The 144179-nt window shown below is 39.1% G+C and overlaps 6 protein-coding genes, 1 long non-coding RNA gene and 2 pseudogenes across 15 annotated transcripts; 6 read left to right on the top strand and 3 right to left on the bottom strand.

Annotated features, from left to right (window-relative positions):
• Positions 1 to 3776: 3776 nt before the first annotated feature.
• Positions 3777 to 6892, top strand: LOC139984621 (uncharacterized). Its single transcript, XM_071998573.1, has 3 exons — positions 3777 to 4377; positions 5632 to 5833; positions 6347 to 6892. Exons 1-3 carry the CDS (start codon positions 3777 to 3779, stop codon positions 6882 to 6884), a joined length of 1341 nt encoding a protein of 446 aa, XP_071854674.1. The 3' UTR covers positions 6885 to 6892.
• A 25423-nt stretch (positions 6893 to 32315) lies between these two features.
• LOC139954620 (ubiquitin carboxyl-terminal hydrolase 17-like protein E) lies at positions 32316 to 41633 on the bottom strand. Its single transcript, XM_071954518.1, has 10 exons — positions 41347 to 41633; positions 40518 to 40706; positions 39111 to 39282; positions 37815 to 37968; positions 36648 to 36724; positions 36393 to 36442; positions 36009 to 36090; positions 34851 to 34930; positions 33355 to 33444; positions 32316 to 32544 (listed from the first exon to the last, which is right to left on the bottom strand). The coding sequence occupies exons 1-10, from the start codon at positions 41535 to 41537 to the stop codon at positions 32418 to 32420; spliced, it is 1212 nt and encodes a 403-aa protein (XP_071810619.1). The 5' UTR covers positions 41538 to 41633; the 3' UTR covers positions 32316 to 32417.
• A 1456-nt stretch (positions 41634 to 43089) lies between these two features.
• On the top strand, positions 43090 to 46072 carry LOC139985086 (uncharacterized). Of its 2 annotated transcripts, XM_071999280.1 has the most exons (3): positions 43090 to 44174; positions 44485 to 44684; positions 45305 to 46072. In XM_071999280.1, the coding sequence occupies exon 1, from the start codon at positions 43113 to 43115 to the stop codon at positions 44082 to 44084; it is 972 nt and encodes a 323-aa protein (XP_071855381.1). In that variant the 5' UTR covers positions 43090 to 43112; the 3' UTR covers positions 44085 to 44174; positions 44485 to 44684; positions 45305 to 46072. The 2 variants fall into 2 exon arrangements, with proteins under 2 accessions (XP_071855381.1, XP_071855380.1); XM_071999279.1 differs by having other exon boundaries at positions 43090 to 44684.
• A 16485-nt stretch (positions 46073 to 62557) lies between these two features.
• Positions 62558 to 66899, bottom strand: LOC139985085 (uncharacterized). Its single transcript, XM_071999277.1, has one exon. It carries the CDS (start codon positions 66751 to 66753, stop codon positions 62749 to 62751), a length of 4005 nt encoding a protein of 1334 aa, XP_071855378.1. The 5' UTR covers positions 66754 to 66899; the 3' UTR covers positions 62558 to 62748.
• A 5849-nt stretch (positions 66900 to 72748) lies between these two features.
• Positions 72749 to 72973, top strand: LOC139957870 (U2 spliceosomal RNA; annotated as a pseudogene).
• Positions 72974 to 73953: 980 nt separating this feature from the next.
• LOC139954677 (uncharacterized) lies at positions 73954 to 78843 on the top strand. 2 transcript variants are annotated; one of them, XR_011788168.1, is made up of 4 exons: positions 73954 to 75645; positions 76342 to 76557; positions 76937 to 77172; positions 77826 to 78843. It is a non-coding gene; the product is annotated as an uncharacterized lncRNA (long non-coding RNA). The 2 variants fall into 2 exon arrangements; XR_011788167.1 differs by lacking the exon at positions 73954 to 75645 and having other exon boundaries at positions 76307 to 76557.
• An 8094-nt stretch (positions 78844 to 86937) lies between these two features.
• LOC139984620 (uncharacterized) lies at positions 86938 to 94159 on the bottom strand. Its single transcript, XM_071998572.1, has 5 exons — positions 94028 to 94159; positions 93732 to 93865; positions 93132 to 93361; positions 92269 to 92925; positions 86938 to 86975 (listed from the first exon to the last, which is right to left on the bottom strand). The coding sequence occupies exons 1-5, from the start codon at positions 94157 to 94159 to the stop codon at positions 86938 to 86940; spliced, it is 1191 nt and encodes a 396-aa protein (XP_071854673.1).
• Positions 94160 to 101238: 7079 nt separating this feature from the next.
• LOC139957848 (U2 spliceosomal RNA) lies at positions 101239 to 101466 on the top strand (annotated as a pseudogene).
• An 11164-nt stretch (positions 101467 to 112630) lies between these two features.
• LOC139954992 (uncharacterized) lies at positions 112631 to 121364 on the top strand. Of its 7 annotated transcripts, none has more exons than XM_071955084.1 (8): positions 112631 to 113133; positions 114564 to 114694; positions 114871 to 115009; positions 116011 to 116197; positions 116827 to 116886; positions 118166 to 118225; positions 119269 to 119325; positions 119816 to 121364. In XM_071955084.1, the coding sequence occupies exons 4-8, from the start codon at positions 116195 to 116197 to the stop codon at positions 120647 to 120649; spliced, it is 1014 nt and encodes a 337-aa protein (XP_071811185.1). In that variant the 5' UTR covers positions 112631 to 113133; positions 114564 to 114694; positions 114871 to 115009; positions 116011 to 116194; the 3' UTR covers positions 120650 to 121364. The 7 variants fall into 7 exon arrangements, with proteins under 7 accessions (XP_071811185.1, XP_071811190.1, XP_071811189.1 ...); XM_071955089.1 differs by having other exon boundaries at positions 112631 to 114694; positions 119816 to 119858; positions 119916 to 121364; XM_071955088.1 differs by having other exon boundaries at positions 112631 to 114694; positions 119816 to 119902; positions 119954 to 121364.
• The last annotated feature ends 22815 nt before the right edge of the window (positions 121365 to 144179 follow it).

Raw genomic sequence — 144179 nt, 5'->3', positions numbered from 1 at the left:
CTTATGGTTATGTTTTTTCTTTGTTTTGCTTTCTTGCAGGACACCGACAAGCAATCGACGACGACAGACGGGACGGAAAGCAGTCGGATGTGGACTGGCATTAGGCATAGGACAGAAAAGACCCCTGAGGACGAGACAGTTTGGACACACAATGACGAGACTACTGCGACTTTTTTTTTGCAATTTTTTGGCCTCGAAGTCGACCCCGACGACCAGACAGGTGAACGAGACTTTGGACGAGCACGCGACCACTAAGTTCGTGTTCCTAAAAAAAACCAGTGGACGGAATCCGCCAAAAACTTGTATATCGAATTAATAAGCTAAAGTAAACAACATGATACTTTTTATGAGACAGCATTGGGGACGGGTGTGTGGTATGTGTGTGGAGTAAAGTTTTTACATGGGGGTGTGGGGAGTACAGTCTTTACATGGGGGTGCGGGGAGTAAAGTTTTAACAGGGGGTGTGTGGGCAGTAAAGTTTTTACATGGGGGGTGTGGGGAGTACAGTTTTTACAGGGGGGTGTGGGAGTTAACGAGTTACATTTCATTTCAGTCTTTCGTAGTTGAGTAGAAGAAGTAACTTCAACATTTCTGTGTCTGTCTTCTTTCAAATGTTGACGTCGGCTCTGGCGTCCTTGTTTAGGGTTATCATAGCTACTACCGGTGAAAAACAGCTATTTGGGGGGGGGGACTCAAAAACGTATAGACTATATCCCCTTCCCGAAGATTAATGCCACCGTATGAGTTATTTACACGTAGCTACGACTCTCGTCTCCCACATAACAAAAATTCAACGAGCCCAAGTGGGTGTCTCCAAAAACGAACGAAATACACCTGTTCCGGTCTTTCTTGTGTCGCTGATGATGAATCTGAGATTATTTTGGCGGTTCGGAGGCGTGGGGAGTGGTGGGGTAATTTAATGCCTTCCGGGCGTTCCAAGGCGCACGCTGCGGATAGTTTTTTGCTGACTGTTTGTACTTTTTCTCAAAATGACCCCCCTACCACCCAGGAGAAGTGACACACCTATGAATTTCATTCTATTTTGGAAAGGGGACACCCTAGCGGTGGTACCCTGAAAAGATGGCCGTAATCGGACCACCCCAGTAACCATGGTAACGCTCCAAATTAGAAGGGTCGTGATTTTCCCGTACATAGTATAACATTCATTATTATGACCTTTTCGGATTTTTTCAAAACTGAACCCCCTACCACCCCGGAGAAGAGACCCACCTACAAGTTTTATTCAAATGTGGGGAGGAGACGCCTTAGCGATGGTACCCCGAAAAGATGGCCGTAGTCGGACCACCCCAGTAACCATGGTAACGCTCCAAAGTAGAAGGGTCGTGATTTTCCCGTACATAGTAACACTAATTATTATGACCTTTTCGGATTTGTTCAAAATTACCCCCCACCACCCCGGAGAAGAAACGCACCTACAAGTTTCATCCTATTTTGGAAAGGGGACACCCTAGCAGTGGTACCGTGAAAATATGGGGGAAATCGGACTGATCCAAAAACCATGGTAACGCTCAAAAGTATCAAAGTCGGGATTTCGAAAAAAACGTTTACAACACAGGTGACAAACACCTATTTTTGGGGGGACCTCTAAAACGTATACACTATACCCCCTTCCCGAAAATTAATGCTACCGTATGAGTTGTCTACACGTAGCTACGACTCTCGTCTCCCACATTACCAAAATTCAGCCCCTTCACATACCCTCGGTGGAAAGGAAGGGGTACCGAAAAGAGGTACTTTTTTAACTTTTCAAGACAAAAACACCTATTTTGACGCAGATAGAAATCATATATACAAAGAGCCTTTTCCGGTCAGATAATTACACTAAATTGATGTATGACAGAGACGAGGGTGTCTTCTACTACACATCAAAATTTCATTTCAATTCGATGGGTACCTCAGAGAGGACAGGAGGGGGGTTGACAAGAGGGGTTTTTCCAACTTTTGTACGTATGAAGAACACGTATTTCTATTGGGTCCTCTGGGACCACGTATCTCCCGAACGGAAGCAGATATGGACCTGGGAGTTGCAGATTTGGGCTCCTGGGCGTCGATTACCCCCTGTGACGTCATTTTGACGAAATCCATTTTTGGGCAATTTCGGCAAAACCCGTAAGGGTTTTTTGGGTGAAAATAATTTTTGTCGCAAAGACGGGCATCTTTTCTGGTTGTTCTTGACACGCTGATCACGATTCTGAAGTGAATTTGGAATTGGGTGTTGAGTGGGGGCATGGGGGGGGGCCAAAAACCATTGGGAGGGGGGCACGAGCCCAAGTGGTACCCTGCAAAGATGGCCGTAGTCGGACCACCCCAGTAACCATGGTATTGCTCCAGGGTAGAAGGGTCGGGATTTTCAAAAACGTATATAGCAAATTATTATGCCTTTTCAGATTTTGTTTCAAAATGACCCCCCTATCACCCAAGAATGAGAAGCACCTACAAGTTTCATCCTAATTTGGAACGGGGACACCCTAGCGGTGCTACCCTGAAAGGATGGTTGTAATCGGACCACCCCAGTAACCACGGTAAGTGGAAGGGTCCAAGTAGAAGGGTCCAAAGTAGAAGGGTCGGGGTTTTCCCGTACGTAGTAACACTAATTATTATGACCGTTTTAGATTTTTTTTCAAAATGACCCCCCTACCACCCCCGGGGATGTATCGCTCCTATAAGTTTCATCCTATTTTGGACAGGTTACACCCTAGCGGTGGTACCCTGAAAAGATGGGGGAAATCGGACTGACCCAGTATCCATGGTAACGTTCCAAAGTATAAAAGTCGGTATTTTCCCGTATATAGAGTAATTGACTTTTAGGCAGATAGGTTAATGATTTTTCATTAACTGAATATGCAAATGAGCTGAAATTTTTATGACGTCATCAATAGGATGTAACGGAAGGGTAAAAAAGTTTGAAGATGCCCCCAAGTTTTCCACTTGGGGAGGGGTCCCCATCCCCAAAATTCACTCCCTCCAATTTTTACCAAAATGGCGCTAATTTGTGAAGGGGTTGCAGGGGTAGCTAAAAATATTAATTTCGCATCGCAGTTTGCGAGTCGAAATAGCCTGTTTACGAATCATTTCCCTACTTGATTCGCAAGTTCTGCGAATCAGGAATCGCTAGGTTTCTCCATCACCAATATAGCCTAACTGGAAATCGCAATTAAGTTGCTAATGCATGTTTTACACAGCGCCGTAGTATGTACTATATCTATGACAGTCGCAGTCCGCGAACGGGCGCTAGGTATGTGCGGGCAGTATAAATTACTAGAAGCATGGTCATTGATACATCCGTACTGTACCACTATGATACGGACCATCGCGTAACTGATATTGCTAATGATATATGTTGTGGGATGTGGGCGCTGTTCAAGTATCGGTGCGGAGCTAGGGCAGATGCTTCTTCCAGTAGTTTATACCTCATTGGGTTATGACGTAACTCAACGTTTGTTGTTGTCACGTACGCATATCGCATGCTTGGCAGCCGCGCGCAGTGCACACAGTTATCATTTTGGTTGAACATTGCAATACCATTACCAGTAGCCCACATTGCAATGTGGGCTACTGGTGCTGGCTATAGGCTAACATTACAATAATAATATTGCACTGTGTAGTACTGTAGTTTCACTAGCGGCCAGAATGTAATCGGATTTATCGCCATCGGTTGAACAGAAATGACATTGTTACAGAATCAGAAGTTCAGGATTTGTGATCGCGCAGTTTCCACAGATTCCGTTTTGTAATTTACTTCCGAATACTTCGTCATGGCAGTTAAAGGTTTAAAGGAGGAAACGGCTAAGAAATGGATTTCGGAGAACAATCGGTCGTGGCTGGAATATGACTTGACTCCCGACGCGAGTAGGTTAGTTGAGCGACTGCGGTGTCGTGTGTGTTCTGATGAGAGGGTCAGGGCCCTACGGAACTATTCCAACTCTTTTGTCGAAGGGATCACAGGATCCGGAATGAAAAAAGACAATGTGAAAAAGCACAGCAGGACGGAGATGCACGTAAAGGCAATTGCCCTTTCAAGAGGAGTCAAGAGAACCCTGTCAGAAATATACAGCTCGACACCATTGGGCAAAGCCTTCAAGAAATCCAATTCGGATGAGGAATCTCGCGTGAGTAAACTCATTGAAATCTCATATATGGTCGCCAAAGAGGAGCTTCCATTCTCTAAATTCCCTAGTGTATGCAAAACTGAAAAACGACATAAGGTGCCTCTTGGGACGAAATACATAAATGAGGAAAAGTGTAGTGAGTTCACCACATCCATCGGACAGGCATTTGAGGATGAACTAGTGCAAGAGCTCAATCAGTCACCGTACATCACAATTCTGACCGACGGATCAACCGATGCAAGTGTTATAGAAAGGAACTAAGCTATGTTCTATATCTGACGGAATCAGGTGAAACTGCATGTAGATTCTACAAACTGTCTGATGCAGGGTTCTGCCGCTGCCGGTCGGCGGCGGTCGGGCCCGACCGGCACGCTGAATTACCGACCGCCACAATCTGCCTGAGTGACTTTTCCGACCGGCACTTATTTTCGATAGGAACTCCAAAAAACAGCTCCATAGCCGGAATGAATTTGACTTCAGTTCAGTGTTCCCACTAAGGTGCGGGATTCCCTTCAACTGACTCAGTAATCCCGCAAAGAAAACATTTGTCTGCTGGAAATCCCCGCATCGTTTTTTGCATTCGCGATGAGTTTATACTCAATGTACAACTTATTCACTTGACCGTATAGAGAAAAAAAAAACTGAAAATCAATTGTGTACGGAAAGGTGGTAGGCTACACCTTTCAAATTTTACGAAAGATCGAGCAAAGCACTTTCGAAAAATTCACGCCAAACTTGCATATCGTACTAAATGCAACTAATGTCATGTAAACAAGGCTCTAGTGCATCCATTTATGAATATACCGTAAGACCACATCTGGTGTTAAGCGGGGGGGGGGGGGAAGAAAGTATTTTCTAGCATTTCCAAAAATACCGAAAAAATAATATCCTACCATAGTTAAGTGTATAGCAAATAGCCTAACCACCTCGGCGGTTATAACGGATCTCACGTAACTACAAAATCACAACTAATTGTATTTTGCGGAGTTTACGTTTTCTACAAGAACATGGAAACAATATTTAGCATTGAGTTAATCATGCCAAGTGGCCTAAAACATGTGATTACAAGGGTAACTTTCAAAAAGATGGCCATAGCAAGGGGCCTTGATATCGTGCTATGCGTGTATGGTATGCATACATAATTCATTATGATTCGTCTTTATTTGGGAGTGGACTCCCTGTCCATCTAAAATTATCATCTCAGCCTGAATGATTTATTTAGTAGGCACCACCGGTTGGTCTGTAATCTGGTGCTCCAGATATTTGTCCTAACTTTTTTCATTAATTATGAAAAATTCCAGACATGAGATCTCATTTCAGAGCTGTCTACATGTGGCTGAGAATACTCGGGAAGGGCCGTTTCCGGCCATCTGGGGGGTTTCCAAAACCCAAAATTTTCTTGTACGCTCCGCGACAACCGATGGTGGCGCTCCGCTTAGATAGTCCTGCCGGCACTAAATCCACCCTGGGCAGAACCCTGCTGATGCACATGATGCTACAGGACAAAGCTTGAAACAGACTATAATTGATGCATTCCAGGAACTTGGTGTGAAAAACATGCAAAATAAGCTTGTTGGATTATGCTGTGATGGTGCTAGTGTGAACATGGGGAGGAATCGTGGACTGGCAGCACTACTCAGACAAGACTCACCTTGGTCCCAAGAGGCTTCGAGAACCCTGGCAGAAGTTCTGGGGAGGCTGTTGTAAGACCTGTTCGTGTCAGTGGTACAAGGTGGGCACAACACAAAAGCAGAGCATGTCATGCCCTGATCAGGTCTTATAGTGTGATAGTTTCCCATCTGGAGAACCTTGTCACTGAGAGTAATGCCATTGACACAGCAAAATTCAGAGGCTACCTCAAGAAGTTGAAGAGCTGTAGGTTTGTCCTGAATTTGCTATTTTTTCGAGAACTTCTGGAGCCTGTCACTCGTTTGTCCTGTAATCTGCAAGGTGATGTGTGTGACCTTCCTTTCGCAAAGGCTGGGGTTGAGGCTCTGCTTGGTAATCTTGACGATATCGTGAATGGAGGTGCAGCAGGTGTGAGCAAATCATCTGGGTTCGCAAAGCTCCTGAGTGAATCTGAAGTCTCATTTCAAGCAGAGCCAAACAATGTTTGTTTCAAAGGTGTACGCCTAACGGATGTAGAGGCTAGCCTACGGACAATTGAGGAGGATGTTAGGGGATATGCTGCCAGCCTCAAACATTGTATTCAGCAGAGGTTCGAAGACCTACAGAATGGGATCTTCAAGGGACTGGTGCTATTGGACCCTGCTCTGGCCCAAGAATAAAGAGTCTCTAACAGAGTTTGGGAAGGAAGAACTCTTACAGGTGAAGACACATTTTGATGGCCTGTTCCAGCTTCACAGTGTCAGGACTGATGCATTAGAAAGTGAGTTCACTGAGATGAAGCTGTTCTGGTACAGTAACCTGTCCCATCTCAGCAGGGCTGACTTCTGGTCAGCTGGCTACAGCATCTTGAAGACACAATATCCCAATCTACTGCATGTGTTCATTGTGCTGAAACTTCTGCCTGTATCAAACGCCAAAGTAGAGCGGGCATTCTCATTCATGAGGAGAGTGAAAAGTGACTGGAGAAATAGCCTCAGCGAGAGCACCCTGAACCATCTCCTGCGCATCGATATAGATGGGCCTGATTTCGATGACTTTGATCCATCTGCTTCAGTTAACATGTTCTTCTCTGATAAAGTCACGAGGAGTGGACCTGCTGGAGTCGCTGGACCATCCACAAGCTAATTACTCACTGTAGAGACTAGTTGTAGAAGGATGTGCTTTTTACGTGCAAAGAAACGGACACGGACCAAAGGTCAACAAAACCAAAAACAATCCCAGTCTGTTTAACAACCACCAAAAACCCAACTGAAAACCCACAAACAGAAATCTCTCACTAACCCACAAATGTATAAAATATAACGTTTAACACGGACCCAAAGGCTAAGAGAACCAAAACAATCAAGCTCCACAAACCAGCCCCAAAAAGCCAACACCAAACCAGAAAACCCCCAACCCACATTATGCAAGGACCACACAAACCCCCCACCCCACACAAAACAACTAACTAACTCCAAAGTTCATTCGGGGTACGCCGTCCCGATAGCAGACGACAGGCTTGCGCATTACCTGCGAAATTTTCCCAGTACGGGTCTTTTCAAGCCCCTAACAGTATTCCCCCTTTTCCTACGAGGGAGCAGAGTTCTTAACTCCTCGTCAACCTTGATCGAGTGGACCTCCCTGTCAGGAACAGGAGGTCCACTAGCGACCATCGTGTCCGGTATAGCGGGAGCGGCTGCGGGTAGGGTGGAGGGGCCACTCGAGTCAATGAGATCAGTGGCCTGTTTTGTCTCATCAAACCAATCGGAGGACTCCTTAGCCACAACTAATAAGGCTGTAGATGGATGGTAGTTGTGGTAAGTACATCAAGTTATCAACCATGATACCAATCATACCACCTTCAGTTCAAATTTGAAAGAAATGAGAAACGGATACCACCTGCATTTTCACACAAGGAATTTATTTATGTCCTCCTTTTGATGCATACTTTGTGGAATGATAGCATCAGGCGTATCTAGGCTACAGTACATACATTTATACATAAATGAGAAATGAAGATTACTAGATTCACAAATTTCTCAATGCTAATCGATTTTTATGCAGTGATAATGAAAATGGCAGTTGGTTAGCAAAACGTGCTAATCAATTAATTTCGCTTAAAATATGCCCTGCCTGACAGTCTACATGCCAGACGGACGAAATCTTCAATTATGTACACCGGGGGGCTTCTAAGGGAAGAACTGTTTAGAAACTAAAATGGTTTGATGGGAAATCCTATTGATTTAAAACAGAAGTTTGTAGGGGTGCCTGCTTTATGAGAAATGAAAAGGCGCGCCCTGAGAAAACTGCCATATGAAATTGGAACATAAAAATCCCACTTAATAGGTTTGCCCCTCCAGACACCAGATCATGGGAGCTGATGCGTACTTCTTAACAGGGTTTGATATGATTGGCCAATAGTTTCTTTATGGTTTTTATGTGTGTTATTCTTATAGGAGTCTAGATAAGGAATACTGGATAGCTAATAAAATAAATTCCGGTGAAAATGCTGCGCGCATCGCCCTGGCCTTTAACGTCGACAAATGTGAAAAACAAATACAATGCACATTTCATTCCGGTATATTGCCCTTAGTTTCGAAAAGAACGACACCGCCGCGGCTTTCTATTGCATGTTGTACACACGTGTATGTGAAAGTCAAATGTCCCCAAAATCGAAAAGCATGGTTTATCAGTCGATGATCCAGAATGATTGGTATGCTATTTTATTACTAGAAAACCTTGGAATAATGGTCCGGAATCCCGGAATGTCACAGATAAACAAGAATATGGATGATAATATTGGATTATCAATTGATAGTCCTGTGTTTTCTCGAAAATATGTCTGTTGATTATTATTACAAACCATGATTATCAGTCGAGAATCATGGATTCTAGGCGATATTCCCAGGGTTGTCGCTCTGAACACATTGATTATCAGCCGATAAATTTGGATTATCAACCCCTTTTAGTTACTGCAGGTAATTTTGCTTACCAAATACGCACATCGGTGAATGTTTCTAGTTGGGGTTGTATATGTTCCACGCCGGAAGCCAATGTTGTTCTAAAAAATGCGAAGTGAACTAAAACATACTTATCCTATACTGTTATACTATTCTATGATACATCGTTGCTGCATCTCTCCAGCCCAGACTGCTTCATTAACTGTGTATTACACAAAATGTACCATATGGACGTACCAAAGGACGTAACATTCAATTATTTTTCTGTCTGAAAATAGGAAACTATATCGGGTCCCCGTTTTTAAAACTTGGATCGAAAAGAAACGGTTCAGTTGCATTTCATTTTTTTTCTACAGAAAATACTGTTGTTAATTTTTCCAAGACCTTTAGGTTGTTACAAAGAGAACATATAGATATTGTTACGAGAAAGCAACCTACTTTTCTCGTGTGTATGTATTTTCTATCTTGTCTGTTTTACCGTTCTAAAATGTTTCTTACTTTAATGTTTAAGCTGGGAGGTCCCTAGCATGTGTAATTTAAACATCAGTTTATTGCTGGCTGCGAGAGTTGGTTATTGCTTCTGGGCTTTATGTAACATGTCCGGTGGACAAGGCCTCCTTTGTTCTTAGTATACGGGGAACTACTGGGGGTGCATAGACAGTGAGGCTGGGTTAGCTCATATACGTATACCACTGTAGAGAGCGTTGACCGGCTGTAATTGGGTTATAGCACTTGTCAATCTTACTGGCTATTTCTTAATTGGTCAGTTAATCGTGTATTGGGTTGTACACAGTCACGGAGTTATTTACAATGTAACGAAAACGACTGTATTCATTAACTTTGTGTTTTACTCTTCTTCTTTGTTTGAATCAACGGCTGTGGAGCTTATCCTACGCCTTGCGACATTTCATGACACAGCCACGCTCTTCGGTCGTTGATTCACACCTGTTTTCACTTGGAATTTTCCATGGAAATTTACCATATATGCTTATGTTAAGAAAAGCCACGTGCTGGCAGTCGACCAGAAGAACAGCAGCCGGGTAAGTCGCATTTCATGTAAGTAGGCTGATTTGATAAAATAAACCCCTTATTTTTAGCTTAAATTTGTGCCCAAATTTACTCTGATAAATAGGAAGCAAATCTGAAACATGTTTGTTAGCCCAAGAAACGTTAATTGATATCTCGGAGGTATTTTTCATTGTTCAATTGGGCAATCTAGGCTTGTTATGATGTGGTAGGCTGTAACGTGACAGTATACGGTGTTAGTTTCAGAGCCTTGTGGAAATGATTACAGAGGTACTCATTTGTAACTTTCATATATAACGTCATTCGTGGTAATAACTAGATAATTTATGAACAGATATCAGACAGCGGGATTATTTAAAGAATGATAATCGTTCTTAGGGCATTTCGATTACTTTAGTCTAAAACAACTTGTACGGAAATCCCTGTACTAGGCTACGTTGGAGAAAGATAGAAGTTATGTTATTTAATCCCGACATTGTATGTGCTATCATTTTCTTCTACATTGACCAATTAGCGTCTTGTAAATTGTTATATGAATCATTATTTTTAGCCTAACGTCACCAATAGTACATTGTTTCTCAATCGAGTAAATTGTAGCCTATTAGACTACGCATTGTGCAGTTAACTGATTTACCTGTAGTGCTAATTCACCGTTTTCTCACGAGAAACCTTCTCACGAGAAATTACTCATTCACCGTTTTCTCACGAGAAACCTTCTCACGAGAAATTACTCATTCACCGTTTTCTCACGAGAAATTACTCATTCACAGCTTTCTCACGAGAAACCTTCTCACGAGAAATTACTCATTTACACTTTTCTCACGAGAGACCTTCTCATTAGAAATTTACTCAGTCAATAGTGTTGTTGTACGAGCAGCTTTCATGCTCGTGAGTTATATTAATAGTAAGAAGTGTTTTGTAAAACCGCGCTGCTGTTCTTCCGGCTCACCGATCAACCGTAATCACTTGTAAATGACGGATGAATAAACTGATTCAAGAAAATTAATACTACCTCTCTTCATCATTTTGGTTGACTGTGCTTTTCACTGAGTAGTGGACCAAGTTCGGCGCTACAATAATGTCGTGCGAGGAGCGTTTTTAGGCAAAAAGTTGGGGTATATTTAGTGTGAGTTGCTAGGCAGAATCTATGCCGGTCTTGAGACATGGTGGGGGTGGGTCGTTTAGGAAGGGGGCATGACGTTCTTTGCCCAAAATTTCAAAAACCTTGCCCGAAAAATGGAAGCGTCACCATAGGTTGACGCTACGGGTATTTCTTGAAAACAAAAAATACCTGTCACATTGCCGAAAAACACAACCATTTTTGTGTTTGTGCTACAAAATGTACAAATGTTCGGAAGTTAAATTATTTTCAAATTTATTATGAGGAAATTGTGTCAACTGTTACGGGCTAGAGGTTAAAAGTTGACCCCTAATTGACTTCGGTCTCGCGGAACTTTGGTCTCGCTGACCTTTTTATAATTTCGGTCTCGCGGACCTTTTTATAACTTCGGTCTCGCGGACCTTTTTATAATTTCGGTCTCGCGGAGCTTTTTTTTATTTTCGGTCTCGCGGACCTTCGGTCTCGTGGACTGTAATCGGTTCGTACACGGAAGCTCGTAAGTAGCTTTGCACGTACAGATACATCGTACAACTTACAATAGGACGTTAGTTAACAAAATCTTCAATACACTCGAATGAGTGGAGCGAATCCGTGAGTCGTTACAATTCTTGACGGTGTGGATTTCGTGGCACGGTAATGAGACACAATGTGAAGTGTCATTTGTTAGAGCTTCTGTGTACGAAGCATACTCCTGTATGTATTATATAAAAGACTCGTCATTTAACAATAAAGCGTAAATGTCCGAAATGAAAAAATGAAATATAAAGAAAAGAATGGGAAAGGAAAAATTTCAAGGACGGCCGGGTTGCTTCAAAAATTCAAATAGGCATATCATCATCACATCATCATCATCATCAACTTCGATGCTGTTGGCCAAAGGCCATTTCATCGCTCCACAGAAAATTAAACTCCACAAATTAAACTCCACAAGTTACTGTTGAAAATCAAACACGCCAGGTTTATCCTTCCGGAATGAATGAAGCCTCGATTTTAAACAGTTCAAAGAGGGAGAATTAACATGTTCTGGCAAAGAATTCCAATAACTAATAGATGTCTGCGTAAAATTCTGACGAAGCGAAGTGTTCACTCTATGTTTAACTTGTAGAAGTGACCCCTCGTAACTGATCCATGTGATCTTATGAACAGGTCATGGGTACAAATTATCAATCCATTCAGATACTTTATACAAACACCATATCACCTCTCAAACGTCTATGTGACAAGGAAAAAAGGTTCAGTTCTCGGAGTCTCTGTTCATAGGGCAGACTACATAATCCTGGCACTAATTTAGTTGCTCTGCGTTGCACAGATTCTGTAGCCTCTGTTTCCCGACGATAAATAGGTGAGCAAGCTGGCTGACCATACTCCAAAACTGTTCTCACTAAGGCCTTATAAAGAAGCAACACGGTGTCTATATATAAATACCTAAGGTCCGTCTGATTATTCCTAGAATGTTCTTGGCTTTGGAAACAATTGACGCAACATGCTCCCTAAAATTAAGGCCATTGTCAACAACCACACTAAGGTCCCGCTCTGAATTCACGACTTCTAAACTTTGGCTACCTCCATCATACTTTGGCATAGTGTAATGATATTCCAGATAAGAACTACCAACTCGAAGAACATGACATTTGTCGGCTGAAAGTGAAGTTGCCAAGTCACCGACCTGTTGTACATGTTATTTTGCAGAACATCACAGTCCCTTAACGAGTGCACAGCTTTAAATAGTTTGGTATCATCCGGAAAAAATTTCACACTACACCCAGCAACGCTACATGGCAGATCATTAATATACAAAAGGAACAGGATACGACCAAGTACACTACCCTGAGGGATTCCACTTGTAATGTCAGCCCAGTCGGAAAGACTCCCTTCAACGCACACTCTCTGTTTACGCCTATATAAAAATTGTCTAATCCACTGTAGCAAATCACCTGTATTTCCATATGACCTCACCTTTGCCAGCAATCGCTCATGTGGGACCTTGTCGAATGCTTTCATAAAGTCTGTGTAAACAACATCAATACCGCTGCCATCATCCAGGGATTTGGTCCAATCATCCAAAACGTCAATGAGTTGTGTGACACATGATTTGCCAGATATAAAACCAGACTGCCCCGTAGAAAAGAAATCATTCCTGTTCATATGTGCCACAACACTGTCCCTCAACAACGACTCACAAACTTTGAAGACAACTGACATAAGACTTACAGGGCGATAGTTACCTGGTGACGACCTACTGCCTTTCTTGAACAGCGGTGCAACATATGGAACCTTCCAGTCACTGGGTAAGGAATGATAACTCAATGACATCTTAAAAAATTTAGCAAGCGCTGGTGCAACCTCCTCGCGTAGCTCATACAGAATACGTGGATGAATTCCGTCCGGTCCCTGTGCCTTTGTAATCTTCAAGTTACGTAACTTTTGGAGGACCACATCAACAGTTATTTCAACAGTATCAAGAATGTTAGCATAATTCTGCTTGTCCACATGTGGAATCGAAGCCAAGTCCTCACTGGTAAATACACTAGAGAAGAACTCATTCAATGCATCTGCTTTGCCTTTAGCACTGGTTACTTTAGCATTGCTGCTCTCTACTGATAGGTCATGAACTGGCTGGCGAACAATTGTTTTACTTCTAGTATAACTCCAAAAAGCTTTCGGATTCTGTTTAACTTCTGATGCTATTTTCTTTTCAAAGTCACTCTTAGCTCTTCTCGTCTACCATCTAGCCTGATTCCTTAACTTAGCATACCTTCTATAATCAGTATTACCCTGAGTTTTCAAGTACTTCCCTCCATGCTTGCCTCTTATCTTTGCAACCGCCCTCCCAGTCATCCAAACAGGCTTCCTCCGTCTACGAGATCCAAATGACTTAGGAATATTCTTTTGACTGGAATATTCTTTTTTTTTTTTTGGAATCCTGGTGGTGCGTACATGTTAAATGGTGGCACCTAGAAAGGCTTTTATTACCCAAAATTTTATCAGAAATATGCATTTTTTTGTGTGTAACATCAATAAATTGAATAGTAGGTGATAATTCATTCTTGCCCGTGGCATGAAAATGTTCGCTGCTCGCCCCAATGAAATGAAATATAGCCTAATTTGAGGTTGAAATGATGCATTATGCTAAATGCTAAAGAAATGATGGTTGGTAAGTCAAAATTAGATGCAATTTTATTTAGCTCATACCAGTATGCTGGTGTGAGCTATTGTTACAGTGCAGCGTCTATCACTCTATCCGTCAACAATTGGTAAAACCGCTGCCACTCGCACAGTGTTTGATGGAATTTCATGAGACATTGGACACAAGGACCATTGGGTATAGGGCCATCAGAGATGGTCCAAAATTTGGGGTCAAAGGTCACCTGTGGACCGTAATGGGCCATTTTGTGGAAATACGCAAAATGCTTCTTCTCCTACAGATTCCATGGTACAATGTTGAGGGTTTGTCACAATTACTATTGTAGTTGTCACAATTGTGACAATTGTCACAATTACTATTGTAGTACTATGGTAGTTTTACCTTCAGGGTGTTCATGAATTTGAGATCAAAGATCAACTAGGCGTCTTTTGTGGCCCGGGCCTCGGCCCTATATTTTCAAATTGCTCCTGTTCGTACAGTGTATGGCCAATTATAATGAAACTTGGTCACAATGTTCCTCGGGATGAGAGTTACGAGGGGTGTTCGGAAAATTGAGCTCAAATGTCATTTAGGGGGTCATCGGGGGTCATTCTTTGTAATATTTTCAAATATCTCAATCTCCTCAAGATTTTGATGGATCATATTCAAAGTTCAACTGATGATTGTTGGATTGTGTATGAATAAGGTGATGCCTAAAAATATTTGGTCAAAAGTTAATTAATTACAATTAATCCCCATTGTTTAAAACAAATCTGAGCCTTCACTTTTTGCCAAAGCTCCTTTAATTTGTCTCCCAGTCCCTGCAGTGTTTGTTTACATTTGTGGTTAAGCTCTGCAGAGGCTGTTAGTGGAATTAAAGCAGGACTGGGAGTTGTTATTAACTGTTGAACTGTAAGCATGAGAGCCCTATAGCCAATCAGCACTTGCCGATTCTTAGAAGTCTTTGAGCCTGAGGTATGTAGGCAGCTTGTGAAGTTATGTCTTGTAGGGAGTGCTTGTGAAGTTATTTCTGCTAAGGTAGAGGAGAGAAAGTTTAATAGGGTAGGTCAGAGGTATTGTCTGAGAGAGTGGGTAAAATAGGATTTAAAGGGGAAAATAGGAATTATAGCCAGTGGTGTGGCCAGTGTTCTGCTAATGGAGGGGGGGGGGTATCCCTCATGGGCCCAAAATTGGTTTTGTGGGCCATACATTTTTAAGCTCGAAAAGGTATGAGCTTCTGCACCATTGGTGCTCTAGTTTGGTATACTTGTCATTTACAATGCAGGTTTTTGGGATGCTTGCGGGATGCTTGGGATGTCAGCGGGTTTATGTGTAACAATGCGGGTCCAACCCGCGAATTGCAGGTCAGTTGGGAGGTCTGTGGTTAGGAAGGTTAAAGTGTTCTCCAAAAAGACAAACCAACAAAAAACCAACAAAAAATTAATGACCTTCGGCACAGGGGTAAACTGGACTCCTCCAGCTGCCTTTACTACATTTTTTGCATTACTACAAACATATGGTGGCTTCCACGGCAACTCTCGACCGCAGTATGCTGTACTGGCCCCAAATAAACCAGATATTCAAATATGGTTACCTTTGGTCAAAGTTTTGAAACTGCTTTTATTACCACTTTGAGGAAATTTACCTCACTGGGACATTCAGGCATCTTATGCTTTCAATTAGAATGCCTTAGAACAATTTGGAAAGTAAAGACCTCTAGGAACATTCTTTTTTTAAATATTCTAGCAATAATACCATGCTAAATTGGGGCCAATACTACATAGCCTACCTTTAAAATATCCTGTAACCTACTCTGGATAAACACTATCTAATATGGAAGAAATGCTTTGGTTAAAGTATGAATATGGTCACTTTAACATTAAGAAATGCAAGTGAGATAGTGGTAAGTTTTCCATGCTCATGGTTATTGTAGTTGAACTGAATGTATAGAACTGTACAGATGCAATCATTGTCTTTAAAATAAAAACATGTTACAATACTGACTTAACTAACTTTAGAAACAATACAAACAATAGTAGGGCAGTGTTCCAAATACGGAATACAAGAACATATACCCAAATAAGGCTCGGAGACGCCATGCCTCCATTGTGGAACTTCTCCATGATAAGTATAGCAGCTTAACATGCAAAAGAAAGTTTCCCAAAACTTCAAAAGACCCTATAATGTCCCCTGCATTTCAAACATCTCCATCTGCCACTATCTCCATCTGCCACTGGGGTTATCATGAGAGCACTGAATGAACTGTTTTATCACTACTAGCTGCAAGTTAGAGTACCTCTTCAACACTCTATGACATCACAATATATATTATGTTAAATTGATCTCACACAATACAAAATAAAGACAAGTTATTCTGTACCAACAATAAATAACCCAAGATCAATGTCACATTAGAACTACTGGTATGACTGAACAAACTACAGTACGTACACAGATCAGATATTGCTATCATGGAAAGCCAAATAGTGTAAATAAAGTATATAGTGAAACAAATATTCAATCATTTAGTTGATTATATAATATGACACAGTTGTAACTTTGATGACATCAATTATGTAGTTTACTTACACTATGAATGATCATGCAAATCAATGCAAAATACTACAGAAAGGAGAAGGATACATAACGCACTGAATACAACAATCAATGTTTGACACCATAGAGAAGATAAATTCTTATGATACATTGCACTAGCTTAGTAACTTCATTTTACTGAGACACCATGTTTGTTGTTATCTGTTATGGTACAGTTTGTTAAATTGTCTTGAAGCCTTGTGATATCTACATTCTGGATACTTGTTACTCCCATTGTCCACTCTTGTGTCCTTGATGTATGGTATTTAAATAGGCTGGGAAACTGCTTTGACATCAGCTATTTCAAAATTGTCCGTATCCATGTTAACGACGTTCACTATGCAAATCCATGGCTTTCATTGGAGAACAAGAAATAAGACAATCATCTTACTTAAAGTAGAGAAGCACACATTTATTAATGAAACAATCCAACACAAATACTTCCAGTTCCAACCCTTATATCTGCTTGCAAAACATCCATCATAACGCTATGCTGTGGTGCACTGTTCCTCTAAAGGATGTTCTGTACATCTGTAATGTGAAATGAAAATGGGAAAAAAACATATTTATGCCATTGTGTGAGGACAGAAGTGTCACAAAGATATACCTGTTCAAATGATTTTCCAAGATATGATTTATTTGATTTTAATTGCAAAAGAGACATTCAGGCTCATAGCCAAGGTAACTGGGTTGGAGCCAGCATAAATGTTATATTTGTTTATTCACTGAGATTGTAACTTGCACTCATTGTAATAACTAAAAATTATTGTTCAAATCTGGGTGAAAGTAGACCCCTTAATGATGCCCCTAACATGTTAAACTAGAAATATAGCTCACACTCAAAATTTGCCAAAAATGTCAATGACTTCGCTGATATGAAACTATATGCACATGACAACCTGATCAGATGACAACTACAGTATAGGCAGTTAAGAGTAACTATCTTGAAGCAGTGCAAGTACTGTATGCACAAATGATGCCACATCATCATGAAACATAAAAAGAAAACATAAGAAAAGAATAAATGTGCAATTTTTGAACACAAACTGCTTAAGACAGGTAGGTAGCACATTGTACAAGATTGATAAATGTCTTTATTTTTCAGAGATAAGGAAAAATACTACAGGTACTGTTATCATTAACTTGTGGGGTTTGAACATTTTTGGGTCCCTCACATTTACAGACCTCCAGTGAGTCCAGTGGCTTTATTAGCACCATATTTAGCACTACATGTGTATGCCATTACTATAACGTAATACTATAAATGAATGTGTCCAATGTCCTAAATCCGGTTAGTCATATACAGTCCTACAGTAGTAGACTGCAGACCTAGTTAAAATGTAGACTTATTTACAGCATGGAATGGTTACAGTATGTACATTAACAAATTACCAGTCTCCACTGGGGTATAGCTGCTGGAGTGCATTGCTGCATCAGCCTCTGTTGGGCATAGCCTTTTGTTGAGGAACTGGTGTTATCTTTTCTGGTTGACCAGTTTGGATACCAACCTCTCGAGTTTCTTAATTGAGCACACACCTTCAACTGAAAAAGACAAATAATACCGGGATGTGCAAAGTTAATAATATATCAGAATGCAATACTGTACACATAGCAGGGAAGTGCTCATGAATATTTGAGTGCCAGGCAGATTGGGCGGTAGTGTGATCCACACCCTGGGAGAGGGATTTCATGGGTGGGGTACCCCCCCCCCCAAATGGAAAAATTTTGCACATGAGGTATGCTTAGGTGGTGCTATATTCCTATTCTGTGCAATATATTCTCCCAGATTTTGGTTATGGTAAAACTTCTTAAATTATCATCAAAAAGTGCTGGGCGAAAAAGGTTAAATACTGTTTGTGCGGGGCGGCATTCAGAACTGCTGGGCGCAGCTGCCCAGTGTGAGCAAATCCATGACATAGTGAATTATATAACTTCCAACATAAATTACTGAATACCACATTTTGCCCTTCACTAAATAGTCAACAATTCAAATCAATTTTGCAAGCACAGAACAGGAATTACACTACTAGTTAATACAGAACTTTGCTATTGGCAGCATAAATTCATCACATCTGCTTTATGATTTACAGTATGTTTAGTGTCAACTCTGCAAGTATTCAAGAATGGTTCATTTACTAATCTAGTGCAAACCTTAACTAGTGATGTGCAACAATTTCTATTATATTTCTTATTTCTATGTTAGTAGTATACACCTGCAGTATTATAACTCATCTACTAATACCTTACATACACTAAATGTTATAACGTTTGATGTTACAATGGCAATGTCCCAGTAGGCTTGCTCATACACTAATATGTCACCAAATTTCATCATGTTCAGGGATGCATAATTGCTTTCAAAAATATAGCTAGGCTTTGCTTATTTCCAAGACTAAAAATTACGGAATATTCTACAGGTGTGCCCTAAACAATGAAGTGTTTAAAAGATACTATAGAAACATGATATGGTATATTATGGGCGACCATTCTAGTTCTCTCTGAAATCAGTAGTATCATTTTCATTTTGTATAATTTTTAGAACTGCATGATGAGATTATGTGTAGAGCTATGAAGCCTATGATGTTGTTATATTTTGGCAAATGTCTTTAATTTCTATATCATGATGAAATTATCAATTATTGTATGACGGACTCAACGACCCCCCGGAATGGTGCGTCATGTCCGATGAAGCGCATATTTGGTGCGTTATTACAACAACAATATGTGCGTCAGTGTGCCATGCATGGTGTATCCTTTAAATTAAATGTGATAAATTTTCTCGAACATAAAATGGTGGCATTCACAATTATTGGTGACATTGATTTCTTTATGTTATATCACTTTACATAGTTACAGTTACCAGGAAAAGCCGCTAGCGTTTTTTAAGTTACTGTACCAAGTCGGGAGTATTATAGGCAATACTCTAATTTGGGATAGAAAGAGTTTTAATTAATGCGTACATTTTTTCTTTGCAAGTGGAGAATCATCCACAGCTAAAGTGGCTATGCGGATTGCCAAACAAGTGAAGCAAAGTAAATACCCTAGCCTATGCATATTAGACTTAAAAAAGTAAAAGAACCCAATGCCTTAGTAACTTCATTCATCTTGGAGTTGCTCAGCAGATTCGAGGGTATTTCACTACTTAAGAACCCATTCTCAGACCAAAAAAAAGGACAAAACTGAAATGGCTACATAAACTAGTAGTCTATAACTGAGAATGACCGTGCATGCAAATATGCAGTAAATTTTCAAGTTGTCAGACTAATTTATTTGTTGCTAAGAACTCTAGAATTGTGCTGGTAAACTACAGTAGGAAATGAAAACAGTTACTTTATAGCGTATAGGCCCATGTCCCTCACGTATCTCATTGCATACTAGACTTACAGTTACAAAATAAATATGCCCATATAAAAAATGCTCTTGACAGGAATAACCACCAAATTGAGGTAGGCCCTCCATGGTGCATAATTTTATAAATCTGGGCCTGGAGCTAGGCTATAGTAGTCCTACTTTTGCTATTGCTCCGCTCATGAGAAGTTGCATTTCTTTCGATTTAAATTTTCTTGTGGGGAGATCTCCCTACCAAATCCATATTACACTTTATGTAGGCTGTCCTATTCATATTTGCAAAGCTACCGAAATCATAAACCAAACACATGATACCGCAAACTTCCATACTGATCATGCTTAGTAGGCGAAGTAGAAAAGCATAAATAACACTTCATGAAATCTTCGGCCTAGGCCACAGTTTGTACAGCAGCCTGCACTGCGGTAGCATGGACACTGCTGAGTTCGGACACCTACGCCTTAAAACACCCCAAAACTATATCTCATGGTATAAATCACCTGAAACTATACTTGATATGGTTGGGTCATTTTGGAGAGAAAATAACTGTAGCTTCGTAGTTTTTCGTGCAATTGGCTCTTGCTGTAGGTTGTCTCATCGTGAAATCGTGTATTTCTTAGGGGTGTCCGAACTTCGCAGTGTTCCAAACTTCGCAAAATTGACTATACTACTACTGTACTAGCCTATGTCTCTCGGTGTATTAGTTGCCTTAGTTTGTAGTACTAGTAGTAGTAGGCCTAGCTAGCATGATATATTGAACAATATCAAGGAAGCCTACGGTAGACCAAAAAACTTCGGCCGGAAAACAGTATGCTGTAGCCTAAATAGTAAATATATAACGTTAGTCGTTAGCATAATTTGCTGCCTAACTTCTCGTATCATCTGCCATGCCAGTAAATGCTCCGCGAAGGGAACATTGGTCATTTTGTCGATCCCCGATCTCTGTTCCAGTAGATCGTTTTTGGAGACCCTGTCCACGTTCGTAGCACCAGCTCAAGTACACTTTTCATTTCATGTCCGTTTTGTCGCTCACTGCTTTTGTCATCGGGACCCACAATAAAGCAACCTGTGCCTTCCACCTCAACAGCGCGGCCGTAATATACACGTTACTTGTGTTATGCTACCACTGCATGAAACTGTGCTATACATTACGTGTTTACACTGTACACTGGCAGTATATTACAAATACCGTGTCACGTGAGTAAAAAAATTTCATAGCTGAGAGTATGCTTTTAACAATTATTGACAGTGTAGCTTCCCACGTAGACCCTAAAGCAGTTTCTCAGAAAAATAAGTCAAAGGGGGTGAGCGGGAAAAGTAGTAACTCGGCAAGAATAATGTTGTTTGATTTTTCATCGGCTTTCAACACAATCCAGCCGCATTTGTTGGCAAACAAGCTATTGACCATAGATGTTCCTGGGCCTATGATCTTCTGGATTCTGGACTACCTCACAACGCGTTCCCAGTTTGTGCGGGTGCAATCCAATATCTTCCAACACTGAGTTCAAGTACAGGTGCACCCCAACGCCTTTTCTCTTCACCCTATATACATCTGACTGTAGACCCGAAGCTGATTCGTGCCCGATGATAACTGATAACTGATGATGACTCTTCCCAGTATGTAAATGAAATTCATAGTTTTGTGGACTACTGCCAGGACAATTTTCTCGAACTGAACGTTAGTAAAACAAAGGAGTTGTACTGAAATCAATAAGTATTTCCGATCCTATTATAATTTCTGACTCTCCAGTTGAACGGGTTCATACTTATAAATACTTAGGGGTTGTTGTTAATGACAAACTTAGCTGGTCAGATAATATATATGTTATTATGTGAAAGTCAAATTCTCGTCTATACTGTTTGAGGACATTGAAATCATTTCATGTTGAACATATCCTTCTGTCATTATTCTACCGTTCCGTCATTACCAGCATTTTCACTTATTGTATTGTGTGTTGGGGTGGAAATGTGAACGTCTGATTGGGAATCATCAGCAGCCGGTCGATTCTTTCTATAATTCCTGCCTTGAACGTAAGCTCCGCATCGTGCTTGATGACACCGATGACCCGTTACACAGTGATCTCGTTGGACGATTCATTGGGCGGAGTGGTAGGATGAGGCTCCCAGCTGCTGGTACAAACCTCTACAAACATACCTTCGTTCCGATGGCTGTCACACATTTTAATCATACTTACACCAGATAGGCAGCGTTTCGTTAGGTTCAATGTCGAATATTCCTAATTACGATTCTTATGTTTGATTATTTCATTCTTTTTAAAGTAGGCTTTGTGCAATGTTTTAATGATCATCTTTTAGCGTACTAGGCTATAGTCTCTTTTCTCTTATGCATATTATCTTTATTTTTATCTGTTTAGGAGCAGTATATTGCTTTTTAGGTGCCTTTTAAAGTTTGTTTTCTAAATTGAACTTTTATCCTTTCGTTTTTGATCCGTTAGACTGACGTATAGGTTTTTCAATTTTGCATTTTGAGGTTTAAATTCCTATTTGTTTCGATTCTTATACTTTGACCATTTTCGAGAGTTTGGTTTCCTATTCCTTCAATCAGTTGCGATTCTTTTTTTTTTCTTAATAGTTTGAATTCTTATTATCCTATTAAATTAATATATGCAATTCATAGTATGGTATCCTTTTTGTGTATTTTCATGTATACTATTTGTATTATTCTTATTCCATGTTATCATTGTATTGTCTTATTGCGAGCATTTAATTGCCCATTTTTGGTGCTTAATAAAGTTTATTTGAATTTGAAATTTGGATAAATAGTCATTGAATGTCGCTATATTGACTCAGTGTGGATTTGCACCACCATTAATGTTCATGACAACTGTATGGAAGTATGGAAACTGCTTGCCAAATCAACAACCAAATTGTCCAGCATCGTTGCACATGCCCGCAGCAACCTATTCGTGGAGCGTGTCCCCTCCTCAAATTCGACTCAATAGTTTGTTTATATCTTCTGGATGTTTTTCAACCCTTTCCTCTCCACTCTCTTTAATTTACCTACTGACACAAGCAGAACTTGAAGTTTTACATAGCTGGCTGCCTCAAACATGGCCCACACAAGAGAATAAAAGGGACTCTTAGCCCCTACCTCCTTGTTAAGAGTATGGTGCCACCCTGTAAAGAAACAAGTCTGCAACAAGTTCAGATATTAATTTACTTCCTTTGTGTAATATGACTATTAAAACAAAACCGTTAAAAAAATTACTTAAAAGGATATAAATTGTCAACTCCTATCAATCAATTACCTTCTACATCATTGTTGGTCCCGATGGATCTCCGATACATGCATCAGGTGCCCACAGTCCATTGCCCATCCGGGTCTCCCGGATGTACGTGCAGAGGGCCTTCATTTCATCCGATGCTGCCTCCCCGCCAGAACATCAAATTGGGATCGGATTTGTCCCACTGGCAGCATGGGCAGAGCCATCATCTTTCTTATGAAGGACTGTCAGCCACTGTCAGTAAGGTATGCCGTCCGTAAGCCTAAATTTTACACCTAAAATGGAAAGGTTGATAGCTTGATGACAATACAATAACATATAACAAAACATATAAAAAGACATATATATCTATAACCACAACTTACACAAGAAAACCTTTCCAATGAAATGATGAAATTGTCTTTGTTAACCTTCCTCCACACTGCTTGGCGCCAGTGAAAATTACACCCCAGAATGCTGACATTCGTGAAGATGAATTGAGCTCCTCTCCACATTGCTGCCTCAAAATCCATTACCATTCACTTCACTTTTGGTTCCGTAGGGAGGGCATCCTTCACTGCCTTCATCACTTTTCTGTAGTCCTTTCTTCTTCTGCGAGCCATGACAGCCAGAGCAATTCCGTGGATCGCCTTCCGGAAGGTGTGCACTTAGTGCCTGGCTAACCAATCGACTTGGTTTCTCCTTTGGATGGTTCAGTGCAGAATCCTATTAAATGATAAAAAGAGTAATGAAATCAGAACTGAACTGACTGGGAGAAATATGAAGAGGAGTGTTTGAATCCCATGTTAGCCTCAATATCTTTGCACTTCCCAAATGAGAAAAATGACAGTAACCGTGTATGGGCAACGACTAATGCCCAAAACATATATCTATACATAATTATATCCAACAGCTATGTACCTGTATTTCCTTTCTTATTCTTGCCACACTTTCTGACCCCTGCATTACCTCGTGTAGGTGACCCTTCTGACTCCAGTTTGTTTCACACTGGCAAGGCAGTAGGGTATGTCCTTCGAACGAACAGGGCATCTCCATGCAATTGATCCATCTGAAAACAAACATTTATTTCATAATGTACCCTCGTATTAAGAAGTTTGGTAGCCTTTTAGATTTTCCAATGATCTGAATTGCAGAAAAGGCAAACATTGCATGTTAAAAAATAGGTAAACGCATAAAAATGGTGCACTTCATGTGAATTTAGCCTACCTTACTTATATTCCTCAAATTTTAGGAGTAACCCTTGCTGTCGAATACTTTCTTCTTGCCTCTTATTGAGCCGCCTTCTAGGAATGTGTAGCTAATTGGAGTGTCCAAGGCAACGTCCGGAGTAGGGTCTGGTTGTTCCTGTGTATGAAATTGAAAGATATATTTAAAGCATTGAAATATATGTGTAAAGCATTGAAATTATGTTGTGGTCTTGTAATTTTAGTTTGGTATATAAATATCACACTACAACTGACCTGTACATCCAAATGACTCTCGTCGTTACTTGATCCAGGCTCAACATCCTCCCCAACAGCCTCTCTCAACTGGACGGCATCACATTGTTCTTCCTTGCAGGGAGCACATGTCCAGTAAAAGTTTCGCTGGGACCGAATCAGCTAAATACTCCCTGCGACCCATTACTGAAGTATATAGTGGAAAAAAAAAAAAAAGTGAAACGGTACGGAGGAGCTTCCCCAAAATTAACTAAACAAACAGAAGAACAAATAACCTGTTAAACATTGTTGCATAATAACAAGTTGATTGACGTTGCTGTACATCTCCAATTGTACCCAAAGCTATTATTGGTTACACTCATGACAAGCATTGTTACTTAATTGTGCACTATTCATTGCCGTACTCCGATCATACTTGGCTGTTGCGCTTTTGTTCAAGGATTAGCAGGGGGTTCACATAAAAGTATAAACAGTGGAAGATTAAGGATGGTCTCCGAAATACAAGCCAATATACTTTTTGAACAATATCTTGTTAAAGAAAGTAATATATGTGTCGTTGCGACATGACGGTCAAATCAATTTTGAAACCATCATTACGCGGACCGCAGTTTTAATACTTTATTAGATACTGAATCCTTCATAACGCGGGCGTCCCTTTGCCCTTTTATCCGCCGACCCCCTCATACTTCGTAAATAATCCCTAATAACAAACACCCCAAACCTCCTGTAAATAATAAGCACCTTAACTGTTCTGACATGAACTCAGTCTAATCATCCTTTATCGACGTTCTTTGATACTTTCTCATGTTATTTTCATCATCCTGCCTGAATTTGGTATCCTAAAATTGATGAAAAATATAGTGTACAGGTTAGTTGAAAAAAAAGTGGTGTTTTCCGCACAAGAATTTGTTCAGCGGAAAGTAACCTGTGTGGAAAACAGCTGAACCCGGGGCCCCAGAGCCATCCTTTCAAGAAGCAAACAAGAAGTTTTTCCGTACACAATTTTAGATGATGCCATTAATTTTATTGTGCTATGTGTTAGCTCCCTTTGAATGTGTTCAGTACAAATGTATACATACGCAGGAAGATAAATAGTCATTGAATGTGGCTATATTGACTCAGTCTGGATTTGCCCCACCATTAATGTTCATGACAATTGTATGGAAGTATGGAAACTACTTGCTAAACTTTGATGATGTAACGGATTATTTAGAGCGGCAACTCGAAAGATTTATTTACACATGCAACATGACACCAATCCTGGCAATCACCTTCGCAAAATGCCATTTTTCTGTGCTTTTTACGTGACCCGCCATGCGGGAAAGAATGCCATCTTTCTGTTACTGTTGAGGATGTGTACATTATTTCCCAAGGTGGCACAATGAAAAGTTGGCGTTGAACAGACTTCTTGTGATATTTGAAAGAAACTCAAGTGTGCTTTTTACGTGACCCGCCATGCGGGATACAAAACGTCACGGCCAAACGGCACTACCGAACCATCCCATTCTGACAAACGAAAGTCAGGTCAGGCGAGCCAATAAAACATACGCCCGCCGACCTGCAGAGACAAAACGCCCAACCCCCCACTGAAGCATTGAAAAAACTACAAAAGGACGACCAGCACGCAGCGAAACGAAAAAACCCCTCCCCAGCACACCAGCGTCCAAAAAAGGCAGCCCCAGATAAACGGCGAAAATCGCCTTCAATTTGAAGGCGAATGTTAGACTTCACCGCCTCCAGGATGGCAGGCGCCTGCCAACTGGCAAATTCCCCCCTAAAAACCACATCACATCTATTCCGCCAAACATGTTTTTTCACAATAGAGCCAACAAATATAATGCGGTGCAACACAGCAACCGAAGAAACTGGAGGGTCTACCCCATATAAAATAAAGCCGTCCTACCGACCATGAGCGGTCTCCCGTAACACGTTCGGTCCAGGTCTGGAACCACTCCCATAAGTTTACTACAAAGCAACAACGCCAAAAAACATGAGCGGTACTCTCTAAGCTGTCACACAGCCGGTCCTTGGGCACAGTCCACCACCCAATCGCCAATGATATCTTTTTAGGTTGGTCACCAAGGCACCGTGTGCAATTCTCCATGCAAGATCACGGAGCCTGCAGCCATTCAGCCTTGAATGCACCGAACGCCATACTTCGGCAGAATGACGTCCCTGGACAAAAATTGCATTCAAGGCCCTATCCCGCAACGAACTGTGAACGAGGGCCGGCTGTGACAGGTCAACAGGGGGCAACTCAATCAGAGCGGGGCAAATGACACGCACCACCCTGTTTGGAGTACTACTATGCGGTTCTCTGTTGCTAAACAGCGCCGGGACCCATCGACGCAGGTGCAAACCGCCCCAAAAACGTACAAAATATGAACAAGGCAACCCTGGGTCAGTAACCGCTACAAACAACTGCTTAAATAACAAAAAGGTCAATTTACTTCCCAGGTGAACCACCCCTAACCCACCTTCTCCAGTTTTTGATACATTACCGCCCTTTTGACAAGCTCTGTACCACCCGACCAAAGAAATGAAAATATCGCTCTCTCCAACCGCACCAGGACGCGACGCGGAATTGGATACACCGCGCCCGGGTAACACAAGATAGGCACGAAATTATTAATTACGGTGACTTTCCCTAGGATCGAAAGCCAGCGGGTGCCAAAGGTTTCGAGCCTGCTCTCAAGTACCAGTTGACCAGGTGACATCACAAGGTGCATCGCAGCCGAACCATATACCATTAATTTTGATATTTTGATCCGACCACGATGCACCGAATGGCAAATCTCTGTATCTCCAGCTACCAAGGCGAAGGCCCTTTGTCTTTTCCGGATTCAACTTCGCCCCGGTAGCTCTCTCAAAGATAGATAAATCCTGCGAGAGGGCATGAAAGGAGCCCAGACTCGAAACAACACACGTGACGTCATCCTGCATATTGAACGCATTTCACTTTGGCACCCCCTGGCACAACGAATGGAACAAGTCTTGAGTCCCTTTCCAAAAGACGAGAGAGGGACTCGCTAAACAAAACATAAAGTAATGGAGACAGAGGGCACCCCTGGCGCACCCCCCCCCCTTCCACGTTTAAAACCTCCGAACAAAACCCATTTACGGTAACAGAACTGAAACTTTCCTGATACAAAACAGAAATCCATTTACGAAAAACCGGGTGCAACTGAAACGTCTCCAATACATTCATTAAAAACCCACGATCCACCATGTCAAAGGCCTGCTGGTCCAGAGACACCAATGCACACGCAGGGTTCCACAAGTTCTGTTGGATGCAATGACCCTTCACTGCACAAGTCTGGAGATCACCCAGAAGATGCGGCATAGCCAGTGCAAGGCGGTTGCACAAAGCCTTAGCCAGCAACTTGTAGTCTACATTTAAGAAGGTGATTGGACGCTTGTTATGAGGATCCAAGGGGTCCCCAGACTTGGGCAGCAAAGTAATCATGCCCAGACGTTGACTTTGGTTTAACAGTCCGTTTTGGTAGGCGTCCTCGAAGACGGCTCTGAGGTCGGGTCCTATTAATGCCCAGAAGGTCCGGTAGAACTCCCTCGGAAGCCTATCCGAACCCGGGGACTTGCCATTCTTCATCTTCGAAAGCGCCTTCCAAAGCTCAACAGTGGTTATTCCGCCCCCCCCCCCAAAAAAAATATCACTGACATCGTGGGGAACAGTTTTTGAGATTCCCCTCAATAAATCGGCCTGTGCCGACAAATCGACTTGGCACGCGTAAACAAACTCGAATAATAATCCTTGTATACGCGGACAATGCCGTGAAGGTCACTAACCACGGTCCCATCAGTAGCGCGCACAGATGGGACGCGTCTGTCACCCGCCGATGAGCTTACGGACTGGTAAAACCTCAGTGAAGGGCGTTCCTCGGCTTCCACCGCTTCGACACGGGCCCTGACGCAGGTGTGACAGGGAATGGTGTCCGGGCGTCTCACGGACACTATTCCCCGAGAATTGTGTCCGTAGGACATCTTTCTCGGGGGGAATTGTGTCCGGCGGACAGTATTATCTGTCCGGACGGACAGTATCAAGTAGGAAAAAACGTCCGTGTGTGGTGATTTTCTGTCCGCGCGGACAGGATGAAAGAAAAGCACGGAACAAAAAGGAAAATAGTGTCCTACTAGCTCTTCTGCATGAAAACGTAGTGCAAAAACATCAGGACAGCAAGGCTTGTTTGGAGTATGCCTTTTTATCTTGCATTTCTTAATAGCAGGATTTATGGAGGAATTTCAGACGTTTCACTACATGATAAACTGCTGAATTATATGGTCATTTATGGTTTCTTGCATGATACTATTTGGACAGACAAAGAAGACAATGAATAGAAACATTGAATTTTAAAAAATATTGCAATTTTAATGCTCCTTCATGATCTCTGCTGCATAAGATAAATACATCTCTATAAAATTACAAAAGTTGTGCAAAACTCATGCAACATCCCACATCTATTGTGACATAGAACAACTGTATCTGTTTTTTCACTTTTACTACAAGCTGTTTCAAGTACCTTTTGTTTTATAAAAATAATCAAATTTCCCTTCTACTTTAATGCAAATGCTTAAAAACCGTTCACAATAACAGATAGCCTCACATCTAGTAACTTTTGAAATCTCGGGGATCTGAAGACAAAATGACATTCACATGGAAAAAGGTTACATAAATCAAAGTAAACCATGCTTTGGCGTCCACATTTGTAGCAGTATTTTTTGGTTAGGCAATCCATATAAGGTAGACTACTGTTTATTCAATTTTCGACAGGCTGTGGATGTGAACTATGGTGAAATACTTGGGAATTCCTTTTCATGTGATATATTTTAAGATTGGGCAATGCCTAGCTGGTTGGAAAGGGTACTTGGGAAGCAATATAAAAACATATGGTATAGGAGCAGAGGGTTAGTGTAAGGTGTTTTCGTGTGTTCATAACGTGTCAACGAACGAATCACATTACAAGGTATTTCCCAACGAATCTCTCACCATGCACAACTGGTGTTGATGAAATTCACAAACGTATGTTGCTACAGTGTATTGTTAATGAGCATAAAGGCCTGTAAGCTATATCATTCATTTTCAACAAAAATCAGCTTAAAGGGCATGTTGAATTTGCTCCAAATATGCCAGATATTGAAATATGGTAACCTTTGGTCAAAATTCTTCAATTGTTTTTGTACCACCCTGTAGCAAATTTACCACACTGGGACATTCTGTCCTTTTGTATGTTCTTTTACAATGTGTGAGAAAAATTTGGATATTATAAATACCTCAAGAAAAGCCTTTTTGAACACTTTTAGAAATCATATCACAATACAACTTTGGGGCCTACACAGGTTTAACCTAAATACCGCAAAAGCAGGCTGTGTGAGATCCAGTTCTACCACAATTAGATTGTCTAGTGTTAGTCAAAGTATCTTAATGACTTTTGTGCAAATGTTGGACAAGAAAAAAAATGAATTAGGGCTAATTGGGAAATGCAAGCTGAAACCGCTAAAATCATACTTGAACACAATTAGACAACATGGTCTCAGTTAACATTTCTCTTGCTTTTGTCTACATTTTTGGCCCACCTTTTCCTTTGACATTAAATAAATACTCTTTGCACTAACAGTTTGGTCTTCACACAGTCAACAGTATAATCAACTAGTCGAGCTACAAAAATTTTATTCAGTTGCAACAACTGCATAATGCATCACAGATAGAGAAACTATATCCCAGTCGTTACTTGTCTTGATATACTTGAATGGCATATGAGGACAGCTGTCAAGTAGCATGCATGCATACACCAGACTGTGGTTTCTATGATCCAACATGAGTATCATTTCATATGAATGGGACATACTGACACACTTGATCTTAGTAATACAGCAAGAAGTGACAAACAGTCTATTCACAATGACAGATGCTGACACATGTGACCACTGATAGCCTGCTTGTACTCAATGTCATACAAGGACAAACTACAGTAAATAAGCTGTCTCTTCCAGAGATATCAAGTTTTAGAGGTTTACAAAATTTGACGGTGTTGGTCTCCACAATAACAAATGCCTCTTGTAGTCATGTGGTACACTTACAGATTAAATATGATATCTGTTCAGCTTCCTTTCTTGAACTTGTAATTTTTAGAAGGTTTTCACAACTTGAACACTGTTTACCCAAAATGACCTTTGACATCCACCAACAAATATAGGATATAATCAATATGATTCACATACATACCAAATCTAACATTTTCCAAGCTTCCCTTCTTGAGATAATGTGTTTGAAGCCAGGTGTCATACCACACACACAAGTATTAACGCATAGGTTTTTGAAATCAGAAAAACAAATTAAGCACTGATATTGAGATGATGCAATATGTCAAATCATTTCTTTCTAACCCATACCGTCACGACTCTAAGTTTATGCTTAGAACTAACAATGAATGTATGCTATATTAATGAGCTGGCTTCCCTCATCTTGGAAAGTTAATTGTTTTGCTTCTTTTAGCCATTTTTGTATTATTTAGTACCTATTCGTGTGACAAAAGCATAGCATAGCAAAAGAAAATTTAAAACAATTATTACAGAGAGTTGGTGAATGTAAAAATTCCATTAACCTGAAGAAAGACATACAAACTGCCATTTACTGTCCTGGACGTGACACATGAGTTTATTGATTGCAACTACCAATACAACAACTTAATTCTACGTGTGGTAAAATATATGATTGTTATGTGAGACTTTTGTTAGAATTTTGTCACCATGCAGAGAGTACTTTGAAATTCACAATCGACAAACACAATCCCAGGATTTACTTATATATCATCATTCTGACTTGAGTTCTCTGGGAACATTGCTCTTGATTCAACCTTACAATGACATTACTAATGCATTATAAGATAATAGAAACACTATTTCTATTCAGTATACTAATTGTTTGCACCTTTTCTCCTTGTCAGGGGGAGAAAAACAGACCCTTTGATATATATGGAGGGGAGGAAGTGTGTGTGAGAGGGAGGGGGGTATGAATTGAATTGAAACCAATCCAGTGTGGTTTGATAAGAGGGTATGTGTGAAATAAATATTGCTTAATATAAAGGACACTAATTGCCGGTTCCAAAAATTGCAATGGGATGGCATTTATGATTTGTTGTTCTTGCAGCTTGTGTTTTTAATCTATCGTGCACATATAATCGTACATACAATTTAAGCACGACTTTTTTTTTCTGAAATTGTCTATCGGTGGGGGTGGGGAACAAACAATAACGATATTCATGAAATGAAACCTTTTTATCAAAAATTATCAAGTTCTTGTCTTAACCAATGGATGTTATAATCATCTCTAACCTCATCATATTAAGCTTGGATTGCCTCCCTTCTTTATACTGGTAAAATGCTCTGACCCTTTGCCCCAACCTATACCTAAAGGTTTACAATTATTGAATAGAGAAGTTAATATGACACCACATTCAACCGGTGCTGTGGCAGAGTGGATGAAGGATTTGAAGCAATGATTCTTAGCAATCGGGAGGTTCAGGGTGCAATTCCCAGCCTGGTCATAGTAAGGTGTGTTTTTTATCCAAGATAAAATGTACGGTTTTCCCATCTGAAATGACTTTCTAAATTGAAAAGATTCCAAATTTTAGTTAAAATTTGAACTGGAAGCCAACTGATGTGTAAGTTGTAATCCATAAGCCCTTGCAGGTTTCTCCCACATTTGTGGTTGCTTAAACGTCATAAAAAACTGCTGATTATTATTATTATTATTAAGGTCAAAAATGTATGTTTACAACACATATCTTTTTGGACAGATAATTGTCATTACTTTTGTAAGCAATTGCGCAGTTGACAACAGGCTGCTGCAGCTTCAGTTTCCGTGCAACCTGTGATAAGGTGGTAAAGATGTTCCGCAGCATGAGGGACAAGAACGTCATTGAGGTAACTCAGCCTGCAGAAAAGGACACATGAATAGTGAGCATTGCTTCAAAGTTACAGAAATTAAATATTACTGTGAAAACATGATTCCAGCAATCATTACGAATGGGTACTTAATTAATGTATCTTACAGCACTCGGTAATAAACAAGGTGAAGGATACCCACATAAAGATACAAGAAAAGTAAAGGAGGGCAAAAGAAATGACTTAATAAACTTTAATCAATAACCATGAGCATGTCAGCATTCAAATTAGCAAGTTGAACCCCTTGGGGTCTGATCCTCATAGAGATGATATTAAAAATAGCAAGGTGGTGACCCCATATGTGAGGTCTGATAATCTTTGAGCATGTGAAATTTAGACGAGCAAGTTGACAGAAATAATTATGCTGTAAGTCAGTGGATGGGCCAACAGTTCAAGCACTCTATCACAGAAACTAAAATTCGTGACAAAGCAAGGCTTAGGGGGATAAAATTATAAACAATGATATGACCAGGACTGGATCCCATTTTGCACTAAAAAGTTCCTTTAAAAGCAGTGCTTAACCATTGAAAGCATACATACTATTACTATATAGCAAAGTTTGCAACAGGAAGTGAAACATCTAAAAAGCTTTTGGCCGGGCGATGATCATAGGTAATAGGTAGTGCACCTTTATCATTAATATTAATCAATATTTGTTTCTGCTTGAATTTTGAGAGTTGCTTAAGCACTACAAAATTGTGCTTGGTATCTGACAATGTATACCACTTCGATTGGTATCAGTTACTGCATGATTATGGAGTGCATATAATCCAACTTTCATGAAATATTTAACACTTACTGTACTTCAATTTTTCTGACTTTCTTCAATCGGTCATGCAGCTGCTTCAGGAACTTAAAGAAAAAGTGTTGCCTTAGAGTAAACAGATCTCTGTTGAATTAAAGCAAAGAACACAATCATAGCAAACTGGAAATTACTTAACCATGAATTGTAAATAATAGGCTTTACGAAAATATTTTGGAAACTTGCCACTTGGCCAGTGTAAGAGATTCCCTTTCTCCTTCAGTAGACATAGCACAGCCTTCTTTGGGGAACATTATTACAATATTACTCATATTACTAGCAATATTTTTAGCAGTGCCATGTACTTCTTTCATATAGCATTAATTCAACCAGAATGCCAACATGCATTGTGGTGTTGGACGATCGATGTACATGAGCAGTTTTGTTCATGAATCTGACATAATTTATAGTGAGGGTGTACAACATACTAGATCTTAGTAAAACAGTGTGATGTGACAAACAACAAATTCGCAGTATCACAGGCTGTCCTGAAATGACCATGACCTCAAAGGTTTCTTTTACTAAATGTGATAAAACAACATACTAAATATGACATCTGTCCTGTTGAAATATTGTCTAGAACATGTTTTTCACAATTTGACCCCTGGTGAACTCAAACGACCATTGACCTCCGCCCACTACATTAGGCTTCTTGTACTCAATGTGGTACAATAACATACCAAATATGGCGATCGGTCCAAGCTTCTGAGATATTATGTTTAGCATGTTGCGTTAGTGTAGGGACATGTAAGAGGGGAGTGAAATACCTGTTTGGCATGGGGTATTGACAAATGTGCAGTTTGAGGAAAACCACATTAAGTTCTAAATTATTTGGAGAACATCATCCTGAGAGACCCATGCAATCATGGTCCAATATAAACAACAAACGGAGTCTACCCTCTGCAATAACGCAATTCTCCACTACATCATTTAGCATGTGTAAATAGCATGTAGTTAACACAAAAATGGAACAACTTGCCCTAACTGGCATTGTTCACCCCCACAAAAAAAAAAAAATGTTTGTTTCCATTTTCACTAGCTAAAAGTTAATTTCATACATACTTTATTTATCGTCAACATCAACTTTTCCAACAATGTACATGGTTGTAGCTGGTACACATCTGAATACACTAAAAGATATGGTTTGATTGTTTCTTTTTATGTGTCAACAATTTTTCATCAAGAAATATAAGTAACATTATTCTGTGATTTCGAGAATAAGTAAGAGAAATATATCAAGTCAGGCTAGCAATGAACTATGCATGCTGCTGCACAAGCCCATAAAGCATGCATGGACCTGTAAACCAGTAAGTTAATTGGGGAGCATTTTTGGCTGAGACATGGCAATGCAAGTTCAAGAATCCCCCAACCCCCCCCCCCCCTCCCAAAAAAATTCTATTTATATATGCTATCTGTGAGGAGCTCGACTTGATAGTGATTTACATGATTAAGTATTATGTATATAGCACGTAGTCACCAACACATGATCTTACTTTGGCAATATGGGTCCTCTTGTCTTATCTGGTGTTGTGTTGTAGTGGGATGTAAGTTCTGTGGTTAGTGCTTCTCTAAGCTGTAAAACAAACGAAGAAAAATCAACTCTTCAGACCAGTTGCACAGATTACATGATAATATTTGACAAGAATGCATATTATTTTATAAGGTATAAGCCATTAATATGATATTTAAGTGACAAGGTGAATGTATTATGAATAATTTCAATTTGCCCAAAAAATTCTGCTATGTGAAAACTATGTTGATGCATGTTCTCAGAGACAGCTATTTAAAGCTTGTTGGAATTTAATGAATCCATCTGCAGGGCAACATCATCACAGCAATGAATTAAGAATGTCCTTCTTTTCCTTTCATGTACAAACCTGCAGTGCTCACATGGTAAATGACTTTCTTACAGAAACATCACAAATCAAGAAAAAACTATGAAAGGCTCGTAAAAGCATTTGAAGAACATATTAAACAAGATGACACCACAGATCATCCACTGTGATATCTTTCCTGGAGTAGCTATAGGTGGGTCCCACATCATATTTCCTGCAGGCACGAAAGAAAGTTTTGTTATGGGGGTTTCAGCTGGTAATATTGAACCAATTCTTCTTTTCTATTAGACTTGCATAGTCTTCTACCTGAATTTACCTTTAAACATTCAGCAAACTCACTTACAGAATATATTTCTATGGAATGTTCTCAACCAAGGATGTTGCTTCACGTCAAGCTCACCCTTAGAGGTATAGTCTGTATATGTCTCAAATTTTTGCATGATATAATTGCTACGAGTGTTCAAAAGTACTTTCCTGGAGGTCTTTACACTCCAAATTGTTCTCAGACATTGTAAATAAACAGACACAATCACAAAATAATATCCCAGTGAGGTAAATTCCCTCTGAAGTGGTAAAAAAAAAGCTTAAGAATTTTGACCTAGTTCACCATATTGAAAAATGTGGCATATTTGGAACCAATACAGCATAGCTTTAAGAGCAATATACATGCACTCAACATGCCCAACACAGTAGTCCCAAATTGGCCAAAAACTACATATGTAGGTTTTCACAGTTTGCATGCAGTATGTATCCCAAACAACTGACAACTATAATATAAGTTTATCAAGATTTAAAACGTCAACGTTTACAACAAACCTTTGCAGACACTGCCCCTGCACCAATAAGGCAGGTATGCTTCAGCTTATTTCCAGTCAGAAACACATCATGCCGCTGTGACCTGTGAAAGTCAAAACATCATATCTTATTAGGAAAATTGGATTTGGCACATACTTCATGACAACAATCTCTTGTTCACTCGATCATATAACTAAATGTAGGATGTTCTTACATGAGAGTGTTAATTCCGTTGGTTCATGTGCGATCCAAAAGGTCACAGTTCATATGAATGCTATTGACAAGTACAAAACCAATGACATTTGTTTTCATGAGATTTGAAAGAATTAGGTCACTTATAATAAGTTTGAAGGTGAAAGCATAGAATATACAGCAAAGTTGGAACTTGGAATATAGTCCACTTACCCTAGTTTGCCAGACATTATCTCATTCAGGTGTTGTACAATATCAGCCATCTAAGTTAAGAAAAGATGAAGCTGATTACGCCACGGCAAAAAAAAGTAACAACGTTTTGACACCCATACTTATCTGTTAGAAAGGATGGTGGATGATTTCTTTGAGGATCAATGTAATACATCAATAACAGACGTATGTATCTCCAGTGTACTTTATATGACAAGAAGGTTCCCAGCATAAGGTTGTGTGAAGTGTTATACTTACATAGTGAACCAGCTTAACATTTCTAGTATGGAGTTGTACACCCTCCTCTTCATCTTCCATGCACTCATTATCTGGTACTTTGGAGGCAACACATAAACAATAAGAAAGTTAATTAATTCTGTGTCATTATCAGCAACTCTTTAATACAAGATATTTCACCATTACATATTGCTATGGCTAGATGTGTAAGGGTCTTAGCATTGATTTATATGTACATAACACATATAAGGCTAAAGATGATATGTTTACAAAGTTTTCAGATTTTAACCTCAATAGTAAATGTAGCAATCATCAACTCACAAAGGGCTATCTAATAAGTTTGAAGATCAGGCGAAGGTACATCTTGAGATTTTGTGTTTTTGAAGTTTTCAGACTTTTGCCCTTTGTTGAACTCAAATGACCTTTGTCCTCTACAAAAACAAGTCACAGGGATCATCTTCTCACAAAAGTCTACCTACGTTAAGGTTAAAGTTCAAGCATCTTTAACTTATTGTCTGCAAGCCAAAGTCACTCACACACATACACACAAATGCACACACAAACATACATACCCATATGCACATGTCAAGGTCATATCTGACTAAGGACACAACTACCGGCCCATTGCCAAATAGTGAAGGCATACATATATAGTCAATATTGTCAACACTTACAGGAGGAAATAAGAAACTACAGTTATATTTATGCTGATTTGACCCCAAATATTCCAGATTTGCCAAATATGGTCACCTATTTGGTCAAAATTCTTAACCACCCTAAAGGAACTTTAACTCGCTGTGGCATCCTGTCCTCTTGTGTGTTCATTTGGAATGTCTGAGAAAAAGTTGGAGAGTAAATATGTGCAGGAAAATTTTATAGCATGCTTTAATTTAGGGCTACATATACAGACTGCATTTTATTTTTTTAGCATTTTAAATTAGTCCAAGCTCATTTTTACCAATGGTTGGAATTTGCCACAATTTCCAAGGGTGGAATAATAGTACAAATCAAAAGAGGTTCAGAATAAAAGCAGCATTTGAAACACCTGATAAGGAACACACTGGATTCTCAGTACTTGTCACTTTGTTAACTTTTTAATGAATTTTGTCTCTCTGTGTCCAATGTATTTGTATCATAATTTAACCATTTAATTTATTTTGTCGGGAGAAGAATAGCAACAGAACTTACCCTTTTTATAAAACGCACCACATACATTGCTACTGTCTATTGCTGATTTGGCAATTACTGTGCATGTGCCATCATTCATGTGGACCCAGCTGTTGTCTTTCACTCTTTTAGCGCAAGAGTAGTGTCCACTGGTTGACGATGTCCCTTCGTGAATCTATACGAAAAAGAGTAATGCTTTTTAAATATGAATTGTTTCTGCTGCATCCTTCAATTGTCAAACAAATTCCTAAACAAGCTTGGTAAGCTGTTGTTTGGTGTTAGCCTAAAATAGAAAACGTTGAGAATCTTGTCAGTGTTTCCAAAGCCTAGGCCATATAAGCTTGTTTAAGAAATCACCACTGTTGGGGGCCGGAGTATGATGGGGGGGGGGGAAGGGTGGATTATACAAACAAAATTATGTACACAAGTATGATTTATAAACAGGGGGAGTTCCATGGGTATTCAGAGGTTCAGTCCCCCACCCCCACACTTCACTATATCTCTCCCTTTGTGATGCAGCAATTTAACATATTAACATATTTTCATGGGAACCTATGTTTGCTCCATATTTAATCTTTGTTGTGGTTGGAATTCTCCTCTATACATGTTAAGCCTATTTGGAAGAATGTGTATCCACATCTGCCATACTATTTAGTATGTGCATTATTTGATTAAGTGCATTGAATTTGCCTATATGTTAGTCATCTCAAGGGAAGAAGGGAGAATCCCAGTAACTATGGCTTGTGGTTCTCCAGGAAGATATATGGTGCTTACTAAAGTATACATTTCTTGATTCAATAATTAAGTAGAATTTTTTTGGAAAATTATCCAATTGCAAACATTTAATGATTATCATTAAATTGTGTATTTCTTTATTAGAAAAGTATTTAACTTAATACAATGCATTTTCAAAGTGGCAATTTCATTACGTTTTCTAAGTTCGGAATCCCTGGTGAGGGGTGTGGTGTTTCTAAAGCAAACACTGCATCACAAAGAGCTGGAAATTATATATGACCTTCCTTATAACTTATTGCAGTGACTTTCATTATTAGTTTGGAGTGGAGCGCCACAGACTGGTGGGGGCATGGGGGACTGTTCCCAATATTCTTTTTTGAAATTAAATGGATTTTATTGCAATTCTCTACATACCTTTTTCAAAAGCAGAATCTTGCATTACCCAATTGTAAATTTTGATTGCCCTTTGGTGTTTATACTTTTACTGCCGTTAAAATTTTAGCTGAACAGGGGATCCTCAGCATAGGGGAACACATGGTTAATATAGCTTCACTTTGTGACAATTATATTTTAGTTACTAACCAAAACACCATAAAGCTCATACAAGACCCCAGACAGTCTAACCTCCGCTTCAATATCAATGGTTTGGAAGTTTTTCTTCAACTTATCCCCACCCCAGCGAGATATGCCAATGCTGATCACTTCCGGGTAGATGTTTATGGATGGAGACACAAGAAGGCCATCTGAACTGCCACTGGAAAGAATAAAATAAAATACTTGTTTCAAATTTGGACTGTAGTAGAGTTAAGAGCACAACTTCTAAAACAAGCAATGCATAAAAATTTTCAGCATGGAACTACACCTATTTTCCAACTTAAGGAATTTTATTATGAAAGTTGAAAATTTGTTGTTAGTGTGACAAAAATGAAATGGAAATTTAAATACCAAAATTCATCATCAGAAAATGTCCTTTATTTATGCCAACCACTGAAAGCCTAGGGGACGATTTTGGTGATTTGTGTCTCATGACATCCTATCCAACTGCATAGCCAAAGGTGGGGGGTGAAGGGGGCAGCCAACCCCCCCAACCCCCTTGAGCATATTTGTAAAAAAAAATTGAAAGGTTTTTATGATATCGCTAGTATTTTCAAAAGAGAAAATGCTAACATACAACTAACAAGGCATGGGAGTCGACATTTCCGGCAATCTGGGAGGCATCTACAGCCAAAATTTTCCTGTACACTTCGCACCAATCATGGTGGCGCTATGCTTAGATAGTTTGCAATGCCGAATCTAAAGTTTCACCCCTCCCTTGGCAAATTCCTGGCTACGCGCCTGATCCTATCAGATAGATACTTCTTTGGTATGTCTCAACGTGTCATGCAGTGTGTGTAAGTAAAATTACTTCAGACATTTGAAGTCTGCTAAAAGTCAATTACCTTTATAAATTACACTATTCAGCAGTAAAAATATAAATTCTCACTGGTTCTGATATTTGTTTTATTAGATTTAGTTTTCAAAATGAATACAGTTTGTAACGATCTTGTCAGACTTTGATAGACCTTATATAAAAGCTGGGTCAACGGCAATATATGACTTATATTCATGCATAGCAGGAATTTACAATAAATTTGGAAAGACATAACACCTAGCATCTACAATCAATATGAAAAGATGCCTGTATACAGTAGTTAGAACTGCCCAAAGGGATCATTACAACTCAAGCTGGATTCTAAATCTGAAAATTACCAACGTATGATTTTTGGCCATTATAGCTTATATCACTAATAGTTTCAGAATTTGACTCCTGTTCATTTGTCAGTTTATTGAGTAATCTTAATGACAGGCTATTAGCATTACACACAAAAACACACGTATTGTTACTTCACAAACATGCATTGTGTTACAAATTGAACAATTTTACATTACACAAAACAAAATGGAATAAAAACAATTTGACAAGAACAGGGAGTTTTTGCAGGAACTCACCAGGAATCACAAAGACCTTCAAGATCTTGGCAATCTAGAAACATCTGAAGGTGCCCCTGCACACTCAAACGAGACATATAGCTCTTGTTGCTAGGATAAATTGGAATGACTGGATAGGAGCTTGCCCCACTGTGCCAAGTCTCATTGCAGGAAGTACACTTCATCTCATTTGTTGTATGTAAGAAGTACCTGGAAAGGAAAAAAATAAGTTACTCATTACAACAATGTAGCATTTCTATTGCAATTTCCATTTGCTTCTTTACCCTCTGGATTTTCAGCTATAAATGAACAACTTTCATTTAGCTCTTACTTCAAATTATCACAACTACTATTAAGAGCAACAAACTTTTAAATCAGATACAGACTATCATCTAAACCTAGTCTTACGAAAAGTTCATCCTCATTGTATTGATGCAAGTTTATCAGTCAGATCTAACTGGTGCCATAATACCACTTTCAAATCTGACTAATTCCCTTTAAACTAAGCAAATTCCAAATCAGTTTCAATGTTAAAGGTATTCTGTATAGGCCCCAAATTATAGTATGCTATAATTGCTAAAAGTTTACAACAAGTTACTTTCATGGGGCCTTTAGTCGAAATAGTTCTTAACGAACACTCAAAGATGACTGAATGTCACAGTGAGGTAAATTTCCTCAAAGATTGTAATAAAAACAGTACATATAAATTTAACTAAAGGTGACCATATTTTAAAATGTGCATATTTGGGGCCAACATACCAGAACTTTAAATAAAACATTGAAAAGTTCAATTATTTGTGTTTTAATTGTGTGGCTTTGACTTATTTACAGAACGATCCATATCTCTTACTCATCTAAAAGTTTGCACTGGCTTTGGTTACAGGAAGTGCATGATGATGTGTAAACTGCACCAAGGAATTCTAATGCATCCTCCTGGGCAGTTGAATCAAACTCTGGAAGAATCTGCTTCAACCTTGCAAGACAGGGGTCCCATGAAGTTGAGGTTGAAGTTGCGTGGAAGAGAGCTTTGATTACTTCCATTAATTCAGAGCTATGTCCATTGTAGTGTTGAATGATGCCGCTTCATTCAAAGGGCTGAAATGCAGCAGCCATGTAACATGTATTACCCAGGTTTGGAAGAAGCTAAAAAAAGAAGGAAAATTTAGATTTGTAGGAAATCTACATTTGACATGGGGTGGCTCATCAATATATGTGGAAAAGATTTGGGTTGCAGCCTTCATTTGTATCTATTTTTTGCCTTAATGACTGCTTGATGCTTCAAAGCACTTTCTTGGAAGTCTGTCACTAGCTTCTGTAGCTGAAAAGTTACTCTCATCAAGTAAAATGATAAACACATCATATCTTAATAACCATTTGTTGGAATATGCTACTGGGAGAAAGGAGTAGAGGTATCATGAACCTGACAAAGAGAGTGCCCATGCTGGAAATCTAGTATATTTGGGGGATAAAACTTAAAACCTTCATTGTTGAAGTGAAAATTATGATATACTGCCATGGGTTCCAACCTTTGGGATGGGGTTGGAACACCACAAAATGCCCCTTGCAATTGTGTCCAAAACAGGTTGGAATTTTCCCTTTATTTATCGAGGCATAGGATTTTGTCAAGGATATGGTCCTGGCACTGTAAACGCCTTCCATTTGTCAGAATATCCAGATGGGGAGCGGCGGATCAAGTCACATGAAGTCTTGCAAGTTCGTAGCTTGCAATCCCTGCCTTAATGAATTTATTTCTAAAGCCGCATGGGTTGTCTTAGGTTACTTACCTTTACAGTAACAAGATTGCTTTGTTCCTGAAATAAAAACATTGAACAATATTTAATGTGACTTGTCAAGCATGGCCAGTGATTTTCCACGATCAAGGAAATCACAATAACATGGATCAATATCCATAAAATAATGAAATAGAAAACTCAATTTGAAATAGAAAAACCAGTATTCTTTGCAAGAGTTGGATATATATGCAATAACTGTGGGGCTGTATTGACCTTGATCATGTTTCTCCCTGTAAGAAGGTAACATATATTGTGAAAGAGAAATATAGAACATAGGTTGGGGTGGGAAATTGTGCAGGGGGGCAGAGGTTTGTTTGGCCCCAAATATGCCAAAAGTTCCAATACGGTCACATTTGGTCAACATTTTTAAACTGTTGTCATTACCACCCTGGAGGAAATTGACCTCACTGAAATATTCAGTTATCTTGTGTGTTCATTTAGAATGTCAGAAACCTGTCTGGACACAAGGATGTCCAAGAAAATACTTTTTGAAATCTTCAGAAAAGCATGCTATAATTTGTTGCCTACACAGACTACCTTTAAGTCAAATTTCTCCTATTGCATAATTTTTATCATATTCAAACTTGGGCTGCTTACCTCATTTGGTGTGTTTGTACTGATGATACTGGCATGAGGTTTCTGAAATAGAATAATTAAAATTATCAAGGATGACATTCAACAACCTTTCACAGCACAGGTCATACTGGTCATACATATATATATATAGATATAAATAATGTACACTCGTACAAAGTTTGCGCTATTACTCGAGTTTCATGCTTCTTCGCAATCGTCTGACCCTGACGATATCCATATACTTCTCATGGCACCAACAGGTAAAGCTGCCTACGGAATAAAAGGCATGACAATTCACAGTGCACTTCAAATCCCAGCTAGCCAAGGGTTTCATTACAAAGCATTAATAGCTGATAAGTTGAATTCCTTGCAAGTGAAATATCATAGGTTGAAAATTATTTTCATCGATGAAATATCTATGGTTGGAAATGGCATGTTCAAGTACATTGATCAAAGACTGCAACAAATAATGGGTTCAAAGGCAGTTTTTGGTGGTGTCAGTCTAATTGCTGTCGGTGATCTTTTCCAGCTAAAACCTGTGTTTGATGGTTGGATATTTACTGACCTAATAACTGACTATGGTCCATTAGCATCTAACCTGTGGAAAAGAAATTTCACTGCATATGAACTGACTGAAATCATGAGACAAAAGGAAGACCAGGCATTTGCACAACTGCTCAATCGACTCAGAGAAGGAAATCAAACTGTTGATGACTTAGTTGTTCTAGAATCCAGAAAAGTTCCTTCTCATAATGTGGCCAAAAATGCTACTCATCTTTTCCAAACAAATCATCAAGTGAATGCACATAACAACAAAATGCTTGACTTACTAGATACAATGAAGTTTGAGATTCCATCTTTTGATGTTGTCACTGGTGATGTCAGCAAAAAAGTCAAAGAGACAATTCTTCAGCAAATACCAAAGAATCCCCAGAAAACCATGGGCTTACACCATATATTACATCTTGGAGTTGGACAAAGGATTGACTTGTGTCTTAATGTAGCTGTTTATGATGGATTAATGAATGGTGCTTCAGGTATTGTGAAGTACATTCAAAGAACACAGGCTAATCAAGTTCACACAGTTTGGATACAGTTTGATGACTCCAGTATCGGAAAGGCTAATCGCCAATCTAAAAGAAACCTTTTTAATCCTAACATACTTTCAACTTGGACCCCAATTACACCAATCGCTGGACAATTTACAGCTGGCCGTTGAAAGAATGCAGAAATTCTACGTAAACAGTTCCCATTGAGACCAGCTGCAGCTAAAACTGTACACAGATGCCAAGGTGACACTTTGGATGAGGTAGTTATTGATATGTCTGGTTCAAGATGTCAGTGCCACATACATTATGTTGCTTTGAGTCGAGTGACATCATTGACAGGACTATATATTCGAAATCTCAATGCAGTCAAAATTAATGTCCATCAAAATGTTGTGGAAGAAATGCAACTCTTGCGGACTGAGAGGGCTATGAACATTTGTGTACCATCAATCAAGTCTGCTGAGAACAGTACAACTATCATACATCAGAATGTAAGGTCCTTAGGAAAACACATGATAGACAACAAAAGTGATGGCATACTGCTCTCAGCTGATATTCTTATCTTCACAGAATGTCACTCATCCAGCACAACAAATACAGAACAACTGCATATAGATGGATACAACGTATTCCTGAACTTCCCACCTTGTACTTGTGCATCACACTCATTGCATGGGACAGCAATCTACACAAATGATGACATTATAGCAACCAAACAACAATCACTGAACTATAACAAGGTTGAAATAACAGCAGTAACAGCAAACACAGTAAGTGGTACTCTACAAGTCATTACCATTTATCGGTCACCAACTGTTTCCATGCATCAATTTCTAAAAACTTTAATTTTCTTCTTTACCTTTATGAAGCCTATCCGAACAATTTTGATTGGTGATTTTAATGTAGATCTGTTGGTTGACAGTGAAGATAAAAACAAGCTATTATCGCTGATGAAAACAAACAGTTTTCGACAAATTGTTAATGGTATAACCACAGACTACAATTCATCTCTTGATTACATATATGTTAACATACCACAAACAGATATATTATCAACTGGAATCCATGAAAGCTTCTTCAGTGACCACAAGGCAGTATGGGTAACATTAAAGCACACGAGTGCTTGTCAGTAAAATCTCACATGATACTCAATGTCACATGAACCCACATCATGTAGCTACTTTTGCAGCATGTGTATTTTATCATATAATTGTTCCCCTGCTCTTGCAAATTCTCTGATTTTCAGATCGGTACACCTACTTTGTGTGATAATGATTTGTGTGGTTATTTCCGCAACATGTTCTTTTTATACAAACTGCTAACCTTTCATGTTCTTTTCTGGAAACTAAAACATTTCTTACTTCTTATTAAAAATATTTTTGTATTGCAGATCATCATAATTTGAAAGCAGCAACACTTCTGTTTATGAACTATCACTGATCCAGCCACAAGATAACCTGCAGAAATCAGGAGAAGACTTGATACGATGATGATTAAATACTGATTAATCCTGGAATATTAAAAACTTTAAGGGTGGTTGCTAATGCACCTATGTCAATGTCTGTCACCCAATAGATAACTCAGTCACGTAAGGAAACAATTGACAGGAACAAATGAAAATGAAACTCAGTTCATTGTTCTTGTGTAGGTATAGCACCCACAACTCAAGCAGATGTGGGAAGAGAGGCTAACAGAGGCAGTCTGTCACTTTGTATCCTAAAAGAAATTGACCTTAAGTAATGCTTTGCCTGTTAACTTAAATATGTTTTTCAGCAAGTTTGCATTAATTCGTGATAAAAAATAATGAACAATTCCATTTGGAAACAGATTCAAAGTTAATGCTAAAGTATAATTTGTTTGATATCTTTTCAATCACATGTGTCACTCTCAGAAAGGATTTTTATGAAAATTATGTCCAATGCTTATTCTATCTCGTACAAACGGTTTCAAGTGAAGTTGATAGTATTATTTCGATACTAAAAGGGTCAGTTTGTAGAAACCTTAGAAATACAATATCTCAAGAAACAAAGTTCCGACTGATTCCATTTTTGGTATACATGCAGATGTGCTACATTTAGTATCACAAGCCCCTTTGCTTAATTGGGGGTCAAAGGTCTTTGGGGACCGACAGAAATAAAATTGTGGAAAACAATCAAAACTCTTCTGTTCCTTGAGGTCACTTTCAGATCAAACCAGGTTGTAATTCTCAGCATATCACAGGTCATTAAGCTGTGCTGTCTGGTGTTATGGTCATTTCAGGTCATCACAGTGACCTGGAATGTCACTCAACATTTCATTCAACATTTATCCCAAGTGTTTCCCAGGTTTAATTAGTCTTGTATGCTAACTGGGTCGTACTCCAGGGTCACCAATTTAATGCCACAATATGACTGCCAATTTGGGATTGATTGCAATTTGAAAGGTGAAAAAAGAACTTTTGTTTCATAACCATTATGGCATTTCTTTGCTTCAAAATTGACACTTCAAAAGTTATATTGAGAAAGTTTGATACAAGGTATCAATAAAAAGACCTACCCAACTTCCTGTCAATTCCTAAGATCCAAACAAAGCAAACATGTTCACTTTCTTAAATCTTAAAGGTAGTCTGTAAAGGCCCACACTTATAGCATGCTACAATAGTTTCAAGTTTTCCAAAAAATACTTTTCTGAAGGTCTTTACCCTCCAAATTGTTCTCAGACATTCTAAATGAACACACAAGATGCCTGAATGTCCCAGTGATATAATTAATGTTCCTCCAAGTTGTTAATAAAAACAGTTTAAGAATTTGGACCAAAGGTGACCATATTTGACAATCTGGTATTTTTGGGGCCAATATACAGCATACCTAAAGACCTGTAGCAGATTGTCTTCCTTACATTCTACTCTGCATTTGGCCCTCTCTTTCTCGAAGCCTGCACGATAGAGAATTTGCTTTTGCTAATTCCTTTAACCGCAAAACTAACACCATCTTCAACACCTCACGAGGCCTACACATCTAGGTACAGCTTACAACGCTTTACAAGTAATGCCCTACTGATCTTTAAAGGTTGTTACATAAATTATCAACCATTCTATTCGAAGATTCTTAAAGTAGCCAATTTAGATTTCATGAAAGTAACACCATAAGCCATATCAGTTGACAGTTGGCTTCGTGGAGTGCAGACGTGTTTTTGCTCTCGCTCTCCATATACTACACTGTACTATATTAACTTATACTGTATTGCACTGTACTGTACTGTGCTTCCCGCCAGGCGGGAGTGGTATTTTCTGTTAGTACGTGCGTGCGTGCTACAGGCGTTGGTTTGTTTTTCGATATATTGTTCTTACTTTACTATTACTTTTGTTTTGGTTCGTTTCTGGCTCCTCCGTGGCCTAGCCACCTTGCGGTATCATGGCGTCGCGCCGTGATAGCCGTATTGTTAAGTTAACTTTTACCGGTGAATAAGCGGTTCCACCGGTGCAAGTGTTCAGTATTTTGAAGAGTAAGGGTGTTGCGGTTCCTGGAGAGGTTGACGCTTTGCAGGCTCTCCAGGGTCATAACACGTATGACTTACGGTTCACCAGTGACGTGACCCGGCAGAAGGGTGTCACGTTGCTGAGTAATGTCGATGGTTTGACAGTTACGCCATACGAACGTTCCGTATGGGTAACTGTCATCCACGTAGGACTAGAGGTGCGTCAGGAACTTGTCGCCACTGTTTTAGGTCGGTTTGGGGCTGTCAAGGCTACCAAAATGTGCTCCTACGCACAGGCCCCTGGGGTTTTGAACGGGCACCGACAGGTTCGGATCGACCTAAAGCAGGACATTCCCTCCTTCCTGTTTATTGCAGGGCATAAAGCTCACGTGCGTTATCCCGGTCAGCCCCGCACCTGCTTCAGGTGTGGGGAGACCGGGCACGAAGCCAAGGGCTGCCAAACAAAAAGTGTGGGCGCTGCCTTCGTCTTGGGCATGATACCTCTGCTTGCCCAAGCGAAGTTGTGCTCTCACTCTGTGGGAAGGAGGGACATGTTTTTTCGCGCTTGTCCCTCCTCTTATGTATTTATGACAAAGAGCAGGGGTCAGGCAAAGTCGCAGAGTTCTGACGCACCTACTGCCTCGGAGGAAGCTCCACGCAAGGAGGGGAACCGGGTGAGGATTCACCTTCCGCACCTGGTTCACCCTCCCCCGTAGTTGCAGACCCTAACCCCGTGCCCGCACCGAGAAAGTCTCCACCAGCTTCCCCCATCAACTCGTCCAGTTCCGTCCCCAGTCCGCCGCCGGTAGCGCCAGATCCGGAGACTCTGTCCGACGGCGACTCCGGGGACTCGGTAGTCATCGGGTCTCCGGAGGCTCTGTCTGACAGCGACTCCGGAGACTCGGTGATCGTAGAGCCGAAACGTGCCACCGGGACGAGCTGGTACGACGAGATGGGGGAACCCTCTCTAAAAAGGTCGGCCTGAAGCGACGACTCAGACGACGATATGTCGTCTAGAGCTCGCTTGAAGCTTACAGAATCGTCGTCGGCGTACTTTTGCGTCATTGCCGCCCTCTCATGGCCCATACTTTTTCAGTTGCCACTTTCAACGTCAATGGCATGAGGGATCATCGCAAGCGCAGTCGCATTTTCCAATATTGTATTTCAATGGAAGTCGACTGCGTTTGCCTGCAGGAAACACATATTTTGGAAGAAGATGTCCCTCTATGGGCTTATGAGTGGGGTGGTGGGCTGCATGCTTCGTTTGGTTCGTCTTCATCCTGTGGCACTGTCATCCTTCTGTCACCTCGTCAGGCGGGTTTTGCCACTAGGGTGGAGACGGATCACGAGGGCCGATTGGTTTGCATTCTATTCAAGTATCCACAGGGTAACATCTCCCTTTGCAATGTGTATGCTCCCAATCGGCCTTCTGCTAGACGAGAATTTTTTAACACGCTAACTTCCTTTGTTCCTGGTAGTGCACCATGTGTCATGGTCGGAGACTTTAACTGTGTCCCAGACTCGGGTCTTGATAGACTCGGGGCTTCTGTGTCTGCTAGTCCTGACGCTGGGATCACAGAATTGGACAGATTCACTTCGGCACACCATTTAGCCGATGTCTGGAGGCATATGCACCCGTGTAGTACGGTGTATACGTGGATGAGGCCTAACGGAGAAGATGCCTCCAGGATAGATCGAGTGTATGCGCCCGTAAGTTTTAAATTTTCGGGTTGCGAGACGCTCAGCTGTCCGCTCTCTGACCATGACACTGTAGTAGCACGTTTTGTTTTGCCTTCCATTTTCCCGATCGGGCGGGGCCTATGGAAGCTTAACTGTCGGATTCTTGGCGAGGCAGAGTTCCGCCAAGGTTTCGAGACCAGGTACAAAGGATGGCAAACATTGAAGCCGGCCTTTTCTTCTACATCCCAATGGTGGGATGATGTCAAGTTGCGCATCAAACGCTTCGCAATTCAGTATTGCGTGACCCGCGCACGGCGTCGAAGAGAACATTTTTCGATGAAAAGTACCACGGTGCCCGCGTCAGGGCCCGTGTCGAAGCGGTGGAAGCCGAGGAACGCCCTTCACTGAGGTTTTACCAGTCCGTAAGCTCATCGGCGTGTGACAGACGCGTCCCGTCTGTGCGCGCTACTGATGGGACCGTGGTTAGTGACCCTCACGGCATTGTCCGCGTATACAAGGATTATTATTTGAGTTTGTTTACGCGTGGCAGTGTCGACTTGTCGGCACAGGCCGATTTATTGAGGGGAATCTCAAAAACCGTTCCCCACGATGTCAATGATATTTTGGGGGGCGGAATAACCACTGTTGAGCTTTGGAAGGCGCTTTCGAAGATGAAGAATGGCAAGTCCCCGGGTTCGGACGGGCTTCCGAGGGAGTTCTACCGAACCTTCTGGGCAATAATAGGACCCGACCTCAGAGCCGTCTTCGAGGACGCCTTCCAAAACGGACTGTTAAACCAAAGTCAACGTCTGGGCATGATTACTTTGCTGCCCAAGTCTGGTGACCCCTTGGACCCTCATAACAAGCGTCCAATCACCTTGTTAAATGTAGACTACAAGTTGTTGGCTAAGGCTTTGTGCAACCGCCTTGCACTGGCTATGCCGCATCTTCTGGGTGATCTCCAGACTTGTGCAGTGAAGGGTCATTGCATCCAGCAGAACTTGTGGTTGATGCGCGACTTGACCGACTTTGTTATTGAACGAGATCTGCCATGTGCATTGGTGTCTCTGGACCAGCAGAAGGCCTTTGACATGGTGGATCGGGGGTTTTTAATGAATGTATTGGAGACGTTTCACTTGCACCCGGTTTTTCGTAAATGGATTTCTGTTTTGTATCAGTACAGTTTCAGTTCTGTTATCGTAAATGGGTTTTGTTCGGAGGTTTTTAACGTGGAGAGGGGGTGCGCCAGGGGTGCCCTCTGTCTCCATTACTTTATGTTTTGTTTAGCGAGTCCCTGTCTCGTCTTTTGGAAAGGGACGTCACGTGTGTTATTTCGAGTCTGGGCTCCTTTCGTGCCCTCTCGCAGGATTTATCTATCTTTGAGAGAGCTACCGGGGCGAAGTTGAATCCGGAAAAGACAAAGGGCCTTCGCCTTGGTAGCTGGAGATACAGAGACTTACCATTCGGTGCATCGTGGTCGGATGAAAATATCAAAATTAATGGTATATGGTTCGGCTGTGATGCACCTTGTGATGTAACCTGGAACGAGAGGGCTGAGGTTCTTGAGAGCAGGCTCGAAACCTTTGGCACCCGCTGGCTTTCGATCCTAGGGAAAGTCACCGTAATTAATCGTTTTGTTTCGCCCATCTTGTGGTACCCGGGCGCGGTGTATCCAATTCCGCGTCGCGTCCTGGTGCGGTTGGAGAGAGCGATATTTTCATTTATTTGGTCGGGTGGTACAGAGCTTGTCAAAAGGGCGGTAATGTACCAAAAACTGGAGAAGGGTGGGTTAGGGGTGGTTCATCTGGGAAGTAAATTAACCTTTTTGTTATTTAAGCAGTTGTTTGTAGCGGTAACTGACCCAGGGTTGCCTTGTTCATATTTTGTACGTTTTTGGGGCGGTTTGCACCTGCGTCGATGGGTCCCGGCGCTGTTTAGCAACAGAGAACCGCATAGTAGTACTCCAAACAGGCTGGTGCGTGTCATTTGCTCCGCTCTGATTGAGTTGCCCCCTGTTGACCTGTCACAGCCGGCCCTCGTTCACAGTTCGTTGCAGGATAGGGCCTTGAATGCAATTTTTGTCCAGGGACGTCATTCTGCCGAAGTATGGCGTTCGGTGCATTCAAGGCTGAATGGTGGCATGAATCTTGCATGGAGAATTGCACACGGTGCCTTGGTGACGAACCTAAAAAGATACCATTGGCGTTTGGGTGATGGACTGTGCCCGAGGACCGGCTGTGACAGCTTAGAGAGTACCGCTCATGTTTTTTGGCATTGTTGCTTTGTAGTTAACTTATGGGAGTGGTTCCAGACCTGGACCGACCGTGTTACGGGAGACCGTTCATGGTCGGTAGGACAGGGCTTTATTTTATATGGGGTAGACCCTCCAGTTTGTTCGGTTGCTGTTTTGCATCGCATTATTTTTGTTTGCTCTATTGTGAAAAAACATGTTTGGCGGAATAGATGTGATGTGGTTTTTAGGGGGAAATTTGCCGGTTGGCAGGCAGTCCTGGAGGCGGTGAAGTCTGATATTCGCCTTCAGATTGAAGGCGATTTTCGCCGTTTATCTGGGGCTGCCTTTTTTGGACGCTGGTGTGCTGGGGAGGGGTTTTTCGTTTCGCTCCGTACTGGTCGTCCTTGTGGTTTTTTGAATGTTTGAGTGGGGGGTTGGGCGTTTTGTCTCTGCAGGTCGGCGGGCGTATGTTTTATTGGCTCGCTTGACCTGAGTTTCGTTTTCAGAATGGGATGTTTCGGTAGTGCCGTTTGGCCGTGACGTTTTATATCCCGCATGGCGGGTCACGTAAAAAGCGCCATATCACGCCATATCACCCCTCCTTCCCCCATGCAGTTACGAAAATGTAATTTTTAATAGATGTGGTGATCTATCTTCATCCCTTTGGAAAACAACGGTATTCAAGAAGGTTACCTCATAGCGATAATGGGGCGTTTCACTTTATATTGCTCGCGTGTGGCTTATTAAATAATTTATTAAGTCTTCTGATTAGACAGTCAGATTGCATCTTCATTTGATATATAAAATAACACTGATCAATGGAAACATTACGATTCCTATTAAATGTGTCCCTCGCCATTTATGTAGAATACTACTTTCGCCATACGATAAATTGTTTCATACTACGTAGCTTTACCAAGCCTGTTGCTCTTAGTGTGTGTCGCAATCGCGCGCGGCCGCTACGAGAATGACAGACTGTGTAATGAAGTTGGCGATTTTTTTTAAACGGTTACTTTTAATCATTTATGATAAAGTTAATTTAAACTGTCAGAACTTTCGTCAGACGTGAAGTATTGTTGTCACACATCTTCACGAACAAAAAAGAAATTTTTGAACGACATAAACACATGTGGAAACGTACTGTTGACACCTACCAACTATAAATGGCATCGCTTTATTGAAAATTAATATGCAACATTTCTAAGAAACCCCGCGGTGGGTCGGGGTAGTAAGATACTTGTTTCTCTAATGCGCAAACTACATACCAATCATTACATTGGACAGAAGTCTGCTTCAGTTTTCTTTCCTGACTATTCAACAAGGTAAATCACTTTACATAAAGCCACAGTGTGATGATATTTTAACTCTAATGATACCAATATTTTTTAGTTGGGGCCGATACGAACATTGTTGGATATTATCAATGCCACCGCTGAACACTCCACAAATTGTTACTACTCGGACCACCAGTAAACCTAGCCTATCAGGAAAAAATTAACCTTAACAATGTTAACTAAGTTAGGGCTAGCCTGTAGATTCTCTTTATGATCAAGAGTTGCAGGGCATGAGGGATATGTACCTGATCATGCTGCGACAGGATATTCTCCAATATAATGATAGGCCCCCGGCTATATTGTACTTCTAGAACAAAGCTGTTACAATTAACATGGTATATTTGACAAGTTATTCTCAGTATAGGCCTTTATCAAGCAAATTAGACAGTTAAAATGAAATCTTCAAAACATGCATTTTGTGTTAGGCTGGGAGAAGAGGTGGGTTGATGAATATCAGACACTTCCAACACTTTGAAGCAATAAGAGTAAACCAACATTATTTGCATTCTTAGTAAATCTTACCATATTTCACTTCCATCTAGACTTTGGCTGTCTTTTCTCCAGATGGACAATAACAGTTATTGTGAATTCTGAGTTATTTTTATGCACCGAGAACTGCAAAACCGTACTATATGAAAGCTCCTGTGCAGATGTAATGTGATTACAAACTGCAACTTACTCATTACATGTGGTAAAAAGTCTAAGTATGAATCAGATGCTTACAATAGCCAAGATGAGAGCAAAGGGAACACATTCCCAGCCATTTCATCTGCCACTGCGATGCTACATTGCATCATCTTTGCCGCCTGTGACGTACATTAAAGATGGTGTCACGAAGGAACGGCAGAATTTCATGGTGTGTGATGAAACAGTTTATCAAAGCCATCTTCTTCGACCAATCGAAATCAAAGAGCCTCAATCCTGGAGCCACAGTTATTTTGAAAAATTTCTATCCTAAAGATGATCATATTGTCATCACATCTAAAACCGTCATTTTCCAGGCTGCTCCAATGACGACTAAGGAGTCCATTGTTACAGCAGCTAAAGCCGTCCTTAGGCCTGCAACACCACCTACAACAGATATCTCTGCAATTAAAAAGTCCCCGATAAAATCACTAGTCATTTACTGGAAAAGTCATCCAGGTAAGATTGGCGTATAGAAATACTTCAGACTTCCTTTTAAATGAATATTAAATTCCACTGTGGTGTAATTTTCATGACATGAAATGACCTTTAGCCTATAACAGAGCCGTGTTCAATTCATGTTCACTGCATGTGAGGTATTATGCAAATTGAGAATCATTTCAAAATCTGTAGGCTCTACAGTCTAAACAAGAAAAAAAGGACATTCCAGTACATATTGGCTTAAAATATGGTAAATTATAACTTCTGATGTATCTTCACCTACCTACCTGTCTGATGCTTGGGTTGAAAAGATTGATGTGCCATAAATTGTCATTGTACGTCACTTAGCTTCTAAAGTGGATATTAGAACAGATTAACTGAAATGTAACACATTTAATTGAAACTAAATTGCAAAGAGAGCCAGGAATTTTACTGAGTTTAAAACTGTCCATTATCAAGGACTGGTTTTCAATTTGATTTCAAGCAGATTTTCATCTGTTTCCTCTGTAGCCTATTTTCCCTCTCTACAATTGCGAAGATTAAAGCAGGTTTTTGTAAGAATTATCATTTAAAGTGCAATATTAATGTAAACATGTCTTAACATTTTACAGGATGAAAGCCCGAGACAAGTTGTAGCACGTGGTTCCGAAACTATGAAAAGTCTTGTGGTTACAGAGTACATGAAAGAAAAACAACTGTCTATAACTTCACGCACTGAAATAAAGGTAGGCCTGCTTCAAATCATGTAAATATCATTTCATCTTCCCACATGCAGCAGTTTTACATTCACCTGGTCAAGGAATCTCATTACTTTTTGCAGAATACAAAGAGACCTTACTAACACTTTTCTCCTTTTTGATTCTTCCAGAAAACCTCTCAGCCTGATGAAGAGTTAAATCTTACCCTTCTGGCATTTGAAGAAAGAGAAACAGACTACCAGTTGTTATGCCAACTTCATGGTGAGACAGTTACAACTTTTACATCTGACAAGACCCTTGTTGCCTCTTTCCTGGACATGCCATCCGATCAACAGGATGATGATAGTGATGATGATGGTTCTAACTACAACAAACCTTTGGAGGATAGACTGATGTGTTCCCTGCCTGGGCTTTTTACTGTTAAGGTTAAGGGCACAGAAATTGTGGAAGTGAAGAAGCCACTTGTTAAGCTTACCTAACTACTTACAAGTACTATTCCCCAGCTTCACTTGCCCTTCTGTAGTTTGTAGCATTTATATCTTCTTCATTTATTGATCTTCATGTATTGCTCATGCAGCCAAGTCAGTAGTTGTACTGGTCAGGTAGTGGCACAATCTCTGTTTTAATGATGTTTATATACACCCTTTTTCAGTTGTTTTCATCTTGCTTCTTCATTTCTTTGTTCTTTTGCTGATTCTAGGGATGTTCCTACTTTTACTAATTAATCAGCCATTAATTCTAGTTGTAATTACTCTGTAATCAGTTTGATAGCTATTTCATACCCATCAATTTATGTGATCAGCAATTGTAAAGGACTGTTGTCATTTTCATAACTTGATATATGATAGATTCAAAGAAAATAAAGTCTTTGCCAACAAGTTTAAGCACATTAAATTCATTTCACAACATGTAATCATAGGCTACAAATAAGAAGAAATTACTTGTGAACATGCATGTAATAACTGATAATGTATGATAAGTTTAAGTTAACAAATGGTACAAAACTATAAATGCAGGCAAAGATGGTGGAAGGAAATTATTCCCATTCAGTGAGATAGATGTGGCATATGAGGGATCACAAACCAATTTAATAGTTCATCTTGCTCATACAGGCAGTGTAGCGGTTGTAATTGCTCAATCTCTATTGTAATGATCTATATAAACATTCATTTTGGTGTTTTCATCTTGCTTTTCATTTCTTTGTTCTTATGCTGATTCTATGGATGTTACTACTTTTACTAGTAATCAGTGATGAGTTCTCTTTGTAATTTCTCTGTAATCAGTTTGAGAGGTATTTCGTCTGTAGGTCATATCCATTGGTTTATGTTATTAGCAATTGTAAAGGACAGTTGTAATTATCATAAATTGATTATTGGCTCCTTAAATATGATAGGTTCAATGAAAAGAAAGTTTTGCCAGCAAATTCATCAGATTGTTCATGCCACCAGTCTGGAACTTTATACTCATGTATTTGTTTCTTCACATTTGTCAACTGCTTTAAGTTTTACCATACAAACTTTTCTCACTGGGAAACTACCCATTTTGTAATGAAAACAATTGTTACTCAACAATAAACAACGAAAATCATTCCAATAGAAGTATCCATTCATTTTTTTTATCCTTTACCGAAGGATGACGAAATCTATGCAACGGTGATGGTGTGTGTGGGGCTGTATATGTGTATGGCTTTGGCTCGTAAACTGGTATCTCAAGAAGTAATAGTTGACTGAACTTCAAATTAGTGTGTGGATAGTCCTTAGTGGATAGATGTTCTCTATCCTTTTTCATGGAGGTCAAAAGTCTGTAAATCTTGTAAGCACAATATCGCAAGGACTAAAGCTGCTTCAACTTTTAAATTGGGCTGTTGATAGCCCTTGGTGAGCAGATGATCGCTAGTGTTTTTCATGGAGGTTAAAGGTTATTTGAGGTCACCAGAGGTCAAAGGCTGTAAACCTTGTGAACACAATATCTCAAGAAGTAAATTTTCTTGAACTTAAAACTTGGTATGTTGGTAGCCCTTGATGAGCAGATAATCCCTAGTGTTTTTCATAGAGGTCAAAGGTCGTTCAAGGTCAATTGTTGGTTAGTCGGAATAAGTAGAATTATACAGAAGTGAACTTTGTTTGACCTTCGACCCTCATTGCATAGATACGCATTGCTCAATTCTGCAAGACTTGCCATATCTGCTCAGCAATTCAGATCGTTACAAAATCTTGTAACTAGTTTCTTATCATATGGGCAAGGAATCACTAAGTCTTTTGACTTTCTGGTTGACCAATGTAGTTTTTTTAAGTCAATAAAAATCATATTTCTTTCTGCTCCCTTTCAACCAAATGCAAAAACAATAGTAGAATGTACAGTAAAAGTGATAAATCTTGTAACTCACCATTGATCTTTTATCTAGATGACCTGACTTTTTTACCCTAATCCATAAATATATCCCTCATCCTGCACTCGACAAAGCTGATTTTTTTGTGCCTTAGACCAATTAGATCTGTGACATACTTCAACATCAGGAATATTTAAATGTACAGTCTGACTGAATTTTTTTTTTAAAGAAAAAACTCCCATTGACTATCAGTGGGAGTTTTTATCTCAATACATTACATGTATAGAGATATTGTAACAGTAAGTGGGACTCTCTCTTCTCTTAAAAAATTTTCAGCGTCTTCATATAAAGTTATTTCTCTCTGGAATTTTCAGAGCAAGCATATATGATATAGGCCAACAAAAGTTAGTATTTTTTATTCCAGAATTTTATCTCATTCTATGACTTTTTCACCGATTTATGTCCAAATCGGGCCAATTTAGACTGAAATACAGTTGAAATTTTTGCACACGGTCCGAAACTTGTGTTATTGCGCAATCGTTAAACACTTCGCAAAAGCGGTGAAATGCATTGTGGGAGCTAAGCCCATCACTAGATTTTAGTACACTGCGGCTTGGATATCGTCTGAAAATCCGTTTTAATACATATTCATAAAGCAGCCATCGAATTGCTTCAAGCAAAATTTTGAACAAAAGAAGTTGAATATTCATTAAATATCTGTTTGCGACGATGTCGGACTCACAATGTCGATGAAATTGGGAAATTACTTTGCCTCGGCTTGAAAAATAAAAACGAAACGTAAGTACAATCCTTTCATCTTTCGAATTGCACATTTTCCGTTTTCAAGGAAGTACCACCTCCATCGCCCTGAATGTTAATCAATGATTTGAGGCTAAATTTCGGAGTTTTTCCAGCATTCTGGGTTGAATTAAAGTGACATTTTTAAGGTTGCACTTGTAAACGGGCATCAATGTATCCTATCGTGGTTCATTGCATATGTACATAGGTATGCACGTTACCATAGTGTGTAGCCTAGGGTTGTAGTTTTAAGTATTCTATAGTGCAGTGTATTGATATTACGGGACCGTGTTAATGAATTATGAATATGTTTGCTGTCAAGACATTGTTGACGAATACAATGTGGTTGCCTTGAATTTTGGAGGACTTAAGCACTTAGTAGTAGGGTAGTGATAGTACAACTACACAATACTAAGCCTATGCTGGTATTATTACTCTAGTTTACTGCTGACTAGAATTGTCACTGGTGGTTTTCAGCACTGGCAATACCTTCATGCCCAGTAGCATGGTGGGCTCATAATTGATGCACTTTAGCCTTAGGATTTGATCAATGATATATATCAAGGAAAAATTCAAATTACTCAACTGTATTTGTTTTTTCATATGTGTAGTTCCTCAGAAATGTTCTGAGCTTATGCACCGTACAATTCAGCAGAATTTGACCACACAATGTCTGCCGTGTCAAGTTCGTTCATACCCCTAAATTGACACATTCGTCGATAAGCTAACTGTAGTGTAGGCCTAAGTATACATCCATTGACTTTAGATGCTGATTGCTATGCTCTGACTCTGAGCCTCTAAGCTCAGACAGGTCATGTCCCAGAGAGTAGTGTTATCATATTGAGGTAATGTAGGGTATTTTTAGGGTGTAAGATTTCCAATTGGCCAAAAAACGTGCAAAACTTGGGGGAGGATGTTAAAAGCTTAAAAAATACCACAACTTGGTCAGCAAATGGATTCCAAATCATGAAATATGTAATTCTGCTTGACTGCAAAAAGTTTAGGTGGCCTGCTGTATCGTTGCTAGTCATAATTTAAGGTGCGTCAATTACGGGGGTGCGTCAATTATGAAGCCTTTACTATACATATAATAGTACTTGAAAATTAAATCTTACATTAAAAAAAAGTACTGCCTTGGTCGGCTCTGGTGAGTACTAAGTATAGTTTTACCCTTGTGTGATTTTATCCGGTGTACCCAGATACATAGGCCCACCTGCTAATTGTGGATAAAGTCACTCACTGTAGGCTACATTACAGGTTGGTCAAGTCAGTGACAAGTTAACATTGGTTCTCTACTTTGCCCAATGGATAAGTGTGCACTGAATTTTCGTACAGTGTTTGCAACCCATTTTGGCAGTATTCTTTTGTTTGTGAATTCATATAGCAGTTTGTTTTTTTTGTGGTTGTGCATGTGCCTATTTCACTTTCTTTCGAAATTCTTCACCCTGTAATGCTGTATGTTTCTTTCATTTTCAGAGAGAAAATGTGGGCACTTCGTATATAGTAACTTTTTGGACTTCTTAATTGAATTCAGTACTTTTCACGCCATTTCATTTTTTGCCTTCATTCAATAAACTTTCATTAACCTTGAAAAAACACATTCCTGTTATATTTTTGCCCACTAAATCGTACATTCATATTCACCAGTGTGAAGAAAAATTAACAAGTTCCTACATAAGATGTACATTTCACGTATCCAAAAATACTTTTCAATTGATCACGAAGATAAGCTGATTGATGTCTAGGAACCTACATCATAAACTATATGACGAAAAAGTCCAACAGAGACTGACCCAAGATGAAGGATATCACATAGACAAGTTCTTAAATATTCTATGACATTAATAAACCTTGCAACGCTGTTCTCTCGACAAACAGGCAATGGGCGCTAAAGCAACACTCGCAGGAATGAAGTGTAACCTGCACAGACTTTTCGTTGCAGAGTAGCGTAAATGCAAGTTCTGTATTTGTTGTACCATGATTGATATTGAAAATTGTAGAGACAGAGCAAAGATATGAAACTAGGAATCGAAATTAGAACTTCCAGTATTGAGATACTGCGTCATTGGATCAGCAACTCTAATGAAAGTCCTTTTTCTTTTTTAGGTGACACCAAATCTGTAAAATGATTGCACAATATCCTTTTCAATATAAAATTCAATATTGCTTGCAGTAGACTGTAATCAATATAAATGTAGTTTGTAAATGTATAGGCAATAAACCCAGTGACATCAATGGAGGAAGCCCAGTTACTTTCATATCCATGCACCATTTGTAATAACTTTTTTGGACTTTCTTTCTGGCATTTACTGAAACATATTAGAATCAACCATAGTCATATGCCCAATTTTTCTGTTAAGTGTGGTATCATGGGATGTCAAAAAACATGAATTTGAGCATGAATTTGTTGAAAACCCTGAAAGGGAATTTAATCTCGCCTATGGACTTGCAATGTTTTTGCTTAAAATCAGAGAACAGTTGAGGTTGCCAATCAATGCAACCAACAACATTTTTTCAGAAATTTCTTGTGAAAGAAAGTTTTTGTCATCAGTCGGAAAAAATGAAAACCATATTGCAAGCTCATGGTGTTCCAGAAGATACTTATTCAGACATACTGTACCGGTCGTGGCAAGACGCAAAAAGACGGATGGTTTCGAACAAGAATTAGTCACCGCAATTTATTGGCTCCGCACTCGTTTTATGACTATAACTCCCGTAAAACTATCGAAAATACAAAAATAGAAAACTTACAGTACTAAATACAACATTTTTATAATTTGTTTTTGGGCATAAATAAAACTACACAAACTTCACTATTGCACAAACATGAACCATCAAATACATGAAGAAAGCATTTAACTTATAATATATAAACACCAAAATACCTCTTTAGCCCTTTAATGTCTAGAACTTCCAGCAACCACTATCACCAACTGCTTACGTGGCATTACATTCCATTGGCTTCGCATGGATCTCAGATCTTAATATATATATAATTTATGTGTTCTGGCTAAACGCAACCAATGCCAGTGGTCCCTTTTCCGTGTGCGCCCAATATATATCAAAGGACATTGAAAAGGACCTATTACATAACATAAATCACGAGGGTTCAACAAGCCAATCACGCAAGGTTCTCGTTTAAACATGAGCAAATAATTATGCAGCTGAATCTTAACAATTTGAGGTATGGTCAAACAAAGTTACCAAATGTTATTTAACACACAACAATACGAAAAACGAAAAAACGCAAAATACATTTCACTACATGGCCCCTCAAAATGAGAAATCATTTTATACGCCAAACACTTAACATGCTACACAGTACATAAATGCTTAGTATACAATCGTAGAGTGGACTATGGCCCCTCATGACTACTCTCATCTGAGGCCTTAACTAATACTATCAATTTATGAATTGGTCTATCAAGAACATTAACAGGACCTTGACGTTTACCCTTATTATCAATGTGAGAAGCTAACCTAAGTTTCACCTTACGAACATATTTGTCACTACCTTCAATTGTCTCTTGTACTCTAGCCATGGGCCACCTATTTCTTGGCTTGTCAATATCCTTAATTAAAACTATGTCCCCAACCTCTATGTTGACAGATGGCGAACACCACTTTTGCCTGACCTGAAGATTTTGAGGGTATTCCTTCCTCCATCTGGACCAAAATACATTTAATAAATATTGTACTCTACGCCATCGCTTTCTAGAATACATATCTGCAGAGTCGAACTGACCTGGAGGTGGAAGAAGTAATTACATGATTAGGAGTTAACGGCTCTAATGACAATGGATCATACAGAGTTTCTGTAGTCAATGGACGGCTATTAATAATAGAAGTGGTTTCATACATAAATGTCCTAAGAGACTCATCATCAAGTTGAGTCCCTAACTTGTGTAGCATAGAATCCAAAATGCAACGAACCGTTTTAATCTGTCGTTCCCAGACACCACCCATATGACTAGCTTGTGAAACATTAAACTTAAATTCAATATAATCACAACCCAGCTCAAGCAAGCTTTTACTTACAACACCTTGGTTCATTTCCTTTAATGCAGCTAACAACTCGTTATTTGCCCCTACGAAATTAGTGCCCTGATCACAACGCAATTGTCTTACAGGGCCACGTATAGCTTGAAAGCGTCGTAATGCATTCAAAAAAGAGTCGGTGGTCAATGAATTAGCTACCTCTAGGTGTACCGCCCTTGAGGCCATACATGTAAATAACACGCCATACCTCTTCAACTCCTTACGACCTTCCTTTACAAGCCAGGGACCAAAACAATCTACACCGCAATATGTAAAGGGTGGACTAGACTCCACTCGATCAACTGGTAAGTCTGACATTTTCTGTTGACCCAACTACCACGAAGCCGTCTACAAGTAACACATTTGTATATCACTTTACCAATTAAAGAACTACCACCAATGATCCAATAACCATTTGCCCTAAGTTCGTTTGAAGTTAAAACTCTACCCTGGTGGGCAACTAACTCATGAAAATGTCTCACAAGAAGCTCTGCAACATGGCATAACTTAGGAATAATTACAGGATGCTTCACCTTAAACTCGAAGCTAGATTTAGATATACGACCACCAACACGAATAACACCATTTTCATCCAAAAATGGATCTAGAGCATAGAGTGGACTGCCTTTCTTCAAGCATTGTACTGGATCACTACTTAATGTACGAAGGATTTGAAGCTCTTCCTTAAATGCATAGGACTGAACTATTCGCAGTATTTCAATCTCGGCTTCAAACAAAGAATCTACATTAAGTTCCCTAACCGGAAGGAAGGTTTTACTAGCCTTAGCCTTAAGCATAGCCTTTAGCCAAAGGCATAATGCAATAGCTTTCCTTGCTTTAAACCAACTCGAAAAGGAGCTTAAACGATCTACTTCCAAATGATCAAAGACCTCAAGGTTTGTAACGTGCTTAACCAGTGGGAGTTGACTTTGCCATAACATCTCTGGCCCTCTAAACCAGCTTGATATCCTTAATTCATCAACTGTAAGTCCACGAGAGGCACAGTCACTGGGATTTTCAAACCCTTTAATAAAATGCCATTGGCTACTACTACTCATTTCATGAATCTGTTGCACCCTATTTGCCACAAACACATGAAATCTTTTGACATCATTATTGATATACCCAAGGACTACCTGACTATCAGACCAGAAATATTATTATATTGTACTCCAACTCTTGTTTCAACAAGGCACTCATTTTTACCGACAATACAGCTGCAGTCAGCTCTAGGCGTGGTACTGTAACAGGCCTACGGGGAACAACCCTAGACTTTCCAAGAACAAAGCTACAATGAACTTTACCTTCACGATTAGTCATGCGCAGGTAAGAACAGTAACCATACCCAATGGTGCTAGCATCACAGAAATGATGCAGTTCTGTCTTTGTAACGGTGCCAAGTTCAACAAGCTTAAAACACCTATCAATTCTGATGGTTTCTAACTTAGATAAACCCATCCTCCACTTTTCCCACTTACTATGTAGCTCATCTGGCAAGGGACTATCCCAATCTAAATGATCATAACATAATTGCTGTAAGATTTGCTTTCCTGGAAGCACAACTGGAGCTATAAACCCAAACGGGTCATACACCGAAGCAATCGTAGAAAGGATACCACGCCGTGTCAAAGGGCTATCACTAAGTGTTATCTTAAATTGAAATTCATCTGATTCAATACACCATTGTACTCCAAGAACCCGATCCAAATGAGTTGCGTTTGAGGAGAGGTCTAAATGCCCGGAAGCAACCGCAAGATCTTCCTCAGGAATTGATTGCAACACAGCCTTAGAATTACACTTAATTTTGGTGAAGTTAACGCCACCCTTATGTAGCATTTGTTTCGTTCGAGAAATAAGGTCTACAACTCTATTAACTGTATCAACAGATTTAAGACCATCATCCACATAAAAGCTTCGATTAACAAAACCTGCTACATCCTCCCCGAATTTAGAACCATAGTCTAATGCAATTTGTTTTAGGCCAAAATTTGCACACCCTGGAGATGATCCTGCTCCAAACAAATGTACAGTCATACGATATTCCATAGGGTCACCATTAAAATTACCCTCACTCCACCAAAGGAATCTTAGAAGATTACGCTGTTCAGGATTAACCTTAAACTGATAGAACATTGATTCTATATCTCCTGCAAATGCAATTCTTTCTTGACGAAAACGACAGAGAACACCAAGTAGATCGTTGGTCAAATTAGGACCAGTAAGTAATTGATCATTTAAGGAAATTCCTTTGAATTTTGCACTGCAATCAAATACTACACGTATCTTTCCTGGTTTCTTAGGGTGATATACTCCGTGATGAGGAATATAGTTTACCTGATCAGCATTTAGCTCAGAACTAGGAACTAATTCCGCATACCCCTTGTCAATAATGTCTTGCATAAAGGTAACATAATCCTTAGCATAAGTATTATTACGCTCCATTTTCTTTCTTAATTGATTCAAACGGTAGAGAGCCATACATTTATTATTTGGAAAAACCTGAGACAATTTCATGGGTAATGGCAGTTGATAATGACCGTCACTTAACTGGCATACTCCCTCCTTAAGGATGTTAAGAAATTTCTTATCTTCTCTTGAATAAGCGTTTTCAAAATTTCGTTCATTAAATTCCAATTCCATTAACCCTGCCACCCGAGTTGGCACAACCTCCCTAACATTACATTTCAAACAAATCTTAGCCCCATCACGTGGTAGAATACTGTCAAATTCAGAAGTGGGGCGAGGAGTCACAATAAAGTGGCTAACTCCAACAGGATCGCACTTATCCACAGACAATTCTCGAGGGTTAATTATGCCAACAATACCCCAACCCAAGTTGGTTCTTTCAGCATACGGACCATTATCAGGAGGAGAGATAACCTCAATAGGCATTAATGCTTTAGGGCAATTATAGCCTATCAACAATCCTATCTCACACTGTTCTAACGGCATGAGATGATTGGCTATTCGTTTCAAATGTGGCCACTGCCTGGCAGTTCCCGGAGTGGGAATATGAGATCTATTGGCTGGTATGGAACAACGTGTATACGAAACAGGCAAGTGAACTTTGGTACCTTCCCTATGCCCTCTAACAGACAAGCCACCAATCCTACTACTGTCTACCAACTGATTCTTAGATGACAAAGTGGACAGACTCAACAACGTCTTTGAACCTTCCACGTTCAGCAGCTCACAGGTCTTATCAGTAATAAATGTACTATCTGACTGAGTGTCTAAAAGGGCATACACAAGGACTTCTCTTTGCGGAGCATCCACGTGAGAAACATATACAGGAAGGATGAGAGAATTCATTGTTATGTCCCTTAACCCACTTACATGACTCAATCCCGTGTTAATTGGTTCTGTTTGAATGCCAATTGACTTACTGGAACTACAAACAGTTTTACCTATGTGAGAAACAATGTCACCATGAAGTGCTGTAGGATGAGACCTTGAACAAATATTACATACGAGACGATTGCGACAGAATTTTGATATATGGCCTTGACGTAGGCATCCATAGCACAAGTTTTTGGTTTTAACAAATATCTTACGATCTTCGACCGTTTTAGCAAGAAACTTATAAAAACAGTCAAGTCGGTGATCACCTTCGCAAATTAGGCATTTATACCTATGGGCATTGAGTTTTGTACTTAAATTGTCAAACCCTGTTTCGACTACAAAGTTACTAGCACCCCTTGTGCCTCTTGACCCCTTGCCCTTCTGGCTAGAAACTATTAAAGGATTACATGCAATATCAGCTTCCTTGGCGATAAACTGTCTAAACTTACCAAATGGCGGAAAATCATCCCATTCTGACAGTACTCGTCCCCACCTTTTAACCAACCAATCAGGCAATTTATCAAGCAATTTGCGATTTTCCCAACTATCATTTAGGAAGCTAAGCCTACCCTTGACCAATTTCAAAGCAAACTCGCACTGGCCTAGGAAGTCTGCAAACTTGCGAAGTGCAAGTCCGTCATTAGGTTGGATGTTAGGCCACCCTTCAAGTTTAGATCTGAAAGCATCGGCGATTGCTAAATTATTACCATATCTATCGTCAAGAAGTTTTCGTACCTCTATATAGGTGGAATCAGAAGGAACCAAGAAATAGCCCTCCAATGCATCCTTAGGTGGACCACTAAGGTACCGTTTAAGATAGTATATTTTCTCAGAGGGGGGTATGCCCTTATTCTCTAACAATAAATCAATAGCACACTTCCAGCCAGGATACTGTAACGGGTCACCACTAAATATTTCAGGTTCTGGAACTGGAAGTCTATTTAGAGATACTTGATACAAAAAATCATTGGTTAAATTACCTAGGTTGGCACGGGTTGCCGTAGGCTGATCATTGTTTCCACCTGTTAGGGGAACATTAGATTTAGTGACGCCTTGTCTTAGTACGGGTTGCTCTAAGTATGCCTCATATGTTAGGTGCTTCCTATCCTGTGGGTTATTAACATCACCCAGGGTTTCGACATAATTTTGAGTATATTTAAGACTATCGTCTGGGAAATCCATGTGCACTGAACCCTGTTCTCCAATTGCATCCAATTTTACCTTAGCTATGGCTAATTCTGACCTTTGCAATTCAGCTTCATGCTTTGCCCTTAACTCTAATTGCTGGACCTCAAATTTTGCCTTCATTTCTATTTGTTTTAGTTTGGCCTCATGGGCTGCAATCGTTGTTACAATTTCATCTTTCGTAGAAGAATGAGATTTTGCCGACACTGATGATTTTGAACATGAGCCTTGGCTAGTTACAGAATGGATATACTCAGAAACCCTCTTTATTAAATTACAGTGTTCTATTTCTATTGCCTCAAAAATTGAATATTTAGAACCCATTTGATCAACGGTCGAAAGCAAATTATCGACTTCGATGTACACATTAGACAAATCTGCCATAGTTTCTAACAGAACATCACGTTCGGCCTTAATATCTACTAAATTGCTCCTTTCAGAAAGTAGGCATTCTATCTTTAACACATGTTTACGCCACTTAGAGATTATGCCTCTAAATCTTTGCTCCTTTTGACCCAACTGATACTGAAAACCTTTCTCAGTCAAAATCCTTTGACGAGTGTTAAACCCAGACGTTTGGTCTTCAGAAACCGTGCCCTCATTATCAGCAGAGTCCATCATAATACTGAATTGTTAAAGGTTCAACTCAAAGTACCATATATAATGATGATAGGACCGAACACACAGTCACTCCTAACACAGTTATGAAAACAAGGCTACCAAACCTAACACTATTTTACTACTATAACAATATCAACATACAGTCCTACATAGACTAGACTGTCACGACATAACACAAAACTAACGGTATGAAAGAGATAGAAAGATATAAAACGGATATCGAAAATATATATATATATCTGGCTAAGCCTTTACATTGCAACCATTATACCTTATAATTCTGAAAAGTTCAGAGAGTAACGACACCGGTCTTGCGGTAATAGTAACGAAGGGTTACATGGCTACAGGCCTGGAACCTCGCAGAACTGGATGCATATTGCTAGTCAATGGTCAACGATATGAAGATAGCAACCTACTTCAACAGTTCCGCAAAATAACAAAATACCTGTTTTATGGTATAGCCAGGACGTCGTTCAAACTGGTATATTAAATACTATATGATGGATGGATATGGAGGCCGTGACACGTCTGCCGTAGTTTTGGCTGCAAATAGTGTAGAGCTAGTCGAAGATGGTGGTAGAATGATGTTCTCGGAGATTTCCACGCCGATATGTTATTGAAGAAAGACTCCCTGGAAGACGCACGGAAGTCCCATCCAAGAGTTTTACTGTACCGGTCGTGGCAAGACGCAAAAAGACGGATGGTTTCGAACAAGAATTAGTCACCGCAATTTATTGGCTCCGCACTCGTTTTATGACTATAACTCCCGTAAAACTATCGAAAATACAAAAACGAAAAAACGCAAAATACATTTCACTACACATACTAAATGATGACGGTGAACTTGTTAATGCATTTAAAATGCTGTGTACAGAGTCCAGGCAGATGAAATATATCAGAGAAAATGTGCAGCTTATTGAGCCAGTAATGTACAAAGTTAAAAACCGAGTAGGTAATATTGTTGGCAGTTATCATTATGTGCCTATCTTAGAAAGTATTAAGGCTCTCCTTTCTTGCCCTGATGTCTTTGCAGAGGTGATGAACACTCACAAGAGTTGTGAAAATTCTATGTTGACAAGTTACTGTGATGGCGCACTATTTAAGCAGAATAAATTATTCTCAGCTCATTCCAGCTACATTCAGGTTCAGGTCACATGATGATGATGATCATGATGATTTTCAAGTCACAAATCCTCTCTGAACAAAAGTTAAGAAACACAAAATTAATGCAATGTACTTTATTGTAGGTAACCTCCGACCAGAGCATAAAGGTCAAATGCATGTCATACAACTTGTTTGGTTGTGCAAAACTTCTTTTCTGAAGCAAGCTGGTTTCCATGAACTTTGTAAACCTTTGATCAAAGATCTGAAAAAACTTGAGAACAGTGGTGTGAGAGTTTCTGTTAGTGGAGAAGAAAAGGTCCTTAAGGGGGCTGTATCTTGTTTATCTGCAGACAATTTAGGAAGCAGTGCTATCGGTGGCTTCATGGAAAGTTTTAGTGCAAACAGATGCTGCAGATTTTGCATGGTTCACAAACAAGATCTTCAAGTAAATAGTAATCCATTAGCTCTGCAAGAAAGAACAGCAGCAGGTTATGATGGACAAATTCAAAACATACAAGGTGATCCAGAAGTCTGCTCTGTATATGAAGTGAAACAAAACTGTCCATTAAATGATTTGAAATATTTTCATTGCATAGGAGGTTTACCCTCAGACATAGCACACGACTTCCTAGAGGGCGTCTGTCCATTGGTTCATAATAAGGTATTGTCTGATTTATCTTTACAGAACATTGTTTCTGTTGATTCCATCAACAAACAACTTGAAACCTTTCAATTCAAAGGTTCTGATAAGAGTAGCAAACCCTCACCTCTCTCAAAGAAATCTGGAAAGGTACAAGTAAAACATTCTGCTTCTCAGATGTGGTGCTTGACCAGACTGATTGGTATCATTTTTGGGTAATTATGTTGAAACGGGGAATAAGCATTGGGCATTGATACAACAGGTTGCTGATGTTATGGATCTTGTAACAGGGATGTTTTAATCATACTGAAGTACAGAATTCCAGAAATGTCATAAATGTGCTTCTGCAGCACTGCAATTGATGTAGCAAAATAAAAGAGGCCTTTAATTCACACAATTGAATGAAATTGCAGTAACATATTTGATGCTACTGTATATCTTGCATGCATAATTTAGACTGATAATAAAGGATATCACCATTAATGTCACTATGAGTTCAATTTTTTCAAAGAAAAAATGATATTCTTCAATTTTATTATAACATTATCATCTAACCATAGGTACGTGCCAATGTACTGCATGTTAAGTAGAACATGTAAAGTAGATCATATTGTTACAAAGGGCCCTGAATGTTTAACTGAGTCCTTACAGAAAGACCTAGTATCTATCAATTTTAAAAGCTCTTAATAATTAAGCGAAGTAAAATCGATTGCAATAAAATTTGTTTTATAAGGGGGAGGGAGCATTTTGATTATTGTCAAAATGGTTGTTCATAAGGTAAAAAAAATATAGGTAACTGCTGCATAACTACTTTCTATAACAGTTTAATGATTTTATAAAGTTCTGTATGTGCTATATTTCAAACTTTGAATGTTTGTTTTATATTTGGTTTGTCAATTTCTTACTACCGTATTCAGATTTTAAACATGAAGCAGAAGAATGGCAGCTAATGAAAACCTACTTGTGAATGGTTGCAAATTGGCTATATCATTTTTACATTCCACAAACTTTACTGTTGCTTTGCAGTACTGCTCAAATGCAAGATTGGATGTATCGGACACTATCATTTTGGATCAAAGGGCAATTGTATTTTTTTCTCTTTTTGGTTTTGTTAATTTGATTAATGCTTGTTTGAGTAACAAATGGGATGTTAGAACACACATTGTGAACACTGACACTTTTAGTCCATAATCTTTCATAACCCTTACCTGATCTTACAGCCAAAATGTTCAGGTATCATTGTTCATATAAAGAGAGCAAGAAAAGTGATTCAGAAGGATGAGTTAACAACAAAATGAAAAGATGTTTTTGGAATAGCCCTGAATAGCACCATTTTATGTCAAATCTTTCATGACGATTTCGATGACTGGGTTGATACTGAAATACAGTCATTACCAAGTAAGGGAAAATTGAAGATAATAGTTCTTGAAGCATTGGAAGGTCCATGTAGCTCGGATACTTGCTCCGTGTTTTCTGATTCAAGTTCAAGTTCTTTGAGACAGTCTCAGATGTCAACCTCTGCCAACCTACAGTATGCTACAGCAGAATCACAATCCTTCCAGGAACTAACACCCATCTTGCTGTCAACTGATGAGGATGAAAGCCTGGCAGTGCTGTCAGGAGTTTTGGATATTGAAGCATCATCCTCGTCTCAGCAAGTAGATACCAAAATACCACAGTAAGTTATCAAGTTGACAAAAAATCAAGAATTGAAGTAATAATGGGTACTTTAAAATTAATAGTGTTCTAAAGCGGTCTGTATTGGACATGAACTTTTCATCTGATGGAGGAACCATTGTGTATCTTTATATATAATTAATATCCTTCAAAAATGGTTAATTGAATGGTCTGTATGCTATATATATTACATAATTATTAGCAATTCATGTCATTTGCCCTTAACCCCAATTAGCCCAGAAGGGCTAATTCTCCAGCCCCTCTGACTTTTTTGTGATAACTTCGCAACGCATATACAGTACCGCTCACGTATAACTGGACATGTGTACGCGCACAGAATCGTATAAACACGTACACTCGCGTATAAACTCGTTGACAAAGAAATTGCCGCGTAGACACCGCGTGTAATACCTCTACGAGTTTATACGCAGGAAATGCTATTGTGCTGAATGAATAGGGATTAAAGTCGCCGAAAGAATTAGTGAGATGTTTAAAACAGCCGTTTTTACATCGTAGTTTAAGACGTGATATTCACTTTGCAGCGAAGGGGACGAAGGTAAAGTGTTTGATGGCATAGAATGTTTTTTGTTAATTGGGTTTCTATTCAGTGTTTCTTTCCCCGAATTTTTTTTTCAGTTTTAGAGGTTATGTTCCACGGAGGATTATTTACTTTGAATAGTTGTCAACATTTTGAAGAAATAATAAAGTATTACTAAGCGTTTCTTTGTAAATTTGTATTTAATTTACCGTTGGTTCGTTGGAATTAAAAGAAAAAAATTCCACGAACAACTTTGAAGCAGGGCCGGTTAAAACCGAAACATGTTTTTCGTCCGCGCAAGGGGCCTCCCTTTTCCTCATTCCCCGGGTGTCAATTCGGATTACAAGCAATCTAAACTATCATTAAATAATATTTTCTAAATGAAGCCACGTATTCCGAAGTAGTATTAACGCAATGAAAAGAAAAAATAATGGCCGCCCGTTTTTTTTCAGATTTAGTACGAGAAACATTATTTTATTTGAAAAAAAGAACAACTCAAACGTATGGTAATTCTTTGTCGCAAGAACTGTGTTATTGGAAAAAATGTGTTGAAAGAGGCAGAGAATTTGCCGCAAAACGTCGGACCTTTCATACGAAAATATGTATGATTGACATTTTCCGACAGTTCAAACCTTCATTGAACATCCTGTTCTCCCTCAGTTGATTTGAGTAGGCCTATGCTAAAACAAAACTTTGAACAAACAAAGAGGTGTTACGTAAAAAAACTTATACAGTTTCCATTTGCATGACTATTATCCTTGAATATCCGTTTGCCAAATTAAAAACATTTAGGATCCACAGACTGATTGGCCATGACAAAAGTGTTCAAGCACAATTTAAAATGGCGCTAAGATGCTTACCAGCTCCATTCAACTTAACATTATAAGAACCAGTTGTAATCGAACATCAGAAGAGTAAAATCCATGTATTCCAACAGTAAGTTTCATTTGAGGTTTTCGTTTTCCCATGTCATGCGTACAAAAACGTGATCACCAAATATCCCAACTGCAGGTGCGCGCGCGGAATATTGACTACCCCGGAAATGTAGGTCATGTCCTGATTTCTGCTCACAAGCCTGACACCTGTTAATTTGCATTCCATTCTGACCTAACAAGGAGTTGTTACAACCCTGGCAAACTGCCAAAAATACGTGCAACACTATATTAACCCGTCTCGTAAGAGAGGAGGGGGCGGCCCAAGCAGTCTCCCAGGTACCTTGCTTAGCGCGTGTGAGCTCAACCTTTGCAGCAACGAGCTTTACCCTGGATTCCTGGAAGTACAAGTATGTTCGCGAGATTTTACGCCCTGGGATTTGTTTCTCAATATGTTCAAATCTTGCGAATAACATTTCCTCATTGTCAAAAAACAAACTTCGATAACCATTGAAGATAAAAAAAGAGAGGAAAATAACCGGACGATTGAACGGTGAAAAAAAAAGAGAACAACTTTCGTTAATGTGGTTAAGTTAATATTTTCCTACCCTACCTATAAGTCGATACTTTTAATCCTTCATGGAAGCGAACTGCTTTGAAAATGGATTTTGAAGGTCAACAATTTAAGAAATGCTTACCGTTAAATGCTGACGTCAAACAATACATTTCGTATTAAGTCCAATTAGAGATCCACAAAGTATAAACATGTTTAGTTGAGCTTACTAAAGAGAAACTGCATTTGCATGCTCATTTTAAGTATCCAAATACTATACAACGAGATGGTATTCACCGAAAACCCCTTTTTCCTACCACCTGAGGTAAACCGTTTTTCTAGTAACATACTGTACAGTACTTAACATTGATACAACAGTTACTTCTTACAACAGCTTCGCAAAACATGTGACGCAATAGGTTAAGTTTTAACCGCGCAGCACATGTGTACCATTCAATATTTGCATATTACACCAAGAAGGCATTCCTTCGTCTTGATTCAGATGTAGCAACAGGTGCACTGACGACCAACATGAATTGTTAACTGGAATGATTGACAGTTGCTTGGTTACAGAAAGACAGGGTAAGTTATCATCATTCATTTCTTTATCATCGGCTTCTCGGCCTTTTGGCTAAGATCATGTGTAGTATCTGTTCCCTTTCGAGGGGAATGGTAATACACACCCGACGATGATCACACAGTCACAGTCCCGATGCAAGGGGACTGGGGCTGAGAGCGGATCAGTCGTTTGGTAGTTTGGTTTTCGTGCCCAGGTTCTTTCCTGGGTGACTTTTTCTTAAAAAGTATTTCTTTATTATCCGCATTTCCCATTTTTATTGGACGTGGACGGAGACGGAGGAAACTTATTTGTTGGGGAGGGGGGGGGGGGACGAATCGATAATGTAAGGGCCGAGACAGGACGTAAAAGCTCCACAAAATGTAGCTGCCCTTACTGTTGATTTTATATCACTTGTTTTGTATGAGGGGCATTGGTAGTGTGCGATAAATATGACTAACAGTAACATCAGAATTGAAAATACAAGACCTATAATATATGGATGATCGGCATAAAAAAGTTAAGTAGCATGTGATCCTGTCCAAACACATAGAGGCATATATAAAATAGACGCAGTTTGTCCGATTAACCCTTAGTTTAGGCAATGTTTAGTTTACATACAATGGAGACACAGTATAAATTACTGCCAGTGAACATAAACGAAAACACCGGCTATTCAGTACGGTAATATAATTACTAATCTGTTCCAAACAGCATGAAACGATGGATGATAAAAAGCTAAATGTTCCTATTAATGGTCATTGTGTTATTAAAGTGAATTATTTAACAAGTCTAGTTGTACAATGAGGATTGAATGTGATTTACTGTACTGTGGCATAAAAATAATAATAGTATATAAAATAATAATCTATATTCCTACGGCATTACACTTACAAGAATTAACGCATTAACATAACAAATTGTTAAACTCCGCATCGTCAAAACAATCCTACATCACAAGGGCACTACTGAATAACATAACATATATATACTGTAAATACTAAGCAGCAAAAGAATGGAATGAGCTAAATCCTACGATAAGAAACGCTAAGACTCTTGCAAATTTAAAAAAAAAAGGATTTGATAATGCATTACAATGTTGTATTTACTAGAGATATGTTTTATCTACTCATTGTACTTCTATGTTAGCGTTATTTTATTTTCTGTTTTATTCTTATTTTCACTACTATGTACTTTAAATGTTTACATGTTTGCAGTTCTGACTTTTCAAATTGGAAATTACGTCCACGGGCCTTTGTGTTTTTTTTTTGTCGCTCAGTGAGCCGCGTTCGTTAAGACTTAACTACAGTACCACGGGGAAGAATTCCCCTTCGACCTAATATCCTGTTCCTCTGCCGTGACACTCAACAACCTTTAGTAAAACCTTCTGGATGTGCCCGATGTATTTCTGACATTTTTCAGGAGTCATTCGTGTTTTCCAAAATGTTACAATTGCACTGCACAAGTCTTCCAAAGTTTGAGGTTTTGCCACGGTCCGTATATAATGTTTCAGTTCATGCCAGACCATTTCAATGGGATTCAGAGCTGGACTCTCTGCTGGTGTAGGCCACCATGGGATTGAATGTTCCTCCATGAATGCCTTGGTAAAACGGCTTGTATTCTTAGGGTCATTGTCCTGGATAAACCGATACTTTCCGTCCGGGAATGCCTCTCTAGCAAAAGGTAATAAATTGTCACGAAGAATTTTTGTATAAAACTCGGAATTTATAATTCCAGTAAATACGGAAATATCGGTAGCCCCTCTGCAGGATATCCCTGCCCAGACGTGCACTTTGAGGGGATGTTTCGGTTTTCCCAGATGAACGGACGGTTCAGACCTTCTGAAATGGAGACGGGCATGATGCTCTATTTCAATGGAACTCTCGTCCGTAAATACTGCATCCAGGAATCGGTCATTGCTGTCGATGCATCGCTGGGCGTGTGCTTTGCGTAAAAGTTTATTTTTATGTCGCACCATTTGACAGGTCTTTGTTTTGGTACAAACCCAATCAAGTTGGTCTTTCCTTAATCTCTTAATCGTTGATACGTGCACCGATACATCAAAACTTTTTTCCAGTTCCCGTTTTAAGCCGACAGATGTGAGTTCACGGTTTTCGACCATTTTTATGTCCATAAATGCAGCTTGTTCTTCATTCAGTTTAAATCTTCCTTTGTTTCGCGGAAGGTCTGCCAAAGACTTGTGTTTTTTCCAGCGAACGATAGTATTAACAATACTCTTTCTATCGACGTGTAGCCCTTCTACTGCAAGAATTCTTACGATTTCAACAGTTTTCTTTTGTTCTTCCCAAAATATCACAATTCTTCGTCTCGTTTCAATGGGTAAGCGGGGAATATTTTATACTGTATGATATAACTGGAAAAGTTGAAGCGATATGTTCGAAAGTAAGAGCGTGAATCAATCGTTCGGTTTTATCATATGCTCTACAGCACAGCACTCTGTCAATAGCTTGTTTACTCCTTTGAACAAACCGACAAATAAACATCCATGTACACTTGGTAGGCTTCATCACCGATCAATCGATTGACAAGTACATTGACTCAATTGGTGATTGATGCACAATGGAAAGGAGATTATCGAACCGCGCAAGCGTCATCAATGAGCCTTCTCATTGGATTACAGTCAAGTTTTTGTGCGACTGGTGTAGGCCCATAGACCTTTTCTTTGTTCAGACGGCGTACAAACTAGTCTTTGAAGACAACTTTTGTACCTTCACCAACCAGTCTCAAATAAAATAAAAGCGTTTCCGAGGAATGAGTTCCCTGTCGCATGCATTGACGATTTGAAGTAAAGACAAACCACACGTAACGTACTGTTCATACAACATATAAATATTTCAACATTATCATGAAACTGCAAGGCTTGGACTCAGAGTGCGGAATCTGGCTATACTGCACAAAGATTGAAGAAAGAGACGGAAAAATTAGAGTCAAGTAAGTATACATTTTGTTTTTACTTTAACTGTGTAGTCTGTATATACCAGTAACGTAAACGTACGATCGTAGAGATGAACGCTTCCTATTTATAAGAGTAGGCATATTGTAAGAAAATTAGACCATATAGGACCATGTTTCATATTTAAGTTGGTTTAGAAAAGATGTTTGTTGAAGTTCATAAGCTTTCATATGTCTGCAGTACCATGAAAAACACGCGATTCCGGTTTTGTAAGAATGGCGTTGATAAGAAACACAGGTTTACCTTCCAAATTTGTAAGAGCTTACATGTATAGTATCATGTACACTGCATGCACGATCGCAGCCAGATACATTGACCGTGTAATTTGTCCCCTTTTTGCCGTACTGACGATAGGTAAATAAAAAAATGTGACTCTCGGTGATTTGCGACTTAACTTTCCATTACAAAATATATCTTCTAAGCGTTCTCCGCGTTTTCAATTACAGAAAACAAGAAAATTTGTTGTCATGCAACATTAAAAGATGTCAAATAATTTCAAGGCAATAATTATGTCTCAAAAAACATTCGACCTTATGCAAAACAAGGAAATATTTTAGTATTACCCTCACCCCCCCCCCCCCGCCCCCCTGCGTTGAAGTAATATTGTACACGTTTTTTTTTATTTTAATTTACTTTTTTATTTTATTTCCAATTGTTTTCTTCCTGCTGTTAAGGTGGGATGGATACAACACCACTACGTGGCTTCACGCGTGCGAGGTTAGGGAGCCGCAGACGAAGCGACCCTTACGCAGAAAACCGAAGCGAGATGACTGGCCGACCTTAAGGAGTCCTGAAACCTACAACGTTTAGACGGGGTGTCAGTGCGTAGAGATGATGGAAGCTATGGGGAACGACTGATAGTGTATATCAATGACCCATATAATGGAAATGTAAGTTCCATTTAACACTATACTGTACCCATAATAATGTAACAATAGGAATGTGTTCGACATTCTGGCTCACTGCCAGTGCATGGGGTAGGGCGAGGCATTGTATCGGCCACACATGCAGTTGGGCGCTTAGTCGTGATGGATAAATTACATATTGGCAACGCGGGATGAGCGCCATAAGTTAAGCTTGCACCCATGTGCCGATACTGCTGTTGACTGTCCGTATCGGCAAATATGAAATTTTAACACGCAATCGTTATCGTCAGAACCAATGTTTCAGGCTAAATACGCGACTATCCCCCCCCCCCAGTTTCAACACTGCTATTTTAACGTTTGACTTTGATATATTAATACGGTATTTATATTTTTACGAAAACAGGTGATCAGAACATGTCGACAAACTTTACGATATGAATTGATCGTGGAGTGTCCTTTTGAGCAGCACACAGAGACAATGGATGAGATGCCAACCCCAACGTCTCCACGTTCACCTTCGCCACCCCGCCGTTTGTACCTGCCACGGATGAGGAGCAAGCAAGCCCCGTCCTATGTTCGCCATTACCGCCGCCATTGGTACCGGATGTAGGTGCTGCTTCAACAAGCCAAACTTCAAGTGTGAGTAAATATGCTGACAAGCAATTATGTAATTTAATTCTTCGACACAGTCTAAACGATGTCAGTGTTTTTTTAATGGGTGTTATTATGGTGACATCCCTATGTTCCGACGTCTCTATGTTCCCACAATTTTTTGGTCTGTAATATTTTTCAGGACATTTTTTTCGGACCCATTATTTGTGACCGAATTTTTTCCGACCCCATTCCTCTTTTGACCCAAATTTTTTTCCGGACCCCATTTTTTCGGACCAAACATTTTTCGGACCCATATATTTTGGGGCCAAATTTTGGAACAACATGATTTCTGATCAATTTTTCCTGACCCTAACCTGCGACCCCTAACAGCAACTTTTTTTTTCAGTCCCCATCCCACAGTCCGAAAAATGGGGGTCCAAAAATAATGAGTTTCCAAAAAAACATGGGGTACCAAGAAATTCTGTCCGAAGAAATGGGTCCCATTAAAATGAGGTCCAAAGAATTGGGTCCGAAAAAAATGGGCCCGAAAAAATTTTGCTCACAAAAAATTACAGTCCAAAAAAATTTTCGGAACAGAGACGTCGGAACATAGATATGTAACCGCTATTATAAGAAATTTATATTTTATCGATATTTAATTAATAATATTTTTATCATATAATCTTATTGCATTTCAGACTGCCACAACGCAACCAAGATCGGGTTCTGAGCGAAAGCCATCCACGACTACCGTCAAGAAACAAGTTCCTCTGAACTCTTAACATACTGTATTAGTATGTAATCATATTGACTATTACATATATAATCTACTTACAGTACCGATCATTTGTATACTGACACTACCGATCATTTTGTATACTGACAATACCGTTCATTTTGTATACTGACAATACCGATTATTTTGTATAGTGACAATACTGATCATTTTGTTTATGACTTCTGAATTTTTTTCAGGCTGCCAAAATGATCTGCTTTGGAAGGCCAGAATCTAGGATTTCCCAGGACGTACCTTCCACGGAGGAAAGTGGGGATGGAGAAGACACCCAGGGTGATCAACCAGCAAACGAGGTGCTAGAAGTTTAGGAAAAGCACGAGAAGGAAATAAAAGAACTTAAAAAAAACATTGACAGACTTTATCAATGAATCAAACAAAAGATACTCAACACTACTTTCTAAGTATTGCAACTTAGAAAGAGAACTGAAAGAAATCAAGAAAAACAGACCAGATCCCTTGGAGGCGGTCCCAGTGGATGCAATAGTCAGAACTCCAGTGCCACTGGGAGAGCTGGACCAAAATACACCACCACCACGCACTTCCGAGTCACCGGTTTCCGATCCTATTAAGCTGTCCTTGTCTGTTTTTGCGAACAACCCCAATGAGGTCGGGAGAAGACTGTCCAAGTTTTACTTTTCAAATGAGGAGAGAGCAGAACGCAACTGCAATGGGATTGGGAAACCAGCTCTCCCTCAGGACAAGCTAGCATGTTTGCGTAAAGACCTGTTTTCCATCGTGCAGACTCCCCTCCAACAACATGAAGCGGTGTGGAAGAAGGTAACTAAAGCTCTGGACGCAGAAATGCGATCGAAATCAGCTTACATGAAGAAGAAACTGATGCTCGTTTGATGGAGTTTTTATATTTTTTATGAACAAATTATTCATAACTGTTTTGTTAAAACTTGGTATATAATAATGTTATCCCATTTTGAATGAATTCTTTTTTGAATTAATTTTTCAAATCATTTAATTTTCATTTTGGTTTTTCAATTTATAAATTTGTCCTGAATTGTAAAATATACTGCACAAGAACTTCAGAAACGTCGCACTTGTGTCGTTCATTTTTATGTCTACTTGAATTTTGTTCTTAAATGTATTACATTTCATAATACCAAATATTGCTGACATAGGTATCAAACTAAACTACGTCTGATCAATAGAGAAAGTATAAAGAATTATCTGCCTATGACTGTAATGTGGATGGAAGATATAATACTACTCCCATTTTGTTCGCCGTCCAATTGGCTATGACCCCCTGGTCCACCGTCAGTACTCCAACCACCCCACGAACAACCGCCCAACTCCCGTGTCTCCTACCAAACTAAAAGATAAATGACTCGTACGATGACTAGAAGACGAAAATATGTACCTTATCGGCTCACTACCCCGTGATTCCTTCAGACCGGAAAAAAACATTAATTGACCTTACACGAGTTTTCAACACTTTCTGAATGGCCAGGCCAATGTACTTCAATATAACCTAACCAGCAATGGCCCTTGTGGAAAAAGCAATACACTGCATTTCGAAATATTTAGTTTGGCATCGTGCCAGGTGTGCAAAATAGAAACGCTACATATACAGTAGGAAAAGTATCCACACTAGCTTATGTTTGTGTTTACGATAACATTTTATTAAAAAGGCAAGCAATCATAAATTTCAACTGGTAAAACTTGTTTTGTCAACACTGTGTTCTCCGCCCAAATTTCCTGGATATTTACACTGTTGATTTAGCTTGAACAGCTCGGCGTCCAGATGGCGGGAAAATTTATTATCGTGCAATTTGTTGTGTCGTTCCCATGGTGAAGTGAACCTGGGCAAGTTCGAATGTCGATGACCAATTTTTGTTCCGCGACTAATGTCAATGGGAATTATGTGTGTAAAAAATCGGGTCGTTCCACATGTTACATATATATAGAAGTTTTACGTAAGCGGAGCGAAATTCGGGGAGCTCGTTCATTGTGAGGAAGCACTAATACCTAAGCCTCAATATTTGTGGAAAAAAAATCGTCAGGTGTTTTCTTCAGAAAATATTTTGGACTAGTAGGCCTAACCAAAACCTAATCATTGCATTTTTCGGGAAGTCAGATTTTCAAGTTCAAAATATTGTTTTTCTTTCGTTAAACGGTTATCGTGGTTTTCTTGCGAGGTGTATACGGCGTATCTTGCGATGAAGGCTAAGAGGTACGATAGGCCAAGGCCTACCTAGTTCTCATTAATCGTTACCTACATTCAAATTAATGCTCAACGGGAGGAACTCGTATAAATAGTAACAGACTGGTGCACATTGTAATTAATAAAGTTTCCTTGCTGAAGTTTTCCTGCACTGATTGTATCGATCGTTTGTGCTTCTAGTAGCGCTGTTTTCTTTGTTACTCTTATTCTTAACGGCTAAAGTATATGCTTACTCTGTGGCTGAATATTTTGGAAAGGCTTAGGAGTCATTCATTGATGTTGAGTTTACCGACTCTTTTCTGCATCACAGTTTATTCTAACCCATAGAAGCTCTGCTATATAAAACGGCTGAGAATACCCTACCTTTACAGATTATACGAGATTGTACGTCTTTACGCGCGTACAATCCCTATTCAGGTGCACTGAAGCGAAGCCCTAAGCCGCGTACTCACGGCGTAGACACCGCGTAGAAAGTCGCGTACAGAAACGTATAACAAAGTATAAACTCGTATAATCGCGTTGAGCGGTGAGGTGGCAGAACGGGAGAGTGCACGTCTGCAGTACCTGAGGTCCCTGGTTCAAACCTCGGTGTCGACACTGACACCAATTTTCACCCGCTCCTTTCTCGTGGTAGGAAGGTGGCTACACGTGGAAAGCGGTACTCAATTCCTTCGGAGGGGACGTTAAATTGCGGTCCCGGGAGCAGGACTACACACCCCTGCCTCGTTACTTCAGGGCACTATTCGAAAAGAGAAGGCGAGATTCGCCGGTGTCCTTCCACGCACAAAAACTTGCAGCCTCAATAATTTCCGACTAAGGATTTCCTTAGTCTGCTGAAGCACCTTCGGGTGGAAGCATAATACGAGGTATATCATATCTATAATCGCGTAGATAAACGTAGAGTATACGTCTACGCGGAGTTATACGTCAGCGGTACTGTAGCTTTTACCCTTGAAATTTCATGACTTCTTTCTTTTCTCCTGCATACTTTGGGACCCAAACTGTAACCATCGTGTTTATGGTTGCAGGGTTATAGCACATTTTCCTGACAGATGTCAGGAAAAAAGATACTTTCCATTGATTAGTGTGTGTAATATATGAGTATTAAAAGGCATATTTGCATAATTGATTATGAAAATATGTAGTTTCAATATATATTTTATTTAATAAGGCTATCCTGTGGGTAACATGATGGGCTGTAGGCATGGCAAATTTGGATGTACTTGGTCAATTAATGAACAAGATAATGTGATAATACATAATTACCCCAAAAAATTGCATATTTCCATGATTAAAGGTGCATGGACAGGTACCAACAACATCAGCTAATATGGTTTGAAATATAATGCAAACCATGAGAACAACAAAAAATTCCATGAAAGTAGGTTCAAAATAAGAGCATTTTAAAGATTTGGTGCCTGATTTGCATTAATTGCACAATATCTTGTGACATCACAACAAGACATTTGAACCTGTTAACTTATTGTTTTATTTTCTCTAATAATTAATGTTTTACAGTAGTGTGCCTGACCAATATGACAAAAGAAGAATGTTATTATAACCCTCAAACATTATGTGGCAGTAAATTGGATCTTTGGTGTCTTAAATTTAGAAAAGAAAAATAAAGTAGTTTCTGAAAAGAATTTTGTGTGGTTCTTGTTCAAAGGTGATTTTGCATTATAAGCCTTAAGTAGTTTCAGCGAAATCTCCTCAGCCTATATATTAACTTTTCGTATTTGATTTTTGGATACAGTTTTGTATGTTCATTTTTGGATACATTTTTGTATGTATATTTAAATTACTTTGGCTGAAATAAAATGTTCAAAACTGAAACTGATACATCATCATATCCTTGTGGGATGACTTTGTTTTCAATAATTAAATGATTATAACTACAAAAAACTAAAGCAGCTATTTTGACCATTTAAAGACCAGTGTGCTAATTTTGTGCTCTTTAAACTGAATGATAAATCCCTACCTGTCCATGATACCTGTAACTCTTAAGAAGCATTAAACAGTAGCAAGCATTGACACTTCCTTTAAATATTTGGTTGCCAAATTCCACAATGTGGTTAACAAATTTTTATAATGCATACGGTCTATATTACTCTTTCTATAAATTTTGGTCACCAAGTTTGCCAGTGTGGTGGTCATGACGACCTTGACGTCAGGAATTGTCAAACCCTGAACAGTAGGATATATTACATTAAATAGGTCATTGCTCTTTTCTTTTGACAGAAGGCAGACCACAAAGTTTCAACCATGGCCCAGAAAATTTGATTTATCCCAGTTTCCTGCCTATCTCAAGGAGAAAATGAATACAACCCAGCCTACAAGCAAAATGAAAAGACAAATAACACAAATACTATACGACAACATGCTGCAGTATGTGCTGTGAGTAAATTATTTCGTAAAATCAATTGTTACCTGGCTTTACTTCTCCCCTCTTCTCTTTCTGTTTATATCTGTTATAACAAGGTGTACCATTTGGGTACAAGGTCAGCAAAAATCCTTCCAAAAATGTTTTTATTTCAATTGCTGTGAGATAATTCAGCAAAATAAGAATAGTTCACCAACCTGCCAAAGACGATCTTTGCTATCTGACAAAGAGCAGGCCCAAGGGCAGCAAGGACCAGGGATGAAGGAATTGTAAGATGCAAGTCCTACTCAGTGGATGACAAGCCAAGCTTCTAGCATTTTGTATTGCTGACAGACATGTTTAATAATGGTCTCAGATTATGTTTTTGTAGTAACCAGTTAAGGAGATGACGTCATTTTTGTTCACAAGAGTCCTTACAGATATTCTTCACTCAGTTTTAAAAATTTTGCTCCTGTGTACATACACAGTACATGTATGGTCCCCAACAGATAAGTTTCATAGAAATAGAATGCTGACTTTTTAAAATGTGAAAATGTATTTGATTTTATGGCTAGGTAATCCACACTATGGACATGATTCAGTTCAAATATGTAGCTCAATTATCTAAATTGCTGATATTGAAATTCTGTACCTTTTACATAAAGGACTGAAGTATTCCATGTAAATGAGTCTTAGCTTTGTATTTCCTATATATCTTAGAACCTCTGAACTGAACCTTATCACTAATCAAGGCATTTGTACTCTTGCCATATCAAACTATCTGGCCCGGAAGTCCCTAATTCCCATCTCATCAGTTTGTATGTGCCTTGCATGAGAGTTCTCATAAACACTTTTTATATTAATTTCCATTGTCATTTCACCAAATACTCCTAAAGCTCTTCACCAATTGTTTCATTATTGGTAAATCATCTAAAATTGCCCAGAATATGATGCTGTCAGTTATGGAAGTTTTTGATTGAGCTAAGTTTTAATTTGTTTTTTATTTTGGGCCATATGTGGCTATTCTTGACTTTAGTAACTGTACAACAGTTATATTCCCTTTTATTTAGATATGTTTTGTAAGCAAAACAGTTTAAGTGGAAGAATCACCCATTCAAGTTAACTCTGTTCAAATAAAGCATATAACAAAATATTACGTTAACTGTATTATTTGCTGGAATCCCAAATTTTGTATCCACTCAAGAAAATGATAGTGTAGACTCTTGTTGCCAAATGTGCATAAAACTGTCCCCGTCCACTAACCTTATACATGAATACATTGTTACAATATCATGATGTTTGTATTTCAGCTACCCAAGTTCCAAACAGTATGAAGAAGTTCCTAAACTACTTGTGAGCAAGTATCCGATGTTAGCAGAGACCTCCGTTATTGGTGACAACTGGGTAGGTTATTTCTCACTTGTATTGCACTCCCTCAAAGTTTTAAACCAAGCTGTTAAGGTATAATATAAAAAACTACATATAAAATTTGCTTTTCATCATGGTGTATATAATTAGGTTACAAAGCCAAGAGTGGGTGATCTTTAAGCTGTCAACTTTTATTTAAGTTATTAAGTGCTGCATTAAATTATTTGAGGGACTTTAAAGGTATATGGACAGATAGGGATGAAATTACAAGTGAATAGAATAACAACTTCTGAGTTTGACAGTCTTTGAATTTTTAAAATAGCATGTGTAGTTTTCAAGATATGAGCGATGAAAGTTTCACATTTTTTTAATGTATTCCAAAAATGTGACACGCAAACAAGAAGATATTAGATAAACCTTTGTAATCCCTTATAATGTATCCTTTAACCTAAAAATTGCTCGAAATGTCTTCTCAAGTTTCAAATTGGTTACCGGTATGCCAGTGGGCACATTCCCCGGAGAAGAACCATATCGGGTATATCAGGAAGATTAGAAGTGGTTCATAAACAAAGGGTCACAATAAGAATATAACCTCTTGTCCTGTTTTGACATAAAAAAATTGCATAATTTATGCCAATTTTATGCAAAATCTTTGAAAAGCTCTATAATGGCCAATTTTTAACCAATTTGATGATTTTTCTTTTGTTTTTCAGGATTTTCTTCACATTTGTTATCTTTTTAGCATAGGTTGCTCCTATCTGTCTTTATACCTTTAATGACTGGGGGGGTGGGCAATTTGTTCAGATTAGCATAGCAATTAGCTACAAATAATGAGTGAAAATAAGTATCTTGCCAATCATTTTTTCAGAGATGGTATTGTAAACTTGCATTAATGAAATGCAAATCAATTTGAGATATTTTCAAGAATTGCTTATCAATATTCAGAAAACAAATTGTTCCATGCTAATTACAGAAGTGTGTAACATGTAAAGGGTGTTCTTCTATTTCAACTCATTTGTTGAAACATGATAAACAATGTTTCCATTTGATGATCATCAATAATGAGGTTCACATGATAATAATAAGTACATGATTTGATCTCCATTTTTATTTCATCATTTATACTAATCAATATCCAGATGGAAACTGCCAGCTTAAGTCAAGGATCATGCTTAAAGAGGACACAACACTTCAAAAAGTCCTGTAAATTAATTTTCAAAATTAGTATTTCAGTTAGACAGTATGCTGCTCATAAAATCCTTATATTATCTTTATTGCTTACATAGATGGCGTGGCGGCATCGTTTATCAGATAAATTGAACGGAAGCATTTGGAGCCAGAAGAAGCCAAAGGTGGAGATTACTCAAGGAAAAGGCAGATAACAACTAAAGATGCTCTCAGTATACCTGCTGGTGAAACCAAGAAAACCCTAGCGGAACACCAAAGGTAAACACATAAAAAGTAATCATGTGATTATTTTGATGAATTTGAATTTCTTGTATTCACTGCATGACTTTAACGTAGCTTTGAAAAGTTGGCAAAAATCCCCCTGCCTGAAAGTGCAGGCTTAATATAGGCAAGGTTGGTCAATTCAGAACAACTCGTTTTAACCCCTTGAAGTGCCTCCCTTGTGTATGTCATATCAGAGGTTGTTTACCCCCCCCCCCCAGTGCCATTAAGCACTGGTTGTAAATAATGTTTGGCACACAACTGGAATTTGCCCTGAGACATTGTTCTTGCCAAAGTTTGTTTTCCTTTTATTGAGTTGAATTGAGCCTAACATTTGTGGGTAAGTCAGATACTGGGCTGGGATGGGTAGTCAACAAATTTTTTCAAATAATGTTTATCTAATACATGAAGAAATAAACATTTGTACACAGTGGCATAGTAATATGGGGCCATATGGTCTCCCCCCCAAAATTTTTTAAAGTGGTCCAAACATATTAAAATTAGCAACAAATATCAGATAATGAGCCTGAATGATTGTTAATAATGAGGGAAAAAAGATGATATTTTATGCTCCATAGACTTGGTCACATGAACTATATATTTTCCAGCCGATTATTTGGAAAATCTTGTCAGGAAATCTTTCATTTTTAATGTTTTTTTTCCCGTACCACAAAAAAAGTGGTAGTGATGTTTCATTGCTAAATTTGGTCTGGGTTGATACTACAGAAAATCTCACATAAGTAGTAGTAGTATTTGTATAGTGATCTTAGAAGTGTGATATTCTGTTTGTTCATTTGTAACAATCTCTCACAGATGGATGAAAGATGAGAAGATGAAAAGAAAGCCCAATATGGAAAAAGTTCCAAAACCGATGGAGCTAACATTTTCAATCAGGAGGAACTTCATAAAAGATGGACCATCTGTTCACATGATTAGAGATGAATATCCATATTTGTTCAACTTTCAAGAGGTGAGTTTCCTGCAGATATGCCATATTGGCTTATCATCATTTGAAATTTTATAAAATTTGGTCGAATTTTTTGGCGGTTATTTTCGCAGAAGTTTGGCTGATTTTCATCACAAGGTACAAAGACTGCAAAATACAATGTGTCACCACCATTTCCTGCATTTGATTAAAATGTTGTAAATAGGTGAACTTACTGTACAGTATGTAAGGTACTGCCTGTAAGGTATGCTAACAATAGACAATAGCAATGAGGAGGTCCTCTCAGTCACAAATTTTCCCACACTATTTCCGCTCAATCCATGTGAGAAATTCCTCAGCCTGTAACCATTAATTCAAACTGTAAATTATCCCTATTCAACTGTTGTCATGTGCTACAGTTGTCCATTATGTATTTGTATTTCTAATTGTTCTATTTTCATCTGGAATGATTTCCTTTTTTGTCATCATTATAGAACTTTCTACTGTAAAGCAACTATTATAGCCACCAAACTTTCCTATTCTTTTACACAACTATATAAACAGATAATTGTTTCATGGCTGGAAAAATGTGACCATTTTGTTTTTGTTTTCTTCGCCAGGTTTGTAATGAGCTGGGAAGAGTGACAGGCAGAGGGGGGGGGGGGACTTAAGACAGCCATGAAAGAAGGGCTCATGCGATACTACCCAGCACTTCTATATTACAAGTTAAATGAAGAAGATCAGGACTTTTTAAATGAGGGTGTTACATTACTGGAAGCTGCGGATCAAGATGAAACAAAAGATGGTGAATATCTTAATGATAATATCTTCTTTATCAACGTTTTAATATGGTTCTAAAGTTTAAAGGAGAGAATAAAATGAAAATCATAATTAAATATCTTAAATTCATGAAAGAGCCTTGGGCCATACTAAAGGCCTGAGAAGTCTCACTAGACAGTTTTCTTTTTACATGTAGGAAGTCAAAAGACCAAACTGGAGTTCTAATTATGGAGTAGTAGGGAGAGGTGGATAGTGCTGGTATGAATGGTACCAATCTTCTTTTCCTATTGTGCATTCCTCTCAATGACTTGGAAATTAAAATGCCAGCATTGATTTTTCTTAAGCTTAAGCTTAAGTAGTCTAAAGGATGAAATATGGAGATAAAAATGAGTAACTGTAATGTTATTTGCTTTTTGATTTAGACATCAAGATTGCTACAGCAGCGTGGCTGTTGCCATCAGTGTTTTCATCAAACAGAAAGTTGCTGATGGAAGATGAGGCAACCTTGGTAAGTCACCTTCTGAGAAATGATAAAATCATATATCTTTTAGATGTATGATACTCACAATATATATATATATATATTTACATATATATATATACATATATATATATATATATTTACATATATATTTACATATACATTTATTTATTTACTTTAAATGACATGATTGACAGAATGGACATCGCAGAGGATGTAGATTGTAAGCGGGATATGAAACCTGGGGATTTTCAAACTTGACTTTGACAATCGCATGTCCTCCTTGATGAATGAGAACTGTCAACCTGTACATCTGCTGGTTCTCCTGTTAAGTCTTTTAATTTTAAGTCCACTATCATGTCAATTCTATTAAAGAGAACATAATTTTTGTTATCATTTTTGTTTGCAATATAGGGTCTGGTAGCGTTTATGCAATTTTCTCAGACAATCCTGGACATAACTGTTGGCACATTTCCCCCTCCACCCGCTTCAATGTTGGAGCTGAAATTTTTTTCAATAATGTTCAGACGACTTCCAACATTTAACGAGGGTGGAAGGGAAAAGTGTGCCAACTACTTTTGTCCAGGATTGCTTGGCACAATCGTTTTAGCCTTTAAAAGATCACAGCAAATGTTTTTCATAAGCTACTTAGGGGTTACCACTAATTTCTTTTTCAGTGGCAGTGTTTGCATGTCTTGGCAACATGAGGTGACAATTTTATGGTGGTGCAGTTCCTTGGCTGGTTGATCAGCGTACCAAAATGATTCTACTTCTATTTTGTAATCTGTGCACTTCACATACATCAAGTGTTAATTCGGTTTGGGTGTGATTGATTTTACAAACGTCAGTGGTATCAACTCTTTGGCCTTTAGGGTAAATTTGGATTTTCTATTTCAACAACAGGTTGTCGTTTTGTTTCACGTGTGGGTGTATTGAAGTTACTAGCTTATGTAAACATGGTACATAAGTGCCTAATTTTATTTATATACATTAAGATGAAGGTATGGCTTTTCTTGTATGTGCTATAAAAAAGCTTGTACACACCTAATCTCTGACTCTAACTATGTCTCATGCTGTTTAATTTACATGACCACAGGAAAGTTATTAAACCATTGATGACTTACAGTGGCAACTTTGTGACCTGTACAAGCTTCAAGATAATCTGTGAAGGATGTAACATTTCCAGTTCTGACAATCATGCAGACGCTCTGCTGGCTCTTGTTGCATCATACTTTGCATTTGACATTAGGTACACTACCTCTGGATCTTTGTTAGACTTTCTGCAAATAGTCATCTTGGACATTGAACAGGGAATCAAAATCCCACGAAAATTTTCAACAGCCCTCAAAATCTTTAAGGTGCCTTAATCTGGAATCTGAAACTGCACACCTTACTTACTCTTTTGTTCACGTTGATGTTAGTTTCAAGAAAAGTTATAGTTCCTTTATTGTTGAATGAAGTTATACAACTACTGATGACTTTCAGTGGCAACTTTGTGTCATGTATAAACTAAAGATATTTTGCGAAACAGGGACACAAAATCCTAAGAAAATTGTCAACAGACCTGCAAAAGTTTAAAGTGCTGTAATACGGTAGTTGAAAGTTCACACTTACCTTTTTGTTCATTTAATTATAAGTAATTAGTTTTAGGAAAAGTTATAAAACCTCTGATGACTTACAGGGGGCTCTTGTTGCAACATACTTTTATTTAACTTCAGATATTACCACAGGTACAAGGACATGTTATATCTGACATTCTGTAGAATGTCATCATGGACATTAAACGGACAAAAAATTGTGAGAAATTTGTGTTGTTAAGTACTGTAGGGTAGTTCACATCTTACTTCCTTTTAATTATGAGGTACATTTTTGGAAATCACTTTTTGGACTGTGTCAGCTCTCTTCATTTTCATATTATTAGAAATGTCTTCAAAATAGAGGAAATTTTCATAAAGAGTTATAGAACCTTGATGAAAAGTGCATAATCTGATGTGCTTTACTGCAAAAATGACAATCTCAGAAAATGTAGATTTACAAATGTTTCATAAATTTCAATGAAAGGGGGTTGAATTTAAAAAGTCACAAATTTATGGAAATAGTATAAATTTCTTTCAAATTGAATGAAGAATTTTTCCATATGCTGTCTCTGTGATGTGATATGCTTCTGGACATATAATAATTATAAGTTATTTTTGCATCAATTTTCATCTTCTGAACAGGACAACATACTTAACCTACCTTCTAAACTACAGTATAGTCTTTCCAGATAACATGAACACAAGTCCAGAATGTTTCTTGAAAATAGATTCATAATCTCAGCTTTTTCTATCCTCTAAAATATCTCTAGAACTGTAAGTGATAGAAAGGATATTCTTAATGGATTCTGGTATTATAATCATTTCCAGGTTCTCATATGTGCAGGTAGAATAGCCTTACAGGTATCTTAGACGTTTATTAGAAAGCTTGGTGATGAAAAGACAGTAGAAATGAATACTATCCAACAAAGGCGTTTGTATGACGATATTGTTATAGATGTATTTTCAATCATTGTTTCTGTGGTATACTTTAATCTTTTGTACTGGTTCGTTCTAAGTTCATTATCACAGATCCTTGTGTAAGTTGTACCATTCCAACTAAGGTTCATGAGAGAGGCTGACATGAAATGCAAAAAGTTGTTTGACTCAACATTTTCAATAAGCTAGATTTATATTTTCAGGGATCTTTCTTTTTCAATTTTTTATTGTTGTTTTTAGTTGCAGGATTTTAAGTACATGTTCTAAAGACTTTTCCTGTTAATAGAGGACTGAAACATGTTATGATCCATGCATGCACAACTTTTCCGAGTTATGCATTCAAACGCATGATGCTTCATTCCATTTCAAATAATTCATATCTACTTTGATTTCATAAGACAATGCCAGGTAGTTAAAAGGAAAAGAGAGGTATTGGATGAGATAAAAAAGATTAAACATCAGGAAAGTGTGATATTACAGCTGAGTCGTTGCTTGTTAACAGTATGGCATATTTCAGAATTCTATCAAAGCAGGAGCTGATCCAGAATGGGCTGGATTTATGGTGTTTTATCATGGAGCTAGAAAACATGGTTTGAGGTATAGTTAAAATGGGGGCTATTATTAGAATCTTTGGTTCTATGACCCATTCAGATTTTTGTACCACTAGTATTTTTTTAAATATTATGTCATATCAGCATATCAATATATACATTTTAAATTCTACCAGTGATAAAGTAATGTTTTAAAACATAGCTCAAGGGTCCTCAGAAAGGGGGAGGCAAGTTAACCACCCTATAAGTCCCAAAAAGGTCTGCAATAGAAGAGTTTCGTTATATTTATCAAAAAGTATTTTAAGTGTGGAAAGAAATTCACGACCCATCTACATTTTTGGAAAATCCATAAAATGTTATTTATTTTCTGTTTAAGGACATTTTCCTGGTCTATACACTATAACCATGCTAAGTTGTCGAGTTATTGTTTGAGTTTGAGAAAATAAACAAATGGAAACAGAAATGCTCCTTTTACTGTTTGGTTATTGCATTTATCGTAGAAATACTCATAAGGATAGAGTAGGAATAAACTTATTATCTAAAAGAAGTACTCTTGGTTCCTAAATATAAACATGTTGTTTCGTTTGGGAGACAGAAAATCGCTGGAACTGTGGACGAGTGATTCTAAACACTTGTTTCAATGTAAACAATACACAGTTAAAGGTACTCATCAACACCTTAAAATACCGATGTTACCTGTGTTTAAGTGTAAACACTGCATATAGTAAAAGTACTCATGAACACTAATCTTACCCATTTTATTTGTGTAGTTTGGAAGACAAGATGTACTCACTTATTTGGGTTTATTTACCCACATTCTTTTCTGTGTGTACAGTGAAGAAATAGCTGTTATCAGATGGAGAGCGAAACACGTCTGCACTCCACGAAAGCCAACTACAATCTATCTAAGTGCCAGTGTTCAACTGAAATTTCTATGCATTTTTATTCCTTCCATTCCTTCTTTTCATTTTTATTTTCCCTGACAGTATTATTCTTTCAGATGAGAGCTATAACTATATAGTTTGGAATTTCACTTCTTTTCCATTAATCCTTTTTATAGAAACCTTCATTTCACCTTCAGGTGCATACAAGAAATATTCACATTAAGTGTATGCATTCCTATATTTTCCATGTTACATATTTTATTTAACTTTATTTACCGTTAGACATCAAGTGCCATACATGTGCATTAGAACATTGAAAAGTGCCAGTGTTCAACTTTAATTTCTATGCATTTTTATTCCTTCCATTCATTCTTTCATAAGTGTGTAAACTAATTGTTATAAACAACAGTATTCACCATGAGCCATCTCAAGCTTGTGCCTTAAATTTCTATATGTTTTGTTTTTCCCATAAACTCTGCGAAAGTATGTTCAGGTGTCACATGTTACAAACTGAGTCTATTAGTAAGTAGTCAATAAATGCGATTTTAACATTATTTCTGTCATCAGTTTTATTCCATGAGACTGCCAACTAAAAGACTTAATTATTAAATGGTGAATGGGTCAGTAAATAACTCCCTTAACTTTGCTGTGTGACGTGCAACTTATGCTAAACTGGCTCACTGTTCCTGCCAACAAGTGTGTGTACATCAACTGAATAAAAAAAAAACAATTTGTGGACATTAAAATCTCCTGCCAGATCTGTTCATCAAAAACTATCCTCTCTCTAACATATCCATGACTTGAGAATACCAAAAAATCACACCAATTCTTCTTAGTTACACCAAGCTGCATTTGAACTTACCAGTGTTACCAGTGTTGTCCTCCATCAAGTATGGAAGACACTCAGCTGATGGAACTGTGTGGGCTGAAGAGAGAGGACACTTAATCTCAAGAAGACCGGTTCCACAACACTCACAGGTCACAATACCATCTGGAGTGGCTGCCAAGTAAATATGCTTTGGGTATACAAAAAGGCCACAAACCAGGGCCTGCCCTTCCATCTCTCTGCCATATTTCAGTGCGGGTAGATCAGGATTCAGTGGAGTCGTACCTGAAATTAGTTTCACCAACCTTGAAGTGTCTACTTCAGTCTCGGACGCCCTAATAGTCCTCACACGAGTGATAACTGAATGGACCTTGGATGCAGTTATCCTGTCCTTCCTCTGAGCTATCCAGGTTGGGTTGTTGGCCTGGCCCCTGGTTTCAGTCTCGATGTGGATTACATCATCACCGCTCAGAGTTGGGAGGTACTGTAGTAAAGCTTCGGCAGATTCATAATTGGACGCAAGTCTGGCTAGGCTTGATGGAATGTGTGGCGTAGATGAGACTTCCCATGACCCAGACACATTGAAGTCGCTTTCAGGAGTATATTCAGGAACCTGCCTACCTTCATTTGCATACTGCAAGAAGCAGACTTCTGGACAAGTGGGCATCAGTACATTTGTTAATGTATCCAAATCTCACAACTTGTTCCGTTTGTGAGTGGGGTTGACGAGTTATCGCTCCGCAGGGGTTGATAGGTGACTGTATACCTAAGGTGAAAAAAAAAAATCAGAACTATGCCATTCACGCATATATATTTCAACCATACTTTTAAGTGTATTTCTGCCCAAGCAATTTCACTCTTGGGGTTCCAATTTTCTCTTATTCAAATTTGGTGATCACTATTGAATCCCTGAGATATTTGGCTAAGTAATATGAACGAACCATGCTTTGAGAAATGAGTTTTACTCCAAGCCATGTCCTGTATTTTCTTTGGTTCAACCTGTTTCTTCGCGCCATAGCGGTTCCATGAGCAATGTTCTTCTGTGACAGACTGCTGGGTGATTTCAGTCCTCCAGGCCAGGTCCACCTTGAAGAGCATAGCTCCAATATGGTTGCAGGAAGATCCAAGCCTATGATAATGATAGGTCAATATAGTGAATTTTCTAATACATAGCTGCATAGCATGTGTGGCAACAAAACAATATCGAAACAAATGGAAGTAGAATCAGTTAGTAATTGAAAAGTGTACTTGTACTATGTATGTTGATAGTGAAGTCTATGTAAGCCTACAGCTTCAAATTCTCCTTGAATTTCAGCAGTTCTGTCCAGTAATTTGTTTCATTTGCTTGTCATTTGATAGGCTAGGGTATTATTTGGCCTGTTTATTGGCAAAATATAGATACTTCATGAGCGTATGTACTGTTGTACATGCCATGAGTCCATGACCTAAATAACCTGATGTTATTTTCTTAAAATACTAGGCCTACTCCTGTAACTTACCCAGCAAAACAGGTGCAATATCCACGAATGACTCTCCCTGTCAATTTCTCAAGACATATCCAAGCTTGCCATGAAATGTTATTGATACGTTGAGAAGGCCTACACTCAGCTTTCAGCAAACAGAACTTGCTTTTCTCATTACATGGTCAAACATTTCACCAAGCCAACCAGATTCCAGGTAGATATGCCTTCTCTTCTTTATAATCAGACATGAGTCTTTGACATAGCTCAACATTGTCTATGTTACTTAGATATTGTGCAATATCGAAGTACATGCATGGTGGCCATTTTCGTACAGAATCTTCTCCTTCCCATCCGTTTTCAAGATCTTTGAACGGGTCAGGCAGCACTTCGTTCTCCACGTTCAAAATCGCACTGTAATCTGTTGCTTTTTCTTCTCGCGCATCCGCTACCTGCGGTGTGTTCATGTGCACAGCGGCGTACGCTAAAGCCACGAGTTCATCCTTTCTTCCGCTCACTTTGAGGTTTGGTTTTTTTCAGAAACTGCTTTAGTCTCTCGACTTTCCACATTTTAAATTCGTCTATAGTTGTTGGGCTCTCCATACAAATTCTTGTATCTTGAAATTTCAGTAGAAAACCACCAATGATAGATAAAATTTTGCGATCGTTGAGCGTCAGTTGTGTGTATTGTTTAGTTTACGTAATCAGTATAAGCAACTGGACTACCCCAGTGGCCTTTGACCTGTACTACACCGCAGTAACTCTGAACTGGCTTATTAACCCATCCCCAATGAAATACAGCCAAAGGTATTCATGTCATCACCAATTAGTGTGGGCGAAGGCCGGAGGATGGCACTTCCCAAAAGTTACCATCTCAGCACTATCTGTTTGCCTATAGCTAAGGTCAGTCATCAATGGCGCTCTTTAGGCCTTCTTACTTGCATCGACACATTGTTATTTTGAGATGATTTAGTTTACCTGCCAAAAAAGGACCTACTCTGGGCCAAATGAGCTGAATGGCTGAGCCATGTATTGGTCTGTGTGTTCCCTACTTGTTGTGTTGAAAGGAGACAATGGCGGTTTGTGCGCAAACAGTTTCAATTATGTTATTTATTCAGCTTATGGTTTAATGAGGTGTACAGAGATGATTAGATTTAAGGCCCGGTCACACTACAGCGGTATTTTATCGGAATATGGTCCGATTTTTCAGATTTTAGGACGAAGAGTGAGGTTTGTGGTAGTAAATGTAATGAATGCAGTGGAGTATTCGAATACCTAATCCAAATCTGAGGGGTTCTGGAACGGACTACATTATGAAGTGACGTCACATCGAAAAACGATGAAAATCGGAAAAGAAATCGGATAGCTATCCGGTAAAAGGAAACGGAGTCAATATCAAAAGTTAGGGGAGGGCTATTCCACATCGGAATGGCTCAACAGATAGCAAATCAGGTCCTTTATCACTGTGGCTAGAAGACCCGAACGAAAAACTGGCTGTTTCGATTCCTCTGGGAAAATCGGATAGTATTCCGATAAAAAATCGCTATAGTGTGACTGGGCCTGAAAAGTATGTCAGAGTAATGTTATTTAGTTTTTGCTACATTAGGCAGTAATCAAGTTTGTGACGCACATCGAGGGGTGGACGTGAAAACAGTAACATCGTCAAGAGAAAATGTATCTGAACGGATATGTAGCTCTCACAGGGCAACAACTTGGCCTTTGACTCGCAATTATAGATGAAAATTCATTCGTTAATATTTAAAAAATGCTTCTTTACAGGGGTGATGAGAAACGTGTTTGTTTTGTAGTACTACCGTCATTGTTTTCGCGAAATATAACTAGGCTAGTCTGTACAGTAGTGTCAAACCAACATGGCGTTCGTAGCGACTTCCAGTAAGTCAGTTCCTACGGGGTATGAAAACGCCTTGAAATGCTACATGTGCATTTCACGTCAAACCAATTAGCAAATTCCAATCTCAGAACATGGTCAAGACAAACAGAGGGTTGAACGGTGCATCAATAGATTGAAGAGGAAGAGACCTTCCCCATAATTAATGCATCATTTTAAGTGTGACCAAACAAGTATAACGAAGGCGATAACTACTGTTTTCGCTGAACTAGTACTAGGCCCTAGTAGAAGTAGTACATTAAGAATCCAAACGCAATATAGGCCATTGGTCCTTTGATTTGACATATGCGTAGGTCCAGTACTAGTTTGCTCGATTTTTTTCACCTAATACCTTTTGAATGACATATTATCATGATTTTACCGTGGTTCTCTTCTTGATCACCACCACAATATTATCATAAGACAGGTTATCCTCTACTCTAGTGTAACTAATTCTTACAAACGAGTTTTGAAAAGGAAAGCACTGTAGGCTTATATGTTGTCACATAGGCCTCCCTAGGGTACACTGGGAATGCAAAAAGGCATGTGAAACTGTGGGTTGCAATTTAATTAGGCCGATGTACAGTAGTATACTGGCACTAGCCTACCGGCTTTCTGTGTTAGGGAAAGTTGTGAGGTATGCACGTGGTAACTGTAATTGAAAGTTCTTACACTGCAGACACTGGCATTGGAAGTAACTTGTTTTCACAAAATGGTCCACACTTAGGCATGATTTAATCAACCGCAGTTAACATGGTTCTAGTGTAGTACTTTTGATTTCTTTTTTCCCCAAAGAACTTGGTTGGACCAAAGACGTTTCAGCGGTTAGCAAATGTTGTTCTAACACGAATTGTTAACGTTGCTAGACTCAGTAAATCATCAGCAGTCCATTTTGTCACAGCAGTGTCTATGAAGACTGCTGAAAGAAGAAAGATGGCTGCCGTTAGGGGAACGTCACAGTCAACGCAGCTCCTGTTTGATTTGCTTTATATGTAGTCTTATATTTTTATCCGTGTGTATGATTGTTATGGACGCTCTGTACGGATATAGATGCGAAACTGTACATAATTTGATATTTTCATATACAGAAACCCTGCTTTGAAGAAAAGAAGAAAACAAAACGTAAGAGTTTAACCTAGGCTTAAATAGGCTATGAAAATGTACATTATATTGCTATATAGCCTATACGTATGCCATGCTTGTACACTGTTGGACAGAATAATTTCCGTCAGGACACTATATTGTGCTTTTTACGTGCTAAGAAAACGGACACGGACCAGAGGTCAACAGAAACAAAACCAATACCACTCTGTAAAAACAACAACCAAAACCCCACTGAAACCCACAAACACAAATCTTTCACTAACGCAGCGTTTAACGTGACGCGAAAAGGACACGTACCCAAAGGCCAACAGAAGCAAAACAAATAAAACACTACAAATAGCCGACCCCAAACCACAAACAGAAAAACTCAAAGCAACCCATATTATTTAACGACCACACAACTAACTCACTCGAAATTTCATCCGGGGAACGCCGTCCCGATAGTAGACGACAGGCTTGCGCCAGCGTCTACGAAAGGCAGTGTCGGGAAGCCGTGCATGTCCCATGCGCAACCTAATGTCACTTTGCACGAGGGGGGCAACATCCTCTGCCCTCCAGACGTCCCCATCGAAAACTACGCAGCATCTGCTGTTCCAGATGTGTCTCCTGATGACAGCGGCAAACAACAACAGCAGATCCCTAACCCAGGTTGGGCACACAGGGGCAACAAACCATACCAAACAAAATCACTACTAATGGCCCACTGTGTGCAACCAATAACACCAATAAGGAAGTCGTGAAACCATTCCCACACCAACCGGACAAAGGGACACTCCAGCAAAAGGTGTTGCATAGTCTCGACGGCTTTACAACCCATACGGGGACAAATCCCATCACCTAATCGCCACCTGACTAGGCGAAAATGGTTAGTGATGAGCAATCCTCCACGCCAAGTCCCGGAGACGGCTATCTAGTGACTTACAACACACAGACCGCCACACATCTGGAGAGATGGCGGTTTGGCAAGCCGACGGGCACACATGCGCGAGCATTGAACGAAACAATGGTGGGTATAACACAGAGGGGGCCACGTTAAGCAGAACATGTGGCCCACCCTCCTCTTTGATTCTACGAAGTGAGTCACCAATCTGAGTATACACCCCAGAAGGGCGTGTCGGTGTCGCCTTTGGCTGGTTATTGGAAAAGGATCCGGGCCAGCGGTGTCGAAAAAGAAACCCACCCCAGAACCTAACAAAAAAGGCAAAGGGAAACGAAGGATTCTCAAAAAGAACAAAAACACCTTTCAAGAGGAGAAAGCACAGTTTAGATGGTAGGTGGACCAAACCAAGCCCACAGCTCAAGGGGGTCTTATACAGAACGGTCCTTTTCACAAGGTTTGGTTTGCGCTTTTCCGAAATGAAATAAAAAAATTATCCTCTCCAATCGCACCAAGGCATGATCCGGTGCGGCGATCACCGTACCAGGATACCAAAGGAGAGGAACAATAAAACTATTAACAACTAACCTTCCCAGGGAGGGAGAACCACCTGTGACTGAATGTGTCGAGTCTAGCCTCCACCTGATCAGCCTTCTCGGCCCAAGTGGTGGCCTCCGGGGCACCATAACCTAGCCAGATGCCGTTTACCTTGATCATGACATCTGACCAAGTACCATCGAACGGGAGGCGTTGGCCGCGCCAACCTCCTAAACGCAGCCCTTTGGTCTTGGACTTGTTGAGTCTGGTACCAGTAGCCTCTTGGAAGGTGGCCAAAACCTTCGATAAAGGCTTGAAGGAGGCGAGGTCCAAGACAATACAAGTGACGTCATCGGCATACTGCACGCATTTAACTCTAGCCCCACCCGGTACATTGAAGGGTCGAAAACCCAAGCATCTGTCCAGCGAGGTACTGAGCGTTTCGCTGAAGAGAACATACAACAACGGGGAGAGGGGACAACCCTGACAGACTCCCCTTCGAACCGGGAAGGGACCAGAAGTTAATCCGTTAACAATGCTCGTGACGTCCTTGTATAGTAACGAGACCCAACGAAGGACACTATATTAACCGTGAAGTACATTAGTTAGTTACGAACAAAGAGAAAACAAGCAGAACAGTGGACGAGAAACTGGACTGTATGTAGTTACAAGCTATGCCTAAACAATGAAATACTTTGAATCAACGACTTTTAATGATGGAGGAGAAGCTGAAGTCGATGAATGGGGCGATTACCGATATGGCAGAGTCGGTTCAGTTTATGGAGAATGCTGTAGAGAAGATTAAAGCTGATTATAAGCTAAATGCAGATAAGACAGGGGTAACTAAAATAGATGAAAAACTATCAATGGCAGAGAGTTCGATTCTTTTTCTAAAGTTCAGATGTTAGAAAATCGATCACGTCGTAAGAAATCGATTTTCTTTGGTATTCCGGAAGCAGTTGAATTAAGGTCTTCTGAGTGCTTGATTATAAAGGAAATTGTAAAGGATTTGATGGGATTGGAGGTCAATGAAAAAGATATCGAATGGGCTCATAGTGTAATATTGTGTCGAGCCCGCTTCCTCCGATAGTAAAACTATATCGGAACTCGCGATAGAAAGGTACTGGGATATCTTGATGCCGTATTTATGCTTCTTCAGGAGATGTCTCGAACGGAAGAAAACAATGAGTTCACACAAAAAACAAGTTGACGAGATAGGATTTGATTAATGATTCGGTATAATTTCTTCTCTGTCGATTCTCTTTACAAATAAAACTAAATTACAATGATTTGACTTGACTTGACTCCGTCAATTACGCAATTAGAGGAAGTGATGAACTTTCGGCGGAGTGATAAATTTGCTGACCAAGTGCGTAAACTTTCGGCCTCCTTTTTCTTTTATACCTTACTTCTATCAAATCCCTCTGCGCATAATCAGAAGGCAGCCAATAACCTGACCATCCTATATTAACTTAACGATATAAAAATAAGTGCGCTGGCACTGATCTGCCCTGATTGGTTGGGAGTTTGGAAGTCCATCCCCTTTCTATGGAAACTTCCATACCACGTGAGAGAACCTTCTCGAATGTTCCACAGACATAATGGAATCTATTTTGGGAAAAGGCCCTGTACCAAGATTCAATAAGATAGTTAAAAACTTCTCGTGGGAAAACTGAATCCATGACCTAGATAAAATACATAAGAGGCCTGTAAGGTATCTCGATGGAGCTTTTCGGTAACATCAAAGAGATGGTATTACTATTTCATAACATCCCCCTCAATCTTTTAAAATTTTTGGATACTCCAAAATTTTAACATCATGCAGCTTTAACTTATCATAATCTCAAAAAGGTAGTGTACTGTAACCACATTCACTAATATTCATTGACCTCAATAAATGGTCTTCATATATCTCAAAGGTTAACATCTTGGTTACGAATTATTAAAAATGATCATATGTTATATACATTGACACTATCTGCATGAAAATTTTTTTGTGTACCTCTTCAATATTGATGACATCATATGTAATCTAAAAAAAAAGAGATATAACTAAGGTATCTGAAAGTTACATGACACAGCAAAATATGCAATATCTCTTACAAAATACATTTATGCATTTCATACATCAATAATACATACATATCAAAAGTGAAATCATGCCGTGAATTGGGGAGAGATCAGAGAATACTAGACTTAGTTATCTTTTAACTGAACAGAACACCTCAGCGTTCCATAAAAAAAAATCGTACATTAAAAAAGAACCTTAAAATATTACAAACTCATTTACAAAGTACCTCCTCTTTAATGAAGGCATACAGTAGTTTCAAAACTGCTTTGAAACCTTGTGAATCATATACATCCACTTCAAGAAAATCAACAAAATGTGACTCGATAGCATGGTGACCCTAGGTATGCACTCCGAAATGATCTAGTAAAGTACCAAAGTACTAGATATTCCATACCATAAAAGAGACCCCATAGACTATGACATCAACAAATCTTTCTTAAAATTTCCATAATACTTAACATCTTGTCTTTTAAACTTCATGATGAAATTTACTTCAATATAACATAAATGATGCAATGTAAATATCCTTAAAATATTTCTCAATATATGAAAACCCATGTTGCTAATATTCCGGATATGTTCTAATTGCCGGGTAAACGTTTGAACGAATTCATAAGGAGAAATAAGGTATACTCATTACACATTTGTTATAAAAGATGAAACTAGGTCACTTGGTGATGTTTTTAACAATAAAGCTTATATTGTTACACCATACAGTACAATGACTTCCACTTAATAGGTATGCAGGTAATTGCAATGACGCATTCCATTCATACAATTGTGGGTAAAACACCTGTTCATCTGAACTTAAAGCAATATGCAGTTACACATTCTAACCATATAATGTTTGCAACATCCTGCTTGGACTGCCTGTAATGTTCAATCCCTTTTCATGGAGAAAATTTATTATTTCCCCTGTGTTGGAATATTTTCCTACATTCCACCAAAAATCATGACTCTTAAAGCCTGTTGGAAAACATGGTGTCTGATAGGTGACCAGAACCTGTAATTCACCCAATTTGTATCGAGCACGTTTGACTTTCATGTCTCCTTGTGGAGCATTTGCAAAAATGCTTCTCGGCCTTTTGGCTAAGATCATGTGTAGTATCTGTTCCCTTAGGGAATGGTGATACACACCTGACGATGATCACACAGTCACAGTCCCGATGCAAGGGGACTGGGGCTGAGAGCGGATCAGTCGTTTGGTAGTTTGGTTTTCGTGCCCAGGTTCTTTCCTGGGTGACTTTTTCTTAAAAAAGTATTTGCAAAAACTTTCTTTTGCCTAAATATGCTATCTTTCATGGAAGGATATGGAAGTGCTAACCCTTCATTATGTGCTCTATTCTCTAAAAAGGATGCAACATTCATTGGCTTAGTGGTCATAAGACACATGATGTGATCTGAAGTTACCCCTGGCAAAATGTTACCAAACTCATCATGAAACTCAATATGTGCATCTTGCATGACATTAACATTTTCTGCATTAGAAGTGTTACTACTCAAAACATTTCTCATTCGAGCAACCTTTTCACTTGATGAACCCTTCGTTTTCAAGACATTTCGCAATTTCTGAATGTTGGTGATATTCTTAGTTTCAGAAGATGCTCTTACAAAACATGGTTTAAGCCTGTTATAATTGAATACATCACTAAGAATTTCTCCTTTGAGAGTGGCCAACAAATAATGAGTCCTATCTAAAACTTGATGGATCACTAGTGGTCCACACCATTCTGCAGCAATTTTGCGAGAGTTTGCAGTCAAGGAGGAAGACGTTGGCTTATACAGATACACTAATTGACCCGTTGAATAAATTGCACCTTTGTCCAGTTTTGCACTTATCTTAACATTTTGAGCATCTTGTTGCTTCTTTTGTAAGACCAACATTACCCTTGACAAATGATCAAATCGTTTCTTTAACAATGCAGCATATTCTCCATGAGATTGTGATAATCCTGCCATTGGATTGAACGATAAATTTGTCAGATTTGGCGGCTTACGTCCAAATGCAAGTTCAAATGGGCTATAGCTACCCAACTGAGGAGAGGAAAATGTGTTATATGCATAGGCTGATGTTGGGACAAATCGTACCCAATCCGTACCAAACTGATTTAAGTTCACTTTGAGGAAATTTGAAAGAGTCTGAATGTGTCTTTCAACCTGTAAGCTTCCATGATTGTTTACACTGATGAACTTTTGTTCAATGCCTAAAGCCTTACTTAAGAGCTCCACTAATTTTCCTGTAAGAGAAGCTGCCGCATCACTTATAATAGAAGACGGTGGACCAAAGGTTGTGACTACCCTCTGCAATAATGCTTCACATATTGTTTCAGCATCAAGAGTCTTAAAGAGAAACACATACAACAAATCTAGTGATCTCATCACAAACAACCATCAAATGTTTAAATCCTGTAGCCGTTGTGGGCATAGTCTTGAAATCCAGACTAAGTCTGTCAAAAGGACGATAAGAATCAGGAATGCGAGCATGATATTGTCTCAATTTGTCCGGTTTCTTACGGAATTCTTGACAACGGAGACATGCCTGAATATAATTACTGATGCGTTGAAACATATTGCGCAGATAGAAATGCTGTCTAATGGTCAAATATGTACGCATTACACCCTGATGATTACTTAACAAGTCATCATGATATCGAGATATTATTTGTTCCACCATAGTCTCAGGTACGACTAACTGAAGAGTCATCTTAGCATCATTAGTCTCGTGCAAAAATATCCTGAATAACAAACTATTACATAACAAATAATCCTCTGCTTGAGAACGAACAGTTCTAGCATGCTTAACATTACTTGGAATAATGTCATGTGCAAGAAAATCATAAATTGGTTTATAATAAGGACAAGTTTGTTGTTGAATTTGCAACTCTTTTACATCAAATGGCAGATCATAGTTTTTGATCAGCTTTCCTTGAATTGCCTTCATGACTTTATTCAATTCCTTTTGTTTTGGAATGTGCCCTGTAACCAAATGATCAATGTTTGTTATGACTGGCTTTGGCTGAGCAAATAATTCTGGTGGTGGTTCTCTGATTACCTCTTGCACTCTATGTCTATTCTGATCCACTAATCTTGGCTCTGAAGGTTGAGAAACACTTGTAAAATTTGGCACAACTAATATATCAGGGCTAAATGTATGTCTATTTTCACTCGGCATAGTAATAGTAGGCCTTTGAATATATGTTTCTCTCTTATCAGTAGAAATTACTGGTGTAGTCCTCTTCTGTGACTCAGATTGTGGTCTCTGTGTAACATGCTCATTAGAATGTGTTGCCTTAGGAATGGATGTCCTATTAACTCTATTTGTTGATACTTTGGCTGGGGAATCCTGCTTAGACTCCTTTGTGACTTTATTCGGAAACAAATCTGGAACTTTGACTCCCATTGACCTTGCCATTGACCTTGTCATGATTGGATTAAATGTCTCCTTAGGTAGAGTTGAAAAATCCTCATAAGAACATTTCAGAGTGGAATTCCTGTGGTGCTCTAGACAAATAATCTGCCACAACCAATTCTGAGCCTTTCTTATAACCAACCTTGAATGTAAATTCTGACAATTTGAACAGAAGCTTACGTAAGCGTGAAGTTGCTGGTTCTTGTTTTGACTTAAACAACTCAAATTCTACATTTTGCAATAAATGTTTGAATGCTGTCACATTAATAAATAGACCCATCATTTCTAATTCAGTTACACTATACCTCTGACATGCTGGTGGTAATATCTTAGAGTAATATGCAATAATATTCTCTTTGCCATTAACTCTTTGTGTCAGGTATGATCCTGTTGCTACTCGTGATGTGTCGCTATATAATACAAAACGACCACATTTCTGTGGCATATGCAATATAGGTGGATTACACAACAACTCTTTAATACTTTGAAATGCACACTGATGTTCCTCTGTCCATTTAAATACCTTACTCTTACGACTCAAATGATGTAATGGTCTCAAAAGTGCTTGAATATTTGGGAAAAATGAAGCCACATAATTAACTGCACCTACAAATCGTCTTACTGACTTAACATTGTGTGGTTTCGGTGTGTTCCTGATTGCTGCACATCTGTCATGCAAAGGTTGGATACAAGCCTCACCTTCTGGGGTTATTGAGAGCAAATGTCCCATATATCGGACTGAATTTTGGAAAATGCTACACTTTTTCGGAGATATTTTCAATCCGTTGTACATTAAAACCTTAAAAATTGCCTGTAGGTGTTGTTTGTCTGCACTGTACACAATAATATCGTCATGATGAGCAATACAGAACTTATTTGAATTTGGGATCGTTGCCAAAATATCATTAATTTGCGACTGAAAGATCGCTGGAGATAAATTCAATCCCTGTGGTAAGCGTTTATAATAATAATGCTTTCCTCCATGAAATGAAGCAATACCTGTATATTGTTGTGCATGAACACTAAGTGGCAGACAGAAGAATGCAGACTTTAAATCGAGAACACCCAAAATTTTGGCTCCAGAGTACCCTATGGTACGGATAGTCTCATTCAGCAATGGAAAAGGGTGATTGAGACGTTTTATTCTACTGTTCAAGTAGCGAAAATCTGTGACAACCCCTTTGTCTTTTGTTCCATTCTTTGGAATGAGGAAAACCGGTGAGGTATAAGACTGATGTCCTACCGCTAAGATTCCTAATTGCACTAATTTGTCAAGCTCACTGGCGACAATGACTTTGTCCTCATCTGAAAGTCTATAGGGACGTATGTAAATGGCTCATCATTAGTAAGCGTAACATCAGCCTCATAATTTGGACAGTGAGATAATTCACCATAAAGAGAAAATGCATCTCTATGTGAGTCTAGAAATTCATATATGCTCTCTGTTTCTGAAGCATTTAGAATACTTTGTTCCAAATTAATGTTTTGTCTCATGATTTCCTGTTCAGATTTGGAAACCAGGGGATCATCGGCTGTCAAATGTGGATAACGATGTAAATTATATCGTGTAATTTCATCACGATTCTCTTTGGAATTAGAATTGGTTCGAAAAAGAGACGGTTTTTCGATGTCTCTCATGACATTGAGAAAATCTAGAGAATCAGTAGGTATGTCTTCTGTGACCGTAATGATATCTGCTAAATCTAAATGAGCCACTGTGCGAGAAGGATGCAGACAAAATTTCTGATTACCCATGTTCCTTAGTAGAATCTTTGTTCTACCTTTATGCATTTTCACTAACATTCGTGAAGGACACATACGAGATATCAGAGGAAACGGTTTAATAACCACATCTGCATTTCGTGCATATAGTGGAAGACGTCCCTGTACGGTAATGTATCTTTGCTGACCTGGGTAAATAACAAATCTCTGCACTGGCCTAAGGAAGACTTTGGCTTGTTTAATTCTAAAACAGTTTGTGGTAAAGTCCAAAGAACCATTCAATTCCTTCAGAGTTGGACTACCTAATATTAAGTCAATACCTGTCAGGTTTGCAGCAATTAAAGCAGAAAGCTGAAATTCATGACCCTGAATTTTGACCTGAAATGTTATCGTGCTATACGCATGAATAAACTGACCATTACCCAACTTTAGGTTTACTACATCAACTGAGACTGGTTGTATAGAGGATAAATACTTTGAATTTTGCACTGTAGAAGAAGAAATGATAGAGCGTGTCGCTCCACTATCAAACAACAATGAAATTCCTTTACCATCATGTAAAGTACCTCTTACAAAATTACGTGTGTCCAGTTGAATATCCACATTACGTTCGTTCCCTGTATATCTAGAACTAGGAATATTACTATTCTTCCAAATATTATTTGCTTTACGTTTCGATCTTCCCTTACTTGGTACTTTGTCTGGAGTCACTGTATGATGAGTGCTATCATAAGTGCTCCCTAATGAAAATTCTGTGTTGGTACTCTCTTTACATTAGCCTCCATTTCATGGCTTAGGCGAATTTGACAATATTGTGCAAAATGACCTCGATTTTGGCAGTAGTAACATGTGACTGAAGGATTAAAATACGGTAACCTTCTCCTGTTATTATTCTGACCTGTCCTAGGACCACGAGAATCACGAGAACTATATCTTTGCCTCATATCTTTAGGATCGTCTTGCAATTCTGACCTACGTGACTGATCAAACTTGGTCTCTAATTCCTGAATTTTGGTACACAACTCGTGTATCTCAGAAGATGCAGAAATAGTAGGAGTCTGAACAGAAGACGCTTTGTCGTGCATTGCCATAAATGGTTCGGAAGAAACTGGGGGTTGACTTTGTATTTGTAAGTCAAAATAGCACTGTACTTTCATGACCAAATCTGCAATTGTTGCTTTTGGTGATGCAGACATTAACACTGCTGAGCGACATTGCAAAGGCAGGGTCGAGATCAATTTATCTCTAATTTGGTCCTCACCATAATTTAATTGTGCTGCAGCTTTGGAAATTTTGGCCAAATGAGCTTGAGCTGTATCACCTGGCGTATAGCTTAATGCATGAAATGCCTGTGATTTAGCGTAGGAAGAGGTCCCTGGACTGAAACGAGCAAGGAATTGCTTGCGCAGATCAGCAATAGTTGAAAAATTTTTCTTTTCAATCCAGAGTCTGGCTTGGCCTTTAAGTGTTCGCTTAAATATGCGACATATTTCATTAAATTCTTCCGCTACAGCCTCAGGGGTGGTTTGGGACGGCAATTTATGCACCTCTAAATAATCTTCAAATCCCAAATAATGAGCTTCGGCTAAATCTGCATCAATTACATCGCCCTGAAATCGTGATGGCAAAAAATCAGTGGGCCTATGTTTCTGCATAACATTAACAGAGGTCGAAGTTTCCTGTTCACTGACGGACATCATGCCGCATACAATTAGGCTAGTTATGAGTATACAACATGAGCCTATACTTAATTGAACACACTATCGACCGCAATTAAATAACAAATATGCAATACATGGACACGATTACAATAACTTATCGGTACACTCTGATCTCAAATAGGGGTTGGGATACAAATTGGCATGATTTCACTCACCCTTAAGTTTAACTAAGAACTGGTAGTGGAACTGCAAACGATGATTGAAGTCCCTCGGTTAGTAGTAGTAGTAGCGGCATGTAGTAGCAGTAGCAGGTGAGCCTACATCTCGTAAGAACTTCAGATTCGTTTGCCGTTAACATCGGGTAGAGCCTAGGCTTAGATCGCGAAAATGTTCAGTTCTGATGTTTAGAGCTGTAGTATGACTAACTACTAGTTGCGCGAATGTTCAAACGCGAACTGCATGCTGGGTTGATTAACGTTAGTGTACGATCAGTGGTTCCGGTGTACAGACTTAGGCTAGTATAGGCCGTCTTCCCTCGTAGAGTGTTTCCGTTAGGCTAGGTCGTGGACATGCGTTGCATTCCTCGTTAGGTCTTCGGGCCAAAAAAATCTCCTGTTCGTTATTGATCGTAACGAACGAAAGTTGTGAAAGTTCCGTTACCGATTTCTTCCTGAAGAAAGCAACCGATCTCCACCATGTAATATTGTGTCGAGCCCGCTTCCTCCGATAGTAAAACTATATCGGAACTCGCGATAGAAAGGTACTGGGATATCTTGATGCCGTATTTATGCTTCTTCAGGAGATGTCTCGAACGGAAGAAAACAATGAGTTCACACAAAAAACAAGTTGACGAGATAGGATTTGATTAATGATTCGGTATAATTTCTTCTCTGTCGATTCTCTTTACAAATAAAACTAAATTACAATGATTTGACTTGACTTGACTCCGTCAATTACGCAATTAGAGGAAGTGATGAACTTTCGGCGGAGTGATAAATTTGCTGACCAAGTGCGTAAACTTTCGGCCTCCTTTTTCTTTTATACCTTACTTCTATCAAATCCCTCTGCGCATAATCAGAAGGCAGCCAATAACCTGACCATCCTATATTAACTTAACGATATAAAAATAAGTGCGCTGGCACTGATCTGCCCTGATTGGTTGGGAGTTTGGAAGTCCATCCCCTTTCTATGGAAACTTCCATACCACGTGAGAGAACCTTCTCGAATGTTCCACAGACATAATGGAATCTATTTTGGGAAAAGGCCCTGTACCAAGATTCAATAAGATAGTTAAAAACTTCTCGTGGGAAAACTGGATCCATGACCTAGATAAAATACATAAGAGGCCTGTAAGGTATCTCGATGGAGCTTTTCGGTAACATCAAAGAGATGGTATTACTATTTCATAACAATAGAATACCAAGAGGTCCAGTGATCGGGAACATCCAAGTCCAGACCGATCCAGGTGTGTTTTACTCGTTATTCTGACCGTGATGAGATCTTGCATTCAGCCAAGCTTTTGAAGGGAGTGCGACATGCAAGAAAGCGACTGCGTCAAAGCCTAGAGGTTGTTAAAAATAGACCAGGGGTAAAATATGCTTTTATCCCATGGACTATGTTCAAATGTACCGTTACCAGAGCTGTGCACCTAACCTGCGTTCAAGATTTGTCAACGCGAGCGTTTCTCCAGGCTCTTGAATGACTTATTAGCATCAGAGGGTCATCCTCATTGTTGATTAGCGACAATGCTACCTGCTTCAGGGGGGCTGACAACACCATAAATGAGTTAAATTGGAAGTTGGAACAGACTCAAGTGAGGGAACATTGTCAACGTTACAATACTCATTGGAAATTCGCTCGACCAGGAGGGCCACATCAACAGGGAGGGAGCTGTCGAAAGAATGGTTCAGGAGGTCAAGAGGGGAATGAGGCATCTCGTAAAGGCAGATCGTCTGACATTCGTCGAGTGGGAGACCGTCTTCTGTAAGATATCTGGTCTCATCAATAGTCGACCTCTGACGGTCAAATCGTCGTCTCCGTTGGACCTTCACTTCTTGATTGGAAGAGGTGACTTGCCTTGTCCACGGAAACGCACAGAGATTTGTATTGCTATGGTAGATGAGTTTTGGCGACGATGGAGGACAAGAGGCGTGGTATTTGGAAAATGTCGAAAGTCGTAAAGCTCTACCCAGGGAAAGATGACCTCGTAAGAGTAGTTGACATAAGACTCGCTGACGGCCAAATCGCTAAAAGACCAGTCAGAAAGCTTATTCTGTTTTTGGTTCCTTGCTAAAAACAAAGGAACCTATGTATTCAGGTTGGCGTGTGTGTGTGTATGTGTGTGTGTATGCGTATGTACCCGCTGGGAACTGGGGACATTTACATGATGACACACCTTCCAAGTGTGGACATACTACCAATCGGGGACGTCCCCGTTTGGGTTAAGTGCAGATTTTGGAAGTTCCCGCCAAATGAAAGAATTTTTTAAAGTTTGAGCAATATCTGTGACAGTCCCCATTGGGTGCATTCATTACAGCCTAGCTGTGTCACTTTGTGTCATTAACTGGTGGGGCGTGTGTCAAGGTGTTGTCCCCATTTATGTGCAAGAATTTCATGTCATGTGACTGCTTGAAGCTGGTTAAATTAGTGACCAAATGTCCCCAATTGATGAGCCCCAATCATATGGGGTGTGTCTACTTTGACAATACTAACAGTGGACCATGTCCCCAATTGACATTGCTGTGAGATCAGCAAACATACACACTGTACTGCAGCATGCTTACTGTGTTCGAATTTCATGTACTGCCACAAAGATAACTGTAGTACCTACTGTACCTGAGATAACTACAATATGCAGCTAGCTACTAACATCCAGCTTTCATGAGACGGAGACAGAATCTTCTGAAGGAAAATAGATCCACTGAGTAAGTTACTCTTTACTTATCATAATCCTGTGCAGTGTCCCCAATTATTTTGGTAATTTCCACTTTGTTCGTTTATGAACTTCTATTATAGGCCTCTAATAGACTAGCCTACTGTACATTGTGGAAGCCATATGTGCTACCATTGTACTTAATGTCATATAGGTTAGGATCCAGTTGTGCATACATACTACTTACTAGCATAGTGTGTGCATAGTAGGAAATTAACAGTAGGTCTATATGATCTAATACATTATACCACATGGGTTAGGCCAGTTTGTGTGTAACATCACTAGTTTTAAGTCAGGCTTCAGATGATAGCTGCAGCATTATACACATAAGGAAAGTTGAGTAACTTTTTTAGCTACTTAATTTAGATCTCAGTAGGATGTTATTGTTAGTAGGATCTAAATCATGTCTGCCCATTGGATAAATCATGAGGCAGTTGTTGGGCACTTCATCATATCAAACACTGAAACGTTGGAAGCAGTACTGACATTTTGTCATGATTTTGGCATTGCAAGATATGTATACCGCTTTTGTGACTTTCTGTCTGCATGGTGCTTTTTCGTATTCGATGACCAGACTGAATATTGAGGATGCCCATGTATAGAAAAGTTAATCTTAAAGAGATGTGAAATGAATGGAGCAAATGTATTGCACTTCTGAGGTAATTAACCTTCCTTTCTTTTCAAGGGCAATATTGTGGTGTGACATGTTATCATAAGATTAGATGCATCATGTTATAGTCATGAAATAAGTATAATCTTTTCAAATTTAGTAGCTTGGCCAAGTTATGCTATGAGCTCATTGTTGCATTCAGTCACCTTACTTAATAATTGTAACGATGATAATTAAGTCTCCTTAGAATTTAGTCGTTAAATTTTAATGTTCATATATATTATATAAACATTCTGAATTACGTAGTTTGGAAAAAGTTGTGCTGTCTGCTTTCTTGGGCTCCCTGGGTAATATGTAATGGACACTATCAACCTTGTTCTTGATTCCAGACAAAATTATGTCAAGACGTAGCACAAGGCACGGCCCAGGGTCAAAGTTCAAATAGGACTTTTGAAGCTGATTTGTAAAGTTTACATTAGAAATACTGAAGTGAGGAGAATGTATACCTGCTAAAGAACTGTAAAACTTGATATATCAATAATTTAATTGCCTTTTTAAATAATTGGTAATCATCTAAGGTCATACTTTAAAAAGTGTTTATCAAGTTGTAATTCTGTGGGCTAAAGTGTGTCTTTGATGCAAGGAATGGTACTTGTCGTTATCTAACCTGTGTTTTCTACGCTACGTTTATGTGGTGCTGTCTGTACTACAAATCTAAGCAGTCATTGATTTTATTTCCACAGAAATTGACAACATAGAATCATCTGATGATACAGATGATAGTGATGAGGAAGAGGAGGAGGAGGACACAAGTAGGGATGAGGGCAGCATGGGAAGTGTAGGGTCTCTGCATCAAGCTAATGGCACCACTTTTGAAAGCACTAATTCGAAGGAGAAGAACCACCCAGTATGAAGAAACGTAATATTGTTCATAAATAAAACAAACCAATTAAAATTTGTATTTTTCTACTTTTATTTAAACAACAAAATATGAGGAATATACTAGACAGATTGCAATTTATGCTGGAGACCAACCTCAAAACATTTTGATGTGATTTGTTTCTTTATATTGTAAACTATCACATGGCAACATTGAGGTGTAATTTTCAAAAGCACCACATTGTAATGTATATATTTGTTGTCCTTTCAGGGAGAAAATACCAAAGGAGGGTATGGACAGAAGATGAGAAAAGAGTAGTTTTAAGGGAATTCAGACGAGAAATAGCATTAAACCATTTGCCTGGAAAGACAGCTATTGATAGGGTAATGGAAAAGTACAGTTCTTTTGATGGACGGAAGTGGACCAATATTAAAGACTTCATAAGAAATCACTCTGGAAGGGCTAACAAAAAGTGGTATTAGAATTGGTCAAACTTTACTGTGTTCATATATTACTTCTTTGTTAAATTCATGTTTCTTGATTGTTAGACAGATTTAATTGTTGTCGTTCATGCAGAAAGGAGCTCAGGAACAAATGCCACAGACTTTCTAATCTGCTAAGTAGCTATGTTGACTGTCTTTTCAGCTCTAGCCTGATGTTGGCATCAAAGTGTGAATGTTTTAGTGCTCTTGGTTAATGTTTTATTCCTTCTTCATGTTTGTTGATTGTTAGACAGATTTCATTGTTGTTGTTCGTGCAGAAAGGAGCTCAGGAACAAATGCCACAGTCTTTCTAGTCTGTCATGGAAACTGTTTTACAAAACAGTTTGCTTGGGATCTTTAATGTAGGGGTACACAGCTTAATTATTTTTGAGCATTATTTGTTGAGAGGCAGTTTTAATGCTTCTGTATATTTCATATCAAATTGTTTCACTTCTAGACTGAAATTAAAGTACTGTACTCACACTTCCATTTGCATATATATAGTACAAATACTGGTAGTGTACAACATCAGTTTAACTATGCTATTCTTATAGGGAAATGTCTGCAAACTGTATTTTACCAGGCAACAGACATAAAAGCAATCAGTCAAAACATTTTGTTTTAGGAGTTCCTGAAAACTGTAGAATGCACTTTTTTTTTGGAAAGTTTCAGTTAATAAAGTTTTATTGTGCATCATGCACTGTGTATACTGCTACTTTTTACTATTCAATGTGTTCAATGAATGCACTATAAACCCTTGGACCGAGGACGAAAACTCTGTAGAATGCATCCAACAACTTTTTTATGACCTTTTGTGAACTTTGGAGGAAGTCCTGTAACCAACCATAATGTCAGAATCAGTGTGGGGTACCGCACACAATTCCGTTGGATTTATCAAACAAGTGTGTCGAATATAACACTAATTGTTGCCAGAGTAATAAAATATTCATTCCATTAATCATGTCAAATGTAAATTAATATTCCGTCCCAAACCCACTGTATCGAAGACAGCCAAGTAAAATGCTAAAAGTGTGAAATACTCAATAACAGCACAAAAACTTAAATTTTTTCTTCAATAAATGGCTAAAATATTTTATCAACACGAATAAAACCTTTCATTAGGCAACCCACTTTTCCCGCGCACGAAATGTTATACATTGCATTAGAGCGCTGCACTGCGCCAGTTTATTAGTATATCCGATTCTTGCATCGTTTGTTCGGGGACCTCGTCCTCTGAAGGCTCCGAGCCGTCGAAATTCACTTACGCGGTAAGTTTTTTATGAAGGATACCAGTTAAATTACAATGATTATAAAATAAATGTAGTTTTTTCTCAAAATTTCATTGAATTCTGACTTTCAGGGTTTGCAAAGTTGAAGATGTTGCCTTGACTAGCTTAGGACGTTAGGTCTAAGGTGGTGCTGTAGGGGGTTTTATATACTACTCTACAAGTCTGTGTTTACTATAATAATAATAGTAATACTAGTACGTAATAGTACTATAGTATTACTAGGCAGTACTACTATGCTGCATAGGTACGACAAACCTAGTTTGAACACCAATAATCAAACGTATTGTAGTAAGAAACCAGTTCATGTCAGAAATCCAAAAGAAATATCCTCTGATTTTGAAGCTGTACTTTAATGAGAATAATACTAGTTTTCCCTAATCTTTTTACGCTGCAGTGTTTGAGCTTTGATTTTCAGTTGCTCATAGAGTCATAGCCTAGGCTAGTATGACCAAGTCGAAAATTTACACTAGTGAAAACTAGTTTAGGCCTAGGCCCAGCCTTTTCGTTTCTTTTAAACGAGAATATCGACATAATATCAAAAGCTATAATTAGTGCCTTCTAAACAAGTTTTACCATTCCATGTGACTAGGCTCTATAGAGGATAGGTTACCAGACCATTACCAGGCTGTAGAAATGTAACATAATTATTAACATGATCTTAAAACTGTCTGATAATTTTGGCCATAGTCTTATGGTAAGCCAGTAATATAGCTGGTATAAAGTGTTCTAAGGATAGTACATACTGTAGGTGCAATAAACCAATGCAACCTAAGATTTGTGCCTAATTGTATGACATGTACAGCCAAATTCTGGCAACTTTTGGTGTCATAGCATGTTAGCAATGTGTTGCCTAACACCAACAGTCAATGTGAAAAATGTAGCCTAACCATTTTCTTTAAAAAAATAAAATAAAATAAAATAATTTTTGAACAAAGTCATTTGGAATTTGACATTCCTGATTAGCATCATTAATTGTGGCAGGGGAAGACTGGTGTGGGGTAGTGGGGAAAAAAATGAAATTCAAATTAAGAAACACATATATGGGCTGCACGAATGCAGGGTGCTACCAGTAAATTAGTATTGTATTTTGTAGGTTATCTTTATGGTTTAATGTCAAATCTTAAGAGATGCTGTTGAAATTGGAGTATTTTAAATGTATTTTTTCCCAAAAATATTAAAGAGATGGGAATACAGTGAAGGGTCATTACAGACTCCAGTTAGGATTGGCACTTCTCAAGGCTGTAGTGTTTTATTTTAACTGGAAGGAATTATTGCAGAGAAAAGATAACACTGTAAAATCTATATTCTCATACATCCTCATACATTTTGAAGTATGCAAAGTAATGCAATGTTCCAAAAACGAAAACCCTTCACCGGTTGCTAAACCTCTCTATCTTTTTCATTTAAAGTGAGATGAACTCCAGAAATCAAAGAAGAGCTTCAAGAGCCCGCCAAAGTCCCCTTGACGTTGCTAAAGAATATGTCAGGAAGGGTACAGACCAGGCGGGATTTGTTGTAAAAACAGTCTCAGACGCAGTTGGTATGTACAATCGATGGATTTATAAGACTGAAGCTGCAATAAGTTGTATACTTCTATAAATTTCAATACATGCTGAGTTTGAAGCTGAATTTCATTATTTTCTTGCTTTAAAAACTACTTTAAATATACATTTTTACAGTAACAGCTAACACCTTTTTTTTTCTTACTGCATATAGGTAAGGGGCTCTTTTCAGAGAAAGCGTTCACAAAGGGAGAATTAGTTCAGTACAGGGGCAAGTTAGGGAGATCAGAAGCCACAGAGCATGATGATGAAACTTTCATCTTCCACTTTCAGCATGGAAAAAACAAGATGTGGTGAGTCACATGTATATCTGATTTTCTATTGCCTTGAGCATCCTCAGTTTTACAATTAAAATGCATTTTCATGCACAGCTTTTGGTAGATAATGATACAACTTGGGCACAGTTATCTCCAAGTAAGAAGGCATTAGGTGTTCAGTAAGATAAAATCAATGGTTATCTAGGAGCCATTTTTGTGGGGGGAAAATGCCTCTTCCACAGTTTACAGTAATCGGATCGATTGGTTTAAGATAAAGTACTGTACTACTCCTTGCACAGCTTTTTCCGGATAATGATAAAAGTTGTCATTAATTGTCACCAAATAATGGTGTACTTTGGCTGTGCTGGGAGTGACTAAAAAAACATTTATTGTTGGGCTAATTTATGGCCATTTTGTTAAAACACCAAAGCTGCTCCTCCCTTAGATTGAATTGGATGATTATGAAGGTTGGTAAAAATTCATTGATCAATTGATGGCACATGGGTGTTCAGGAATATTGGTCAGAGGTCATGTAGGGGTCATTTCCCTAGTCTTAACCATGTATGTATGTATATGTGATCTTCCCGCAAGCAGGAACTCGCGAAAGAAGCCATGGAGGCTTATAGACTCGCAAGCTAACCGAAGCCAATCTCTCGGCACACATCCATTTAACCATAAAAATTAGTTTCCTGTAAAAGGTGATTGATAGTATCACCAGCAAAAACTAGCATATGCAAGTTAGAAACTGCTAAAGTGGGGCTATTATCACCTGCATAAAAATTTAGACTGATGCAAAGCCAGCCTGTGAAAGAGATTGCTGGAATCACTTGCATAGATAAGTAATAAATGAAGCACAAGACCTTTCACACCACTTGCAGAGACAGAAATTGCTTCTTCCACATTCATGCTATTCAGTTGCATGCACTGCTCTGTGTAGACTGTTCTAGTCCTGTAGGAAGTGTCATTTATAGTATGGCAACTGCACCATTTGAGCTCTTGTTGTCACTTAGTATTGTTTTTCATATTTCTGTTGAAAGCATTGATGCAACATCAGATCTTTGCATGGCAAAGATGGTCAATGATGACTGGAGGGAACCAAACTGTAAAGTGAAGAAAGAAACTGTGGATGGGAAACCTCACCTACTGCTATTTGCAATCCGAGATATCTTACCTGGGCAAGAGCTCAGGTATGATTATGGAAAGGAGGATGCACCTTGAAGAATGGTAATCTTCAAAAACATGCAATTAATTTAATAACTGCAATATATATTCCTCTTAGTAGATTGCATACCCGAATACCTGGGGTATGTTGGTCCCCACAAGAATGAAATGAAATGGTCATACATACACACTTTTCTAATTAGCTTCCTGATATTAAATACTTAACTCTGATCACCATTGGACCAAGGAACCATTTAAGATTGCTTTATAATTCCTTGAAATTAAGTATTATGGAGGCTTTTTCAAAGATGCATGCCATGGTGATATTAACCCAACAGTTCATAGTCCTCAGAAAGTTAGTGGTAAAATCCCATGCTCTCCGTGGTCCCAGTGAGGACTTGTGTAATTGAAAAGTACGGATTAAACTCCAATTTTGGTTAAAAACCAAAAATGTTTCCAGGTCACCTACTAAATTTGTGGAATGAATTAATCAGCTAAATTTTCTTTTGGAGAAGATATAGAGTGGGTCAATATTTAAAATGAGTGTGCTACTTCTGGTAATAGACAAAATGGGAATATTTGACTGTTAAAAATAGTACTATCATTAAAAGTGTCATTTTTAAAAATAGTATTGATTTTCTCAATCATTCAGATTAATCTGTGCATTTCAATTTATGTTCATACATTTCTAGCAGGATGCTGATGTAGAACTAGAAGAAGATGAAGATGATACAGGAGAGAATGGTGTAGAGGTGAGCTATAAATATAATTTCCTTCTTTCACATTGTTATTTTTCTGCTGAATGATTGAGAGTAAACATCTCATTCAGTTTCAAGTAGTGCCTGCATATGTTAACAATAGTTTAAGATTACGATTATTAATCTCTGGGACTTAATTTTTACTGATCACCTTTTCAATCACCTTTAAATTACTGATAAACTGAAGCAATACTTTCAATATAGATCTCAGAAAGTTGTACATCACATGATGGTGGAGTCCTCTGTGAGATAGTAAAATTTAGGTTGGTAAATAGAATACATGCCATGCAAATTACAACTGAAGCAAAGGTTTGATGAACATTTGTCATATGAGTGACATGTTTCAATATCATATAAAGGTGGTTATTATACAGGTAGATATTATGAATGATTGTGTCATGTACATGGGTAAGTCCTCAGAAAGAAGCAAGTAAAATATCCATGCACACAAACTTTTTGTAATTAGTTTCCTGATATTAAATACTCACTATGATCACGTTTGGACCAAGGAACCTTTAAGATTGGCTTTATAATTCCTTGAAATGAAGTATTGTGGAGGCTTTTTCAAAGATGTATACCATGTTGATATTTTATTAAGTCAACAGTTCATAGTCCTCAGTGAGTTAGTGGTAAAATCCCATGCTCTCTGTGGTCCCAGTGAGGACTTGTGTGATATTAGTAGATATTAGGAATGATTGTGTCGTGTACATGGGTAAGTCCTCAGAGAGAAGCAAGTAAAATATCCATGCACACAAACTTTTTGTAATTACTTTCCTGATATTAAATACTTCACTCTGATCATGTTTGGACCAAGGAACCTTTAAGATTTGCTTAATTATTCCTTGAAATGAAGTATTGTGGAAGCTTTTTTCGAAGTGTTTACCATGGTGATATTTTAGTTACTCAACAGTTCATAGTCCTCTGTGAGTTAGTGGTAAAATCCCATGCTCTCTGTGGTCCCAGTGAGGACTTGTGTGATAGCTGAAATTGTAATTGAAAAGTATAGATCTCCAAAACTAGGTTAAAAATAAAGTTTGTTAGTGACCTACTTAATATTTCAAATTAATTAATTCGCTGAATTTTCTTGTGGAGAAGATATAAAGAGGACTCAATATGTGAAATAAGTTTGCTTGTTATGGTAATAGACAAAATGGGAGTAATTGACTGTTAAAAATAGTACTATCATTAAAATTGTCAGTGTCAAAACTAGTATTGACTTTCTCAATCACTCAGATTAATCTGTCTATTTAAATTTGTCTTCATTCATTTCTAGCAGGATGCTGATGTACAACTAGAAGACGATGAAGATGATACAGAAGATAGTGGTGTAGAGGTGAGCTATAAATACACATTCCCTTCTCTCACATAGTCTTTTTTCTGCTGAATTCATCGAGAGTAAACATATCATGCAGTTCCAAGTACTTCTTGCAAATGTTATGAATTATAGTTAAAGTGTTAAGACATTATTAATCTCTGGGACTTACTTTTTACTGATCAGCTTTTCCAAAAACTTTTAAGTACTGATAAACTAAAGAAATATTCTCAATATTGATCCCAAGATGCTGTTCATCAAATGATGTGTTGACAGAGTCCTCTGTGAGATAGTGAAATTTTAGATTCGTAAATAGGATACATGTCATGTAAAGTACAGTTCACACAACTGAGCTTTAATACACATTTGTCATGTGAGTGTAGTTTCCATAGCAACCTTTGTTAGGAATTGACACGTATAGGTCACACAAGGGTTCAATGAACATTTGTCATTGAAGGCTGTGAGTGCATGAGTGTAGTGTCCAAGATGACCCTTGTGAGGACTTGTGAGGAAATTGCTGTTATTTTGTGAGACAAATGAAAAAAAAAATCTGTTCATTCATTCATAAAGGGGCCTGTGAAATTTTAGGTTCGTAAATAGGATACATGCCATGCAAAGGACAGCTCACACAAAGGTTTAAGGAACATTTTTGATGTGAGTGAGTGTAGTTTCTATAGCAAACCTTGTGAGGACTTCACAAGTATAGGTCACTTAAGGGTTTTGTGAACATTTGTTATGTGAGTGTAGTGTCCATGACGCCCCTTGACTTTGTCAAAGAAACCATTCATCTGTCCAGGTGTAAAAGAAACTTAATTTACAAAATCGTTTAAATGGCATAACAAGGTATGAAGAATAGAGGTAGATATTTTAAATTATTGTGGTATACATAGGTACTTCCTCACAATCAATTACAAAGTAATTAATGGAGGGTTAAACATTTGATATGAGTTTAATAGTTTTGGAGATATTGAATCTGAGTGTAATTGACTGTTAAAAATAGTAACAATATTTCCTCAACCGAACAGATTTATTTGTATATTTAATTTGTTTTGGTTCATTTTTAGGAGGGTGCTGATGAAGAATTAGAAGAGGATGTTGATATAGAAGAGACTGATATGAAGGTGAGCTATAAATAACTTTTAGTTGTATATTTCACATGATCAAGATCATATAGTTACTTTTGCATTCCTCTGTAGCTCCTGAAGAAAATACTCATAGCTGTATTGCTTCAAAAGAGGCTTCCAAATCAGTTACCATTGATCAATTGGTAACAACATGTCATTTAATCTACTATTGCTATGTACAGTGAATGTAAAAGTTTAATGAGAATATTTCATGTTAATGAATGTTTTTAATGTTATATAATTTGTTGTGGTAATATAAACATCATACTAAAATACTGTTTATCAATAATAAGCTGGTAGAGGTATCAAAAGAAGAGAAGACTTGTAAAGAGAGTGACATGCCAATCCCTTGGAGGACCTAACAACAGTTACCGTTCCAGCTTAATTTGTATGCATTGTTATGACCCCAGGTTTTATTAATGTATTACATTTAATGGTCGTTGTACTGATAGGAAATATTTCTTTTGGTCATACTCCATTTAAATAGGTGTCAGAAATGGCTGATCCTTCCTACAAAGATGATGATGATGATGATGCATCACACGAAGTGGCTGATCCTTCCTACAAAGATGATAATGATGATGATGCATCACATCAAGTGGCTGATCCTTCCTACAAAGATGATGATGATGTATCACACATTTCTGAGAGTGAATATGACTCGGATGTGTCCACGGAAATACCGATGCCGAGTGTAGGACAAAGAAAAAATGGAGAAAATGCTACAGGTGGTGTGCAAATCCTTACAGCCAACAATTCGCACAAAAGACTTTGGGATAAGCACCACTTTTGTGTTTATTGTGAAGTTTCATATGCAAAGCTACCACGACATATGGAAGCAGCCCACAGCAGTGAGCTAGAAGTGGCAGAGATTCTAAGCTTGGACAAAGGTTCAAAGGAGAGATCTAGAATGTGGGAAATCCTCAGAAATAAAGGCAATCATGCTCATAATGTGGAGGTTCTCACCAAAGGTAGAGGATTTATCGTACCTGTGAAAAGGCCAACCAACGCCATACCTGTAAGCTGGTACTTGCCATGTAAACAATGTTTAGGATACTATATAGGATCAGACATGTGGAAACACCTAAAAGTATGCCCGTTGACAGACGTGAAGAAACCGCAGAGTAAAAGTCTGCAATCAGAGTGTGCTCTGCTCCTGCCAATGAAAGGATCTAACGCTGCCTTTAGAGAAAAGGTTCTTGGCAAGATGAACCGAGATGAGGTTTCTGTGGTTGTTAGAAATGATGAGACTATCATCCAATTGGGAGAGCGTATAATGGGGAGTGTTTACGCTGAGGCCCCATTTATTTCAGTATGTTAGTCAGAAGATGAGGGAGGTTGGCCGTTTGTTGCTAACAGTTCGAGCTAGTAATCCTGAACTGAGCTCCATCAAGGATTGTATTAACCCCAAACACTTCGATAAGATTGTCTCTGCTGTAAAGGTAACTGCAGGATATGATGTGAGCACGCAGACATACACCACTCCTTCTCTTGCATTAAAGTTAGGACACTCTCTCCGCAAGTGTGCCCTGCTCATCAAAGCAGAAGGGATCAAATCAGGAGACAAGGACTTACAAGACAGGGGTGAACAATTCGATGAACTGTGTTCCATTGATTGGGCAGCAGCCATATCTACCAGGGCTCTCACTACCTTAAGCAAAAGGAAATGGAACAAAGTAAGTATGATGCCGTTATCTGAAGATGTAATCAAAGTGCAGGAGCATCTGTGTCTTCAAGTGACAAAGCTGGGGCAACAGTTAAATGATAGCCCTAACATACAAGATTGGTCAGACCTATGCCAGGTGGCCTTAGCACAAGTGATTTTGTTCAATCGCCGGAGGAGTGGTGAGATAGAACGTATGGGGATAACAGATTACGATAAGAAGAGTGTTGCCCATAATGACGATGTAATGAAGAGCCTCTCTAAGTGGGAACAGAAACTCTGCCAAACGTTGACTAGAGTAGAGATTCGCGGAAAGAGAGGAAGAAAAGTACCGGTCCTATTTACTGAGAAAAACATCCAAACAATAGATATGCTGTAGGGGTACTATCGACAAATACATTTCTATTTCCACGTCCTGCTACCAACACAGGATATCGTGGTGCAGATTGCCTTCGAAAGTTTGCTCTTTCCTCCGGTACTAAACATCCAGAGCACTTGACTTCCACGCAGTTAAGGAAGCAGGTGGCAACAATGTCACAAGTATTGAGTCTGAAGGGCAACGAACTAGATGTTCTGGCCGGATTTATGGGCCATGATATAAACATACATCGCGAATATTACAGACTCCCAGAAAGTACTCTTCAGACAGCCAAGGTGTCCAAAATTCTGATGCTAGCAGAGAAAGGCACCATTGGGGACTACGTGGGGAAAAGTCGGGATGAAATCGAAATAGATATGGAAGGTATGTTACATAAATTTGTTGTTCAACTCATCTTTGAAATCTCAGTGGCCACTGGTGGTGAATATTTTTATAATAAAGATATTAACATTAATCCTCATTGTTGAAATGATAAATCCTGTTAAGAATCGAATAGTAAATGCATATTCAAATTAAACTTTAGCAGCCATTTTCCTTCCACAAAATTCATTACAGCTACACCAAATAAAGAAGAATAGGTATCTTTTTTTAAAATAAATCTGAGCATGTAATTAGGTGCAACATTGGCATTCTTAATTGCACCTAATTGCACGCTCAGTTTTATACAAAAGAATTGTTTTGTAATTATTTCTACAGTGTTGAGATTATTTCATCTTTTCAGATGTTGGCTCTTGTGATGAAGAGGAACAAAGTTCTGATGATGAAAGTGATGCAGTGGTAAAGAAGAAAGGTAACTTGTTACTGTTTTGCAACATATCGTTCTTTTTATATTGTTAAATCCATCTGTCAACAATTTGAAGTTGCTGTTTCTAGTATCTCTTCCAGATTTTTAATATAAGCTTGAAAATTAGTAATTATGTTAAGATATTTGGGTGCTTTGTCAGAAGGGTGTAAAAGTTCATGAGGGGTAATCAAATTCTTCATAACCCTACTTTCTTTGCCTTATTTTGATCAAAGTCATTGTTATTCAATACAAAATATTCAATTATAAGTTTTGGAGTAATAGAGGTCAGTAGTTGTGGTAGCTAGTTGGAAGTGCAATTGTAACAAGTAATTTGCCGCTAAAACTATTAATCTCATAAGGTTAGTGATACTCAAAGGCAAATAATTTAAAGGTCATGTGATTATGGGTTGAGTCATATGTAGCGAGTGAACTGCTCTGAATGCAGCCTTTTAGTTACAAGGATTATTATGTAGTGGGAATGTAGTGGGAAAGCATTTCAAACATGAAACTAAAGGTGAATATGCTCAGCTCTCAAAAGAAGCTGCTTGACCACTCTACAATGACCATATCATCCAACTAAGAAAACTAGGAAGTCTGGAGAAAGAAGACCGTGGTCTCCAGCAGAGATTGCTGCTGTAAAAAGTGCATTTGAACATCATGTTAAACTTATGAAGGTTCCGGGGAAAAATTAAGTTATAAACTGCCAGAGGAAGTTTCCTATTCTTTTATAGCCGAGATTGGAAAAGTATTAAATACACAGTTTATAACAATATTCAATCTCACAAGAAAGGAGCTAACAAATAGTTATTTTTTCACAACTATGATGCCTTTCATTTATTACATGAGGGCATATGATGCAATGAAGCAGCATATCTATTTATGCAATTAATACTAAGGCTGTCTGCAATTAGAAGCATGTTTTAAACTTGCCACTGCTCACCGAAAAGAGATGCGATACTTACAAACAGTTAACAAGATCTTGTCTGTAAATAGAAGCATATTTAAATAAACTAGTAGACTAGCGTAAAAGCAGCATATCTGCCATCATTTCAAACTTGCCACTGCTCGCTTGTAAACAAATGGGATATTTAGAAACAGTTATCAAGAAGACTTTCTGTAAATAGTACCTTGCTTCAAATCACCTAGTAGACAACAGTTGAAGTAACTTATCTACCGTCCTTTTTAACTTGCCTCTGCTCGCCAGTAAACAGTAGCGGTATTTTGGAATAAGTTAAAAAGGAGACTTTTAGCATGTTTTAAATAAACTAGTAGACAACAGCATTGAACTAGTGGACAACATTGAAGTAACATATTTGCCATCTTTTTAAGCTTGCCATTTCTCGCCAGTAAACAGAAGCGGTATTTTAGAAACAGTTAGCAAGAAGACTGTCTGTAAATAGTAGGTTGTTTTAAAGCAAGTAGTAGACAAAAGTTGAAGTAATATATTTGTCATCTTTGTAAACTTGCCACTGCTCGCCAGTAAACAGAAGCGGTATTTTGGAAACAGTTAGCAAGAAGACTCTCTGTAAATAGTAGCATGTTTTAAATCAACTATTAGATAACAGATGAAGTAAGATATCTGCCATCTTTTCAAACTTGCCAGTCCACAAATGTTCCACAATTTGTGAAACCTGAAGTCCAATGTGTTTTTCAGTAATGTGTATTAATTACCCAATTGTGTACCAAATTACTTTGCATCAAGATCTACAAATGCAATTGAATAAACTACACAGCTCATCAGTAAAATTCAATGCCCCTATTTTTCAAGCCAATGTCTAATTACTGCTATATCTGTTGGCACCAAGCATCGATTTAAAATGTTGATGTAGTTAGTTAATTATTGTATTAAGGAAACCTTGATAGAGATTTAATTATTGCATAAGTGTTATTTGCAATTTAACGAAGCCAAATTTATTATTAAGATCATTCACTCCGTCCTTCGAAAAGAAGTTACTCCGTCCTTCTGAAGAACTCCTAAAAAAATCCATTCAGTTTTTAAGATTTGTTTGTCATGTTAGGGTGAGATGTATTTTTCAGCAACTTTCTAACCATTCAATATATTTGTTATTGTATAAGCAGTTGCCAAATATAGATTGCAACTTCATTATCTGTTTTGAGAGATTTTTTAAATGTCAAGTTTCATCTTATATGGACCTGCCCTCCCCCCCCCCCCCACCACTCATCTGCTTTGCATCAAAAGGGTTAGTTTATGCACTCCCAAATATTTAGATAATTTGTTATACACTTTGCTTGGCTTAAATGTATTTGTCGATGAATAAAAAGTGCATGGGATGACTCGACAACTTTTATTCGTGCACATTTCACTGAAAAACTATTGGAATTCAACGTATTGTCCTCAGACAAGTACCAGCCAACTTAAATGCAGACAGTGGAAGCCTGCATGCATACGTGGAGATTTCTCATACAGTAGTGTCAGACAATTGCTAGTTGAAACAGTGCTTTTTGTATGTACTGACATTTAATCCTCAAAACATTCAGGGTAGCATTTGACAAAAAATGATTTGTATTTCTCCAAATCGAGTGAATAAGTAGTCCTCTGAAAAAATCTCAACAAATTTTAATGCATACCCATCACACGTCCTCGCATGTATAGCAGGTAGGTCCTCAAACAAATAGTGTGGGGCAAAAAAGCTGATGAAGGCTTCTTTGTGTCACAAAGTGAGACAGTAATTCTTCCTGACCACACCCTAAATAGAGGTCCTCATTGGAAGGTGGTACGTCAAGGTCCTCAGACATGTTGGGCGTACAGGTATGCGTGTGTGTGTGTGTGTGACGCTTTAGCTTGTATGCACGATAACTCAACAAGGGATTGACTGATCATGATCAAACTTGGTGGGTGGGTGGCCCATAGTGAGTAGATGAACCCTATTGTTTTTGGTGCCCACAAAGGTCGCCAAAGGTCAGTTATGGTCCCAAAACCCAAAATACTAAAACTGCAATAACTCCCAGTGCAAATGTGCGACAAGGTTGATATTTTGGGATAAGTTGTGAACTGGTTAGGAGAACATTTTGAAACTTAACGGTCATGTCATCTGAGGTGACCAAAGGTCAATTAATGTTAAAAAAGTAGTATTTTTGCGAAAACTTGAGAACGAATTGTCCGTTAGGGTTGGGAGTTGCTTCAGTGTAATCCAATTGTCGACCCACATCTGGGTGACCCTTGACCTCAATTTGACCTCTGATGACCTTTTCATGTTTTGGGCATTTTGACAGTTTCGATGCTATTTTCAGATGTCAAAGGTACCTTCCGATCATAAATATCGATAGGTTGACCCCCGTGTGACCTTTGTGTGCGAACTTATATGGGGTCAAAGTTTTCGGTCGGAGTTAGCATGGCTGTACACACTTGTCGTGTTGATTTTTGGAATCAGCAGATCAAACTACATTTGAAACCAAGGTCAAAAGGTCAAAGGTCACATTAGAAAAAATGTGCTTAGTTTGGGAGAAAACGGGCGAAAAAGAAAATGTTTGGTTTCGATGCTAGATTTGGATATGAAAGGTACCTTCCGATCAAAAATGTCAATGGGTTGACACACGGGTGACCTTTGTGTAAAGTTACACAAGGTCAAAGTTCATTTTCAGACATTTAATGCAATAACTCCCAGTGCCAAGGTGTAACAACATTGATATTTTGGGACAAGTTGCAAATGGTATAGAGGAATATTTTCAAACTTAACGGTCATGTGATCCGAGGTCATCAAAGGTCAATTAATGTTAAAAAACTAGTATCTTGGGTGAGAAAATGGGCAAAGAAAAAGTTTGAATTTTTACAGTTTTGATGCTATATTCACGTCTCACCAATCAAAAATGTCAATAGGTTTACCCCAGGTGACCTTTGTGGGTTCAGTTATACAAGGTCAAAGTTCATTTTCAGACATTTAATGCAATAACTCTCAGTTCCAAGGTGTGACACGGTTGATATTTTGGGACAAGTTGCAAATGGTATAGGGGAATATTTTCAAACTTAACGGTCATGTGATCCGAGGTCACCAAAGGTCAATTAATGATAAAAAAACTAGTATTTTTGTGATAACTTGAGAACAAACTGTCCGTTAAGGTTGGGAGTTGCTTCCATGTAATCCAGTTGTCGACCCGCATCTGGGTGACCCTTGACCTCAATTTGACCTCTGGTGACCTTTTCGTGTTTTGGTGATTTTGACAGTTTCGATGCTATTTTCAGATGTCAAAGGTACCTTCTGATCATAAATGTCAATAGGTTGACCCCCGTGTGACCTTCGTGTGCGAAGTTATAGGAGGTCAAAGTTAAAAAATATTAATGATGTCACGTGTCAAACGTGAAAAACTCCCAAGTTGCAATAACTTGGCTACTATTTATTGGAATTTCATCAAACTTGGTATGATGATATTGGTAGATAGTCTCCACACACTAATGTGTGTTGCAATTGATATCATGCATGTTTATAAGGGGGGGGGGGGGAGGCCTAGCATTATTTCGTTATGAAAAGTTTGTATGCACAATAACTCAACAAGGGAATGACGGATCATTACCATACTGGTGAGTGGGTGGCCCATAGTAAGTAGATTAACCCTGTTGATTTGGTGCTCATATCATGAATATTAATGAGGTCATGGGGTCAAACGTGAAATACTCCAAATTGCAATTACTTGGCTACTATTACTAGTCGGAATTTCGTCAAACTTGGTATGATGATGATGGTAGATAGTCTTCACACACTGATGTGTGTTGCAATTGATATCAGGGCTTAGCATTACTTTGGCAACAAATGTTTGTGAGCATAAATTACTGTTGTTGTATCAGGGCTTTGTTAGAAATTTCCCTATGAATGGAACTAATGAACAGCAGCAAGGAACCATGAAATGTTTTCATTGTGGTTGAAAAACTCGGAACGATCTGAGATGAAGTAAAATGTGTAGTGTATATTTGCTCCTTTTTTTCTATATTGTTTAGGAATCATTATCTGCTAATTCTTTTGGTTTGTTTAACTAGTGACATTCCGTCACTTTTGGGGGGATGGGTTGTCGTGTTATTGTTTTCCCTCTATGTTGCCTATAAGTTTCCGTACTTATTATTTGTATTATTAACATGCGTTGTAGTTACATGTACAGCTGTCGGCAACGAGACATAGCGCTGCGGTGCAACCTTGCAGTAATATTCTAACGTATAGCATATAACGAGATGTAGGTATGTTGTTTGATTTGTTGCTTGTCAACGTTTCATTATCTGTATATTTCATAAGGAAGTGTTAAGTGGAATTAATCAGCGTATTATTTGTATCGCGGGCTAGGCTACTATGGTGGGGGTTGTTTACACTTGGTTAGGCCTGTGAGTTCGTTCTTAGTTATGACCTGATACTGGTCGAAAGATGTATACAGTTGCTATTAACCTACTTTCTACTTGTTTACCCTAAGTTGTGTATGTATATGCTAAGTTATAAGTTGACCTACAATTTATGGGTTCTGGTTGGCTGAATATTTCTTCCTATGTTGTTAAGGCCACTGAATGTTTTGTCAAATGTAATGTACGGATGACCTTTAGTGCCGAAAGTTTTAAACACCTACTTAAAAGTTACATGATATTTCAGTTGGGCTTATTTGTCACCGTTTTGGGGGGAAACTGGTAACCATGTTGTCGCATGATTTTCTTACTATTAAGTATGTTTTATGCTAAATCTTACACAGTTGTTGAATTCTAGTTTATTAATAAAACGTGTCATAGACATAAATTTTCACAACAAGATATTAATTTTGTTATAAATGATCAATTATTGTTTGGAATGATTTTTCTTTAACCTTTGTGGGAAATGCATTTCTTACGCCTCGTACAGGAAAAAAAAATTAAGAATGATAGAGAAACCTTTCTGTTAGGCGAGATTAATAGGCTGGAAGATATTAATATTGTTATAATGAGGGATGAACTGGAGAAACTTAAAAACGAATTGAAAAATAATTAGACTGGAAACGGTGCTATGGAAATGGTGCTATTGGGTGAGTATAAGGTTTTCACTACTTCAGAATCGGAGTCACTAGAAGGGCCATTACAGTATTAGGAAGTGTGATAAGTCTCCTGGAACATATGGTTTTACTGTAGAGTTTTATAGGTATTTTTGGTTGGACTTAGGGCCATTTTCTGATTAGATCTCTTAACTGGGGGTAATTTCAATAATACCAAAGGGTGAAAAGCCTAGGAATTTGTTGAGTAATTGGAAGACCTATAACAACAAAAGGTATTATTGCGCCCCTCATAGTATTCATGTAGGCCCTATAGTAGGCATACACACGTACATGTACCCTCCAACAGCTGAGAATCTCAGGTTACCAGGGTTGCGCGCCAGACCGGCCAGAAAGTTCGATGACACAATTGTGTTGACACTGTAAGTAAAATGTTTTTTTTGTATTTAGTAGAAGCCTCAGCAAACATTGATGATTTCATATTTCTCAGAAGTCGTCAAATGAATTCCTTCAGCATTACTGCTCCTTCTTATTGTTTTCTAGATGAAGGCCAATTATCATTAGGCCCAGCCCTAGGGCATAGGCCTACTCCATGTTGTTGACTCGCACGGCACTCTGCCCATTTATTTAATATAAGGCATGTACTCGAGCCTAGCAAAAGCCTAACCTAGTAGTAGTAACCTATGGTTAGTCCTGGTTAGTGGTTACACAGCCTGATTTTGATCAGTCGTCCGACTTGAACATCATATTAAATACCTTCTATATCTACATTACCCGTGCTACAAGCTCGTGTCATAGCAGGAGGAATTCCCCGAAAATGTTGACGAAATACCATGCGGATGCGGGCAGCGCCGGGCGCTGGCCAAATCGCTACAAAACGCGTCTGCGCCCGCCCGCCCGCGTCCGCCTCGTGGAAACAGCTCAACAGAAAATAAAAGGATCCGGATCTGATAGTAGGCAAAATATCCCGAGGGACGCACCACGCCAACATTTGCACTGTGCTTATGATGCACAGTCTATGGATGATTAGCGGAAAGAAAATGACGATATACAGATTTACAAATGAGATGAAAACGCTCAAGTAACATTTGCCAACAAAAAAACCTTACTTTACAAAATATCTTTCAAAATGGTGAGAACACCATATTACCTAAAAATGGACACCACAGGAGCAATGAAACGTTTTTGCAACATTTTTAAATATTTCAGCAGTGATATAAAATCAAATATTTTCGTTCAGTAACACAAATGAGACAAAAAAAGTTATTTCATCTAGTACTTTCATTTTGCGATTTGCGAGGTCATCTTAGAGATAGGCCGATGCTGCAGTCCAAGGATTCGTGGCTCCTTAGACCGTTTGGACTCATTCTATCTCTCCGCAGGATCAACGGCGTTCATGGCCACATCATGAAGAGGCAAACTACTATGTCTGAATGGTTAGGGAGGACTAAGAAAAGTAAAGACAAAGCGTAGGTATTTTTATACTGTTTTTGCAGTTGTTTTCGTTCCAATCTGATCAAAACTAAAAATACATTTCTTCAGGGATTTGTGGCTTGTCCAAACATACCGTACGTACGTCCTGGGCCGCCCCAACAGGGATGGTGTTACCGGGTATTCTAATCCAAAGTGTGACTAAAGTTTTAGCCAATCCGATTGTTGGTTGTTGTGTTTGGACAATTTCATGTACTTCCTTTATTCCCCTCCACATGCTGATGATATATCACAGGTACTGCCCCTGTTTAGAGATTTTGGAAAGTACTAACTGTATTAGAATTGTGAAATAAAATTAATAGGTAAACGTGTAACTACATGGTATAGGTTGCAGTGCCACTCCACCAAGAAACGTGTGAATTATGTTATGTCCGTTACATAGGCCTATGTCATTCCTTGTACCTTTCATAATGTCCGCTGTACCTGAGTCTGATATAGAGAGTCGTCGCAGCCTACGGATGCATCGCTACGGAATCAGCCTACCGCCGCATCGTTGCAGCCCAAAGCCTATGGATGTATCGCTACAGCCTCAGACTATGGTCGAATCAGTGTTATAGCCTCCGCCTGCAGATACATCGCCACAGCCGCCGTCTGCGATCGCATCGCTAAAGCCTCTGTCCGCCCAGCGTTCAGGTTCTTCCAATGCTGCCCTACCGTCTGGTGAAGAAAAGTCTGATCCGCCATATCCAGCAATCGACGAACATCCTTACCAACCGGACTCAACTGATTTTATGACCACGCAAATGGTATCGACGAAAACTAAACGCGGATTTACTGTTCTTAAATTGCAGCGTCAATGGTTGCACAAATTCGGGTGGCTCCACTATCATATTAAGAGCGGAAAGGTGTTTTGCCATACGTGCATTACTGCCATCACACGCGGGTTTGATGACCTCGAACGCGACCACGAAACCAACTTCTTGATGGAAGGGTTTTTCAATTGGAAGAAATCGATGCAAAAGTTCAAACAGCATCAAACCAGTCATCTCCATGAGTTGTGCATCCTCAAATTGCAAGCTGCTTCGCAGAAACCCGTAGCAGCCCAGTTAAGCGACCACGCTTCCAAAAACCAGGTGAATGCCCGACATGCCCTCGTCAAGCTCATTACGTCCATCCGCTATATGGCTACAGAAGGAGCAGCGCTCAGAGGCACGGAGGAACGATGGAGGGAAGTTCAGAAAATTCCTCGATCTACGCAGCGAAGACGATGAAGATCTTAGACAATTCATGAAACGAACCACGAACTTCACCAGCCATGAGATTCAAAACGAAATACTCGCCATCATGCCCCGACAAGTCCTCCAAAATATTCTCCGTAGTGTAAACGAGGAATGAAAGAATTTCGAGACAATAGTGGATGGAACTACCGATATCAGTGGGAATGAGCAAGAATTCGTCTGCGTCCGTTTTATCGACAAGGATTTGGGGGTCCGAGAGGACTTGATCGGATTGTACAGCATGAAGGAAACGGCCGGAAAGGCCATTGTCAACATGCTGAAGGATGTCCTGATACGCACGCAGCTACCACTGGCCAACCTCAGAGCTCAGACGTATGATGGGGCATCTAACATTTCTGGCGAATTTAACGGATGCCAGGCTGAAATAAACAAGCAACAACCACTGGCCCTATACACGCATTGCGGTGCCCATGTTACCCACCTGATCACCTCCAAAGCAGTATCAGCAGCACCCTTCATACGAGACGCACTCGATGCTGTCCAGGAGGTAGGAAATCTCTATTCCCAGTCCGACAAGTTGAAAAGCACTTATCTGGACACTCATGCGGCAAAGCCAGAAATACAATCACCTACGAATCTCAAGCCAACCTGCCTTACCCGTTGGTTACTAGAAGACCCGCTGTGAAATCGGTGATGGACAATATTGAATATGTCTTAAAGGAACTTCCAAACGCAGCCGCCAACTTTGGAAGCACCACTGCCGCTCGTGCTAGCGGCTTCTACAGTACCCTGAAGAAGGCCAAGTGTTACATTGGGCCGAAGGCCTCCCTTCCAATTCTGACCCTTATGGAAGGCTTAAACAGACGCCTTCAGGCCAAAGACCAGACCGTTGAAGGTATGATCCAGTGTGCCAAGGTCCTGAAGGATCAGCTAACGGAACTGCGCGACGATGAGGAGTTTTCAGCCCTTTTCACTGAGGTTTCAGGCTTCATCGAGGAAACACACGAAATAGAGAGAATCGAACTCAAGTCCGATATCCCCTCTACCTTGTGGGCTAATGGGCACAGGGCCCACATTGCATACCCGGGCCAGCCTCGCACTTGTTGGAGGTGTGGGCTGGAAGGGCATGAGGCCAGGTTGTGCCCGAACAAGCGGTGTAGCCGCTGTTTACAGGTTGGGCATACCCTGGCCGAGTGTAAAGGGGATATCGTTTGCAACTCGTGTGGGAAAACGGGCCATTTCGCCCGTTTATGCCCAGACCGCTCATACGCCGCGAGAGTGGCTACGGGCGTGGTTGAAGCGGTCCCTGTCCCGGCCTCTGACACCGTACCACATGATGCTCCTGTCATCGCCCCAGTGTCCGACACTAGCGCCCCGATGGAGGCTTTGTTCCCCCTTTCGTGTCCGACCTCTCCCCTGATCGAACTTGCCGAGACTGCCAGCCTGCCCACTGACGCAGAGCAGGACAAAACGGCGGAGATGGTACTAGCGGAGTGGCACGCGGCGCAGGATGCCGCTTGTACTGGTTCACCGGTAGCTACGCCCGCTATCGGTGATACTAGTCGGGCCCCGAGTCAACCGGCCCAAGAGACATTAAGTGGCCCAGATTCTGACTCGCCAATGGAGGACTGCACTACAGCCTTATTAGTTGTGGCTAAGGAGTCCTCCGATTGGTTTGATGAGACAAAACCGGCCACTGATCTCATTGACTCGAGTGGCCCTTCCACCCTACCCGCAGCCGCTTCCGCTATACCGGACACGATGGTCGCTAGTGGACCTCCTGTTCCTGACAGGGAGGTCCACTCGATCAAGGTTGACGAGGAGTTAAGAACTCTGCTCCCTCGTAAGAAAAGGGGGAATACTGTTAGGGGCTTGAAAAGACCCGTATTGGGAAAATTTCGCAGGTAATGCGCAAGCCTGTCGTCTGCTATCGGGACGGCGTACCCCGGATGAATTTTGGAGTTAGTTAGTTGTTATGTGTGGGGTGGGGGGTTTGTGTGGTCCTTACATAATATGGGTTGGGGGTTTTCTGTTTGTGGTTTGGTGTTGGCTTTTTGGGGCTGGTTTGTGGAGCTTTATTGTTTTGGTTCTGTTAGCCTTTGGGTCCGTGTCCTTTTCACGTCACGTTAAACGCTATATTTTATACATTTGTGGGTTAGTGAGAGATTTCTGTTTGTGGGTTTTCAGCTGGGTTTTGCTGGTTGTTAAACAGACTGGGATTGTTTTTGGTTTTGTTGACCTTTGGTCCGTGTCCGTTTCTTTGCACGTAAAAAAAGCGAGAGCTTTTGCCAACCGAGAAGACGAAAGGTGCCAAGTAAGCTGGGGTCGGGCCTGTTTGCTCCTCCTGAGCAAACTGTCGAGGAACAATTTCGAAGACAGTACTTCGCAGCGATCGATAGCGCTATTGCTAATTTGGATACTTACTTCTCAGCTACTCCATAAGTACGGGCAGATTGCCAGCATGCTGACAAGAGGAAAGGCCAACCCTGCCGTCATCGAGGTATCCCGAGTTGTCAAGTGACCTGGAATTAGAATTCAAGTTCTTTCACCGACAGTTCCCGAGTGAGACCACCATAGAGGGAATTCACAAACCATGCGTGACAAGTGCCCTCAGATGCGGCAGTTTCCCGCGGTTGAACAACTTGTACACTGTACGAAACGACCGTAAATTTGAGGGTATTTTACCGTGCTTTTCTACAGCAGCGTACTGTAAGTTGAGTTGACAGTAATTTACTGCAATGTTAAGTCGTTTCTTGCCACTTCTGAAATGTCAGGAATAGATTAAAAAACCTAGAGTAGGCCTACATCATTACTGTATTTTGGACTCCACTTGACTCCAACAATGCATTGCAGAGATTACGTGGCAACTGGTACGGTGCTGGTGGTTATGCAGTAAGGGAAAAAGTTCAGCTGAATAATTTGCTTGTTGCAGTTTGTTAACGCGCCTCAGACCTACCTACATTGTAGGTGACCGTTCAATGTTAACAGTTGTAAGATTCGTTAATATGAAAAATAAATTTATTGGCATTATCTGTAATTCTGAAAATATATGGTTCATAACGGCGGTTGCTCGGTAGGCCTACATGACAAAGGACCTAACGTAACGTAGGCTAGAACTAATACAGACAACGCTAGGCTTACGTGTACACCGTGGTAGAACTTGGAAGTTAGTCACAAGTAGGCCTACGCGTTGGCCCTATGCCTACGTTATGTTACTCGGATCAATTCTATGATACTAGCTTTTCTCATAAATTATTAGCCCTATTGCCCACGCCTTAAACGTTGTAAGCCCCTACTTCTTGTACTGTAGCCTAGTGTAGGCGTAGGCCCAACTGTCTGAAACTTGAAAGTTAAGCCTTCCATACAATTTAGCCTAGGCCTACATCCCTAATTTGTTAACGTCGGTTAAGTTAGGCCTGACTGTTGTGTATGGCTTACTTTCTTGCGGCACAGGTCCTAATTTTGTAGGCCTACAATCTCAAAATTCAAACATTTAATAGCTACAATTTTGATAATATTTGGAAAATATCTTGAAAAATTCAAATATCATTTGTTAAAAACCTTCGCTGATGAACGTATAATTATTATGCAATTATCACGCAATTACAGGTAGGGGCCTACAGCTTTTTGAGACCACTATATATAGACCGAAAGCTATATATTTTGTAACGTTTATACAGAGTGCATGAAATTAAGGATCGTGGAGCTATCTGCCTAGCCCTATCCAATGTACATGTAACTTTCGCCAGAACATACAACCTCTGGCACAACTAATTTCCAAATTCAAAATATACTCAGCTCTTTCTTTTGGGCTTACAATTATTAATGCTAGGCCCAATACTAGGCCTATATAAGCCAGTTTTCCAGTCGGTGAAAGACCTGAGGAATGTCCCAATCATTAGCTCATCAGTTTTCTTATCAGTCATGAAATGATTACTTAGGCTTTGTTGCCCTGTCCTTCAGATAAATTCTTTATTTCAATACCTTATAGGCTGTTTTGTGTCAAGACAAACATTACAATAAAGGGAATATGTGAAATCAACTTTTAGAAGTTTTTTCCTTTTTTTCTTATCTTTTTTGAGTAAGTTTTTGTTTTCTTAATAACACACATGTTGTAAAGCAACCTTGTTTGAAAGGCAAGCTATTGTGTATTAATAGGTCTCAGCTGCAGATGGGAATTTTTCCTGTTAGGGTTTGATTGAATCGGTACTTTCTTCATGGAAAACTCTAACGGTTGTAAAGTGATAGTTAATAGCAGAGAAATACTGTTTTCCCCTTAAAGTTTACAGCAGCAAAGAATTTAAAATTATCATTTACAGTAAAATACTGTTTCCTACAATAGTCGATTTACAGTAATTGATTTTATTACTGTATCATTTGACTCTTTTCTACAATAATTGATCTACAGTAATTGATTTTATTACTGTAACATTTGACAGTATAGTACTGTACATATATTTTACAGCAAGGTGTTTTAGCGTAAAGTTTACAGGTAATTACTGGCAACTCTGCTGCCAGAAATGTACAGGTAATTGTTTACAGTGTACGCCTTCTTCTGGTGTCGCCTGCCAGCTGTTGTACGGCCGAACGCTCCTTCAGTGCCCTTCGTAGAATAAAGACGTGGCTCCGCAGCACAATGGGTCAGACGCGTCTAAACAGCCTCATGGTGTGCGCCGTTCACTCTGATCTTCTTATGGAAATAAACCCAGTGGACATTGCCAAAGAATTTGTGTAATTGTCAAACACGCCGAGTCGTTTTTGGACGAATGTAATGCTTGAGATCAATACACGTTTCACCTGGATGCCCTAGCAATCGGTACCTAGCGAGTAGTATGGATGCCAGGACAGAAGGGCGAAAGTATTCGAACCAACATAATTTTATCGACTAACCTGGGATGTACTTTCAAAACAAGGTACTTTTTACACTGAATGGTTTCTCATAATTATGTAATCATTAATTAAGTCCATTCGTGATCGCAGCTTAGCATGATGAGTAAACGCCTAAAACATGTGGGAGTGGTTTCAGTCCTGGACTGACCGTTTAACGGGAGACCGTTCCTGGTCGGTAGGACAGGGCTTTGTTTTATATGGATTAGATCCTCCAGTTTGTTCTGTTACTGTGTTGCAGCGTATTATTTATGTTTGTTCTGTTGTAAGAAAACTTATTTGGAGGAATAGATGTGATGTTGTTTTAAGGGGGAAATTTGCCAGTTGGCAGGCAGTCCTGGAGGCGGTGAAGTCTGACATTCGCCTTGAGGTTGAAGGCGATTTTCGCCGTTTATCTGAGTCTACCTTTTTTGGACGGTGGTGTGCTGGGGAAGGGTGTTTTGTTTCTCTGCGTGCTGGTCGTCCTTTTGTAGTTTTTGGAATGTTTTAGTAGGTGGTTGTGCGTATGTACTTTTTGGCTCGCTTGACCTGAGTTTCGTTTGTAAGAACGGGATGGTTTCGTAGTGCCGTTTGGCCGTGACTTTTTGTATCCCGTTTGACGGGTCACGTAAAAAGCACGCCTAAATACATATATAATATGGTATTTTGTCTGGCAATCTGAAATGTAGCTGTAATGCAGAAATAATTATTCCCAAACGGATGCTGTTGTCAGTGAATAGTCGCAGTGAATACCTAACATAGCATTACTATGCACCTAAGACACATTACACAGATACTTGCAATGGGCAGGTTCAACCTCTAAACTCTATAGACCCCCAGGCGCAAAGTGATATGTTTTCAGGCAGGCGGGTCAAAATCCTACTTCCAGGACTGTCATTTAATGTCCCCATCCAACCAACGTGAGCACAGCTGTCCACTTGCAGAGATTGAAAACACTTTCCTCTCCTGGCAAATGGCAACGGAACTCGGGGATGGAGACTTACCCTCTCCTATATTAATTTATTAGTTTTCATAGAGAAGGGAGTGGAGGGAAGTTTTGGTATCAGATGTTGATACTTAAGTTTGAACCAGAGACCTCCAATTGTCACCGCAGGCGGAGCAGTCTACCATCGTACTGCCCGGCCAAGTTGGGGAATATCGCGACGACCTACCAAATGTAGGCTAACTTGGCCGGGCAGTTCAACTCATCAGGAATGTAACTATGTGTAATTGTGTATAGGCCTATAATAGCCTGCATGAAGCTGTTTTCTTCATCGAACATTCTAACGTACCGCCTGAAACAAGATTGAAAGGGGCAATTTTCGCAAAATAACACCCGAAATAAAATAAACATGATTTTGGATCCTGATTATGAGATATTTCGGACATGATATCCTTATTTTCAAGTTCGGTATATGCCGCTTGGAATCATCGGGAAGTGCCGTTTCCGGCCATGTAGAGGGTTTGTAAATCCCAAAAGTTTCTTGTACGCTTCGCGCCAAGCTATAGTGGCGATACGCTTAGATAGTCAAGAAGGTCATACCCCCCCCCCCACACTCGGAAGTGCGGATCGCCGCCCATGGACGCTATGTTTACATCAAGTGCATAAACGTTTAGTAAACAACATAACACTTTTCCAGTGCTCTGTAAACTGTACAAATCGAGATGGAGTTTTCTTTTTAAGTAAATTTATCTCGTAACTGCTAATTATGCCGAATTCATGTGTAGTTGGAGGTTGCTCCAACATAAGTAAAGACGGAGTTCACCTGCACGCATTTCCAACAGACGACAGGATTCGAAGAATTTGGACACTATTCGTTCAAAACACTCGGTCACATTTTCAAAATGCAACACAAACGTCAGTTATCTGCAGTGACCATTTCACAGAGGATTGCTACGATCCATCATTCCAAATTAAGGAAAGCCTCGGGATAAAATGCATAACAACGATATTGCCTGGAAAATATCCTACAATCAAGGTTGCATCTAGTGGAGCGAGCGAAGCCAAGAATACCGTAGGCAAAACAGTTGACCACCCTCAGCGTTACGGCAACGGCTCCTGTTACTAGTAGTACTATATCAACGGACTCTAGGATTGAGGGTCAAATCAACTCCTCGTGATGAGCCAGGACGGTGAAAACGTTAAAGAATTAGCTACGAGAGGCGGTCACAGAAGAAAGTGAGTAAAATGAACAGTTAAAACTCTTATCAAATTGATCCAATATGGCGAAGCCTCCAGTATAGAGTAGGTTAACCTAAGCCTATTTAGAACTTAGGCTTGGTTGTATTGGTTGAAGCAATGTAATGTTTCTCTTAGTACTTGGTGTGACTACATTGCTAGTGCAAGTACTGTACAGTCGAGCCTTACTGTAGCCTTCACATGGCATAATGCACGCAAATACTAGGCGAAGTAAGGGACCATCATGAGGAGAGTTTTACCATGTGACTTGAGTGGGCCTTTTCGAAAATTAAAGTTTGTATTATAATTAGCATTGCCTAAACCTATGATAAATCGATGTAATGCTAAATGTGGTATGTGTATAGCGTAGGTGCGGCAAGCTAATGACTGCAACCAAAGAATTATGTTTTCAACCTTTCCACCGCCATGGCGGAGAGGATCGAAACCTATCACGGAAAGGCATTGCGGTATGTACATATGGCAGAATGGCATTAGCTCCGTAGTAGCAATATCACATGCATCATACATTATGTTCAAGTTTTTGTCTTTCATTTCATAGATGGTTGAAGAAATAGTGCCAGCATATGACAGGGAAACTGAAGTCTATCAGACACCAGATGAACTGGAAATTTACAAGAGGCGAGTTCGTAAAAAATGATGCCTGAGACGTTGATCCTTCTATGAATGCTAAGTTTGTTATATCCTATTTGTATATTTCTGTCATTAGTGCAACTGTTTTCGACTTTTGTATGTTTTTGTTTTTTCCTACCCCTGCTCTCATCTGATGTATTGTACATAAAAAGTGTTGTTTCTAATGCAGTACCATGGTTACATTTCCTAATTTGCATTTTATTCACATATGATAGGGCATGATTAGTTATGAGAAACAGCTTATTCCGATGGATTTATACTGTGCCAGTGACAATCTGAGATGTGTCTTGCCTAAACTGAGTATGGGATAACTAATGTTGCCAGCACTATCAGTTACAAGGGTATTACCGTAATAACACCATTGTTCTTGCTTAAAATCATTCAGTGTTATTACATGGTTAGTTCATTGAGCCAAAACAGTATAATAGGTGGTTTGGCCAGGTGGTACGTAGAGTATGAATGCAAAATGACACTTTCGATTGATCAATGATGTACTGTACATCCTCCTCCCATACAATATGTGGAATAATCCTCATCTACAAAGTCAGTACAGTTCTTCCAGAAAAGGCAAAGAAGGGGTCGAGAAGAATACAATGCTACCCAACAGGCTTACAAAAAGGTAGTGTATGAAAATGTACCCTCATCGATTGTAAAACACTCATTTCTCAACAACCACCAGACTTTTGATAGCAGAGGGAATATAATTTCCTTTTTAATGGACAAGTAGTCATTACTGCGTTGGCTTTAAAAGTCAAGATCAAACGTTGCTTAGAAACTTCACTGCTAATGATTCACCGTGTCTGATCGAAAACACAAATAGTAAATAGCAGAGGGGTAATGAAAAAAGTTGCATATTAGATAATTGTAATTATCTGGTATAGCTTGCCCGAAGGTTAGGTCATTTGTGTTAATGAAGCAAATTAAACTAGTTTCATTCACTCAATTTTTGTATGTGACAGTCAAAACAGGCAAGCCAACATTACGGTATAATATTATAGTATAATATTACAGGCATTTTTTCTGTAGCTTAGTACCAGTGCACTCAGCCAGCCTAGCTGCCTAAGTAAAGATTGACTTGGAACTTCGAGCGAATCTTATGTGTGCAGTGCGCCTATCCGCGCAACTTGGATTTGGAACACCAAGAGCTCGCCGTCTACAAGACGATGCCGTTACTTCTCTATTTGGAGAAAGTATCTTCACACCTCGAGGAGATATAGAAACCAGTAGTTGCAAAGCTGGATCGAAAAAGAGTAAGTGTATTTTCTGGCCTAGGCCTACTACAAGGACTGTTAGTAATAATCCTAAGTCTTATAATTTCGTTCAGTTAGTTAGGCCCTAAATTAGGTATGGCGACGATAAAGTTAGGCGTAGGCTAGAGCTTACTGAAGCATTTGATCAGTTGTACATCATGAAGAATCCAGAAAGCATGAGATGTTTACATGTCATTTTGCCGAATAATCTGCTTCCACCTATCTTCATAATCAGAGTCATGGCTCATATGTTGCACAGTAAATGACATCCTTATATTTTGCCATTTTTGGTGGTAGGGCTACAATTTTTGTTACAAGCGTAAACGCTTGTGACAGGTGCACATGCTCTGAACTTTCATAACTTCCTTGTTATTTTCTTTCCGAATTTTCACTACTTACATTAATCTACAAGGCATTTAAGATTTAAGTAGTCAGTTTTGAACGGGATACAAGGAATCTCCACCAGTAAAACATCGAGGCATGTATATGGGGGGCAAGCTACCAGACAAAAAGGAGGCAGCAGTATTACGCCTAAAAGGTCCCCTAAATAGGCATAAATACAGTGATGATGGGGGGGGGGGGGGTGGGAATGTGGTGGAGAAGTGTAACCCAGGGTAATACAAGGGAGAATGGAAAACTTTCATAGATCTATAGAGTATTCTATAGCAGAAGTGAGTACAGGGGCCAAAATTTTAGAAAGAGTACTTTTTGAAAGCAACATAGCCTGCCCCGATGTGCAGTTTTAACATACATTGGGGATACACAGGGGATAACATACATTGTATTTTATCCATCATATCCGCCTGCCTGACGAGAGTGGTTGAGGAGGCTATACCTGATGGCTTCACAGGAAAATATATAGGCTACATCTATAGTTACTGAGAGAAGGGAGATTGTACTATATGAAACCAAGCTGTTCGTCATTTGCAATGCTCATGGTGTGAGTGGCCCATATTTTTGCAGCCACATAAAGTAGGAGGATATGTTCTCCTTAGGAAAAGATAAGTGAACCATCTAGGCAGCAGACCCCTGTCCAAGAGCAGCCTACTGTATGTGTGTGGTATAATAAGCGTTTATTCTAATTTTCAGTGAATGTAACACATGTAGAAGTCCAGTGTTCACTGGTCCCCCTACGACCATTGAAGTTGCTGACTGGACCAACAGAGACAATAACACCATCAATGCAACCAATGCTGCTGTGGCATCCTCATCGGGATACACCGAAAAACCGCCAGGTAGTCCGGACTACACTCCATCAGTTCACTCATCTGATGAATCTGAACATGACAAAGATGACGCTTGAAGGTAATTTTCAAGATTGATAGTAGATTAGTCTGGCAAATCAATTGGTGCTATCACTTTCTGGAAAGAGGATCATTATTCATTTTGACACCAACACTGTGGGGCAGTCTGGAATGTGTGGTGAGGCCATCAGTCTTTTCTTCAATTAGCGTATACATGCTGTATCTGGTAGAGTTGTCACAGCTGGTATGTGAACAAGAAATAAAGGCACAAACAAGTAGTTGGATTTAACAGAGTATATTATATCTTCACTTGGCTGGATATCTGCTACTGAATACAAATGGTGAAAGTTGACTGACAACTGTGCATTGTGCCATGACTGTTGACCGAAATGGAGTGATTGGAATGCCTCTATCTAAATGGTATGTTTTTATGAACTATTATTATATTATTCTTGATATCTTTACTATTCTACAGAATACGTATGGGAACTCTTTGAGGAGTGTCCTGTTCCTGTCAGAAAAGAGCCACCACCACTTGCAAGCTTCTATGTTCATCCAAACAATGAGGATGTCATAATACAACACTGAAGCAGATTTCAAAAGCTTTGCTGAAGTGGTTGATGGCCTCCCAATTTCTAATTTTGTTTCATTGTAGTGGGGAGCAATCGACTCTGTGAATTGTCTGTTCACATGATGTTTTGGCACAACTGCAGAGCAGTGTTAATTAATAGGTCGCTACCAGCCTTTAGGGAAGTTGCTAAAGTCTTACATTAAAGTTTTACTTACATCTGGTTTCCATTGTAACTAAATGATAACATTATATTTAAACTAAAGTTCCAATGACAAGTATTCCTCTCTAGAGAGCTTAGACTTCATAAATATAAATTTTATGCTCACTTAATATTTGGTGTTTGAAACATGTTGCAATTTTTTTTTTTATCGAAATGAATTGCCATAAATTTGCTGTTTGTTCCCCCGCATGGGATAAAATGCGATTTTTTTGGTCCCATTTATGATCAAGTAACCTTGATATTCCATGGATTAATGAACAATTTCAGATGAAAGCCTAAGCTCTCCAGATCCCATGGACATAGTGGTTTAGGCTACTTTATTCAAACTGTTCTTCTATTTTAACCTAGTATATTTGAGATTTCAATCAGCCAGATTTTGTTGGCAGGCTACTAGAAGTTACAGCTTTTGTTACAAGAGAGAATACATACAAAAAATTAACTGGAGTTTTTATTATTTATTACTGTTATGTACTTCCCAAACTTGAAAACGTCAAATTTCATCCAAGATTGTAGTTAATAGCATGAACTAGAAAAATGTATGCTGGAATTCCAAAATGTTCACCATTCAGCCACAAAACAGACAGAACTGAACCCTGTTTCATTAAACTTTGCAGAAACGATAGTTTGACTTGGCATACAAAGTCCACATTCTCACAGTGTTGGTAATTTAAACCCTTCATACTGTTCAGATGGAAAAGCTGCTCGACATTTTTGTGTGGCATTTGGTTCCGTGGCTCAGTGTAAATGACTATGTCAGTCAGCATGATAAGGGTTAACCTCAAGGATATTGCACCAGTTTTGGTTTTTGCAGAAGCAGAAGCAGGTTTACAACATGGTGCACACATTTTCTTGATCTAATCTATATCTTAATGTAATTCCCTTCACAATAAAACTAAAATATGAATACAAGCACAATTTTCAATGACTTCATACCGGCCTCAATTATTGGGGCATACTAACATGTCAAAATAGAAAAAAAAACTCTGAACTTCTCAAGGGCTGTCTACAATTGAAGCTCCTTATAAGTGAAGGAGGGGGTAGCCTCTTCTTAGAGTTCTTGCCTCTGTTGGGGCAATGCTGCAAAGGAAAATAAAACAGGCTGATGTTGCCTCGTTTCCAACTCTTTTTCCCACTTCTGAATCCATTCCCTAGATTGAGAAAATCTGGCTATGAAATTAGCTTAAGCGGAAATGACGAAAAGCTGGTGTGAGGTGCCACCTTCTTCCCCCCCCCCCCACCCTTTCCCTGATTTATGGTAACTTCACTAATTTGCCACTACAAATGCTAGGAAATTAATAATAGACCACCCCTGAATTTGTTGTACACTCTTCCAGTTGGCTCCTTCAATCTACTATCCAAATGAAATATGTCTGTGTGAAATGTTCCTGGGGCATGTGCTGCCACAACTTTTAAGGAAAATATTACGAAACACTTATCGGTTCTAGGCCTAACTAGTTACACAACTATCCTATATACAGTATAGTAGCATGGTGGGCTCATAATTGACGCACTTAAGGATTTGATCAACGATGTCTATCAAGGAAAAATCCAAATCACTCAACTGTATGTGTTTTTCATATGTGTAGTTCCTCAGAAATGTTATGATCTCAAAATATTTCAGGTTCTATGCTTATGCACCGTACAATTGAGCAGAATTTGACCACAAAATGTCTGCCGTGTCAAGTTCTTTCATACCCCTAAATTTACACATTAGTCGATAAGCTAACTGTAGTGTAAGCCTTAGTATACATCCATTGACTTTAGATGCTGTTTGCTATGCTGTGAGCCTCTAAGCTCCGACAGATCAGAGTAGTGTAATCATATTGAGGTAATGTTGGTTATTTTTAGGATGTAAGATTTCCAAATGGGCAAAAAACGTGCAAAACTGGGGGGGGGGGAGGGTGTTAAATACGTCAAAAATACCACAATTTGGTCAGCAAATAGCTGAAATGGATTCAAACCCATGACATATGTAATTCTGCTTGACTACAAAAAGTTGAGGTGGCCTGCTGTATCGTTGCTAGTAATAATTGAAGGTGCGTCAATTATGAAGCCTTTACTATACGCTAGGCGTAACGTTACCATTGTGTTCCGTCAAGACGATCAATTTCGACATCGCTGTCCGATCCCGCTTCCTCTTCGCTGGTCTCCGGTTCGAACATGTAGGGAAAAACTTTTGCGCGATCGTCGACCATGTCCTCCAGTTCCCTGCCTTCTTCGCCATCAATTGCTATCTGAATACTGTGTGTCAATGCCACCGGCAGCCATTTCGCGATATGTATAAGCTATGCTGTGTATGCTGTGCATATATGCGTACTACAGTGCCTGTATAGAAACTGTATGTGGTAGCAAGGAGCAGTTCCATGCGACGATATCATGCACTTTCGACCTGGTAAACAAATGACGTCATTTGTTTTCGACTT

Source organism: Apostichopus japonicus, chromosome 17 (assembly GCF_037975245.1).
Source record: "Apostichopus japonicus isolate 1M-3 chromosome 17, ASM3797524v1, whole genome shotgun sequence".
Classification (NCBI taxonomy): Eukaryota; Metazoa; Echinodermata; class Holothuroidea; order Aspidochirotida; family Stichopodidae; genus Apostichopus; species Apostichopus japonicus.
The sequence above is the reverse complement of the archived record's forward strand: the minus strand, read 5'-3'. Positions and strand labels throughout refer to the sequence as shown.

Bases quoted from the DNA above. Each gene is read 5' to 3' on its own strand.
- LOC139984621 (XM_071998573.1), top strand. From the start codon at position 3,777: ATGGCAGTTAAAGGTTTAAAGGAGGAAACGGCTAAGAAATGGATTTCG. The intron at 4,378-5,631 runs TAGAAAGGAACT...ATGATGCTACAG, and splicing joins ATCAACCGATGCAAGTGTTA to GACAAAGCTTGAAACAGACT. The intron at 5,834-6,346 runs GTAAGACCTGTT...TGTATTCAGCAG, and splicing joins GAAGTTCTGGGGAGGCTGTT to AGGTTCGAAGACCTACAGAA.
- LOC139985085 (XM_071999277.1), bottom strand. From the start codon at position 66,753: ATGATGGACTCTGCTGATAATGAGGGCACGGTTTCTGAAGACCAAACG.
- LOC139984620 (XM_071998572.1), bottom strand. From the start codon at position 94,159: ATGAACACACCGCAGGTAGCGGATGCGCGAGAAGAAAAAGCAACAGAT. The intron at 93,866-94,027 runs GTACGAAAATGG...CCATGTAATGAG, and splicing joins GATGGGAAGGAGAAGATTCT to AAAAGCAAGTTCTGTTTGCT. The intron at 93,362-93,731 runs GTAAGTTACAGG...TCATTATCATAG, and splicing joins TATTGCACCTGTTTTGCTGG to GCTTGGATCTTCCTGCAACC.
- LOC139954992 (XM_071955084.1), top strand. The intron at 116,887-118,165 runs GTGAGCTATAAA...ATTCATTTCTAG, and splicing joins CAGGAGAGAATGGTGTAGAG to CAGGATGCTGATGTACAACT. The intron at 119,326-119,815 runs GTGAGCTATAAA...CCATTTAAATAG, and splicing joins TAGAAGAGACTGATATGAAG to GTGTCAGAAATGGCTGATCC.
- LOC139985086 (XM_071999280.1), top strand. From the start codon at position 43,113: ATGGCACCAACAGGTAAAGCTGCCTACGGAATAAAAGGCATGACAATT.
- LOC139954620 (XM_071954518.1), bottom strand. From the start codon at position 41,537: ATGGAAGTAATCAAAGCTCTCTTCCACGCAACTTCAACCTCAACTTCA. The intron at 40,707-41,346 runs GTAAGAGATATG...TTTCCTTTCCAG, and splicing joins CAGTGCAAACTTTTAGATGA to GTACTTCTTACATACAACAA. The intron at 32,545-33,354 runs GTAAGTGTTAAA...CCTTTTCTGCAG, and splicing joins GTCAGAAAAATTGAAGTACA to GCTGAGTTACCTCAATGACG.